Source organism: Elephas maximus, chromosome 8 (assembly GCF_024166365.1).
Source record: "Elephas maximus indicus isolate mEleMax1 chromosome 8, mEleMax1 primary haplotype, whole genome shotgun sequence".
Lineage (NCBI taxonomy): Eukaryota > Metazoa > Chordata > Mammalia > Proboscidea > Elephantidae > Elephas > Elephas maximus.
The window spans coordinates 60,238,263-60,349,386 of record NC_064826.1 but is presented as its reverse complement, the minus strand read 5'-3'; the positions used below and the strand labels follow the sequence as shown (position 1 = coordinate 60,349,386).

Genomic DNA, 111,124 nt, shown 5'->3' with positions numbered 1-111,124 from the left:
TGCTTGGCATGTTTGCTTGAAAACTGGTTGTTTGATTAAGGAGAATCTTAAGATTTTTGGTTGATCGTTTGGTTAAGAGTGATATCTAGTAACTCTTTCAGGAACTGCAGTTTAACTAGTCTGAATTCGGGAGTTTGAAACATTAAAGAGGTAATCCTATTTTCAAAGAGCTCTAAGTCGCTAGGAGCCCCAAAAATATAGGCACGGGTCGACCAGTAAAAGCCATCAGGGTGGTCGCCAGCACTCACCACAAGCGTTAAAGACTCCCCTGACAGGATAAGGTGGTCACAAGACAAGCTAGAGCACTAGGCTGCGTGCCACCTGAAAGAAAACTCTCAGACACTGGTCCAAGAAAAACACTGTCCAAACCCCACAGTGTTTCTTGTTAGGGTTCTTTTTGTGACTCAGAAAAATCTAGAAAATGGTGCTCTGTTTTGCTAAATTTTCAGGGTGAGGTGGCAGCTCCCAACCTGTTTTGCCAAGTTTGCAGGGGGTGATAGTAGCTCCTGACCTATTTTATGAAATTCTCAGGGAAAGGTGTAGCTCCGTACCCATTTTATGATATAATTTCTCAATAAAGAATCACAGTGTTAAAATTAAAATCATCAGTACCTACCTTAAAGTACTTCCCAATTGGAGAAACTAGTATAACCAAGGTCTAAAGTAAGACACTAAGTCTTTAGCCAGCAGAATGAATTAAGTTCAGAAAGAGGAAAACCAGAAACCTGAACCTTAGAACTTAACATCTTTGATAAATGAGCCTAGATTCTACCCCCTACTACTGAGACACTGGTTTGGGGTTCATATTTAAAAAACACTGTAAATTGAATATACTACAAGTAATTTGGAATTTCAGTGACTACTTTGGGAAAATTTGCTTTCATTTGTGTTATCTTTTCCTTTTGGGGAAACTTTTGCTTGATGCTCAGATTTTGTCAAAAGGTCTAACAGTCCTCCATCTGAGGCTCTGGCAAGTTAAGTTTTATCTAGAACCTGTTTTTTTTTTTTTTTTTTCCTTCCATTGAATTGAGTCAATCTTATCAAAAATTGTTGTATACACTTTAAGAAACTAGGATCCCCATATCCTTGTTTTGTGTGGTATTGTTCAGCGAGTTTGTGTGGTCTTTCTGTCTCCTTTTGTCCTGAGATCTTGCTTCTGATCTAAAGCATTGTGTCTTAGTTTCTGTCTTGTGTCAGGTTGGAGGCTACGGCTGACAGTTGCTGGGTTTTTAAGGCTGTCTTAGAACCTCACTTCTTTCCTTGTCCAAGAAAAGCAGTATCTTTGTCTGTCTTATGATTTAGACTTCTAGTAGCTACTTGGAAAAACTTCGATATAAATTGATCTATTTGAAAGGTACACTAAGATTTTTAGGTTTAAGTCAATCCTAATAGGAAAATCTTTCTAAGTAGCTTAAGCTAGATATTACATGAAAAGTGTTTTATTTAAGGAAAAAGAATAATTTTGTCTTAAAACTAGCAGTTGCAGAGTAGGAAGGGGGAGGCATGGGACAAGCCTAAAGGCCAAAAAAAAAAAAAGGCTAGCCAAGAGCTTTGGTATTTACTGGGTAGATAAAATGCTGTGATAGAAAGCAAAACTGCTTACTAAGAGAATAGTAAAAGGGAAAGAAATTAGTTATCTTTTGCTTTCAAAATACCTAGGTCAATTTAAACATATGTAAATGAATTGTAATGACCAACTCTTGTCTTCTACCATTAGTCAAAAATAGGGAGGGCAGGACAGAATCAGGCCTCCCTGGCCCCCAGCCTCTGAGGTCATATAGCTTCAGGCAAGCTTTTGAAAGACCCCTTCCAACTAGGTGGAGACCATTTTAAGACAAACTAAAATGAGAAAAATTACTGCCTTACTATAGTTGTCAGAAATTGGGTGGACTTGAATCATAAAGGGACTGTAAACAAGTTCTGTCTGTTATGGGGGAACTCTAAGAAGTCAAAAAATAGAAATCACTATGAGACAAATAGCAGACGAATTTGCTAGTGGAATGGAAGCACAACAACAATCTCTGACCTTATTAGCCAAAGTGGCATGAGATAACAATGTACCTAAAAAAAAACCCAACCTAATTAGGACATTAGACTTTCACTGTGCAGATGTTTTTAGTTTAGTCTTGATGACATTTATTACCATTGGATTACTGTCTTTACTAGGTGTTCCCCATATGTCAGAATAGTGTTGCATCCAATCTGTTTATTTAATCTATTTTTATTGCTTATTTCCTGTACCTGGGAAATGATTACAGAATATAAAAAATAAATGAGAAATTGAAATAAAAGTATCTCAAAATGCTGAGGGTCATTGTGTACTATAAACAAAGCAGAAAGCATCATATTTTCCTTGAACAAAACATGTTCAGAGGCCTGGGGTATGCCTGAGGCATTCATTACAGCTCTGGCTGCCAGATAGTAAGCAAAACATCAGGAAGCTGGAAATTGTCCCCTTTAAAATGTGCAGCTAAAATGAAGAAGGGGTGAAATGATCCAGGGCATTATATGGGCCTAATGTAAAAGTCATTATTGAAAGAAAATGTTACTACTCTTGTTATTGAGAATAGAGGATGCCTCTCCTATGGTTGTCCAGAAGGTTACATTATGGACAAACCACTGAATTCAGTGATACTCAAGAATCTTGCATAGTAGGCATGATAATCCCAAATGAGCTATTGGCATAATGCACAATTTGATTTTTAAAATTCTGCAATACATACTATAGTTGTTCTAATCAACATTTCTTAAAAATAAACATTTCGTTTTGCAATAATTTTAGATTTAATAAAAAGCTACAAAGATCAAAAAGATTCTGTAAACCCTCAACCCAGCTTGCCCTGATATTAACATCTTAAATAACTATTTGTCAAAACTAAGAAATTAACATTGGTATATTACAATAAACTAAATAACAGACATTATTTGGATCTCACTAGTTTTTTAACTATGACCTTTTTCTGCTCCAGGATCCAGTCCTGGCCGCTACATTTCATTTAATCTAATTAACATTTTAGTGCAGCTACTCAGAAAAGGTGTGTGTCAGGGTTGTATCATTCCACCATACTTATTTAATCTGTATGCTGAGTAAATAATCTGAGAAGTTGGACTATATGAGAAAGAACATGGCATCAGGATTGGAGGAAGACTCATTAACAATCTGTGATATGGAGATGATACAACCTTGCTTGCTGAAAGTGAAAAGGACTTGAAGCACCTACTAAAGAACATCAGAGACTTTAGTATGGATTACACCTCAACATAAACAAAAATTCTCACAACTGGACCGATAAGGAAAATCATAACAAATGGAGAAAAGACTGAAGTTGTCAAGGATTTCATTTTACTTGTATTCACAATCAACACCCATGGAAGCAGCAGTCAAGAAACCAAACAACACATTGCATTTGGCAAATCTGCTGCAAAAGACCTCTGTAAAGATGTCACTTTGAGGACTAAGGTGCCCCCGACCCAAGCCATGGTGTTTTCAATTGCCTCGTATGCATGCGAAATCTGGGCTATGAATAAGGAAGACCAAAGGAGAACTGATGCATTTGAATTATGGTGTTGGTGCAGAAGATTGAATATGCCATGAACTGCTGGAAAAACCAACAAATCTGTCTTGGAAGAGGTATAGCCAGAATGCTCCTTAGAAGCAAGGATGGTGAGACTTCATCTCATGTTCTTTGGCCAAGTTATCAGGAGGTGCCAGTCCCGGGAGAAGGACATCATGCTTGGTAGAGGGTCAGCCAAAAAGTAGAAGACCCTCAACATGATTGATCGACATAGTGGCTGCAACAATGGGCTCAAACATAGCAACGATTGTGAGGATGATGCAGGACCAGGCAGCGTTTCATTCTGTTGTTCACTGGGTTACTATGAGTCGGAACTGACTAGAGGGCACCTAACAACAACACTCCTTTAAGCAAAAGTGGACAAATACATAATATAAAAATCTAATATATATTTTTATATTATATTCCTTAATTTCATCAGCAGACTTAAATAAGTAACCAGTAGGTTGGCAGTTTGAATCTGCACAGCAACTTCTGCAGATAAAAGTCCTGACGATCTACCTCCTTAAGATTACAACCATTGAAAACTCTATGGAAGGAAGTTCTACTCTGAAACACATGGGGTTGTCATGAGTTGGAGTTGACTGTACAGCAACAGGTTTTTGTTTTTTTTTAATGACTTGTGGTTATTTTATTCCAGATAAAATACCTGCTGGAATTTTCAGGTATTATGAAAGTTCAGTGGGAGAGATTCCTAGTGGATGGCCAGATCTTTTAGATCTGCCTAGCATGGATGTTCCCTGTAATGTTAGCCATAGATGTAAACCAGGATGAAGTTGGAACTAAGGGGGAAAGTAGAAGAGTAAGTGTGTAAATAAATAACCCTGTATAGGTGTGTGTCTGTTTTTATGAGATAAAAAATTCCCAGGAAGTTTCATATACAACATATAAATGAAAGTGCAGCACGACATTTAGAACCTTAAACGTGTTTTTTATTGTTTTACATTATCTACTCCACTTATCTCCATTAATATAGTTACTCAAAAAGTAGCTTACCTCTGTATTTATTGTGAGATTAGCTTTCTGTTACTCTTCAGTACTTACTATCTTTTTTATACATGTTGTAGATTTGTAGATTTACAAATGTTAGTAAATATTAACAAAGTGTTTCCTCACTGCATTTCCTCTTCCAAAATCACCCCAAAGACAAAATGTTGAAATAGCTTGTTTTTATTGTTCCTAACGTCTTTTTTCTGCATCCCATACACCTTGTAATAACTTCTTACTGCAGGCACTAAGTAACCTTTTGCCCTCCTCTCACAGTGCCCATCAAAGCTGGATCTCTGACATTGGTTTGATACTTGCATTTTATAACTTGGCATGACTTTACGTTAATGTGTTAGTTCTGTCCGAGGCAATGCAATTGCCTTTAGATTTTATCTCTAATTCTGGAATGAAAGAAAGACGTAGCTTCTATGAAAAGAATCTCAATATGGGAGATCCTCGCGGGGAAGTAGGGGAAATATGTGAAAGCAGAGGAAGCTTCTTGGTGCTCTTAGTTTCACAGAAGTTGGTGGCTTGCATAGCTTGTATAGGATTTCTCCTAACTTTAATATTTGTCTGATATAGTGCCAGAAAATGAGCCTCTTAGTGTTGGAAGGCACTCAAAATACAACTGGGGAAGAAGAGCTGCCTCCACAAAGTAGAGTTGACCTTAATGACTCGGATGAAATTAAGATTTTGGAACCTTCATCTGCGGGAATGGCACAACTCAAAATAGGAAGAAGGAGCTGCAAATGTCCATTAATAATCGGAACATGAAATGTACAAAGTATGAATCTAGGAAAATTGGAAGCCTTCAAAAATCAAATGGAACCAATACAGATTAATATCCTAGGCATTAAAAAAAAAAAAAAAAAACCTATTACAGTTGAGTCTATTCCAAATCATAGTGATCCTATAGAACTAAGTACAACTGCCCCATTGGGCTCCAAGCAGGGACTAGTGAATTTGAACCGCCAGCCTTTTGGTTGACAGCCCAGCTCTTGATCAATGTAGCGCCTAGGCATTAGTGAGCTGAAATGGACTGGTATTGGCCATTTTGAAACAAACAATCATATGCTTACTATGCCAGGAATGACAAATTGAAGAGGAATGGCCTCACACTCATCATCAAAAAGAACATTTCAAGATCTATCCTGAAATAGAACACTGTCAGTGATAGGATCATATCCATGCACCTACGAGGAAGACCAGACAATAAGATTATTCAAATTTATGCCCCAACCACTAATGCCAAAAATGAAGAAATTGAAGATTTTTTACCAACTTCTGCAGTCTGAAATTGATCAAACATATAATCAAAATGCACTGATAATTACTGTTGATTAGAATATGAAAGTTGTAAACTAAGAAGAAGCATCTGTGTTTGGAAAATATAAGCCTTGGTGATAGAAACGATGGTAGAGATCGCATGATAGACTTTTGCAAGACCAATGACTTCATTGCAAATACCTTTTTTCACCAATATAAATGGCAGCTATATACATGGACCTTGCAAAATCATTTTTCAACAATATAAACAGCAACTGTACACATGGACCTCACCAGACAGAATACACAGGAATCAAATCAACTACATCTGTGGAAAGAGATGATAGAAAAACTCAAATCATCGGTCAGAACAAGGCCAGGGGCTGACTGTGGAACAGACCATCAGTTGCTCATATCCAAGTTCAAGGTGAAGCTGAAGAAAATGAAAACAAGCCCACAAAAGCCCAAGTAAGGCCCTGAGTATATCCCATGTGAATTTAGAGATCATCTCAAGCATAGATTAGATACACTGAACACCAGCGATCGAAGACCAGACAAGTTGTGGGATGACATCACGGATATCATACTTGAAGAAAGCAAAATGTCATTAAAAAGACAGGAAAGAAAGAAAAGACCAAAATGAATTTCAGACAAAAATACCTGAAATTTGCTTTTAAACGTAGAGTAGCTAAAGTCAACAGAAGAAATGATCATGTAAAAGAGCTGATCAGGAGATTTCAAAGGGTAGCTGGAGAAGACAAAGTAAAGCATTATAATGAAATGTGCAAAGACCTGGAGTTAGAAAACTAAAAGGGAAGAACACACTCCACATTTCTCAGGCTGAAAGAACTGAAGAAAAAGTTCAAGCTTCAAGTTACAATATGGAAGTATTCTACTGGCAAAAGACTGAATGACGCAAGAAGCATCAAAAGAAGATGGAAAGAATATAGAGTCATTATACTGAAAAGAATGGGTCAACATTCAATCATTTTAGGAGGTAGCGTGTGACCAAGAAACAATGGTACTGAAGGAAGAAGCCCAAGCTGCAATGAGGGCATCGATGAAAAACAAGGCTCCAGAAACTGATAGGATACCAAGTAAGGTGTTTTGAGAAACAGATGCAATGCTGGAAGTGCTTACTTGTCTATGCCAAGAAATTTGGATGACAGCTACCTGTCCAACCAACTGGAAAACATCTATATTTGTGCCCATTCCAAACAAAGGTGTTCCAAAAGAATGCAGAAATTATTGAACGATATCATTAATATCACACGCAAGTAAAATTTTGCTGAAGATAATTCAAAAATGGTTGCAGCAGTACGTCAACAGGGAACTGCCAGAAATTCAAGCTGGATTCAGAAGAGGATGTGGAATGAGGGATATCATTGCTGATGTCAGGTGGATCTTGGCTGAAAGCAGAGAATACCAGAAAGATGTTTACCTGTGTTTTACTGACTATGCAAAGGCATTCAACTGTGTAGATCCTAACAGATTATGGATAACATTACAAAGAATGAGAATTCCGGAACACTTAATTGTGCTCGTGAAGAATCTGTATATAGACCAGGAGGCAGTTGTTCAAGCACAACAAGGGGATACTGTGTATTTTAAAATCAGGAAATGTGTGTGTCAGGGTTGTATCCCTTCACCGTACTTATTCAATCTCTATGCTGAGCAAATAATCTGAGAAGCTGGACTGTATGAAGAAAAACAGGGCATCAAGATTGGAGGAAGACTCATTAACAACCCGCATTATGCAGATGATACAACCTTGCTTGCTGAAAGTGAAGAGGATTTGAAGCACTTAATGATGAAGATCAAAGACCACAACCTTCAGTATGGATTGCACCTCAACATAAAGAAAACAAAAATCCTCACAACTGGACCAATAAGCAACACCTTGATAAACAGAGAAAATACTGAAGTTGCCAAGCATTTCATTTTACTTGGATCCACAATCAACAGCCATGGAAGCAGCAGTCAAGAAATCAAAAGACTCATTGTATTGGGCAAATCTGCTGCAAAAGACCTCTTTCAAGTATTAAAAAGCAAAGATGTCACTTTGCTGTGTGCGCCCAGCTCAAGCCATGGTATTTTTAATCACCTCATATGCATGTGAAAGCTGGACGATGAATAAGGAAGACTGAAGAAGAATTGATGCATTTGAATTATGGTGTTGGTGAAGAATATTGTCTATACCATGGATTTCCAGAAGAACAAACAAATCTGTCTTAGAAGAAGTACAGCCAGAATGCTCCTTGGAAGTGAGGATGGTAAGACTTCATCTCAAATACTTTGGTCATGTCATCAGGAGGGGCCAGTCCTGGAGAAGGACATCATGCTTGGTAAAGTAGAGGATCAGCGAAAAAGAGGAAGATCCTCAATGAGATTGATTGACATAGTGGCTGCAACAAGGTTCTCAAACAGCAACAATTGTGAGCATGGCACAGGACCTGGCAGTGTTTCATTTTGTTGTACATAGGGTAGCTATGAGTCAGAACTGACTCGATAGCACCTAACAACAACAATAACATGACTCTATTATCAGGCTTCACACCTTTCATATACAAAGAAAATCACATAGCCCAAAGGTCTTGTTCATTGTAATCTTTTAGCCACATGATCTCAAGAGGTTTGTTTTTTTTCCCCCTTGAGGATACAGATCTGACCACATCACCATATTCAAGATCCTGTCGTGGCTTCAATATGACTGTTGCAGTTGCAGCCATCATATCCATGTCACAGTTGGAAACATTTATGAAGTTGCTTTCCTGAACGTTCCATCCATATATCTCATTGCCACCCCTATCTACCATAAAAGCTGGAAAAAGATCTTTTTTTTTTTTAAAGCTGGATACATCACCACTCCCAAGAATTTAGATGTCTACATCTTATCTTTATATTTTTCCTAACGTGGTGTATCTGGTTCAGGCCTTGATTATGCAGAATACTCTCTGAATATTTGTTAGTTAATTAGTTTATTCATAAGAAAGATAATAAATAAATTGCTAACTTGTGAATTGCCTAAAGTGGGGCAAAGAGTTATTCTCACTCATTATCCTTATAATCTCCAAAAGGTAATGTATCAAATATTCTTTTAGTTTCATTCTATTCAAAATATTGTTACTTTGAGAACAATTATAAATTGAGGTCTTACATTGTAAGGTTCATTTAAGTTCTCCTAGAGATGAAGGTAAATGGATTGTATAAATGAGGCCTATATACCAGCTAAGATCTTTATCTTTCTAAATGAAGCATTGTCAAAGCCACAGCCTCGGCCATGTAATTATTGCCCTGAAGCAAGCCCAATGTGAAGGAAAAAAAAAAAGTGGACTTATTCCCTTTCTTCTTAAAAATTTACAGGTTTTTCTTTCATTCATTTATGTAACAATTTACTGAGTTCCAAATTTGTTCCCCCCACACAGCATATACTAGGACACTGTTGTAAGTGCTAGAAAAACTAAGCAAGAATAAGCAGAGTAGTTGTGTTAATGAAAGAAAGAAGCAAATTTTAATCTTTCTGATGTCCGAATTCATAGCGAGGGAAACTTATCCCTATTGAACATGACTTTGTTCTTAGTGTACTCTGCTTTTAATTTGAAGGTGGACATCATTGAAAGCTTACTTTCTTAGAAATGTTTATAGAAAGCCTAAGAATTTGTTGAATCATGTTTTTAAGACCCCCCTCCCCCACATTGTCAACCACTTGTATTAGAAGAATAAAAATATTTTAAGGGGCTCCTACTACACTGTTAGTCATAGATTGCTTTTTTTTTTTTACACTTTCTTTTAATCATCAACAGGAATACGAATGGCAGCTCACTTATCAGAAGCTGAATTTTGTAATGATGCTTCCTGCTTTTCAAAAAACAAGAGTACTCATACTGCAGAAAAGTCTATTGTATTCAGGGTTCTCATTTACCTAATTCATTTTCTTTGTTGCTTGTTACTAAATTTCTTAAAGCAATAGCCACTGACAGTACGATAGACATTCTTAGGTAATTTGAATAAGAAGTTTTAAGTTTTTATTATTACTACATCGTAAATAAATCAGCTAGAAATACTTCCATAGAAGGAGATATTGTACGAATATGTAAGTCATTGTCTTCTGCATGTATAATGGACTATCACTTCATCCACAGTAAGCTATAGCTTTCTAATGGAATAACATTCGTGCACATTGTACCCACTGTGAGGCCAACATAGAACACATAACAGGGAGTATACTCTGAGAAGATACAGAATGCATAAGTTATTGGAGGACGTACATAGTTGTGCAAGCAGAACTGAGGTTTATTGAGAACTCATTTGTTCACGAATTATATAAAATATCAAAACTAGTGTTTTGAAACTTTTTTAAAGGGTCTTAGGCATTTAAAAGAGATATTATTTTCAAAAATATTAGATCTGTAATTTTTTTATTTGGCCTTAAAATTTATTTATTCATTTAATCTAGTTCTTGTAACAGTAACGAATCTCTTATTTGGTTACAGCCAAACTCCCAGAAATTTTGGTATTTGTTACTTGTATCTACTTTGTTATCTCTTATTTACTCTTCAACCTTCTAGAACTTTGCTTCTTTTCTTACTATTTCATTAAAATTTCACTTAATAAATCTTTTTTCCAGTGGATTTGACCTGGAAGTATCTATTAGTGAGAAAATTAGAGTGCGGGACATGCCCCAATTTGTTGATTAAACTTAATGCTAAGAAATGGAAGGAAAAAAGAAAAGAACATATTCAAAATTGATGTAATATATCCGTTGAACTTTTGATGTTATATAATTCTTAGAAAAATCAGGCTCAAACTCCAGTACGTAACAAAGTTAAGGGAAAAAAACATACAATGTCTTGCAATTATCCCAAGCATCAGCCCCGCTGGCCTGACAGAATGCTAAGAAAGATTATGGCGACTCATAAAGAGGTGACACTAATTGAACAAAGGTAATGATGAGCCCAGAGAAAGGAAAGGTCAAGTTGTTTACCCAGGGCACCTGCCAGTCTGGACTTGTATAAGGTTTACGTGTGGGTGATACTTGTGTAACTTTTACAATGAACAAGCTATAATTATAAACAAAAACCAAACCTGCTGTCATTGAGTCGATTCTGACTCATAGCGACCCTACAGGTAACGCAGAGCTGCCCCACAGGGCTTCCAAGGCTGTAATCATTACAAAAGCAGATTGCCACATCTTTCTCCCAGGGAGCAGTTGGTAGGTTCAGTTAGCAGCGCAGCACTTAACCACTGTGCCACCAGGTTCCTTGCTGTAAGTTTAGGACTTATTAAAACACTTTTCTTTTTTTTGGTGTCCCATTGTCTCTTTAAACCTTTTCAGTGGTGGAAGCTTTTTCCCACCATTGAATTAGAGTTCCAAGATTTTCTGCTCACTCTTGGATAGTAAGAAGTCCTTAAGGACATTTTCTTTTTAAGGCCCAAAACACAGTCTGGATTCAGAAATTAGAATGTTTGTTCATTTGGGCAAATTTTTGGAATATGGGCTTTCACCACCAAAGCAGGTGGTGAGTCAATTTGTTGACCTCTTGCATTCTCTGAGAGGAAGTCAGACTGCAGTCATAACTCCATGTTACTGCAGTTGTCAGTTCGTAAACTCTCTCCTCCATAGGCAGGTTGGGGGTTCCTGCCCATCCAAAAAAGCATGAGGAAAGAAACCAGGCACCTCTTACTCACTCCCTGTTGGGCGTGGGTGTACTCCAAAAACTCCCACCAAAAATCATTTTCACAGCATCTTCCCCCACCATGCTCAGTCTTACTTCTTACACCATTATTCTGGCTCAGGGGTTCAAGAATTGTGGAGCTAGTTTTTGAACATTTCCTTTAAAAATCTGATTTTGGGCCTGGCACCTTACTTTAGTATGAAAGAAAACATTTCATCTTGGTACTTCATTTTGAACTTGCCATTTATATCCTGAGCTATTTCCTTCTGAGGGTAATATGAAATTGGGGACTGGAATTGAATTTGAGTAGAACATAAATACATTGTTTTCTATTTTTGCTTCTCTGAATGATCAAAAACTTTTGTCATTTCTCTTTGCTTAGTTGATTAATAATTTAGTTATGGGGGACTGGAGAAGGTGTTAATATGAATTTTTACTCTTTATGACATTTCTGTTATAATAACTATTTATTTTAGAATGATATCTCCCATCTCTTTTATACTTTTTTTCCTTCTTCTAAAATGTAAAGGAAGTAATCCTTCGAGTGCATCTCTAAAGGCTGATCTTGAACTTTGAGAACTACTCTCTCGTGTGCCATTAATTTCAAATCTGGACTTCTCTTTACCTGCTGTGTAAATTGTCACTCCAACAGTCAGAATTGATTACATCTCTTCATTAAGGAAAACATCTCTCACAAGAAATGTCATCTTAGAAAACAGTGTTAATATTGTCAATCTTGCCATGGAAGGCTTCTGACATAGAAAATCCTTGCGTAGATGAAACGTAGTTTTTATCAAAGAAAAATGGCTTCATATTAGTTAATGAACACTTTTTATTAAGAGAAGATAAGATCTATGGTGTATGGAAATTACTTACACACAGTTCACAAAGAAGATAAACCAGTAACTACGTCAATTTTGTGTTACTTCCTTCTAAAATATTGAAGTGTTGCAACAAGAAAGCAAAAAAAGATTACATATAAAACATTACTGTGAGGCTAGATATAAAAGGCTGTAGTAGAATTAAAGAGGGTATAAAATTGAGTAATCTTGGCACATTTTATTTACACAGGTATATAGTAATTACTACTAAGTCAAAGCTATGACCCATGCAGCCAGCATTTGATTAACAGTAGCCCCAAGCTCACAAAAACAGCTATGCTAGTGCTAGTCATAATATCTGAGAATTTCAGGTAAAGTTGTTGAGTGGTTAGAGCCAGACAATTGAGTTCATTTGAGTTATTTTGTCCCATCACATTCTGTGGGACATCTAATCTCACTTCGTATCTTTTTTAATAGGGCCATGATTGGTGTGGGGGGGTGTCTTAGTTATCTAATGGTGCTATAACAGAAATTCCAAAAGTGGATGGCTTTAACAAAGAGAAATTTATTCTCTCACAGTCTAGTAGGCCACAAGTCCGAATTCAGGGAGTCAGCTCCAGGGGAAGGTGTTCTCTCTCTGTCAGCTCTGGAGGAAGGTTCTTGTCATCAATCTTCCCCTGGTTGAGGAGCTTCTCAGTGCAGGGACCCCGGGTCCAAAGGATGCACTATTCTCCTGACTCTTGTTTCTGGGTAGTTTATGAGGTCCCTACTCTCTGTTTGCTTCCCTTTCCTTTTATCTCTTGTAGGATAAAAGGTGGTGCAGGCCACACCCCAGGGAAACTCCCTTTACATTGGATCAGGGGTCTGACCTTAGTAAGGGTATTACAATCTCACCCTAATCCTATCATAAAATTACAATCACAAAATGGAGGACAAACACAATACTGGAAATCATGGCCTAACCAAATTGACACATATTCTCGGGGGACACAATTCAATCCATGACAGGGGGGTGAATTGTTGCATTTTTTCTCATGGTATGTTTGATGAAGATCATACATGAGGTGATTTCATACTGTGTTGACGCTGCTAGGCTGGAACTATGGTTTCTAGAATTTCCTTCCCGATGTGGTTTCAACTTAGAGTTGGCCATTAGAGACATTTGCATGATATTTGGAAGACAGAGCAGTAGGTAGCATGCTCTGAGGGTAGGTGCAGAGCCCCAGGCACAGCTGTATTGGTGTCTTTGTGTGCTTGTGAGCATGTCTGCATGCATGTGTGTGTTGTTCCTGACATTCTGGCTCCCCGTTTCACATAGGGGAGCCCCCAGGCCTAAAGCTTCTCTAGCTCTCATCAGATTTCCTCCTTCAGCTTCTCTAATTTCTGAGCCAGTAGCCTGTGCAGCAACATAGCTTAAAATTTTCCAATAGTAATACTGATACCACTGGTGGTTGAGTGGACTCTGACTCATGGTGACCCCATATGTCTCAAAATAGAACTGTGCTCCATGGGGTTTTCAATCACTGATTTTTTAGAAGTAGATCACCAGGACAGTCTGGGCAGACTCCAACTGCTAACCTTTCAGTTAGCAATTGAGTGCATTAACTGTTTGCACCACCTAGAGACTCTAATATCTACCCACTACAATTAGAATAAAATCCAAACTTTAAGGCCCCACATGATTTGGCTCCTGTCAATTTTTTTTCACCACACTCATTTTGAACATACTAAATCTGTACGCAGTTTAGGATCTTTCTCCTAGCTGTTCCCTCTGCTTGCCATGTTCCCTTTGCTTGCCATACAGATCTTTGCATGACCAGCTCTGTCTCATCATTTTAGTTTCAGGATCCTGGGAAAATGGTGGCATAATCAGACCATCGTTATGACCCTCTCCTACAAAAACAACAAGAAATGCAACAAGGAAATGGTGCTCAGCCTTCAAGGACCATGACTGCAAAGCAGAGGGCAGCATCAGGGAACCACAGACAGGCAAGAATCAATGAATCAACAACAAGCTGTATAAGGTAGGAAAATCACTTCTCCTACCATCCCTGCTTCTTACTGCAGCCATGCGGGCTGCCAGCTTCTATGAACTGGGGAAGCGACCCTAATAAAACAGATTGCTTTCTTAACCAACATACCCCCTGCCTGTACAAAGAGACCCCAAGCTTATCCTCCAAAATCAACAAGGCAGACCTCCATAGGGGTTCATTCAGACATGGCCAGCCCTTCCCCTACCCAGTCACTGTCCGCTACCAGGCTGCTGTGAATTGCCACAGAAGTCCCCTGCAGTGGAGTCTGCTCCCATTGTCAACACTCTACCTGCCTTCCTGGGAAACATGGAAAACAGAGACAAGGATATAAAGAAATAAGGAAAACAATGCTTGAACAAAATGAGGATCTAAAAAAGGAAATAAAAAGAAACCAAACAGAAATAATGCAACTGAAAAGTTTAAAATAACTGAAATGAGAAACACAATGGAAGGATTTAATGACAGATTTGATCATGCAGAAGAAAGAATCCTCAAATTAAAGGATAAAATAGTCGAAATTACGTAGGCTGAAGAGCAACAAGAATGGAGGTTCAAAAAGTCTGGGCACTGTTTAATGGAATTATGGGACAACTTTTAGAGACCCAATATATACATCATGGGAATTCCAGAAGGAGATGAGAGAGAGAAAGGGACAGAAAGAATATGTAGTGACAGAAAATTTCCCCAATCTGAAGAACATGAATCTACAAATCCAAGAAGCTCAAAAAACCCCAAGCAGGATAAACCCAAAGAGATCTACACATCACAGTCAGGCTCTCAAAAAGTAATGATAGAAAGAGGACCCTTAAAGCAATGAGAGAGAAGCAAACAGTTACATATAAAGGATCCCCAGTAAGATTAAATGCCAATTTCTTTTCAGAAACATTGGAGGTCAGAAGGCAATGGAATAAAGTGCTGAAAGAAAAAAAAAAGTCAACCAAGAATACTATACCCAATGAAACTCTCCTTCAAGAACAAGAGTGAAATTAAAACATTCCCAGACAAACAGAAGCTGAGAGAATTCATATCCACTAGACTGGCCCTGCAAAAAATACTAATAGAATTTCCATACATGGAAGGGAAAGACACTACAAAGCAATTCAAAACCATACATAAAAAGAATGATCCCTAGTAAAGTGAATTTCATGGACAAATATAAGGGCTAGTAATAAGGCATTCATGCTTGATAATTCTAATTGTTTTGTCCTTCATGCTTTTTAATGTCAAACATGTAAAAAGTAAGGATAAAATTACGTTACAGGGCACATGAAATATAAAGATGTGATCAGTTATAACAACAACAAAATGATATAGAATTTCTTGTATATTATTAAAATTAAGTTGATACCAACTTACCCTAGGATGCTGTAAACAAAAAAGCAAACAGTAGTAAAAGAAAAAGACAAAGAAGGCTTAAGACACACAAAAACCGAATAACAAAACGGTAGAAGTAAGACACTTCTTATGGATAATTACAATAAATGGACTAAATGCTCCAATCAAAAGGCAGAGAATGTCAGTATGGGGAAAAAAATAAACAAACAAACATGATCCAAACATATGCTATTTATAAGAGACTCACCTGAGACCCAAGGACACAAATAAGTCATAAATGAAAGGGTGTGAAAAGATAGTCCATGAAAATAATAGCCAAAAGAGAGCTGGGTAGCAATCTTAATATCAGACAAAGAAGACTGAAACAAAATCTGTTAGAAGAGATAAAGATGGACATTATATAGTAATAAAAGGGTCAACTCATGAAGAAAATTTAACAACCATAAAAATATATGCCCCCAACATCAGAGCACCCAAATATGTAAAGGCACACTGATAGAATTGAAGGTAGAAATATATAACGCTGCAATAATAACTTGAGACTTCAATACATCACTTTCAATATAGAGCAGAACATTTAGAAAGAAGATCAACAAGGGAACAGAGGATCTGAATGATACCATAAACCAACTAGACTTAACATATATATAGAACACTTTACGCAACAACAGCACGATATACACGATGCACATGGATAATTCTCCAGGATAGACCACATACTAGGTCACAAAGCAAATCTCGATAAGTTTAGAAAGACTGAAATCATACAAAAGTATTTTCTCTGATCGCAATGGAATAATGCTAGAAATAAATAACAGAAAAACACCTGGAAAACACACAAAATCTGGAAATTAAACAACACATTATTAACTACCAGTGGGCCAAGGAAGAAATCACAAAGTTCTTAGAGTCAAATGAAAATAAAAGCACAACATACCAAAACTTATGGATCACCAAAAAGGACATTCAAATGGCCACCAAACACATGAAAGATACTCAGCATCATTATTCATGAGACAGGTGCAAATCAAAACCACAAGGAAATACCGTTTCATTCCCATTAGTATGGCTAAGGAGCCCTGGTGGCGCAATGGTTAAGCATTTGGCTGTTAAATAAAAGGCTGGCAGTTTGAATCCACCAGCTGCTCCTTGGAAACCCTATGGGGCAGTTCTACTCTGTCCTATAGGGTCTCTATGAGTTGGAATCAACTTGATGGCAATGCGTTTAGGATGGCTAAGCTAAAAAACAAAACAAACAAACAAATCCAGAAAATAATAAATGTTGGCAAGGATGTTCAGAAATTGGAACTCTTATCCATTGCTGGTGGGAATGCAAAATGGTACAGCCTTTGTAGAAAACTGTGGTGGTTCCTCAAAAAAACAAAAAACAGAACTTTCATATGACCCAACAATTGCATTCCTAGGTATATGCCCCAAACAAGTGAAAGCAGAGACTCAAACAGACACTCGTATACTAGTGTTGGTTACAGCAACCTAAATGCTCATCAATGGATGAACGGATAAACAAAATTTGGTACATACCTACAATTGAATACTACTCAGCCAGTAGGAGAAACGGAGTCTTGATACATGGTGCAACATGAATAGCGCTTAAAGACTTTATGCCTAATGAAATGAGTCAATCACAAAAGGACAAATATTGTATGACCTCACTTCAATAGAAAGACAAAACCAGGCAAACATATAGAGACCAAAGTTTATTAGTGGTCACCAGGGCTGAGAAAGAGGTAAGAAGGCGGGGGTGGTGGGGGTGGTGGTGGTTATTGCTTGTGGAATACTGAGTTTCTGTTTAAGATGATGGAAAAATCATATTGGTTAAGAATATTGTTGCAAGCTGATTAATGTAATTGCTGTCATTACATTGTATGCTTATAAAAAGTTGAATTGGCAAAAGTTGTGTGATAGATATATTTGCAACAATGGAAAAAATAAAAAGAGTAGCTGCTCAGGCTGCTTACGAACAACCAAATACCTCATGGGATTTGGTTTCTTAGTTTGGAGGTTTAGGGTCATGGTTTCATGGGAAATCCCAGTTAATTGGCCAATTATTGTGTTTAGTGCTTCTGTTCTACCTCCTAGTTTGTTTTGTAGTGCCTGGATTCTTAAAAGCTTGCAAGCAGCCATCCAGGGTGCAACAATTGGTCTCTATTCAGCTCTGTTCACCTCTAATCGCTCTGGAGCAACAGAGGAAGGAGAGTCAGGAATAGGAAGAAATGGAATGTGTGGCTCACTTCCTCCATGAACAACTCCCTCATTTACAAAGAGACCAGAAGAACTGGATGGTTCCTGGCTGCCATTACTGAATATTTTGATCAAAGATTCTATATAAGAATCCTGATCAAGAGGGGGAAAAGACAAAACAGAATTTAAAACTCTCATAGAATCCAGATTTTCTGAACTGTGAAGGCTGATAAACCCTTGAAATTATTGCCCTGAGATAATCTTTAAACCTTAAACTTTTAAACCAAAAATATCCCATGAAGTCTTCATAAAACCAAACAATGGTTTAGCCTAACTAGTAAAGAACATCTGCCTTGAGAATTGTGCTCTTTTAAGAACTACCTGTATGGATCAAATTGACAAGAGCAACTTGAAAGATTAGATAGCAAGTTTAGGACGCAGTAAGTTTATATTAATGGGGAAGGAACAACTTGGAAAATGAGGGTGAGAATGGTTGCACAATTTGATGTAGCCAGTGTCACTGAATTGTACACGTAGAAATTGTTGATATGTGTTCTGCTGTGTATATTCTCAACAACAAAATAAAAAAAATTATTAAAAAGGAAATAAAAGTGCCAATGAAGGTGAACAAAAATATATTTTCAAATTTAAAAAAAGCTAAAAGAATATATTACCAGTGGACGTGCACCACAAGAAATACTAAAGATGAACAACTGTCATGAGACCAGAAGATGTGGATGGTGCCTGGCTACCATTACGGACCATTTTGGTCAAAGATTCTATAGAAGTATCCTGACCAAAAGAGGGAAAATGCAGAACAGAATTTAAAATTCTCATGGACTACAAGCTTTCTGGAGCCATGGATGCTGGATGACCTCCCAGAATCTCTTGCCCCGAAATAATCTTTAAACCTTAAATCAAAAATATTCCCTGAAGTCTTCTTAAAACCAAACAATAGTTTAGCTTACCTACCAAAAAATGCCTGCCTTGAGCATTATGCTCTTTTAAGAACTGTCTTAGTTACCTAGTGCTGCTATAATAGAAATACCACAAGTTGGTGGTCTTAACAAATGGAAATTTATTCTCTTACAGTTTAGGAGGCTAGAAGTCCAAACTCAGGATGCCAGCTTTAGGGGAATGCTTTCTCTTTCTGCTGGCCCCAGGGGAAGGTCTTGGTCTCCTTTTAACATCTATAGGCCTGGTGTTCCTTGAAGATCTACATGTGTCTTATATATATATTGCACTTAATGAGCTATTAGGTCACTTAAAGTGCCAAGATGGTATTGAAAACCTGCTAAAACTGGCCAAAGCCAGCTATGGCCCATTCTGTGGTTATCTTGTCTAGGACAATTTCAGAAAAATGTGTGGCCTATTCTGCTCTGTACAGGAGGATAAGCCAGAGCAGGTTATTCTTAGAAGGGTTGAGCTCTGAGGCTGCCTGTCTCATTGGTGTAAACCTTCCCCTGGGTCAAGGAGGTTCACAATGCATGGACCCTGGGTCCAAAGGACGTACTCCACTCCTGGCTCTTCTTTCTTGGTTGTGAGGTCCCCCTCTCTAGGCTTGCTTCTCTCTGCTTTTATCTCTCTCAGTGAAGGGCGATGACTCAAGATACATCCCAACCAAATCCTACCTCATTAACGGTAACGAACATAACCTAATTCTCATTAACATAACAGACCGCTCATTCCCAAATGGGACCATAACCACAGGCATATAGGTTAGCATTTACAACACATCACAAAATGGAGGATAATCAGATCACAAAATGGAGGACAACCACATAATACTAGGAATCAATCATGGCCTAGCCAATTTGATACATATTGTTGGGGGACACAGTCTAATCCATGACAAGAACTATCTACATGGGATCAAGTTGACAACCACAACTTGGAAGTTTAGATAGGAACCTTAAGGGACAGTGAGTTAATGGGGGAGGAACAACTCAGAAAAGGATGAGAATGGTTGCACAACTTGAAGAATGTAATAAATGTCACTGAATTGTACATGTAGAAATTGTTGAATTGGTGTTATGTTCTGCTGTGTATATATTGTCAACAACAAAATAAATTATACATACATTAAAAAAAGAAATGCTAAAGGAATTTCTTCAGGCTTAAGAGAAATGCAACCTGATAGAAATCCAAATCTTCAGGGAAAAAAAATGAAGAGCATGGGAATTTTGGCATCATGGGGTTTATAATATATAGAGAAGTAATTGATTTGACAACTATAGCAAAAAGGATGGGAGAGTGAGTAAATGGACCTCTACCTTGCAAGATTTAAAAATTTTACATGAAGCAATTCATTAACCCTAGTCTTTTGAAAAGTTAAGGGGATATATATATATGGTTTTGATAACCAAATTCATTGCCATTGAACAAATTCTGATTCATAGCAACCCTAAAAGACGGGGTAGAACTGCCTCCATAGGTTTTCCAAGGAGTGGCTCATGAATTCAAACTGCTGACATTTTGGTTAGCAGCTGAGCTCTTAACCACCCTGCCTCCAGAGCTATTGTTAATAGCTGCTGTCGAGTTGGCCCCTGACTCATGGTAACCTCATGCTACAGAATGGAACTGCTCCATAGGACTTTTTTGGTTGTTATTGTTAAAGAAACCATTCACCAGGCCTTCTCTTCTGCTGAGCTGCTGGGTGGATTTGAACCGCCAACCTCTGGGTTAGCAACCAATTGCAAAGCTGCAATCCTTAGAGCAACCACTAAAATATAACGCGAAGAGGTAAAATGAGGATTCTGGAATACATGATATTTATGCATGTTTCCAGCCTCAGCTCTCATATCCTAAGATAAATTTTTATTTCTTGCCTTCAAACAATGACAACAAATATTTTCTACTGATAGCCCTTTTAGTCAGGCGTAAGGATTAATGATCTTTTTTCAGTTTCTCTCCTGAACTTTCTTTTTTTCTCCTGTCTCAGAGACAATACTTTTTTCATCTTGTTCCTTCCGTTCCTTAAAAAAGAATGCCCCTTTTCCTTCAATTTATCAGCAGTCAATGAGCGCTTTTTTTCTCTGCAGGGTATTCATTTGTTTCAACTTCATTTCCTGCTCTCTTTCTCTCCAAGGTCATTGAATCACACTTTGATAAATACATTGTTATTAGGTTCACTAGAGGCAATTGAAATGGTAGATGTTTTAAATTAATGTCTTTCATTAAAATGAGTCAGAAAGTCAATGAATTGAAAAATTATTCATTTTGTAGGTATTCAGCGTTAGTCAGTCGATGTGTCCCCGCTGTGTGTGGAGTGCTCTTCTAAATTCCGTGGGGAGTGATGATGGTAGCATTTCCTGGAGGAGCATGCCATATAAAGGAAAACAGGATAAATACAAGTGTGACAGACCTCTACCTACGTGATTGGAAGGTAGGCAGCATGGGGCAAATTGATGGGCTACTGGCCTGATTAAGCCAGGAAAACTTCACAGGCAACATTAGAGTTCTGAAAGACCAGAGGGATGTGGCTGGTAGAAAGCCGAAAAAATTTCCTAAGTAGAAGGGATATCATGCATATGAAATAAATTAAAAATATTTATTAAGTATCTTATTAAGTGTCCTTTGTACTATAGGCCAGGCATTGGAAAAAGACAAAGATGATATTTTTATCAACTAGTAGGGGAGATTACATGTTCTTATGGGAAAAAGACAACAAATACAGTAATACACAAATAGAAGCTAAGTAATATAAAGAAGGAAACCCTGGTAGAGTAGCTGTCAAAAGCTACAGCTGCTAACCAAAAGGTCAGCAGTTTGAATCCACCAGGCACTCCTTGGAAACCTTATGGGGCAGTTCTAGTCTGTCCTATAGGGTTGCTATGAGGCGGAATTGACGTGGCGGCGACAGGTAATATAGTGAAAAATGAACTGCAGAGGCAAAGCTGAATTAAGTGAAAGAGACTTTGAAGTGGAGTGAGAACCTAAAGTAACAGAGAGAAAGAGACAGATGCTGCTGTGTGATATAACTAAAAAATGAAGGCTGGGGACAACAGAAATAAGCTGGTAGCAGGATGATCATGATAAGATGATAATGAATATGTTGCTAATGGTGAAGATGATCTTAATAAAAATAATATGAGGCCTGGAAACATACTTGCATAGTTAGTTTTGTTTATAATGATAAATTAGGTGGGTTGATTAGATAGTACTCTGAATTTACAAATAGCCAAGAGGTAAATCTAAACTTCTACATGAATTTTTTCATGGCTATTTTAAAATAAGTTATATGTTTTTGAATTTTACCAGTGTACCTTCTTTTTGCTAAATGAAAAATTTTACTTCAAGTCCAATTCTTGTAGCCCTCTCTATGGTATATAACTCTACAGCACTCTTCGGCTCTTCAACCTTTCTTCCCTTTGTTCTTTGACATTATGTCATCTCGGAGCTTGTGTAGGCTGATTGCTCTTTGTCTCCTTCCTTCATTGGTTCCATTCAGAATGTATGGAATCCAAAGAAAACCCTGTGGAGCAGTTCTACTCTGTCACATGGGGTCACTATGAGTTGGAATCGACTTGACAGCACCTAACAACAAAAAATTTGGGCATAGTCCTCCGACTTCTTCTCACCTTTCTTTTATCGATGTATACTTTATGCCAGAGACAGAGAGAGGAAGAGGGAAAGGGAAAGGGAGAAAGAGAGGGATTTCCTGTTTAGACTGACTTCCTGTTCTAGCCCCAGCCATTGATTGATGTTGGGGTTTGGGCATAGCAGTAAGACATAAACACAAGGGTAGTCCCAACAACGTGTCAAGGCCAGGGGTGATGAAGAAGATACAGAATGCAATGTAAGGGATTTGCCTGGAATCTTCATTCTGTTAAAGGCTAAAGAAAATTAACTGCCCATAGTTAAACAGTGTGAACTTAGGGGGGAGACCATGTTTATATCTCTGCATGTGTTAGCGTTAATAAGTGGTGCTTAGCTAGAGGTTGGAACCGGCCAGAGAGGTTTAGAATTACCTAAATCCTCATAGGGGCCACAGCCTTATGAGAGTTTTGTTTTGTTCTTCTTTTTTAGGCAGGAGAACAGGGCATGGGACTGGGTTGGTAGAAGGAAAAGATAGCCTGGGTATATGGACTACTGCCGAGATGTGCATCTTCTCAGGAAGGAACAAGGAAGGGAGAGGAGGACAAGTGAGGCAGAAGCAGCGGCCGAGGCGTGGTCTGGGTCTGAGAAGGTGGGCAAGGTGAGGGCGGGGCCTCGGGACCGCGGCCACCCACTCTGCTTCCTGACTCTGCCTCTAGAAAAAGAGCGTGATTCCGCCTGCGGGTGACTTCTGGAGCCCCGCGCGGCCGCAGCAGGTCCTGCAGCGCCCCCCATCGGTCAACCAGAGCCTCTCAGCTCTGGAGTGCGGCGCGGCCGCGAAAGTTCGGCGCTTTCCCCGGGAATTTGCGGAGTGAGCCCAGGCGCCAGGTGAGCGCTCCCGGCCGACCGTAGAGAGTGTTTCCCCCCTCTTCGCTTGCTTCCGGGGGTAGGCCTGGCAGGGAAGGGGGTGGGACCCCGGACGGGCCGGGGGCGTCCCGGGTTCGCGCTAATACCGCTTGTCTCTCCTGGGCAGAAGCCGCCCGTGTCCCGCGTCCCCTGAGCGAACGCGGCGCACCCACGACACCGCGCCGGGACGCGCGCCTGGCCGCCGAAAAGAGGTACTTGATTTCCCGCTCAGGCTCCCTCCTCTGTGTTGAGGGAGAGAACCCGGAGCCATGGGCACTGTCGGGGATCTTAACCTGCAATTGATGGCCAAGAAAATTCTCCGTCCCAACACAGTCTCTTCCATTTAGAACTTGTACTATAAATTGGCCACTATCAGCTCAGTTTGGGGAATCTGCACACTTTTTGACGCTGTGAAACGAGTTGAGCTTGGGTTTGCTTCGTTTGCTTCCTCTATTTATACCAGCTTTTTGGGGGGAGGTGGCAGACGGCGGTATACGGGGAAGGAGGTGAGACCTGTCGTCTGATCTGTTCCCCCACCTCACCCTCCACCCTGGCTGTCAAGGTGTGTCAGAGACATTTCCAGTGCCAGCCTGGATAGGAGCTCTGTGGCAAATCAACGCCGACTTGCTCCTAGGCTTCCACTTAAGTGCTTTAGGCCGATTTACTGAGTCATCAATCAGCAAGGAACTTGTGCAAAGAAACAGAGAATGGCAAGATTTTGCTGAATGTAATTGACCCCGCACCATCTTTTTTTTTTTTTCATCACATATTAGCTTACATCACTTTTACTGTTTTCAAGCTCCGTTGCGTGTGCGTGTTCATCTCCAAACAACTCCTGAGCAACCTGAGGAAGCTAGGGACCCACCAGTACTGCCTGACAAATAACTTTGTCAGGAATAAAAATGGAAGCAGCAGTAGCTTTGAAACTTAAAAAGGTGTTTGAGAGGTCCATTACTATTTGGGTTAACAGACTGGTAACATACATCTTAATAAAATTTTCTCTCATGTTTACACAAAGAACGGGCTGAATTTTGTTTCATCTGGTTGAATTTTGGTGTGGTAGGAGTCTCAGGTGGGGTGGCAGGAGACCTGAAAACTTATTGAGGCAAATCACTAGGAACTGGTCTAAGCTAAGGGAAAGGGTTGGAACACGTGCTCTTTAAGGTTCCTTCAGCTGTAACAGTCTGTGATGAAATGAACCTATCACATCTTCATAAACATGATTTGTTGGATTTCAGTGGCTCCCTAAGACTGTTTATCACAGTGTTGGTAATCAAGTTGAATTGTAATATCCTTTCAAAGCAAGGTCTGGAGTAGGCAACTTAGAGAAAAACCAATAAATACAGTACATAGGAGGCAAGTTTGGCTTGATTGAAAACATATTTACATATTTTTTAAAATTTTAAATAGATCCTTGAGTAATTGAGTAGTTTTCTAAGTAAAGTATAAGCAAAAATGATCTTCTCCCCTTTTTTTCTGTATAGAATATGGGTTCTGCCACAGTAAGATGGTTCTACATACCATTGGGCTGCATGATGCTCATCAGTCTGGTTAATGCTGATTTTGAATTTCAAAAGGGAGTGCTTGCCAGCGTCAGCCCCGGAATCACAGAAGACATTGATCTCCAGTGTTGGAACACTTGCTCTTTGACAGTGATAGAGCTGAAGGAACTTAAGATAGAGCATACTGTGGATGCTTTCTGGAATTTCATGTTGTTCCTGCAAAAATCCCAGCGGCCCAGACATTACAATGTCTTCTTAAACATAGCTCAGGATTTCTGGGACATGTATGTAGACTGCTTGATTTCAAGATCTCATGGAATGGGCAGAAGACAGGTGTTGCCTCCCAAGTATAATTTTCCACAGAAGATAACAGGAGGTAATTCATATAGTACTGATATAAGAATAGCAGGTAATTTAAGTATGTACTTATAAGGATAGCAGTTTAGTTTTCCTAAAGGCTCATTATTCAATCTTTCTGATATTTTTTCGAGTTTAACAAGTTAGTAAATTTACCATATTTAGAGTTTTCTTAATATGAGAGGCTTTGATTTTATATTATTTAGAAGCCAGAAGAGCTCTGATGTATAAATACTTGATTCAAATGCTCTTGGAATATATGTTTTTGTAGGTCTTTAGAATTGTTGCCTTTTTTTTTTTTGAGTGAATGCTTATAAGAAAGCCATTTAACACTAATTATTCATACTACATTTGCTGAAGAAATTTTTTAACATTGGAAATGTATTTAGACTTTTGAAAATAAATTTTTTCAATAGTGTTGTAAAAAAGGGGGCAAGGAAGTTTATTTACCTAAATCTTACTTTCTTCTCTCTAACCTTATAGGACTGGACTTTACAAAACGTGAGTTTTACATTTAAGAGGGAGAATATGGAAAATACCTCAAGCAAGATGACATCATCCTAAAAGCTTAACTCTCACTGTCAGTAATTAGGAGGTCAAATATTTCCTGTAGTATTTGTCAAAATTGTTATTTCTAATTCTTTAGTATTAATGTTGTTTAATATTGAAGGTTGTATTTTTGTTGGTGTGTAATTGCTTTATTGCTACTGAATGATCATTTTTATCTTTTCAGGTAATTTGTTAATGTTAATACTTATTTCTTATTCGGAAGGCATCTTCCAAAATCATCCTTGTTTTAAAGAAAACACGACTTAAAATGTAAATACAAAATATTTTTTAATACAGTAGTCGATAGAATAAAATTGTAACCAATTTTATAAGGTATCTTATACATTCATATTGACTTTAAAACTGTGCCAGAAGTAACGGCAGTATTGTCCTAAAAACTAGTATTTAATCTTGGTGTAGTGTATTGTGTGGTTTCTGAAATGTGCACTTAATCACTAAGCCATCATATATTAAAGTATTTTTCTATGCAATACAGAACAAAAAATTTTGGTGCTCTTATTTTTATTTTCATCATGCTAAAAAAAGAACAACAAACAAAAAGGCAGTAAGAAACTTCATTTTACTCAAATGCGCTGATAGAATTTTTGTATTAGGCATTAGCTCAGCTAGTTTTGTGCTTGTTGTTTATATGTAACATCTTATTCCAAAAAGGATAGGAAGCTTTATAGAAATATACTAAATTGGATAACATGAAACAGATGAGGAAACTGAATGTAGGCAAATGGAGACAGGAAACTAATATGTAGTGTTATGGTTTAGATTAATACTTTTGAATGCCTATACCTTTGATAGAGGATAGCTGTAAATTTGGTCTCAGTTTCCTACTACTCAGAAGAAGAGGGGCTCATCAGCAATCTCAGGATTCACAATGCTGATAAGAACCAAACCACATGTTCAAGAGAAGCCCAGCCTTTCCCAAGACTAAGAACCAATAGAAACTTCTCGTACAGGTCTGCATAATGTATCCCTACAAGGACAGATTCCCTTCTCAGCAAACTGATGCCAGCACGCCCAAACTTAATTACATACGAACAATTTTAAAAACAGCCCAAACAACACTGAACAAGTACAGTAAGTCCCCCTAAGATACATCAATTGGTCCCATCCCACTTGGGGCAAAGGAGAATGAAGAAAACCAAAGACACAAGGAAAATACTAGCCCAAAGGACTAAAGGACCAAATGAACCAGCGACTCCATCAGCCTGAGACCAGAAGAACTAGATAGTGCCTGGCTACAACCAATGACCGCCCAGGGAAAGAACACAAGAGAGTCCCGGACAGAGCAGGAGAAAAATGTAGAACAGAGCTCAAATTCACCTAAAAATACCAGACTTAATGGTCTAACAGATACAGGAAGAACCCCTGAAACTGTGGCCCCCAGATGCTCTGTTAACCCAGAACTGAAACCATTCCCAAAGCTCACTATTTAGACAAAGATTAGATAGGATTATAAAACAAAAAATAATACATGTGAGGAATGTGCTTCTTAGTTCAATCAGATATATGAGACAAAATGGGCATCTCCTGTCCAAACGCAGGATGAGAAGGCAGGAAAGGAGAGGAACTGGTCAATTGGATACATGGAACCGGGGCAGAAAGGAGAAGTGTGCTGTCACATTGTGGGGGTTGCAACTGATGTCACAACAATATGTGTATAAATTTTTGAATGAGAAATTAACTTGAGCTATAAACTTTCACCTAAAACACAATTAAAAAAAAATGAATCGCTAATATTAATGACTTAACTGCATCACTTTCAGGTATTCTTTTACAAATATTATTTCATATAACAAAAATTTTTTTTTATGATAAACAGTAGCAGATATTCTGAACTTGTAAGTCTAATAAACTCCTAGATTGCAAATATTTTATGTTGCCAATTAAGGGTGTATCCCCAAGTTCAGAAAATAAACTGATGGGAGGGGTAGGGCTGATATTCTTTTATAAATATAGACAGATACCCAAGGAGTGCCCAGTTCATTGCCTGCAGGTGAGCCGAAGGAATACCTCGAGATACAGGGTCATGATTCTCCTGAGAAAAGAGTTCCACGGCTTTTAAAATCTGTGGGCAAATGAATGACTGAGGCTCAAAAGTTTAGTGCCATAAGCAAGATCACAGTAATTTTAGCTTAAAAATTGTTCAATCAGTTGTCATCAATCACCCATAGTCATCATAAAGATTTTATTGCATTGATAAACTTCTAGTTTTAATGAATTCAGTGGAATGTTAGCCTTCCAAGGTGTTAACTACAAAATGTTTTCCTAGTTCTCCTAATTGAGTTGAAATGCCACATTGGATTATTAAAAATAGTCAATTAATACTGGAGGGCAGTTGCCAAAAATGAACATTCTGGTTTTAAAGCAGTTCATCTGAAGCCTTTTTGATGGTAGTTAGATATCATGTTCTGTTATAAATCCCTCCCAGTTTTTGGCACAAATCATGCCATTGTATACAGGAAAATTCTAGAATCAGCCACTTCTCCAAGGAGCCCTGGTTCCTTTTATTGGAAAATGCTATTAGAAACCGAGATCTAGGCACTGGGTGTGTCTATAGAATTTTGACCTCGTAGTACCAGCTCAGCTCCCAGATGTCAGGGGCTGCTTTTCTCTCAGAAAACATCCTTGATCTTTTCCTTGACTGTAAACTAAATACAAGCAATAAACAAACATGGTTGCTATTGAAACTAATGTAAACTTGAGTGGTATGCGCAGAAAATGTATAAAAATGAGAGGGAGTAGTCTCATACTCTGCATGCATCCTGCTACACCTAGAAATCTGTGTTTGGGTCTGCTGGTCAATTTAGGAGATACTAACAAATAGTAGCACTTCAGAATGGGCTGGCCAATTCATAAAGTCAGGAAACCGTACCACAAGAATGCTTAAGGAAATTAGGGCTATTTGACCCTGAAAAAGACTTAGGGTGGACGTCATAGTTGTTTGCTTTGATATGAAATATAATATGTGCTCCAGAAGGTATACCAGAGACCAGAGGATGAAAGCTATTCAAATACTTACTAGCTTTAACCCAGTATAAGTAAACATCTGAGAATAAAGAGTTTAACAATGGAATGAGCTCCCTCATATGGTAACAAAGTCCTCTTACTGGGAATATTGAAGCCACTTTTATCTGTGCTCACTAAACTCTATCATTTTTATCCTTTTGATTTTCTTTTTATTCAGTTTAGTAGTAAAAATTTCAGTTGGAAAGCTTGAAATTTTGTCTCAACTCACTCATGGAAGAAAAGATACCAACCCCTCACAGTCAGGCTGGATAGGTTAAGCAACATATTCCCTGGTGCTCAGGAGTTGGTGTGGGAGTATGGGATGTGATGAGCAGAGACAGAACTAGTAGAATTAGTGACCTCATCAGACAGGCTGGTTCACTTGCTCACTGTATGGCCGCTGGAACTGAATATGCAAATAGACACAATGGGCGGATATTTTCTGTCTACCAAGTGCAAGATCTAGATAAAGCAACATCACTGCCCGCCATTCGTTAACCTACATTTCTTGCCCTGTTAAATGGCTGCTTGGTTATAACCTGCCCTGTTTCACTTTTCCCCTTCTCAATGCCTAAGATTAATGTGGCAGGGGAAAGTTCCACAGGTTATCTGAACTGGGATAGCCTTGATCAATCTGGAGCCCTGGTGGCACGGTGGTTAAGAGCTCAGCTGCTAAAGAAAAGGCCGGCAGTTTGAATCCACCAGCTGCTCCTTGGAAACCCTATGGGGCAGTTCTACTCTGTCCTGTAGGGTCCCTGTGAGTCATAAATGACTCCACAGCAACAGGTTTGCTTTTGATTCATCAATCTGGAGATATATTGTATTACAAACAAAAAATGGTATTCAAATAAGTATATAATATCAATTTAATTTCTATACCTTGGTTATATTCATGTAATAACATTTATGCCTCACTGTTTGAGAAGACATATCATTGTTACAAATATATTTGAATTACTTTAACATGTTGTCTGTGTTTAGCATTCCCTGCATAGTATTTTGCTGACCCAATCTTCCCTTTGGGCCCAGGATGTGGTTGCATTTGCAGAGCTCAAGGGAGAGGCTGCTAGGAGCTGAGGCTGCTATCACACTTGGTCCCTGGGTGGTGCAAACAGTTACCACGCTCGGCTGCTAAGGGTGGATATGGGTAGGCTATGAAACCTCATAACGGCAGCCAGCAAAAAGATTTTGCTGTACATCTAGCATTAAGGCATCTGCCTCCTATTCTTTGTCAGATACCACCACTAAAGGTGGGGGAGGACATTTCCATCCTCTGCCTTTCCCATTAAAAATGAGAAGTAGCATTAGAATTTCCTGTGTGTGTGTATGCATACATATATCTCACCTGTACTTTTTGTTGCTCACTTCATGACTAACATTTACATTTTTATAGTAGAGATAGCTTATTTTACTTTGGCCAATATATTTGTTGCAGATTTACTTATTTTTACCACTTGGTATTCATACATATTTCCCTCAGCCAGTACCTTAGGTCACCTCCACTTTCTTTCTCAAATCTATATACTTCGGATGGGGTTGGCCTGCTTCTGGCTCCAAGAATAGACATTCTCAGATCTGCCCAAAGTCACGGTGAATGATGGCTCAGGAGTGGGCACATGGTCCAATTAGGAGCCCCAAGATGCACAGAGGCCATTGCAGAGACTGTTGAGAGACAGGCGTACATGCTTCTCATCCAATTACGAACCTCAGAGAATGTGAGCCAGAAGCTGCTGGGAAAGGAGAAGACACTACTCACATAGCTTCGGTCCCTAGCTTCAACAATGTCTATAGTCTAAATTACTTCTAGATTTGATAGATACAGAACTTGTAATAAATATATATATATATATATATTGGCTTAAGCCGATTTGAGTAGGGTTCTTCTTTCACTTGCAACCAAGAGTCCTAATTGATACAATATTGTTTCACAATTTTAATTAAGAGAATTTGTAATCTTTCCAGAGAAATTGATGACAACTCTTCTGAGACTATATGTTGATAGTTTCAATAAAAATAATTTATATGTGCTTACTTTTACTTTTTCATACATAGTATTTTACTGAAATATCTATCCTAAAATATTCGATTTACATTTGTATATAAAGATATATTTAACTAGAAAATTATAAGCAGAATTTATTGTAAAAAGGTTCTGGAGCATTTCATGTCAGATTGCTCTTCTTTGGCTCATCTATGGTTTTAACTGCTTTCACCCTCTGCAAGGCTCCTCCTCGAATAGGCAGTTTTTTAAGGGCAATATCTGTGTCAGCCAGGGGTCCTCCTATTATTCGGGCAGGAGTGCTTTCCACTGTTACTACCCGACCAGAAGAAACCTAAAAAAGTAAAATGTAAATATCTAAAAGTCCATTTAAAACTTTCTTCAGTAAGGAAAAAATTCATTCCACCCTTCAGCTTATGCGGCATGGCATAATGCAAAGATTAGGAGCTTTGGAGCCAGTAAAAGTGGGTCTGCGTTCTACTTCTACTGCTTATCAATCAGCTGTGCAACCTGGTGCAAATTATGCCCAGAAGACAACGCTAGAAACCCTGGAGTATGGCATGGATCCATTTTTGCCAGGCATAGGCAGCACCACATATTTGCTGTTAAAGACCTGCAGGGATATATTCTGACTTAGTGCTTGTAGCACTTTATGGCCATCCCAGAGTGCTAGTTCTGGTGTAGACCAGCACTGGGTGAGGGTGGATGTACCTTAGAGATTGATATGCCTGAACTCTGTGAAATCTGAATAGTAAAAAAAAAAGAGATGAAACCCCTGTAGAAATAACATTCTTTGGGGACTAAATTTAATATCTATTAAGAAGAGTTAAAAAAAAAAAAAAAAAGAAAAACAAAACCCGTTGCCGTTGAGTCAATTCTGACTCACAGTGACTCTACAGGACAGAGTAGAACTGCCCCATAGAGTTTCCAAGGAGCACCTGGTAGATTCAAACTGCCAACCATTTGGCTGGCAGCTGTAGCTCTTAACCACTATGCCACCAGAGTTTCCAAAAAGAAGAGTTAGGGAGAAAAAAAAAATCTTACCGTTGTGTTAAGGCCTTTAATCTCTGTCCGATGAAATACTGCATTTTGTGGTCGCTCATTTTGTCTAGAGGATTCTATGGCTTTTTCCTGAAGCCTTTTTGCTTTCTGAAGATTTTTAAATTAGGAAGAAAATAAGATTAATTTCTAGTAAACTATGCTACTTACATTGAGATATACAAAATACTTTTAATTGTGTCTGTCTTATGGTGGCAGTTGATTAGGTAGCCCTGGAATTTGCAGTTACTCATTTAGGTGAAAGACAGTTGCTGGCACGTTATATCGTTGGTGCACTGAAGAATCGCCACTTACCAGAAAATGTTACTGAGATTTCCCAGGGTACCAGTCATATAGGACCAAAGAGTAAAGCAGGTACTAAAGAAATTAGGTTCAATTTTTAGCATGTTATACAAAGCTACTAATTTACATCAGGTGATGCCTATTTTCAATATATTTTACATAAATACTAATTCAGCACACTTAAATGTGTCAAATATTCAGAACAATATAAACCATATAATTTGTCGCAGTTATATTCAAATGCAGTAGTTGCACTAAAATAGGTGAAATGCGACATAACAAATGATCTGAAAGGGCAGAGGCTGATTTTCATTAACTATTCTTTAAATATGACAGAGGTTCTGAGGATATTTTGTAGCTAAAGTTGAGAAGACCTTTTAATGAAAAGGTGGATACATGGTATCTTGAGTGATTTTGTTCTTAACTTTGGTTTTGCTACCCTAATATGGTTTCACTATTTTCTTGGACTAACGTAACATTTAACAACTTCATATCTAGAGGAGGAATTCTAATATTAGGTAAAAGTGTATCTAAAGTATTAATGGAAAAGTTGGAAAAAGTAATGAGATTTTGGAGATTCAAGGAGCTTTTCACATATTTCAAGTGAACAATTAGGATTATAAAGTTTTTAGGTGAGATTTTAGCTTATAACTGAAGCAACTCATCACACTTTTCAAATGTCATGTTTATCCCAAAGGAATTTGGGATACATGTATTTTAGGGTCATGAAGGAGTAAAACCCTTGGGGAGAGGATAATAAGGATAATATTCCCCCCTGCCTTCTTACAAAAAACAAAATAAATCAGTGAATAAGAAGGTTCGGAACAGAAAGCAGGCGCTTTCTCCTGTTGATTTCTTGGTTAACTATTATCTCCTTTATGCAGCTCAGGAACACCACTTTTAAACCACAGCTTCCCAATACTAAACCAAGTGAAACTCAGGGTAGCATCTTCTGTAACTGTGAAAATGGGTAGTTTCAGTTATCATGTTAAATTGCATATAAGGATATAATAGTGTTGATATTCTACAGAAAGGTCGGCAGAGAAATGTGAATGAATATTCATTCCTTAAAATGCCAACAAAACAGAGTTGGTTATTTTTTGTGGGCATTGTGATACTTAAAAGACAAAAACAAAAAACTTACCTTTAAAGTTTTAGCATTTGATGTTCTAGCCAGGAAATTTTCCCATGATTTATTAGCCAATTCTCTTTGCTTGTGTGTGGCTTGTATCTGAAATGAGAAAGATAATTAAAGAGTTCCAGTTTCTACGAAAGGACACCAAAAAACTTGAAAGCCCTTATTCTGAAGGATGCTCTTAGATGTTGCCAAGATAAATTTTAAGGCCACCCAGCAAAAGGATGATAGTATTCATTGAATCCAATTTAAACTGGAAAAAATCCTTTGCTAGTTATGTGGCTACGGTTTGAACAGCTTTCTATGAAATATAATGAAAAACTTGCTATTTTAATAACAATCACTCTCAGCAAGACTTCTTGTTTAACATGATTAGCACTTGTGAAAACAGATTATAATCAAGAACAAGCTATTTAAATGACCTAACAGCAATTGTGTGAACAGCAAATCCATAGGAGAAAATAAAGAGAGATTCCTGCTGGCCGCTGATAATAATTTAGTCAAGATTATGTTGTAAAATTACTTCTAATTCATGACTGTAGCAAGACAAGCAATTCTGTGAGAGTACTAAGTTCGTTGTGGTGACACCATTTAGGGAGATAACCACTAAAAAATAACTGCAAAAACTATAGTTCTCAACAGGCTATCCATTAAACATATAATCAGAAAACACATGCTGTTGGTTGGTGTACAATATACTATTAAGTTGAAATGATGAACCTAAGAATTCACAAGTAAAACAATGGCTAAAAAATAAGTGGAGTCAGAGCCATGATAACAATCAACAATAGCCAGTCAAACACAGCAGACATTCTACCATTTGACAGAACTAACAAGGCAGCAGAACTTGCCAATGGGGCTGACTACTTAAGAAGAATAATGGGTTTAAAGGGTAGCATCCATGCAATAAAATCTTTCAAACAACCAGGTGTCTAAGGTGGAGCAGAATTCATAGCCGGATGCAGAGAGAATACCTACTAAGCTAAAGAAATAAACATTTAATAGTCTACTTGAAAAGCTCAGGCAATAGAAAACACACTGAAAATGACTTGAAAGGGTTTTAAAAACTGTAGTCATAAAGGATCATAGAGCAAAAGAGGAGAATCTACATTATCTTCATATCTTTGGACAAGTTAATTTGAATAGTCACTTAACCCACTTGCTCAAAAACTTCTGACGTATTCAGCGTTCCAGCTGAATACACCAGAAGGCTTTTTCTGATCAGCTAAAGTCAGAGACCGGTGATTTACTGCAGGCTCAGAGTTAAGTGTCTTGGCACTAAGGTGAGGATGAAGCTTATTAATATGCCTATGGTTGTTGTTAGGTGCCGTTGAGTGGGTTCCGACTCATAGCAACCCTATACACAACAGAACGAAACACTGCCCGATCCTGCACCATCTTTACAATCGTTGTTATGCTTGAGCCCACTGTTGCAGCCACTGTGTCAATCCACCTCGTTGAGGATCTTCCTATCTTCCCCTGACCCTGTACTTTATCAAGCATGATGTCCTCCTCCAGGGACTGATCCCTCCTGACAACATGTCCAAAGTATGTAAGACACAGTCTCACCATCCTTGCTTTTAAAGGAGCATTCTGGTTGTACTTCTTCCAAGACAGATTTGTTCGTTCTTTTGGCAGTCCATGGTATATTCAATATCCTTCGGTAACACCACAATTCAAAGGCATCAATTCTTCTTCGGTCTTCCTTACTCATTGTCCAGCTTTCACATGCATATGATGCAACTGAAAATACCATGGCCTGGGTCAGGCACACCTTAGTCTTCCGGGTGACATCTTTGCTTTTCAACACTTTAAAGAGGTCCTTTGCAGCAGGTTTGCCCAATGCAATGCGTCTTTCGATTTCTTGACTGCTGCTTCCATGGTATTGATTGTGGATCCAAGTAAAATGAAATCCTTGACAGCTTCAATCTTTTCTCCATTTATCATGATGTTTCTTATTGGTCCAGTTGTGAGGATTTTTGTTTTCTTTACGGTATGCCTAAGGTTAGCATACCAATAAAGGCCTATCATAGAAGGAGAGAAGTGAGTCAACTTTATCTCTAAATGAGGTTATGTATATAGTCTTAGAGATAGACCGTTTTATCAGATATAATTTGTTAAATGTATATATTTAAATTCTGCTGCAAAAGACTTTTTAAAGTGTTAACAAGCAAAGATGTCACTTTGAGGACTAAGGTGCACCTGACCCAAGCCATGATATTTTGAATCACCTCATATGCATGTGAAAGCTGGACAATGAATAAGGAAGACCAAAGAATTGATGCCTTTGAGTTATGTGTTGGTGAAGAAAATTAAATATACTATGGACTGCTAGAAGAACAAACAAATCTGCCTTGGAAGAAGTACAGCCAGAATGCTCCTTAGAAGCGAGGATGGCACGACTTCATCTTGTGTATTTTGGACATGTTATCAGGAGGGACCAGTCGCTGGAGAAGGACATCATGCTTGGTAAAGCAGAGGGTTAGTGAAAAAGAGGAAGACCTTCAATGAGATGGATTGACACAGTTGCTGTAACAATAGGCTTAAACATAGCAGCGATTATGAGGATGGCACAGGACCGGGCAATGTTTCCTTCTGTTGTACACAGGGTTGATATGAATAGAAACTGATTCAATGCCACCTGACAACAACATAAACTTAAATATGTCACAATTTTGGAACCTGTTGCATTTCAAAAAAATGGAAGTGTCTCAGGTATCTCTTTACCTTTTAAAACGGAAGCCTGTTGAAAACAAATTATAATGCAATATACAGCATTACAAGTAGTAGCTGAATTCGAAGTTCTTTACTCCATGATTTCTTTAAAAGCTACACAAAAACTAAATGAGTGTAAGAGAAACCAAGTGCTGAAACATTCACAGGTAAGGCAAATATATTTTATGGATAATCTTAACTAGTTTATACAATGAAATGAATATTTAGTGCTTCAACGGTATCTGTGGCTTACTTTTGTATATACTTTTTGTTCATTTTGTACGTCTTGGCGTGCTTGGCTTTCAATCATCTCAGTTTGCAGAGAAACGACCATCTTTCCAATATTTTCTGATGCTGTTGTAATAGCTTCCAAATTTTTTGTATCTGTACTGACTGGTCTTAACTTTTCTAATTTTATTTCTTCATATATTTCATTCCATATTTCTCCAATCTGTGATAACAAAGTTTATGTTTATAATTAACCAGAAGTAAATAATACCATTTTAGGTAATCCTTTGTTTAACACTTACAACAACAACAACAAAAAACAAAACTCGTTGCTTCCAAGTTGATTTCGACTCACAGTGACCCTACAGGACAGAGAACTGCCACCACATGGTTTCCAAAGAGTGGCTAGTGTATTCGAACTGCCAACCTTTTGGTTAGCAGCCGAGCTCTTAACCACTGTGCCACCAGGGCTCCAAAAACACTAATAAGTATTAATAATTTATTTTAATAAAGTAATTATTTATTTAATTCTAGTTCCTAGTGCTCTGTAAAGAAAAGAAACTATATATTTAAAAATTTGGTTAAGCTTCTGAATAGCTCTATGTCAATAACATTCATCTTTCATAAACTAATAATTAGAAAATATCTGATCAATTAATGGTATGTCTCCTGAACAACTCTATGGGCAGTATCAGATATAAAATGGAAAATAAAAGCAACACAGTATGTGGATCATTGCTCAAAACTATAGATTTTTTCTTTCCTATTTTATTTTTGCCAGATAAAATTTTAATAGCAAAGTTGTAAAGAAGGTACTCACTTTAAAATCAAGATATCTATGTATGATACAAAGCGTGACAAAATCCTCCGCAGATAAGCCAGGCAAATTTTCAAAATCTAAACAAAGTGTATAAAAAGGCAATTACTTTAACAGAGCAAGTGATTCCAAGAAGTATATATCGATCATAAAAACAGTGCAAACAGTCACTTTTGATTTCACCTTGATTTATGAAAAAGCTATATTTGTGAGCACCTGGCTTCCTCCTATATAGCAAACCTCTGTCAGGCTATCCTTATCCAGTCACCTTTTCTTTCTGTGCTGTGGTCAGACAATGGTGTTGTACTTTTAGAAGCAGAAGAGTGGGGGATTTTTTTTCTTTATAGGAAGCAAGGACTTTAAAAACTCAGTTGATTAGACTTCTGGTACTTCGGCCTAATTATTTAATATTTCTTAACCTTGGGTGCACACTGGAATTACCTGGGGAACTTTAAAAAATACTGATGCCTGGGCCCTACATGCAGAGATTCTGATTTAATTGGTCAGGGGTGCAGTCTGGGCTTTGAGGTAGCAGTGGGACATGCATTTATAGTATAAAGGAATTTTATTCATCATGTTCGAAAAACAGATCACAAACCAAAGTCAACTGGCATATTCAGCCAAACAGAGAAGCTCTCGTGATTTTGATGAGTTACTTCTTACCTAGTTTGCCCAACACAGCATAAATTTTTGCTCTGATATTCTCAGCAACATCCATAACTGCAACCGTAGGGCAGTTGGCAGGCAGTGGCATGACTTTTTGTTCTTCTTGAAAACTAGTAAATAGAGGTTTCTTTGTATCTAATCATTGGATATCATGAAAACACAGAAGTTAAAACAATAGGAAATAAATGCTAAATTTTGAGATTTTAATCTACACAACATAAAATATGTAGAAATATTAGCACAGAGTAAAATTATGCCTTGTACATGGTTATTCTTTTTAAAGTTAGCAATTATTTATTTCTCCCCCATTTTGTGGCAAAATGGAAAGTTTTCCATTTTATTGTTTGTAATATGAAAATTTTGAAAAATTTCTCTAAAAAGTAAAAATTTTGTTGTAAATACCTTTTCATTTTGAGATCCAGAAATTAAATAATTTCACTTTCAGAATGATGTAGCCTCCTTTGCTTTAGTTTACTGTATCTTGTAAAAAAAATTCACTGCCTTGGTGACTTGATTCCGACCCATAGCTAGAACTGCTGACCTTTTGGTTAACAGCCCTATCACTTAACCACTGTGCCACCAGGGCTCCGGTTTACTATATAAAGACAACAAACTACACAGTATACTACAGAGTATACTATAAATATAACAACTCTTTTATGATGTTGTAAATCAAAACTCAGAAATTAAAAAATAGAAACAGAAATTAAAAGTATTTTCACTTAAATAATAACAGAATTTAAATGAAACTAAGAATTTTAAAAGGTTTAGAAAATATAATGTAGCATTGTAGAATATATGAAAGGATAATTATAAGTCCCATTAATTTAGAATCCAGGAATTAAAATTTAGGAACATTTGAGTTTATTTTTATTTAGAAAATAATTTCTTCTCTCATAGTAAAAAATAATTGTGTAAACAAATATCAGCAAGGATGTACAAAATACTATAAAAACTGTTTTCAAAGCACTCTATTTACATCCCAAAATTTTATTGGTAAATGAAACATTACTCAATACCTGCGTAAGTAAAAGGGAGCCCAAAGAAATTTCTTCAGGAGGTACTGTTAGTTTTTTTGTGTTAAAGAATATAATCAAATACCATTTCTTAACAATATTCTATAAAAATATGAACCTGCTAGTAATTTACTTAGTTTTTTCCTAATCACTCAGAATTTATGATTGCAAGTTTTCAAACCCTGTGAAAGAACTTTAGACAAAGGGGTGACAGTCCTCATACTTTCCAAGTGTCTTTTAAAATTCTCTTTTGAAGATATTCATGGAATTGCATCGGCCAACAATTACAGATACACTTACCTATTATCTTCCCATTTTTATCACGCTTTACTCCTAGTTCTTTTTCTTCTTTTCTCCACAATTTAATTAAAAGGCTAGCAGCTGTCTGGTTCTTCTTCCCTCGCCAAGCATTGACATGAGCTGTAGTTTTGGGATTATCACAAAATTCAACCATTATTCCAAGTATTAGATTACAGAATTTTTTTTGGTTCAGCTACAGAAAGGAAACAGAAAAGGAAAAAAGTTGCAAGAAATATTGCCTTCAAAAAAAAAAAAACTTGCATTATGAATAAATTACTTCTAAATGTTTGCCTTATAAAACTCTGAGTCTAATTAAATAAGATTTGGAACAACATCCTATAAAGGAGATGCCCACTGTAATGAGTACATTTTTAAATATTAGAAATTCAAAAGGATAAAAAGGAAACAGATTCAATACAGCCCTGAGGCAGTCTTAAACAAATGTCATGACCAAAAGTGTAATTAATTTTTTGATTTGGAGAAGGGAGATTTGCAAAAACAAGTGAAGGTGTTTAAGTGCGGCAAGGTCAACAGTGTTATATACAGTGCACTGTAATTATAGGATCTTTCAAATTTACATGCTTTATTCTAGTCTGTAAAGACTCTTATTAGCTATAACTTCATTGCTATTAAGAAAATAACTAATGGTGGCTGCAAGTCATAGCCACATACAAAAATAAAACAAATCAGGTATAATTTTATAAATATTTTGAATACCAGCAGCCATAAGAAAGCACTTAAGGAAAATTCTTATTATCAAGCATATTTTCTTTGTTTTTCTACAACTAGTTTTCACCAAACCAAAATTTAGGTATAAAAAATTCCATCCAGAGCAACGGCTTCCACATAGTAACAGTTTCTACGTGAAATACTTCTTGTTGACTAATTCTTATAGTTTACTGCTAATAGAATATAGCAAAGGAAACATGTAATGTTTTGTTTGTATTGCAACACATTATCAATTTCCTCTTATAAAATGAAGGGTATTACCTGCATCAGAGGGTTAGTATGAAGAGTTACATGAGATTGCCTGGCACATAATAAGCCCACAATAACACTTAGCCATTATTAGCAATTATTATCAGTGCACACTAAATAAATATTTAAACAGAATGGTAATAATCAGAAGCTTTGAGTTTTTATTCCTGTACTTTATTTTCTAGAGAAGGAGGCAAATGACAAGGACCAAGTTGATATAAAAACTTCATTAAAGCAAACACAGGAAGCAGCCCTAGCCCACAGAAGTGACCTCGGGGGAAGCCCAGCCAGTGCACGAAGGCAGCGCAGCGACGCGGCTGACAGGAGGAGAAGTTACCAGGAGGCAGTGACTGGTTTTGGAGCCTGGAGTGCGGTGTCCCAGCCAGGGAACCTTGGTGCTCGGCTTTGGACTGGGAGCAGAGGAACTAACCATGGCTCCTGAGACAGCGCAAGCACGGGACGCAGGCCTGACCCTCAGAGGCAATCTCTACCCAGCCAGTGCACACAGTCCACGTGCCCCTTGGGAATCTCAGATAAAACAGTCATCCCAGCAAGATAAGAAACTTTGTCTATATTCCAGGGTGCTACTCTCTCCTATCTATCTGATCCCTCCCCTCCCCTTCCCAGGCAGCTTCATTAACATTGGAATTTCCTGGGCCAGAGAGTGAAGTGCTCTGAGGATTTTTTTTTCTTTGTTTGTTTTGTCTTTTCCTAATCCATTCTCCTGGCTTGAAAGAAAAGCAGCTACAAAAAACCCAGGGACCAAGAATCCTTCCCTGACTTCCCAAAATTGGACTAAAAATACAGAGCCAGCTCCAGCCAAGCATTTGAGATCCACAGTCTCGGGCTTTCATCCCTACAGGGAACAAGGTGGCTATTATAATGCAAAGGCAATTCTGATAGGGATCTCACTGTAACTGTTTTAGTGGATTACTGGAAAAACAAGTTTCCCAGGTCTGATATCTCCACCTATTAAACAGAGCCCTCACTGACCCACAACAGGGAACTGAGGGCTGAAGCTCCACCCAAACCACCTAACCTCCTGCCACAGGGGTCTGAGGATAGTGACATCTACCAATCTGTAGAGGTACATGCACTGGGTGCCTAAGGTACAGCTGCAGAGCCCACCAACCAAAGTGCTTTAGGAATAGAGACACACCTACCTCACTGGCACTTGGGGGAAGCCTGTCAGCATCCTGCCCCCCCTGGAATGTGACCCCCTGCTGCTACTAGAATCTGGTGCACACAACTATCACCACTACTCCTCTAAGCGAATAGGTGACAGTCTACCTCACACACTTGGTGACCCAAAATCAGATTCCACTCAAGAATAGTGAATGGACTCTTAGGCTTATATTTCTGGTAATGGCCCAAACCAGCTGGTAAGAGGACACAAGTGATTCAAAGCCTACAACAATCAAGACAGGGCAATCTAGTAGCCCATTTACGTACACTGAAAGAAAACAAAACAAGATAAGTCTCAGTGAGCAAATATAAAATAAACCATTACAATATCTTATAGATGGCTCAGGGACAACAGTCGATATCAAACCACGTAAAGAAGCAGACCATGATTGCTTCTACAACTCCCCAAATTAAAGATTCAAAATCTTTCCCAAATGAAGATACAATCCTGGAATTGCCAGATACAGAATATAAAAAACTAATTTACAGCATGCTTCAAGACATCGGGGATGACCTCAGAAATGAAATAAGGCAATCTACAGAAAAAGCCAAGGAACAAACTGATAAAGCAGTTGAAGAAATAAAAAAGATTATTCAAGAACATAGTGGAAAAATTAATAAGCTACAAGAATCCATAGAGAGACAGCATTCAGAAATCCAGAAGATTACAGAATTAGACAACTCAATAGGAAGTCAGAGGAGCAGAATTGAGGAATTGGAATGCAGAGTGGGGGAGATGGAGGATAAAGCAATTGACACCAATATAGCTGAAGAAAAATCAGATAAAAGAATTAAAAAAAATGAAGAAACCCTAAGAATCATGTGGGACTCTATCAAGAAGAATAACTTGTGTGTGATTGGTGTTCCAGAACAAGGAGGGATAACAGAAAATACAGACAGAATAGCTGAAGATCTGTTGGCAGAAAACTTCCCTGACATCACGAAAGACAAAAGGATACCTATCCAAGATGCTCATCGAACCCCATTTAAGACTGATCCAAAAAGAAAATCACCAAGACATATTATCATCAAACTTGCCAAAACCAAAGATAAAGAGAAAATTTTAAAAGCAGCCAGGGATAAAAGAAAGCTCTCCAACAAAGAAGAATCAATAAGAATAAGTTCAGACTACTCAGCAGAAACCATGCAGTCAAGAAGGCAATGGGATGACATATATAAAGCACTGAAGGAGAAAAACTTCCACCCAAGGATCATTTATCCAGCAAAACTCTCTCTCAAATATGAAGGCGAAATTAAAACACTTACAGATAAACACAAGCTTAGAGAATTTGCAAAAACCAAACCAAAGCTACAAGAAATACTAAAGGAAATTGTTTGGTCAGAAAATCAATATCATCAGATAACAACACAATACAAGGTCACAGAACAGAACATCCTGATATCAACTCAAATAAGGAAATCACAAAAACAAATTAGATTAATTTTAAAAAGAAAAAAATACTCAAAACAGGGAATCATTGAAGTCATTATGTAAAAGATCACAATAATCAAAAAGAGGGACTAAATACAGGAGGCACTGAACTGCCAGATGGAGAGGAAAACAAGGCGATATAGGACGATACAAGTTAGGTTTTTACTTAGAAAAATAGCGGCAGATATTAAGGTAACCACAAAGAGGTCTAACAATTCCATAACTCAAAATAAAACCCAAGAAAAACATAACGACTCAGCAAACATAAATTCGACTACTAGGAAAATGAGGAACATACAATTTACAAAGAAAAACATCTCAGCACAAAAAAGTAAGTGGAAAAATGAAACTGTCAACAACACACACAAAAAGGCATCAAAATGACAGCACTAAACACATTCTTATCTATAATTACACTGAATGTAAATGGACTAAATGCACCAATAAAGAAACAGAGAGTCTCAGACTGGATAAAGAAACACGATCCATCCACATGCTGCCTACAAGAGACACACCTTAGACTTAGAGACACAAACAAACTAAAACTCAAAGGATGGAAAAAAATATATCAAGCAAACAACAATCAAAAAAGAGCAGGAGTAGCAATATTGATTTCTGACAAAATAGACTTCAAAGTTAAATCCACCACAAAGGATAAAGAAGGACACTACATAATGATTAAAGGGACAATTGACCAGGAAGATATAACCATATTAAACATTTATGCACCCAATGACAGGGCTGCAAGATACATAAAACAAACTTTAACAGAACTGAAAAGTGAGACAGACACCTCCACAATTACAGTAGGAGACTTCAACATACCACTTTCGGAGAAGGACAGGACTTCCAGTAAGAAGCTCAATAGAGATACAGAAGACCTAATTGCTACAATCAACCAACTTGACCTCATAGACCTATACAGAACACTCCACCCAACAGCTGCAAAATATACTTTTTTTTCTAGTGCACATGGAACATTCTCTAGAATAGATCACGTTAGGTCACAAAACAAACCTTTGCAGAATCCAAAACATCGAAATATTACAAAGCATCTTCTCAGACAACAAGGCCATAAAAGTGGAAATCAGTAACAGAAAAATCAGGGAAAAGAAATCAAATACTTGGAAACTGAACAATACCCTGCTCAAAAAAGACTGGGTTATGGAAGACATAAAGGAGGGAATAAAGAAATTCATAGAATGCAACGAGAATGAAAACACTTCCTATCAAAACCTCTGGGACACAGCAAAAGCAGTGCTCAGAGGTCAATTTATATTGATAAATGCACACATACAAAAAGAAGAAAGAGCCAAAATCAGAGAACTGTCCCTACAACTTGAACAAATAGAAAGCGAGCAACAAAAGAATCCATCAGGCACCAGAAGAAAACAAATAATAAAAATTAGAGCTGAACTAAATGAATTAGAGAACAGAAAAACAATTGAAAGAATTAACAAAGTCAAAAGCTGGTTCTTTGAAAAAATTAACAAAATTGATAAACCATTGGCCAGACTGACTAAAGAAATACAGGAAAGGAAACAAACAACCTGAATAAGAGATGAGATGGGCCATATCACAACAGACCCAACTGAAATTAAAAGAATCATATCAGATTATTACAAAAAATTGTACTCTAACAAATTTGTAAACCTAGAAGAAATGGATGAATTCCTGGAAAAACACTACCTACCTAAACTAACACAATCAGAAGTAGAACAACTAAATAGACCCATAATAAAAAAAGAGATTGAAACGGTAATCAAAAAACTTCCAACAAAAAAAAAGCCCTGGCCCGATGGCTTCACTGCAGAGTTCTACCAAACTTTCAGAGAAGAGTTAACACTACTCCTACTAAAGGTATTTCAAAGCATAGAAAATGACGGAATACTACCTAACTCATTCTATGAAGCCACCATTTCCCTGATACCAAAACCAGGTAAAGACATCACAAAAAAAGAAAATTATAGACCTATATCCCTCATGAACATAGATGCAAAAATCCTCAACAAAATTCTAGCCAATAGAATTCAACAACATATCAAAAAAATAATCCACCACGACCAAGTGGGATTTATACCAGGTATGCAAGGCTGGTTTAATATTAGAAAAACCATTAATGTAATCCACCATATAAATAAAACAAAAGACAAAAACCACATGATCTTATCAATTGATGCAGAAAAGGCATTTGACAAAGTCCAACACCCATTTATGATAAAAACTCTCAGCCAAATAGGAATTGAAGGAAAATTCCTCAACATAATACAGGGCATGTATACAAAGCCAACAGCCAACATCACTCTAAATAGAGAGAGCCTGAAAGCATTTCCCTTGAGAACGGGAACCAGACAAGGATGCCCTTTATCACCGCTCTTATTCAACATTGTGCTAGAGGTCCTAGCCAGAGCAATTGGGCTAGACAAAGAAATAAAGGGCATCTGGATTGGCAAGGAAGAATTAAAATTATCTCTATTTGCAGATGACATGATCTTATACACAGAAAACCCTAAGGAATCCTCCAGAAAACTACTGAAACTAATAGAAGAGTTTGGCAGAGTCTCAGGTTACAAGATAAACATACAAAAATCACTTGGATTCCTCTACATCAACAAAAAGAACATCGGAGAGGAAATCACCAAATCAATACCATTCACAGTAGCCCCCAAGAAGATAAAATACTTAGGAATAAATCTTACCAAAGATGTAGAAGACCTATACAAAGAAAACTACAAAGTACTAGTGCAAGAAACTAAAACGGACCTACATAAGTGGAAAAACATACCCTGTTCATGGATAGAAAGACTTAACATAGTAAAAATGTCTATTCTACCAAAAGCCATCTATACATACAATGCACTTCTGATCCAAATTCCAATGACATATTTTAAAGTGATGGAGAAACAAATTACCAACTTCATACAGAAGGGAAAGAAGCCCCGGATAAGTAAAGCATTACTGAAAAAGAAGAAGAAAGTGGGAGGCCTCACTCTACCTGATTTTAGAACATATTATACAGCCACAGTAGTCAAAACAGCCTGGTATTGGTACAACAACAGACACATAGACCAATGGAACAGAATTGAGAACCCAGATATAAATCCATCCATGTATGGGCAGCTGATATTTGACAAAGGTCCAGTGTCAGTTAATTGGGGAAAAGATAGTCTTTTTAACAAATGGTGCTGGCATAACTGGATATCCATTTGCAAAAACATGAAACAGGACCCATACCTCACACCATGCACAAAAACTAACTCCAAGTGGATCAAAGACCTAAACATAAAGACTAAAACGATAAAGACCATGGAAGAAAAAATAGGGACAACCCTAGGAGCCCTAATACAAGGCATAAACAGAATACAAAACATTACCAAAAATGACGAAGAGAAACCAGATAACTGGGAGCTCCTAAAAATCAAACATCTATGCTCATCTAAAGACTTCACCAAAAGAGTAAAAAGACCACCTGCAGATTGGGAAAAAATTTTCACCTATGGCATCTCTGACCAGCACCTGATCTCTAAAATCTATATGATTCTGTCAAAACTCAACCACAAAAAGACAAACAACCCAGTCAAAAAGTAGGCAAAGGATATGAACACGCACTTCACTAAAGAAGATATTCAGGCGGCTAACAGACACATGAGAAAATGCTCTCGATCATTAGCCATTAGAGAAATGCAAATTAAAACTACGATGAGATTCCATCTCACTCCAACAAGGCTGGCATTAATCCAAAAAACACAAAATAATAAATGTTGGAGAGGCTGCAGAGAGACTGGAACTCTTATACACTGCTGGTGGGAATGTAAAATGGTATAACCACTTTGGAAATCTATCTGGCATTTTCTTAAAAAGTTAGAAATAGAACTACCATAGAACCTAGAAATCCCACTCCTCGGAATATACCCTAGAGAAATAAGAGCCTTCACACAAACAGATATATGTACACCCATGTTTGTTGCATCACTGTTTACAACAGCAAAAAGCTGGAAGCAACCAAGGTGTCCATCAATAGATGAATGGTTAAATAAATTATGGTACATTCACACAATGGAATACTACGCATTGATAAAGAACAGTGACGAATCTGTCAAACATTTCATAACATGGAGGAACCTGGAAGGCATTATGCTGAGTGAAATTAGTCAGATGCAAAAGGACAAATACTTTATAAGACCACTATTATAAAAAAAAAAAAAAATTTTTTTTTTTTTTTTTAAGTTCTTGAGAAATAGTATAAACTGAGAAGAACACATTCTTTTGCGGTTACGAGAGGGGGGAGAGAGGGAGAGTGGGAGAGGGTTATTTACTGATTAGTTAGTAGATAAGAACGACTTTAGGTGAAGGGAAGGACAATACTCAATACAGGGAAGGTCAGCTCAACTAGACTGGACCAAAAGCAAAGAAGTTTCCAGGATAAACTGAATGCTTCGAAGGTCACCGGAGCAAGGGTGTGGGTTTGGGGACTATGGCTTAAGGGGACTTCTAAGTCAATTGGCATAATAAACTCTATTATGATAACATTCTGCATCCCACTTAGAAGTGCGGTGTCTGGGGTCTTAAATGCTAACAAGCGGCCATCTAAGATGCATCAATTGGTCTCAACCCACCTGGATCAAAGGAGAATAAAGAACACCAAGGTCACAGGATAACTATGAGCCCAAGAGACAGAAAGGGCCACAGGAACCAGAGACTTACATCATCCTGAGACCAGAAGAACTAGATGGTGCCTGGCCACAACTGATGACTATCCTGACAGGGAACACAACAGAGAACTCCTGAGGGAGCAGGAGAACAGTGGGATGCAGACCCCAAATTCTCATAAAAAGACCAGACTTAATGGTCTGACTGAGACTAGAAGAATCTTGGCGGTCATGGTCCCCAAACCTTCTGTTGGCCCAGGACAGGAACCATTCCCAAAGACTACTCATCAGACATGGAAGGGACTGGAGAATGGGCTGGAGAGAGATGTTGATGAAGAGTGAGCTACTTATATCAGGTAGACACTTGAGACTGTATTGGCATCTCCTGTCTGGAGGGGAGATGGGAGGGTAGAGAGGGTTAGAAACTGGCAAAAGGGTCAAGAAAGGAGAGGCTGGAAGAAGGGAGCGGGCTGACTCACTAGGGAGAGAGTAAATGGGAGTATGTAGTAAGGTGTGTATATAAGCTTACATGTGACAGACTGACTTGATTTGTAAACTTTCACTTAAAGCACAATAAAAATTATTAAAAAAAAAAAAGAGGATTAGGGTGGGATTGTAACAGCACCCTTACTCAGGTCACTTCCCTGATCCAGTGTAAAGGGAGCTTCCCTGAGGTGTGGTCTGCACCACCTTTTCTCTCTCAAGAGATAAAAGGGAAGGGAAGCAAGCAGAGAGTTGGGGACCTCATACCACCAAGAAAGTAATACCAGGATCAGAGTATGTCCTTTGGACCTGGGGTCCCTGCCCCTGAGAAGTTTGTCAACCATGCGAAGATTGAGGACAAGGACCTTCTTGTAGAGCCAACAGAGACAGAAAGCCTTCCCCTGGAGCTGATGCCTTGAATTTGGACTTTTAGCCTACTTTACTCTGAAGAAATAAATTTCTCTTTGTTAAAGCCAAAAAAAAAAAAACTTCATTAAAATGTACTTGTAATTAACTTGACTGGTTCAATTCATATTAAGCCAATCTAATAATAATAATCATAATAACAGCAAACACTTATATAGCAATGATATGCATCAGACATCATTCTAATACACACACACACACACATTCTGCACACTTAACCTTCCCACTAGTACTATGAAGTAGATACTGTTACTATCCCTGTTTTACGGATGGAGAAACCGAGGGACATGGTTTTTAAATAATTTGCCCAAGTTACACAGCTAACAAATTCTGGAGGCCTCAGTCAGATTGGCTTCAGCCTATCCTCATAACCACTCTGCTATTTGGCCTCTCCTCCCAGTTGTTTTCATACCTTTCCATCAAAGAAACACTAAAGGCAAAGGACAGTGAACAAGTGGGAAATGCCTTTGAGGCCTTCTATCCAGTCTTAAACCTTAGTGTAAATTTTACATTATTTAATTTTTCTATGTTTAATATAACACCTCACTTCCAAATCTTTAACTAAAAGGGATGTTCCAGCCAAGATGTGCCAGGTTAATTTTGTGACTTTGGGAATTCCCTGACACATCACCACATGGCTCTGGGTATAGCTATACCCTAGTCAGAGAAACATTGTAAGCCACACCATCTAGTCCTACATTGGCAGCGCTAGACATACATCCCCTTGTATTATGTTCAATTTTCTAAACTTTCCAAGGGTTTCTGGTTATGATTCATTCCTGTTTATCAAGATGGATTATTATCATTATTATTCACTTATTTTTTATATGTGGTGTTTTGTATTAGTGTTTGCTCTCTTATCTCTAGAACTAATTTTCTTTCAGGAAGTGAAGGGACACAAACAACTTCTGTACATCTGCTAAATCGAAGTATGTTTGTTATTTGTTATTCTGTTAATAAAATCAATGATGGTAGCAGTCACAGGCAGCGACATGGCTAGAACTCTGTGTGAGAATCTTCCAAAATGTTACTGACACAAAATTAAATTTTTCCTCCCACATCATCTTGACTATGGACCCCACTTAGAATTGAGGCTAGTAGGGATTACTTGAAAGATCAATGAGGGTCTTTGACATTATTCTCAGCTGTTAGATGGCAACAATCTTTACTGACAGGCTTAGTATGCTCACCTCTGCTCATTCAGTAAAACCATGGTCCATGACATACTAGACTTCTTAACTTTACCTCCTAACTATATATGGTTCTCAAAAAATGCTTATCTTTGTCCTTCCGGCTACTGTGGCTCTTAACTTTTAATACCAGAGGGAAAACCTAGAATTAATTTGTAAATGACTGGGGATTTTGATATGTTCTGGTATTTCGCTGACTGCTTCTTAGAAGGTTGATAAAGTACAAAGGGGGGAAGAAAAAGAATCCTCTGCTAGAATGTGTTTGGGAACATTGATCTAAAAAAAGGGATTTCTTAACGAGAGGAATTTTCAGAGCCTTCAATATGCTGATGCATACTATGAATGTCCAGGAGGTATTCTGTTTAAAACAATACACTTAAACATGACTTGGGCTACATTTACCCCATGGGTAAAGCAATCTACTGCTAACCAAAAGGTTGGTGGTTCAAAGCCACCAGCGGCTTTGCAAGAGTAAGATGTGGCAGCCTGCTTCCATAGAGATTTACAGCCTTGGAAACCCTTTGGGGTCGCTGTGAGTTGGAATCGACTTGACAGCAGTGGGTTTGGTTTTTTGGTTTTATTCATAGAAGAGTGTTCTGTGGTATTCATTGTGTAAAGGATTAATAAAAAATACCTTTTGTCTTACAGTTGTTATAAGCGTACTTACTGCTAGTAAATCCAAAAGGAGAAAAATGCCTTCTTTTTCAAGAAAGTAATCCTCGGAGGGATAACATCCCAAAATGCAGCACCTTAAATAAAAAAGGAAGTTATTCATTAACAAAGATTTACTGTTAAACTCAATTTGCAGAGCTTTCTATCAAAAAGAATATTTTCAAAGAACGTTTTCATTCTCTTAAGTAACCAATAGTTTAACTTTAAAAAAAATAGAACTTTGAAGAAACTTTTAATTTCAACTCTTTTTAAACCAATATCAATGAATTCTTTTTCATAATTACCTTTTTTTCCTACACATGCACTATTCTCCTTATCTCTCATGATATTATTTTAAAATTTCCACTCTGATTCTCTATTGTTTCTTCAAGGCTTATCTGTTCACTGTCTTCCTTCCATGATATTGGTGTGCCTCAAGCATTTGATGAATCTTGATTACATTGCATGTTTGCAGCTGATATTATTTGCAAAAGTGTCAGTTGCTTACCCCTGTGCAGCTCACGTGGAGTGAGGGATTGAAGGACTTGCCTGAGATACTTACGTTATTTTCCAGCGTGGAGGGTTAAACAAGCTCTTGCTGGTGGTGGTGGCAGGGTGGTAAATAGCCCTGCCGGGGTTCACTGCCTGTCTCCTCTCCCTAAACATGGCTCCCACTGGGAAAAAAGAGACTACTGTCTCTGCCTCCTGCCTCATGATAGTGATAATGGTGGTGGTGGTGTTAGGGATTGGGATGTGTTATGGACTGAATTGTATCTTCCAAAAAGAAATGTTGAAGACTTAATCCCTATACCTGTGAATGTGACCTCGTTTGGGGAAATAGCGTTTTTCTTTGCAGATATTATCAGTTAACCATATTATTCTGGAGTGGGGGGGGGGGTCCTAATTACTTCTGAGTGCTGTCTTATAAAAAGGGAGGCATACACAAGGAGAAGACAAATGCCATGTAATGAAGGAAGCAGATACATCTATAAGCAGTAAAGGAATGCCAAGGATTGCCAGCAGCCACCAAAAACCTGGAGTCATGGAACAGCTCCTCTTCCAAATGTTCATAAATAGTAGAGAGGATAAACTGTGGAATACTACACGGTGATTAAAATTAACAAAATACTGCTATACTGAACACGTTTGGAAGAATCTCATAAGATGGAGTGATAGAAGTTAAGACAAAAGAATACATCCTATATGATTTCATTAATTCATAAGCAGGCAAAACTAATTCATGGTATTAGAAATCAAGATAATGGTTCCCTTTGGGGAAAAGGAAAAGGATAGGGATATGAGGAGGATTTCTGGGTATTACTATATTCTGTATCTTGATGGGAAACCCTGGTGGTGTAGTGGTTAAGTGCTGCGGCTGCTAACCAAAGGGTCAGCAGTTCGAATCCGCCAGGCGCTCCTTGGAAACTCTGTGAGGCAGTTCTACTCTGTCCTATAGGGTCGCTATGAGTCGGAATCGACTTGACGGCACTGGGTTTGGTTTTTTTTGTTTTTGATATCTCGATAAGGATGGTGCTTGTGAAGGTATTTTGTGATAATATATTTATAATTAATGAATATTTCTGGATGTATATCATATTTCAATAAAAATTAAAACTATTTCAATATTAAAACTATATCATATTTCAATAAAATTAAAACTAAGACAAAAAATTGGGAAAATGCATTTAAAAAAACACATCAACTATAAGGATGTAAGTGATAAACCTGGACTAATTATACTTAATAGTGCCAGGAAAATAATTACGCATTTACTAGGCTCCAAAAAAGATGAAGAGTTACATTTTGGACAGAGTTATTTTTAATGCTGCTAATAGTATTTCTGAATGCCCTAGGATATTATATATTTGTAAGCAAATCAGCAACAGGAGCACGGGTCTCTTAAAGATATTGCCTGTCCTCAAGTTGGAATGCTATAAAGCTATGGACTTGTTTCTAGTACAACAGACACACAATGACTTAGGCTTCATTTATTTATTTGCTACTTCTACCTAATCTCTTACCCATTGGGATGTGAAGTTGTGTATAACAAAACACATGTAAATAAAACCATTAATCTAATAATATTTCTTAGTACGACTGTGATGCATTAGATAAAGAAGGGATTAGGAAATATCAAGACATCTTCTGCAGCTACCTCTGGATCTAATATATTGCTAGACAGCAAGGATAGCATTCATCAATACTCATCTCTCAATTTTTTATGCTTTGGCCAGTAAGAGTTTACTCTTGAAACTTTAAAAAGACCAGATATCATCTCTTCTCTATAGTAACAAACTAGATAGCTGATTAGCCTGATTGTCTATATATATTTATTTATTTTAACAGTTAGTAAACACATTGCTTTATGACATTGGTTAACAGCCCCACAACATGTCAACACTCTCCCTTCACAACCTTGGATTTCCTATTACCAGTTTTCCTGTCCCCTCCTGCCTTCTAGTCCCTGCCACAGGGCTGGTGTGCCCCTTTGGTCTCGTTTTGTTTTATGTGCCTGTCTAATCTTTGGCTGAAGGGTGAACCTCAGGAGTGACTTCATTCCTGAGCTAAAAGGCGGTCCAGGGGCCATACTCTTGGAGTTTCTCCAATCTCTTTCAGGCCAGTAAGTCTGGTCTTTTTTTGTGAATTAGAATTTTGTTCTACATTTTTCTCCAGCTCTCTCTGGGACCCTCTATTGTGATCCCTGTCAGAGCAGTCAGTGGTGGTAGCTAGGCACCATCTAGTTGTACTGGACTCAGTCTGGTGGAGGCTGTGGTAGTTGTGGTCCATTAGTCCTTTGGACTAATCTTTCCTTTGTGTCTTTAGTATTCTTTATTCTCCCTTGCTGCCAAAAGGGTGAGACCAGCAAAGTATCTTAGATGGTTGCTCACAGGCTTTTAAGACCCCAGACACTACTTACCAAAGTAGAATGTAGAACAATTTCTTTATAAACTATGGTATGCCTATTGAACTAGATGTTTCCCAAGACCATGGTCCCCATAGCCCTCTGCCCAGCAATTTGGTCCCTCAGGAGTTTAAAGCTTCCATGACCTTGCCTTGTACAAGTTGTGCTGGTTTCCCCAGTTGTCTGTGTATATTTGGGTAAGAGTTGAGTAAGTCAACTCTCTGTATAAACAAAGAACGTGCAGTAGGTAAATTTAGTTACTTGATCTCACGGAAAGTAATATTAATCAGACTGCCTGATTACAAGAGCAGTTCTCATAAATTCCAAGCAGAGAGAACAAAGGAAATGTGTTGGCTTTTAATAGTATCAGAAAATCAATTAATTTTCTCCTCGAGACAAAAATTTGTTAAATTAACGCTTAAGAAAAGCAGTATTTCTGCCCTTAGGAATGCTAAAAAGTTTAGGATATAATATTGATTAGAAAATACCTAATCAATATGTTTACAACTCTTTGAAGAGAAGAATGAGGAATTCAGCAGTCTTCAAATACAAACAAAAATACTGTATCAGTAATAGTGGATGCTTGTGTTTACCCTAGACCAGGCCAAAGCAGAATGGGGTCAAAGCATGAAAATAAAAATTTAAGTTTAGATACAAGAATGGTTTTGAATTTGAGTGATAGACAAGATTACTTTCCAAAGGACATTAGTGTCATTTTTGGACTATCCAAAAAAAAGACATAGAAAGAGCTATCTTCTTGGCATAGTTTGAATAATGAAAATTGGCATACATAGCTATAGAGGTAATTTTCTTATACCTCTATAAGGTTCTATCTAACTTGGTTACAGTAATACTCACCAGATGCTGTCCAATGTACTAAAAAGAAGTACATTATAGCCTAATCCACTCTGTAACTTCTTGGGGTCTGTTTTCATTACATGAAGAATTATATCTACTCCTTCAGTTCCAAAAATTTCCTGTTTAAGAAGTTTATTTAAAATTATTTCTTGAAATAAATAAATAGTCCCTTCCTTTGCCTCTCATTCTGTCCCCTAAAACTGTTTTTCTACCAGAAAAATATAACAACACTATGAGGGAAACAGTTTTTAATACAAAAATTTTTTGAACTTGTTTTCAGGAATTTAAGAAAAATTACTGTAAGGCTAATCATTTTAGGAGAGAGAGTCAATCAACAATTAATGTCCTTTTACATTTCTTGTTTTTATTCTTTTTTAAAAAATCAACTATAAGACCTGCCGCATGATTGTCTTTCACATTATAATAGATGTAGTCCAGCAGCATGTCAGATGAATATCAGGCAGCAACAACTGATTTCAGAGGCTAAAATCCTATCATGGAATATTTTCTAATGCTCCCAAGAGAGAAATAAATACACAAATAGTAGTTAAAAACTTTTATAACTTATATGAAGTTATAACCAGTTTTTATTTTTCCTTTACCAATTATCATTCCCACTGCCTCGATGTTTAGTTCTGGGGCTCAGTAAACAAGATTATGATTATTTTTCTAGAAGAGTAAAAGTACAGGGTGGTGTAATATAAGGAGAACTTGTATCAAAGCTTGGAGCAAAGTATGGAATCACCATTCCTGTGCCTTCCCCCAAAATATCTTCATTGGAACCATCATATTTTTTATTTTTATCTTTCCAATTTCTTCTCTTGCTATTGTTATCAATCTCTGAGACTCAGAATTTGTTAAGGAGTTAAAAAAGATCAGAGGCTATTAAGCTCTTGTTTGAATTTTTAGTGCTAGATATGAACCCAATTCAAATAAAAAAAAATTTATAATCGTTCATCTCACTTTGGAAAACTGTTTGGAAAAGTGTCTTAAAAAGTTAAACATATACCTACCTTACGACCTGGCAATTCTACTCCTAGGTATTTACCCAAGAGAAATGGAGCATATGTCCACAAAAAGACAGTGAAAAAATGTGCACTGAAGCTTTATTCACAATAGCCCCAAATGGAAACACTCAATGTCCATCAATGGGAGAATGTATAAATACATTTTGGTATATTCATACTATGGAAAACTATTCAGCAATCAAATGAAATGAACTATTGGTACATTCAGCAACATGGATCTATTTCAGAAACTTGATGCTGGATGACAGAAACAAACACAAAATAAATACTGTGTGGCTCTGTTCATAAAAAGTTAAAGAATAAAGGGATAGAAATTAGAAAAGTGGTTGCCTGGAGATGGGGGGATGGCTGGTAAGTGGTATACGGAACTGTATATATAGGGTGATGGCGATATTCTATCTTTTGTTTGGGGTATTATTTAAACGGGTGTACAAACCCAGTAAAAATTTAAAAAATGGGTTATACATTTGTCAAAACTCATTGAACTACATACTTAAGATATGCACATTTTACTTTAATGTAATTATACTCCAATTATAAAGAAAGACTATTAAATTAATTTTTTATAAGAATAAAGAAAACATTAGCAATCACTAAGAAAATATTCAGAGTGTTAGGTGATTGGGAGATCTGAACAAAACGTTGATTCACAGGCATACATACCTTCCCATGAATGTGATGTTCACAAAGGCCAGATAAGGTAAGTAATATATCAGACTGAATTTCCAAAACGATAGACTCTTCCTTTTCATTAGGCTTGTTTATTGTACTTTTAAAGATTCCTGGTATGAAAAAGTATAAAGAATATAAAGTTGTTGGACACTGTATTTTTATTTTATCAATTACTGTTTGAAAATCCTTTCTAATAAAATTTCCTTAGCTGTACGAACTATTTTCTCTCTCTTTTACTGTTGCTGAAAATACACACCTCAAAACATACACCAATTCAATAACCTGTACAATTCAGTGACACTGATTACATTCTTCAAGACGTGCGACCATTCTCACCCTCCTTTTCGGAATTGTTGCTCCCCCACTGGCAAAAACTCACTGTCCCCTAAGCTTCCTATCTAACCTTTTGAGTTGATATTGTAAATTTGATCCCATATAGATAGTTCTTTTAAGGAGCACAACGCTCAAGGCAGACATTCTTTACTAATTAAGCTAAACTAAACTAAGAACCGTTTAAAAGGTGGTATTTTCACTGCATATTTATTTAGAAGCTGTGGGGAGAAGGATGGATTCTTGGAGCTCTCAATACAATCAGTAGCCCCATATATACAGTACAGAATTAATTAATGGGATGTCATTAAAAGATGCTTTAACAACCGGATACTTTGCCCTAGCAACAAAGCTTTGTTTAGAAATCAGCAGATTCATGAGGCAGAGACGACAGATTTTGGAAATACATAACCAAAATGCTGGACCGCAACGTGCTTTTCTTCTTCTCACAGTTAACATTTTTAAACAAAGGTGGAACACCTCCCTATGTGTGTTTTCTACTCCTGTTCTTTCTGCATCCTTTCCTAATGTCTGTCTGCAGGTGTCTTTAGATAGCAGTATCTCCCTGTCCTTTAAAATCCCTCCCTTACTTCTAATCAAAATGAAAATGGACTTGAAAACAGCTTGTTACTTACTGATGGAATAATATTCACAATAAAACTTCACCTAAAAAGTGAATTTTCCTTTGAGCTTTAAATGAGGAACAAAAGTCGTTTTTCCTCTGGTAAGAGTTATTGTCATTAGCATGGAGGTACAGAGCTATGTTCCAAAGTAGAAAAAAGGGTCATGGAAATGACACCCTGTCTCCACAGCTGGCCTGCCAGGGACTATTCTTGGACCTGTTAGAATGAATTACAACTGGGCAATCAGACCCTAGGGAGACTTGCTGAGGCTGCTGGAGGCCCAGTGCAGGGGCATGCCATAGAAGGAGGAATCTATGTTCCTTTATCAGGAGAATCTACTAGAAATCCAACCTGGCTGGCCATAGGTTTGCTTCTCCTTTCTGGAATATCTCATTCTCCTTCCTGCCTGGGAATAGGCATGTAACTTTCCCTGCTACTCAAAACACATTATGTTATTACTGAATTATTTTCTTTATACTTCATTACCGTTTAACTCCCTGCCTTTCCCTCTATTTGTTTTATTCTTATCATTCTATATATTTCTCTCAGATTATCTTCCTAGAATAGAGCATTGTATACATAGTTTTCCTGATCAAAACCTTTAATGGCTCCCTATACCCAAAGACTAGGAAGCTCGAACTCTGTTGTCTGGCATTCCAAACTCTTTCCAGCTTGGCTTCTGACTATACAGTTGACCTTATCTCACATTATTTATCTGCATAAAACTTTGACTCTAGTTAAGCCAGCTCTGAACACATTGTCCCACATATATTTCAGTACCACATCTCTGCTCTTGCTGTCCTCCTGGCTCGAAAGGCCATTTCTTTTCTCTCTGGAAACTACTCTTATCCTCAGACCTCAACTCAATAAAGGCTCCTACTATGACTGCCCAGCCTTCAAAATTAACCCAAGCCTCTTAGTTTCTGTGTTACCTACTCTGCATACTAGTCATCAGGTGCCTAGCTGATGGTGCAAGGTAATACATGCTATGTTTCTATGACGTACATCTTTTTTTTAATTCACACCAAGGGCAAGGCTCACAGCGCCCTGCTCTATACATCTTTGTAACCCCAGTGGCTAGACAGAAGGTATATAAACATTTACATTTATAATGCAATTACTATTTGTTGAGTCCATTACTACTATAAAGTCTACTGTTAGATTAAATAAGACAGGACCCTTGCCTTAAAAAAAAAAAAACACATGATAAAGATCAGCTTATTTAAAGTTAAGGGGAAAAGGTCATAAGCAGAGAAGAACCTTTGCTTGCTGTCTTCCCTCTTTTCTGCTCCACTCCCCAGCTCAGATAAGGTTAAGACTTCTTTCTGAACACACGGAAAATTATATTTCCTAGACTTCCTTCAGTTAGTCTGGGCCTTAAGACTGAGTTCTATGGATTCATGGAAGTGATAAAATCTACTTCCAGGTTTGGTCATCCTAAGTAAACTTATCAAGATGGTGAATGTTTTTGCCTAGATCTCATTTCAGTATCCTCTTTTTGTCCATTAGTGTTATTAATGGAAGGCACTAATAATGTAAGAGTAGGCATTTTGACTTAAGAGGTGGAAGAGTCTTTAAATAGGCACCTGTACTTGACACCAAGCAATTAATACCACAAAGGCAACCATTTATTCATAAGGTCATCTGTGAATATTAATGTGACTGAAATCATTCTTACCTTTCAAAGTCAGGAAGGGTGAGAGCTGAGGAACTATACACTTTTTTTTTTTTTTTTTTTAATTAACAAAAGGGAATGTAGATTTTGTTTAGTGGTACTGAACTTTATAGTGGGCTAATATGTATGTGGAAGCCCTGGTGATACAGTGGTTAGGAGCTCAGCTGTTAACTAAAAGGTCAGCAGTTCGAATCCACCAGTTGCTCCTTGGAAGCCCTATGGAGCAGTTCTACTCTGTCCTACAGGGACACTGTGAGTTGGAATTGATTCAGCAGCAAGGGGTTTGTTTGTTTTTTGAATATGTATGTATTTGGGGGATAAAATAACTTAGAATAACTGATTCTAAGTTGAAAATCAGGGATATTCTGATATTTTATATCAGAAAAGAAACTCTTAAGTGTGTTCCTGTACATACCAGCATACCAGTGTTCTGGTATGTCAGATGCATTGGAAAATAAAATGTTATCCTCTTTTAAAATTGCTCCAAAAAAGCTTCACTAAAAGCCATCTTTTTTTTAAAAAAGGAAACATGATTTTTATTTTTATTGTACTTTAGATGAAGGTTTACAGAACATACTAGTTTCTCATTAAACAACTAGTACACATTGTTTTCTGACATTGGTTAACAACCTCACAACATGTCAACACTCTCCCTTCTCAACTCTGGGTTCTCTATTACCAGCTTTCCTGTCCCCTCCTGCCTTCTAGTCCTTGCCCCTGGGCTGGTGTGCCCCTTTAGTCTTGTTTTGTTTTATGTGCCTGTCTAATCTTTGGCTGAAGGGTAAACCTCAGGGGTGACTTCATTACTGAGCTGAAAGAGTGTCCGGAGCCATACTGTTGGGGTTTCTTTAGTCTCTGTCAGGCCAGTAAGTCTGGTCTTTTTTTTTTTGAGTTAGAATTTTGTTCTACATTTTCTCCAGCTCTGTCTAGGACCTTCTATTGTGATCCCTGTCAGAGCAGCCAGTGGTGGTAGCTGGGCACCATCTAGTTGTACTGGACTCAGTCTGGCAGAGGCCGTGGTAGATGTGGTCCATTAGTACTTTGGACTAATCTAAAAGTGGTGATCTTATTACTAAAAGAGGCCCTGTGGCACAGCGGTTAAGAGTTTGGTTGCTAAGCAAAAGGCCAGTAGTTCGAATCTACCAGCTGCTCCTTAGAAACTCTAAGGGGCAGTTTTACTCTGTCCTATAGGGTTGCTATGAGTTGGAATCAACTCGATGGCAATGGGTTTATTAATAAAAGAGTAAAACATAACAATAGCCAATTAAAAAAAAAAAAGGTAGTCCTAAATGAAATAGTTCCTTAATTGAGGAAACAAATGTTTAAAGGATTAGTGATTATGAAGTCTTAGTAAAAAAGACAATCTGGTTTATAGTAACAATATGAAATACAAATCAAGGAAACACGAGTTTCTCAGCTGCAAGGACAAAAAATGCAGAACAAATTATAAATATTCTACTTTCATCAGTAAACTAACAGGTTATATTTTACCTATAAGTTGCTGAATTGTACCCTTTTCACAAAGATCCTTGTTTATAATCTCCTCTTCAACGTAGACCATGGCTCTCAGGAGTCTTAAACTGTATCGCATCTGGGCAAACTTGTTGCCACGGCCACCTGTACCATGAAAACTGTTACCCTGGCTCAAGAAGGGATCTGTGAGGAAAAATTAATAAATGACTTTACATCAAGAAATTTAAAATCTAAACATTTCAAATAAACAGAAAACAGAATATATCAGACATATATTCATAAGACTAAACAGATACTAAAATTTAATGTTTAGTAAGAGAAATAAAATATTATCCATTCTCCTTCCTCCTGATTCCAGAACAACCTGCTTTAAAATTTTACACGAATGTATCAGATTGTATGTATCTTTTATAACTTGCTTCTGTTACTCAACTTTATTTTAAAAATTATTCACATTGTCTCAAGTAGCTCTAGATCACTCTACATATACGCACACCACACACCTGTTGCCATCAAGTCAACCCTGACTCATGGCATCCCCTAGAATGCTGGTTTTTAGAATGTTTTCAGCACTGATTTTATAAGTCAGTTTATCTGTTTAGCACTAATACAAATTGTGCTACAATGAACATTCTGGCTCATGTCTTCTTACTTCCATGGAGAAGAGCTTCTTCACACGACACCAGATTCATATAGAGTATACCATATTGAACTTAACTAGAAGCTGCCAAATTGTTTACCAAAGTGGTTATAGGGAGACAATGTTTAAGACTAATTTTTGCCAATCTTAAATGTGAAATGGTAGTTCCTTGTTAGCATCTCCCTGATTACCAATGGGGTTTAGTGTCTTTTCATGGTTTTTTTTTAAATTTGAGTTTTTTTCTGTGATAAGCAGTCCATATCCTTTGTCTGCTTCTCTAATGAGTTGTTATTTTCTTGTTGATATTGTAGGAGTACTTTACGAACCTGGATTCTAGTTCTTTATCAATCACAGGGGTAGTAAATGTCCTCTTTCAATTTATAGACTGATACTTTATTCAGCTTTTGTCATATACCAAAAACCCGCTGCTGTCGAGTCGATTCCGACTCATAGGACACTACAGGATAGAGCAGAACTGCCCCATAGAGTTTCCAAGAAGTGCCTGGTGGATTCAAGCTGCTGACCTTTTGGTTAGCAGCCATATTTTACAGTAGTTAAATGCATCAATCTTTTCTTTTATTGCTTAAATTCTTAAGTCTTTTTAAAGAAAATTTTTTCCTACCCTGATATCATAAAGATATTTTCCCAAGTTTTCCTCTATGAGTTATACAGTTGAGCATTTCATATTTACGTATTTAATTCATTTTGCAATTGATTTTTTTTTTTAACAAGGTATAGGGTCTAATTTTTATTTTTTCACACGGAAGGTCAATTGCTCCAGTATGATCCTTCTTCCACTGACTGGCAGTATCATATCTGGCAAATGCCAATTTCCCATATGTGTCATTGTTTTGGTTTATTCCTGGCCCAATACCACGTAATTTTAATTACCATAGGTTTATGATACGTCTCAATAATAGGGCATTAATATTAATTCTTTAAGAGGTTCTTTCAGAAGTTATGTTTGAAGTTAAAAACATAAAATTCAAAATACTGCTCTCATTACGTAGTGACTAAAAATGTCTATTTTTTAAAATTTTGAACATTAATTTATCTCCAGCACATAAAAACAGTACCTGATACCTAGTAGGCATTTACTAAATATTTGTTGAATGAATGAATGAAAATAATCCCAGGACTTTGTACATTTCAATAATATAAAAATTTCAATCAAATTATATGTATAATTTCTTTTAGTGAGGTATGTTATCTATTTTATTTATTTGCATTAACTATAATTACGGTTTTGACATTTACTAATGTCTGACTTTATATGAAATCTCACTGCTTTTTCCTTAAAACTTAAGAACAAAATACACTAAAATCTTGGGGAAACAGACATCACAATTTTCTCTTTGCTTTAATTAATTTTATTGCTTTTTCTATGCATATACTGAGAGCTCAGCTGAAGTATGTAGACTGGAATTTCAACAGGAATTATAAAGATTCTTGCAACAGTAAACCAATGTTATATTTTACCTGTAAGTTGCCGAACTGTTCTCTTTTCACAAAGATCTGGAAGGGCCACTCACCTTCGCTCTCACACCATTCTAGAAATGCAAGAACGCGAGCGTTTCCCTGGTACAACATATACTCTTCTATTAACAAAGGGGCTACTGACGACAACGTGGCAATTGCATGCAGCTGTAATTCTTCACGCTGTGCTGACGACCATTCGATGATTTTCTGCTTCTCAGGGTTTTTGACATAGGTGAACAAAGCCAAGATAACTTTGCCGTGAACTAATAGCTAAGAGAAAGAAAATAATACTTGGTAAAAATAAAATGAAAACCATTTATTTAATCCAAGAAAATTAAAGGTTTCCAGTTTCATGTTTTATTGATGATAATTTAAAAGTATTTCCTCCCTAAATATCCCCAGCCTATGACAGATACCAAAAACAAAATAAACTAAATGTAAAAATTATAACAGCTGGTTATGATCTTCTTTCTTGGGCTATGCACTGTCTAGAAGGCAATAATGTAAGTATTAATTTTGCTGTCTATGCTGCTCCTCTATACAATTAAAAAAAAAACTATTATTTATGATAAAACCACAGGAGTAGAAAATTTGGGGGCAAATAAACTTCTGCCATTTTCCCCCTTCCTCCCTTTTTAAAAAGTAAAAGTTAACAAACTAATTTCTGTACCATAAAAACAATTTTTTTCTAAAGTATGACTATGGCTTATTTTCAACCATACACAACAAAGCTCATACAAACATTCCATCAAATGAACATCAGATTACAGCCACGTTTCATTACATGCCCAATGTTTTAGAGCGGTATTGAAGCCATCATCTCGATATAACTAAAACAAATAAAAATAACACCTATTATGACAAAGAGTTAATATTATTGCCGATTTTGGTCATTACTTATTTATGGCTTCCAAGTATTTATGCTATTTTCTATTCAATTTTTAAAATTTGGGATTATTTTATAAAGGCTTTTTCACAATAACATCTATGAATTCTTTCCAAATTCTCTATTAGCCCACACGGAAAGAACACAAGATTTAGAGTTGAGAATGTTGTTATTGTTAGGTGTCATCAAGTTGGTTCTGACTCATGGCAACCCTATGCACAACAGAACAAAACACTGCCTTGTCCTGCACAATCCTCACAATCATTGCTATGTTTGAGCCCACTGTTGCAGCTACTGTGTCAATCTATCACTCTGAGGGTCTTCCTCTTTTTTGCTCACGCTCACTTTACCAAACATAATGTCTTTCTCCAGGGACTGATCCCTCCTGATAACCTGATAACACATCCAAAGTATGTGAGACAAACTCTTGCCATCCTTGCTTCTGAGGAGCATTCTGGCTATACTTCTTCCAAAACAGACTTGTTCGTTCTTCTGGCAGCCCATGGGATATTCAACATTCTTCATCAACACCATAATTCAAAGGCATCAAATCTTCTTCAGTCTTCCTGATCCACTGTCTAGCTTTCACATGCATATGAGGTGACTGAAAATGTCATGGATTAGCTCAGGTGCACCTTACTCCTCAAAGTGACATCTTTGCTTTTTAACACTTTAAAGAAGTCTTTTGCAGCAGATTTGCCCAATGCGATGCATCTTTTGATTTCCTGACTGCTGCTTCCATGGGTGTTGACTGTGGATCCAAGTAAAATGAAATCCTTGACAACTTTAATCTTTGTTCCATTTATCATGACGTTGCTTATTGGTCCAGTTGTGAGGATTTTTGTTTTCTTTATGTTGAAGAGTAACCCATAATAAGGCTAGATAGTCTTTGATCTTCACCAGTAAGGGCTTCAAATTCTCTTTGCTTTCAGTGGGCAAGGTTGCTTCAGTTGAGAATATCCACCTTAAAGCCCTAGCCAGTGCTGGTTGGAGGCAAATTATTTGACCTCTCTCAGCCTTAATTTCCTATCTTGTAAAACAGAAATAAGAATAACAACTAATTCTAGCATTATTGTGAGAACTAAGTGGATAATGTTTTTTAAATACTCTGTGAACTGTAAAGGACAGTACACACATTTATTATTATCACCACTATTACTGCATCACAAGTATATGGCATAACAAAAAAGTTGATTTCCACTGTTCTCAAAGTGCTTTAGGAAGCTTACCATTATCTTTGTCCATTTGACTCTGTTGTCTATACAATGCTATCCAATCAACTAAAATTGGTTTATCAACTGTAATGTAAATTATATTTTTTATAGCTAGCATTTTAATGGTTATATAATACCCAACTCTAATAACAAACCATATTTTGTTGAATAATTATTTGGCATTTCAGAAAATATGTTTAAATTATACGTTGTGATTGTTAGTTCACTGTCAAGTCAGCTCAGACTCACGGTGACCTTGTGTATAACAGAACAACATGTTGCCCTGTCCTGCACCATCTTCACGATCATTGGTATGTTTGAGTCCATTGTTGTGGCTATTGTGTCAGTCCGTCTCACTGAGCGTTTTTCTGGTATAAATAATCGTCGTAAGCTACAGATTGGCAGTTCAGGCCCTCACAATGGCTTGGCAGAAGAAAAGGACTGGCAATCTGCTTCTGATCTGCTTCCATAAAGATTACAGCTAAGAAAACCATATGGGTGCAGTTTTACTCTGTAACACATGGGGTCACCATGAATCAAAGACTGACTAGACAGCTAACAATAACTGTAAAGACAATTTTTCTTTTTCTGAACATTTTAAAAAATGTCTGGTGGCAATACCAAGAAAATGCTGAGTTCACTGAGTCCTCACAATAATCCCATGAGGTAGGTATTATCCCCATTTTGAAGATGGGGAAGTGCAGAGAAACTAAACCTATTCAAGACCACATAGCTAGAAAGTGACAGCACTGGGATTCTGCCCGACTATAAGCCTTAACCACTATACGTACCACCTTTATATTATCATTAATGATACTGTGTAGCATGAATTCAGACTTCTTTTTCACGATTACCCCTCCGTGCTTGAAAGAGTTTTAGGACTCTTCCCGGAACTGAACTTCACTCCTGGCTTACCACAGTGTGGCAAAATCATCTACCCTTTTGAGATCAATTCCTCCTGTAAAAGAATGATTATAACACCTCTGCTTTGCTCACAGAGCTGTTGTGAGGTTGAGATGAAGGCTTTGTAAAGTAATAGAAAAACATATTACTATCAATTCCATTAGTTTAGTTACATGCTGTGTTACGTCAAATTTCTTTTAAGTCCTGAAACTCTTTTAAGCACTGTTACTATGGTCAGAGGGAGAATATTAGGCTGGATGGGCCTGTATGGAACTTCTTTAATTTTATGTTCCGTTACTCAGGAGATCTAAATATATTAACAAACTTTTTAGGCTGTCTAGTTTTTCTTTGGTTTATCTGGTTTAAATTTAGGTAACTTCACTGTTCATTAACAGATAAACAAATTAAAATTTTAAAAGCTAAAATTTAAGCCAGTAAGAGTTTACTTTCTATGGCAAGATTTGGGTGGATGAAAGAACTGCAGCCATAATTTAAAGGAAGTTATACTACTATAAAGTGAGATGATTTTCATTTATTTTTCCATTTTGACTACTCTTTACCTGTATAGTAGATAAATCTTTACATAAAATCACAATTATGTTGAGTAGCAATTTCTTCAACTCAAAATCCTCATAGGAATTAGTAAGCTTAAGTCCTTTTACCAAAGGATTTTGACTTTTAACTGTGGGGAAAAAAATACACAGCAAAATGAAAGTTAAAATGATGTTCAAGGTTCACTAAGGTAATTACAAGAAGTTAAACTGATTATGGTTCTTACCTTCATTAAAGGTTGCAAACAGTATTAAATCTTGGGTAAAGCCACTTTCCTAATATAAATACACAAAACAAGCAGAAGAATCAATTAATTTAGTGGAAATTAAGATACAGATGCCTTATATTTGCCTAAAATTTAAGTATCCTTACCAGATACGAGTATTGTCATTTTTAATTCATAAAGCACAAATAATAATAAGAGAGGAAAGCAAGGAAATAAAGCATATAGCCAGGTAAATTTGTAATTTATTTAATTTTTAACTTCTGTAGGTTTTAAGAAATAATTTACATTATTCTCAGACTATTTTACAAAGTACTGTTTAAAATTTGGTAAAACATCAGAATGTATTAAGCCTACATATATAATCCATTTGCTATGCCTTCAAGTGACACAATAAGGGAGAAAAATCCAGCCATTATTTTCAACTGCATTTGTTCTTAAACACGCCACTCTCACCCCGACCATTCTCATTATGCCAAATATTTGGTTAAGAGCTACAAAGTAGTTTCTACTTAACATGAAAAGTCCTCAAGTATAACCAGAGTTGCAAACATTTCAGCATGAGGGAACTCGTGCCAGACAGATATATAAGTTGGACTTTGTACATGACAGAGTTCGCAAGGTCAAATCCCGGGTTTTTGAGCTTGCAGTTTTATATTTCTACTAGTTTAGGATCCATATGGTTTCTTTAAAATTGAGGATGTTAGTCCTTTTCACTCACATTCATGGAATTCATACCAGAATGTTTGCAAGGATGGCAATCATAACTTCTTTTTATGTTCATGAGGCAGAATTCAATCTATAAGATTAGGCTGTATCTTAAGTCAATCTCCTTTGAGATATAAAAGAGAGCAGAGAGACATGGGAACCTCATACTACCAAGAAAGAAGAGCGAGAATAGCACATCCTTTGGACCCGGGGTCCCTGCACTAACAAGCTCCTTGACCAGGGAAGATTGATGACAAGGACCTTCTCCCAAAGCCAAAAAACAGAGAGAAAGCCTTCCCCTGGAGCTGGCACCGTGAATTCAGACTTCTAGCTTTCTAGACTGAGAGAATAAACTTCTGTTTGTTAAAGCCATTCACTTGTGGTATTTCTGTTACAGCAGTACTAGATGGCTAAGACACGTAGCATTACAACAAAATCCATAAATATTAAAACATTTTTAAGATTCCTTCCCCACACATCCACCTCTTCCACAATTAAATGAATGCAACTTGATTTGTACTTACAATCATTGGTGCTCCAGGGTTTTGAGCTATAATTGTAGTGATCACTAATATATCATTTCTAAGTTGGCGATCGTAATTACTAAAACCTCTTATAAACAGATTTTTAAATACTTCCTTCAAAGCCCTAGAAAGTAAAATCACATTTTTATGTTCTACGGAAATACTATTTGGCTTTCAATAAAATTCCCCTTTTATACTATTCATTTCTAAGTATTTCTACATTTCCAAATCTATCTCTAATTCACTATGCACTTGGTAAGAATCAACAAATCCATTTGAAACATTGCTCTAAAATGAAGATTCAATCATGTCATTTCACTTTTAACATCCTTCAATGGCTCTCACCATACTGAATTTCTTTTAGTTTCTTGATTTTGCAAAATTCTATTTTCACTTCTGTTCCCTCTGTCTAGGATGCTCTCAGCATGCAAAACTCTTTTATATTGCTACTTCCTACATACCATTCAGGTACCAAATTAGCTCTCATTTTCTGCATGAAGCATTTGTTAATATTCCCAGTCTGGTCAGGTTCCCTCTACAGTGGATGTTTGTTATTTTGCCTCATGGGACGCACTCACCCTTCTAATGATGACAATACCCTTATTTTCATCTAAGCACTCAATCCTCCCCAACTGTTGGACGTATAAAGCTTGTCTTCAGCTGCCTTTTAGCCAGTCGGAACATTCCTTCTCTCTAGCATCAGTAACTGGCTCTGGAATGGTCATACGAGCAACACCAGGCCAGTGATAGCCAACATGAACTCAATTTGAACACTTTTCTTTGAGCTTTCAGAATAGCAAGCCTTCTCTTCTACTTGATTTGGTGCTGTGATGATGTGAACCTGGACTTCCCAGGGTTCAACAGGTGTAGCCTAAAAATGAAGCCAACACAGTAGAAGACAGTGTGGAGGATGAACGGGGCCTAACTCCTGACACTGCTGGAATCTTGAATCCAGCCCACGTGAATTTTGATGTCTCCAAATAAGTCTGTATACATGAGTCCATAAATTCTCTATACTGCTTAGGTCAGTTGACTTACGTTTTCTGTCATGTGCAACCCAAAACTGTGAATTCACCCTCTTTTGAAGAACACATAGTCCCTTGTGATAATCTCTTTCATAACATTTAGTACATTCTCTTTTAGTTGCTTATTTCCTTGTCCCTCTCGCCTATCACATTATAAAAAACGTGAAAATAGAGACCATGGCTTCATTGTTTTCAATTTTATTTCTACTACCTAGTACTGAACCTGGTGCAGAGCAGACAATAATTATTTGTTGAATAAATGAATAACAAACTTGAAGGCTTACTCACATTTTATTGCTAGTACTTATTACAGTATCTGGCTGATAGCATTCAATAATACATTTACTGAATGAATCAATGAAATAGTTCTTCTAAATGTTTAATTTTACTTTAGGCATAATTTGGTCTTCTTAACCAGTGGTTTCAAAAGCTGTTATATAGAAAAGCATGGATTGTTATTGTGCAGATTCATGTATACTATGGCACAAAACAGATGTCCTGAAACATAGTCATTACGTGAATCAAAAGCGTATGGGTACACAGATCCAAAGATGTTAAGCTATATCACTGGCTATCTTTTTTGTGTGTGTGTGCTTTAGGTGAAAGTTTACAGCTCAAGTTAACTTCTCATACAAAAATTTATACACATATTGTTATGTGACACTAGCTGCAATCCCTCTAATGTGACAGCACACCCCCCAAGTTTCCTGTGTTTATCCAACGAGCTCCTGTCCGTTCTTGGCTTCTCATCCTGCCTCCATGCAGGAGCCACCCATTTGGTCTCGTGTATCTGCCTGAACTAAGAAGCATACTCTTCATGAGTACAATTTTGTTTTATAGTCCAGCCTAATCTTCAGACAAAGGTCTGAAGAGTGGGCTTCCGGAATGGTTTTAGTTCTGGGTTAACAGAGAGTCCGGGGGCCATGGCCTTGACGGTTCTTCCAGTCTCAGCCAGACCATTAAGTCCGGTCTTTTTACATGAATTTGAGTTCTGCTCCACACTTTTCTCCTGCTCCGTCATGGACTTTGTGTTGTGTTTCCTGTCAGGGCAGTCATTGGTGGTAGCTGGGCACCATCTAGTTCTTCTGCTCTCAGGCGGAGTCTCTGGTATATGTAGCCCTCTTGTCTCTTGGGCTAATATTTTCCTTATGTCTTTGGTGTACCTCATTCTCCTTTGCTCCAAGTGAGCTGGAACCAATTGATGAATCTTAAACGGCTGCTCGCAAGCTTTTAAGACCCCAGATGCCACTCACCAAGGTGGGATACACAATATTTTCTTAATAAACTTTGTCATGACAATTCACCTAGATGTCCCCTGAAACCATGGTCTCCAGACCCCAGCCCTTGCTACTCTGTCCCTTGAAGTGTTTGATTATGTTCAGGAAACTTCTTAGCTTTTGGTTTAGTTCCCTTGTGCTAACTTCCTCTGTATTGTGTGCTTTCCTTCCCTTTACCTAAGATGATTCTTGCCTACTATCTAGTTAGTGAATTACCTTCTCCCTCCCTCCCCATCCTTGTAACCATCAAAGAATGTTTTCTTCTGTGTTTCAAACTTTTCTTGAGTTCTTATAACAGTGGTCTCATGCAATATTTGTCCTTTTGCAACTAACTTCACTCAGCATAATGCCTTCTAGATTCAGCCATGTTGGGAGATGTTTAGTGGAGTCATCATTGTTCTTTATCATTGTGCGGTATTCCATTGTGTGTCTGTGCCATAATTTGTTTATCCATTCATATGTTCATGGGCACCTAGGTTGTTTCCATCTTTTTGCTATTGTGAACAGTGCTACAATGAACATGGGTATTGATGTATCTATCTGCGTGACGGCTCTCATTTCTCTAGGATATATTCCAAGGAGCAGGATTGCTGGATTGTATGGTACCTCTATTTATAGCTTTTTAAGGAAACACCAAATCCATTTCAAAAGTGGTTGTACCATTTTATATTCCCACCAGCAGTGCATCAGTGTTCCAGTCACTCCACAACCTCTCCAACATTTATTATTTTGTGTTTTTCGGATTAGTGCCAGCCTCATTGGGGTGAGATGGTATCTCATGGTAGTTTTGAATTGCATTTTTTTTTAATGGTTAATGATTGGATACCACTGGCTATCATTTTAAGAGTTAAAAAAACATTCTTATTTTAGCCACATATACTTACAGCAAACATTCCAAATTACTAAGCTGTTGGATAATTTCTTCTTTCGAGGATTTTTCCAACAAGTTCCAGAGTATTTCTGATGAACGAAACAGGAGTTGTCCAGAGGGATCTGGGTCATTGAGGTGAGCACAGATGCCACTGGCTGCTTGTGCTTTCATCATAAAAGTACAATTAACTTCTAAAAATAAATTTTAAAATTATGTATGTTGCATACTCTTTCCACAGTTAAACAGAAATAAAAGAAAAAGAAGTGCTCAAATTTAATAATATCGTACAAACCAGAAGTTGAGAGATGCTGCAGGGCTTTAAGTACCCAGAGTTTCTCAACAAGCTGATTTTCAAGCAAGGCCATTGACTGGACCATTGTTTTTGCCAGTCCTCCCACTTCAGCCATTTGAATCTTGTACGATGAACTAGCTTGCTCGTAACCTAACAACAATTAGTTAAGAAATGTATACAGTTAGTTCACATAATGATTGTCTACATTAAGAAAAAGAAATTAGTAATTTATCACTAAACAACACCAAAACTTTTAGAAAGCAGAAGGAATTTAAAAATGGTATAGTATGATAGGCAAACTTTTTCTATGAAGAACCAGACGGTAAAGGGCCAAATATTTTAGGCTTTGCGGTCACATGGTTTCTGTCTCAACTACTTAACGCTGAGGCTGCAGCACCAAAGCAGCCACAGACAATACATAAATGAATGGGTGTGGCTGTGTTCCAATAAATCTTCAATTACAGTGAGCGAATTTTGGCCTATGGACCACAGTTTGCTGATCTTCTGGTGCAGAATCTGAAACAGCACCACAAATTTTGGGGACACATTTTAAATTCTAAAGAACAAAAATGCTTTTTATTTGTCAGTAGGTATGTCTTTCTGTAAAGGAAAACAGCATGATTACAAACACTGGGTGTTTTCCCGATTCAAATCAAGGCATTATTTCAGTGCTTTTAGGGACAATCATGTGGTGTCTGAAATGCAACAGAGGTGAAAAATCAAATGCTGTTCTGTTAAATCCTAACGAATTTATTGGCTTTTTATTAAAAAAAAAAAACCAAACCTGCCACCATCGAGTCAATTCCGACTCATAGTGACCCTATAGGACAGTTTAGAACTGCCCCATAGGGTTTCCAAGGAGCACCTGGTGGATTCGAACCGTGATCCTTTTGGCTAGCAGCCGTAGCTCTTAACCACTAGCCACCAGGGTTTCCAATTCATGGTGATATGTTTTATGAGAATTTCCTTTTGCCTTTTTTTTTTTTTTTTTAGTTCTCAACCACATTCAATGAGAGGAATTCAAACACCAGAGGCTACTTGCTAACTTGAGATGAGGCTACTTTTTCCTCTAGTGCCATTACTTTTTAGATTTCCTTGCTCCCTAACTTTTGGGACCAACTAGACTCTTTAACATTTCATAGTTCTGAGATGCCTGACAATCTGTCTTATTTTCCTGAGTTTGATCTCTGGGCATTGACAAGCCCCTGTCCACTCCTGTGACGGGTTCTCTATGTTATGCCATAGTTGCTCACTATAGGCATTTTAAAAGGCCTGAACAGTATGAACAGAAAAGCGAAAATTGCCTGTAATTTCACCACCCAGGGACAGCAACATTAACATTTTGGTATACTTATTTCTGATATTTTTAGTGGATGTATATAATTTTTACTATATACTGTCTACACAATTTTATATTCTACTCTAGCTAATGAACATTTTATTGTGAGCTTTCTCCCACGCTACAAAATATTTAAAAATGATTTTTATTTGTGTTAACAGTCCATCCTATGGATGAATCAAAATTATACTTTATATTAATATATCTTTCTATTACATTTACATTTCTATAGAAGGATATAGTAATATGAAGGCTTGTGGACTTGATTCCTGTATCCAAGAATGTATCTCTTCCAATAGCTCTACTAAATACTCTTCAGTTGTGGTCCCAAATGCCCAGCTATGCCCATCACTTGAAACCAGCTGTGTGACAATTAGAGCAGTTTAAGGCTCCTAATTTTCAAAGCTTGATCACATTAAGGTCAATCTCACATCTGTGAACCTCAACACTCCTCTGTCTTAACTCGTGTACTGCTCTCTTTTCCTTTAGATCTTAAAAGAAGAAGGGTACCTGTATCTTGCCAAGGTTAACCCTAAGCTTGTGTTATTGATTCCATCCTCTCATGCTTCTTTTGGAAATTTCACTCACCCATTTCCCATTACTGGCTTCTTGCTCCTTCACCTATAAGCTTCATTTCTCCCTATTCTAAAAACAAATAACAACAAAAACAAAACCTAGGTACCTTTCTTTAACCTTGTTATCAATTGAGCTGTCCTTGCATCTTCTTTTTCTTCATCATCTAACCTTAAAATGTCTGCATTCACTGTTTCTACTCCCTCATTCCCAACCCCACAGCCTATACACTCACAACCCTCTCATTCTTTAAGCCTGTATCTGCTCTGACCACTTTATAGCAATTGATCTAGCAAAGATTAACAACAACTTTTTAGATACTACATAACTTGCCTTTTTCATCCCTCAATTACAGGAGCCTCTAGAGTATTTGACACTGAGACCACTTTCTCCTCCATCAAACATTTCATTCACCAGCACACATGACATGCCAGCCTTCAGGTTTTCTTCTTCCTCTAGAAGCCTCCTTTTGCTGCCACTTTCTTTGGGTAATTTCTTCCAAAGCTCAATAAAGACATTCTTCGTGATGTCATTCTTGGTCCTTTGCTGTTTATATGCTCTATCTCCTGGAACACTCGTCCACCTTGATGACTTCACTTTCATCTCTATTTGGGTAAATTCCAAACCTGTGTTTTTGGCCCCTGCTGCTTTTAGAATTCAATGTTTACTATCTACCAAACACTTCCACCTGTCTATCTCATGAACACCAAAATTTAACATTTAAAAATCTCCTGATTTCTCTAGATGTTTTCCCATCATAACAATCCTCTGTTTTGAGCTAAACCAAACCAAACTCGCTGTCATTGAGTCAATTCCGACTCATAGCGACTCTATAAGACTGAGTAGAATTGCCCCATAGGGTTTCCAAGGCTGTAATCTTCACAGAAGCAGACTGCCACATCTTTCTCCCACGTAGCAGCTGGCTGATTCAAATTGCTGACCCTTCAGTTAGCAGCTGGGTACTTAACCACTGTGCCACCAGGGTTCATTTTTTTTTTTTTAACTACCAAAGACTTATTTTCACCTATCTTAAGGAACATATAAAAAAATAGATTTAATAATATTATTTATGTATTTTCTCCTTTATTAGATAGATTATAAATCACAGAAACTGTGAAGGTATGAAATATGTCGTAAATAACATGACATCCTTCACAGTGTAAGTGTCCCATCTTGATACCACCAATTTCAGTAAGGTTCATTTTACCACATATATTAAGATCTCTTAGCTGTAACATGCAGAACTCTGCTGAAATATGATTGAGAATGGTATTAGCATTAGAAATTAAACATTTAGCTGGGTGGAGCAGCCACTATGAATCATTATAAAATGTTAAAAAATTAAAAAATAATATTATCAATAGTATTAATATTAATTAGTAGCATCTGCACTGGGTTTTTTTGGCAATTATAATTAAATTAACTTGGGTGTGATTATAAAATTGCATAATTAGGCATCAGAATGAAAATATTATGCAAACCAATTTTTTTTTTGTTTAAAATTATTTAAGAGCTCAAAACTACAAAAAAAGTTTTGTTTTTTAACATGTTTCATTTATAAGCCCACTGTACCTTTGCAAGTTAAAAGAGGCACGGTGGAATATTGTTTTCTAAAGACAAATTACTATTGAAAGACCACTGAAAATTTCACCTGTAATATGCTTCTTTGGTGGTTCCGCATGATAAAAATCAACAATACACTTACAAATCTGTATCCTCAAATTAGAACTTGGTGTTTTCATTAAGTCACCTGCCAGAAAAATAAATGAGTGCTACTTAATAACTGTCATAAATTTATTAAATACAAAGTGCCAATAATGGAATCATTATTAAAAATATCCTCATTAGAGATTCAACTTGGATCATACGTGATTACACACACACACACATACCCTGATCTATCATTTTACATTTAGCTCCTTCATCAATTCAGGCATTCCTTTCTAAAAGATTAGAATGATGATTAAGAGCATAAATTTTGGAACCAGATGGCCTAAGATTACATCCTGGCTCTGCCCTTACTACCTGTGTAACCTTTTATCTCTGTTTCCTCATCTATAAAATGGGCATAATAATAGTTAATACTTTTAGGATTGTTGTGAGGATTAGATGTCTTAATACGAGAAAAGAGCTGAGATCAGTGTCCAGCATCTAGTAAATTCTATGTGTTAGCTACTACAAGTAGTCCTCGACTTATGACGAGGTTCCATTCCAATGACTACGCCATCGTAAGTTGGTTCTGATGTAAGTTGAATAACTCATTTTTCTGTTTTCATTATTATTGCCTTGTATTTCAGTATCTTTTTAAATTCAATGTTTGTCTTTGGGGGTTGGAAACATTGTATCTGAGAATAATAACATCAGCAAATTATGTGCTGCAACACTGTATGTAGTACATATTACTAACGACAAGATGTACAAAAAAACAGATGGTCATCTAACGACAAGATGTACAAAAAAACAGATGGTCATAAGTATGGTTCTTTGTAACTCAAACACATCATATGTCAGAGACTACCTGCATTATTATTTTGGCAAGGTATTGGTTAGCATTTTTCTCTTTAACTAGAAAATCAGTAATTTGTTGCATTTAATAATGTATCATTATACTTAGGGTGGAATTCCTGGGTGGTACAAATGGTTAACATGCTTGGCTGCTAACTGAAAGGCTGATGATTCAAATTCACCCAGAGGTGCCTCAGAAGAAGTCCTCGTGATCTGCTTCTGAAAAATCAGCCCTTGAAAACCTCATGCAGCACAGTTCTACTATGACACACATACGGGAATTGACTCACTTGCAATTGGTGGTTTGGTTGCTTAGAGAAGTTCCACGTGAGCTCTGCCCTTCAATTTGCTGACAGGTTGAAAGGGAACAAGTGTCTAGGCAGTCTTTGATCTGTAGGTAATGGTTTTATGTTCATGTGTGTATCTGGCTGGGAGTAGGGGGCTGTGGGGGGTTCCTTCTCAGTCATACATAAACTTCTGAGTTATCCTCAGCTTGTATTTTAAACTAGATCGTATTTACTCTGTTGAAGTCCTTTAAGTATGATCCCAAGTGAATCTAAACTCTATGAGACTCTAGAAATGATCCAGGCCCTCTGGATGCCTTGAGGACAACTGGAATCGGTAGTGTTGGCCTCAGGACTATACCAGATCTGGTTGGAGTCTGAGGAAAAAGGAGTGACTAGATGTTCCCCAAAGACTCGAGTTTTGCATCAGGCCTTACATAGTATTTGTCTTTCAGGGGCGGCCAGGGAGTGGGGAAGCAAGTGAACAGAAAGAAGGAGCACAAACGGAGGCTTCACCCTTGCTTTAGGAGGATCAGTTGGCAAAAGATACCACTAAAAAGGGCAGTTTTAAGATTACTCTAACTCTTAATTTCATTTTTTTGAACCCTACCTTGGGAGGTAGTAAATCGGTATTTAGGTTCTGAAAAAATTTTGGCAACAGAAGTAAAGTTTTCCACAAAACTAGCCAAACCCGTAAGTTCATGGGGGAATTTTAGAGTTTCTCATCTGCTTCTCCACCCCTTAGTATCTATAAGTTTAGACCATCTCTCACAACTTCCTGTTTTATAATCTCAGGGCAGAGTACCAACTTCTTCCCTCAACCATTTCTAGAATTCTGCTCCTGAGTCAGAAATATCTGTGTATCATTTAGAAGAAAAAGTAATATAACATACTAGTACATAGTAGAAACTGGAAGTTATTAGTAAATAATCATGAATAGCTTTTCATTCAATCCTTTATATTACATACAATTATTTCAGTTTAAACTCATTTTCCAGCAATTAAAAAAAAAAAAAAAGGGAAGGAACAGCACCATTTCAGTCAGTAATCAGTGAAGGGAGCTCATTTTAGGAGTTCAAGTGAGACAGTAACATGTTCTGTTAATAGGCAGATGGTCATTAAACAAAGAACAAGCTGACAGTAAGATATGAGCCATGTATTTATCCTATAAATGGTTGTCAACATTGCTAGAAGCAATATTTTAAAATGATAAGGGCAACAGCCGGCCTTTTTAAAAATATTACCAACCAAACCTGTACTTATTATCTATTAATACTAACATTCCTCTCTTTTGGGTTGGTGTCCCATTGTAAATTTTTCCCGATTATGATATGGATTCACAGAATTAAAATTTCCCGTTATTTCTTAACCTGCCTGTTCCCTAAGGTCCTCTTCTCAAACTCCCCATGTTTATTCTAATCTCTTTGACACCATCACCTACTCTAAACCAAACCAAACCATATTGCTGTCAAGTCAATTCTGACTCATAGCGACCCTATAGGACGGAGTAGAACTGCCACAAAGGGTTTCAAGGAGCAGCTGGTGAATTCGAACTGCCAGCCTTCTGGTTAGCAGACAAATGCTTAACCACTGTGCCACCAGTGCTCCAAGTAACTACGTTGAAGACTGTGAAACTTATTTAGAAAAGGGTTAGCGCCTATTTTAAAAATATAAAGTTTCTTATTGATGACAGTTGAATCTTTAACACCTTTCAGTATGGAGTATAATGCTGGAAACATAACTATTCAGTAAAAACTTATTGATTTTTAAAAAGTTTATTGAATCAGTCAAGTATCTTTTATTTCTCCTTTGCAAATAAAAACCTAACTTAGCAAGTAAAAATTTAATGTAGGGTTCATTTGGGAACACACTGTCATATTTCAGGGATGACTCAAATAGCTAGTGTTTCACTGATCTCATTTCCTAGAAAATTACTGTTTGTTTTCTTTCTCTAGAAAATCAAGCAATCAGTAACCCAGATATAAATAACTGCTTTTTTATGATTTTTTTCATATTTTTATATATAAAACAGAGGCACCTACATCTTTATGTATATTATGCTAAAGTTCTTAATTTTTCAACATTTTATGACTTTATTTAAAATATTAGATCATTTGATGAATAACTAAGCTCTCAGTGACTACAATAATTGTTAAAACCAAAAAAACCAAGCCCATTGTCATTGAGTCGATTCTGACTCATAGTGACACTATAAGACAGTGCAGAACTGCCCCACAGGGCTTCCAAGGAACTCCTGGTGGATTCCAACTGCCTACCTTTTGGCTAGCAGCCAAAGTCTTAACCACTACGCTACCAGGGTTTCCAATTAAGTGTTAGAGTGTAAAATTAATATGTTTTTAGCATTACTTAAATTTCCAATTTACAAAAAAAGTTTAAAACAAATACTTCACTAAATTACATCAAGTCAATAAATGTAAAGAAGTATCTGCCAGTCCTTGAACTTAAGAAACATAGAATTTTGTTGGTATCGTGAAATATCTGGGCAGAAAACAACACAAGAATTATCACAAAGCACACTATGATTAATTGGCAACCAGGAAATAAGAGCGTAGATATGGAGAACAAGAACTTTGAGTGAAAATGGCTGCTGTATGTTTAGGGAACCTAGGTGTTTCCTTCTTCCATTCAGCTATATACTTAGTGAAACTAGACATTTTCTTCTTGTCAGTAGGGCCTGTCATATGTTGCAAACCTCTGCGTTAAAGAAAACTTACCCAGAAGTGCAATTGAATTAGCAGTATCTTCGGCATATGTTATTTCATCCGATACTTTCTTTTTTAAGAATGGCAAGCTTCAATAAGAACGAGGAATTTAAGAGTAATTTTTAACACATTCCTTGATAGAGACATCACTTGCAAAATAGGGAAAAAATTTTCCTTCTAAAAAATAAATGAGGATAATATCCTATTCTTTAGCCCTGGGGAATTCACAACTATTAAAACAAATAATCTAAACTTCGTGTTTCTATTAGAAAGAAAGTAAAATGAGTTTATTCCGAAATAACTAGAGATGGACATAAGTGGTTACAAAGTTTCAGTTGCTAACCGAAAGGTTGCTGGTTTAAACCTACCATCCACTCCACAGGAGAAAAGACCTGGCGAACTGCACCCACAAAGATTACAACCAAGAAAACCCTATAGGGCAGTTCTACTCTGTCCTATAGGGTTGCTATGAGTCGGAATTGACTCATTGCCCACAACAATGACATTGTATTTAATGACTAAACATGGATGTGTTAACATTACCTCTATTAGCCACTATGTGGCAGCAAGAAAGCACAGTGGATTTCTAGTTCCCAGAATTGGTTGGAGAAACAGCAGTAGGGAGGATGGGATGGATAAATTAATTTTATAATTCCCACCTTTGCATTTTTCAAAATATATACTAAAATTAAAGGTGACATTTTATTCTTTATTAATTATTTGGAAAATAAAATAAGATGCTAAACCTAATATTTCTTTGAGAATCCAATTTTCAAGACAGAAAGAAAAAATTAAAACTGAAAATTTTCTATTAGACTATCCAAGGATTCTCTGAGAACATTATAATTCCTTGGTTTCATCTAATACTTATCATTCTCTTGAGAGCAAATAATTATAAGAAAACATTTTTATATACTTACAGTTTAATCCCCTGTGGCTGGCAATCTCAGACTATAACGAATTGACTACCTTTGAAAATCAAGGGATCAACTAAAGTTCTCTGAGTGCCTTAGCATTTTGGTACTTACTTTGTATAAGCACCATAATGCATAATCTATTTGTGATACAAAAATAAAATATAACAAAAGAGTACGGGTTAATAATACAAGATAATTTGACTTACCCACACAATTTTAGGAGATCACATGCACATTCTAAAAACTGAGGATGGCTTTCAATTTTTCCTGTACACAGATTCAGAATTTTAAATATCTGTGCTAAATCCCTCAGAGGCTTTAGTATTTTTAGTTAAGAAATAAAATTAAGAATTTTCTCAGTCAACATATTCTTTATAGTACTTCTGTCAAAAGAGTCTATAGAATTCTATCTATTTTGTTAAATGTGGTTCACTCTGTTTTAATTATACTTATTCTTAAGCATAAAGACTAAAAATTAGAACTACATATGTTTATAGGAATATGAGTATCATTCAATTTGTGCTTCAATATCCTCTTATTCAAAATAATGTTATTCCTTTCTCACCACAACTTTGGAGCTAGATTATCAATCACTACACTACAGATTTATTTGATCAACAACTTATTACTGACAGTGAGTTGTAAAACACTGAAAATTAGCTTAATTGCTCAATTGTGTTCTTCATCTCCATCCATACAAATATATACTGTCAGGGAACAAGCAACCTAAACCTTACTCGACTTAATTGCATTACTTTATTAACACTGAACTCAGATGCATTTTCTTGTATTTAGGGTTGAAACAGGTTGGGAATTTATTCCATTTAAAACTAGTATGAAAACAAAATGTCAGGTAAAGTCCCCTTTTATTTTACCTATTTAAAAAACTCTCTTGGTACATAAACAAATTTCATACATTTTGTTTTACAGCTAAGAACTCTTTCTAGGAGCATCTTAGGAAGAGATGGGAGAAATGGTATACCCAGAAGTACAAAGCTCTGTTAACTACCTGAGAAATGATCAAGATACTTCTTTAACTTATCTTTGCTTTTTCACATCCTCTAAAGCCAATCTATTAAAGTCATTCAGAAACAGCGATTTACCACTAAACCTCTAAACCTGAAGAAGAGAAGATGATAAGGTGTTGAAGGGTCAGGTTAAGATAGAAAAAAAATCATTTGCTAGTATGGTATCACTACCACACTAGCCTTTACCTGACTTTCTTGGGTATCAGTAAAGAGTGCTTGAGATCCACAAGCCTCTGGGTAACTGGTTAATACAACAAATCCATATAAAACCAAGGCTAAACTCAGGAAAAGATTTAGATACAATTATAAGGCATATTTCCCTAAATGGAAGGCTTAAGACATTTTGAAATACTGAAATAAACTAATATAAGAGACCGATACCTTCTTTAGACCAGGTCACACAACTGATGGAGATCATTTAGATAAATGCAACTCAAAGAGTGGTCTATGGACAACTGACAGTCCTAGAATTGTGTATTTCCAGTCTGTGACGAGGTGAGTAAAGAAAATGAGTGTGGACATTTAAAACATGTTATAATATACAGTAAATATTATATGATCTCACTTATATAAAAAGAAAAGAATAGGCAAATGTATAGAGACCAAAGTTTATTAGTAGTTACAGGGGCAGTGGTGGGGTTGGGTGGGGAATAATTACTTATAGACCACTGAGTGTTTTTTTTCTGGTGATGGAAGATTTGCATTTATTAAGGGTAACGGTTGCACAGTTGATTAATGTAATTAATGTCAGTAAGTTGTACACCTGTAAAAAGTTGAATTTGTATATGTGTGATATATATTTTTACAACAAAATCTTTTATAACAATCTGGTATTTCTGTGACATTTTAACTGCGTTTTCACAATAGTACCTGTATGCAGTGGTTAAAAAACAACAAATGACTGGTCTTTAAGCACAGATATTTTTGAGAAGCACTGGTTTCCATGTATTCTGATAAGGATGGTATATTCAGAGGAGATAATATATTTATACAATGTTTTGCAGATTATCAAGCACTCGCATGTACATGATCTCATCCACTCTTCATTAACAACCTTATGAGGTGCTATTATTTGCATTTTATAAGAGTGCAGAAGTTAGGAAGCTTAGCAAAGGTACAACTGCCCAACGAATTGGTAGAAACAAGACTTTGACTTGGGCCTCCTAACTAAAACCACTGTCTCTCTGAATCTATAAAACCTGACATTAGCTACACCAAGTTAATTGTGTTATATTGATTCATCAATTTCATATTCTCTGATAAACAAAAAATATAATTTTATAAAAAAACGAAATGTTAAATATTTCTCGTGATAGACTGAAGAATACCCACCCCTACCCTGCAAAGATGTCCACATCCTAATCCCTGGAACCTCTGAAGGAAGACTTTTGAAGATGTGATTAATTTAAGGATCTTGAGATGGGAAAATTATTCTGAATTATGCCAATATAATAACAAGAGTCCTTATAAGAAAAAGAGAAGGATCAGAAAAAGAAGAAGGAGATGCGATGATGAAAGCAGAGGTGAGAGTAATGCCACAGGGCGGAAGGGACCATGAGCTAAGGAATGCAGGCAGCCTCTAGAAGCTGGGAAAGGCAAGGAAATGTATCCATCCCTAGAGCCTTCACAAGGAAGCAGCCCCGCCAACATCTTGATTTTAGTCCAGTGAGACTGAGTTTGGACTTCTGACCTCCAGAACAGTAAGATAATAAATTGTGCTGTCTTAAGTCACTAAGTGTGTGGTAATTTATTACAGCAGCAATATGAAACTAATACATTTTATAATAAAAATTCTCCCAGGCTGAATGAAATAAACATACATAAATATGTAAAGGATACAAATCCATTCTGATAATACTGGACCAGTTTCCTTACAGATTTGAGTTGTTTTTCTTCTAAATCATTCTAAAACAAACGATCCAGGTTAGTTCTTTTGTGCTATTAAATTTTTTTGAGATTTTAAAAAATTTCTCTATTATAAAAAGAAAGTAGACACATTAAAATTATCAAGTAATTCTTAAATCACTGTTACAAATATTGTAAAATGTTTCCTGGAAAAGTGAAGATAAAATTATCATTTAAATTTCACTACAAAATTGTGAATCAAAACTAGGCTAATATAAAAGCAGTAACTGTTTCCAGAAATAATATTAATAACAGCTAAAATATATTCAGCATATATTCTATAAACCAAAAAACCAAACCCAGTGCCGTTAAGTCAATTCTGATTCATAGCAACCCTATATGTTCTATATCATGTACTACCTTGGCACTATATATACATAACCAACCCCCACTGTATATATACGTACCATTCATTAATTTTCAAAATAACACTATTAGGGAGGTATTATTGTTATTCCTCTTTTCCAGATGTGTTTTTATGACTCAATCACTTCTGTCCTTTAACCTCCTTAAACTGTTTTTGAAAAACTATACACACACACACAGACACACACGTCCTTTTTTAACAGTTAGTAGGAACTCTGTGTAATAGAATTTTCTTTTTAAAAAATGCAGTTATATTCACAACTAAAAAAGTTTATAAGTGAATATTTTCACAATTATAGTTAGCAAAGGATAAATTATTCTTATAAGTCACTATTTTTATTTTGTTTCTTTTTCTTTCTATGTAAAAAAGTAGGGTCTAAAAATGTTAAAACAATGATTAAAAATTTTGCCCACTATTCACAAGACAATGCTTTGTCTTGTTTTGTTTTGATAGCCTAACCCATGGCCAACCATTTTCCGCTGATTAAAAATATGAACTCTTCTTTGGAAATCACTGAGTAGTAACTTTATAGCATATGCTGGCTTTTAGGCATCCAGTCAATTCTTGGCTAACGTTAAGAGAGTGTGGTGTGTGAGCAGTACATGCATGGTTATTACCCTTTCTCCCAAGCACAAACTCTAAACTTCGAGTCTTGTGTCTAAAATAATTTTATGTCCAATGCATTCTAAAAAGATCTCCCTCAAGATAAATTACCTATGCACAGGTATGTGTGTGTATGTGCGTATATGGGCATAAAATATCTCCTGATTTCAAATCAAGGAATTGTAGGTAGTACACCAGGTTACCCTTTTTCTATTTCCCCATCTTCATAGGTAATAAGCAATTAATAGAGGCTAGGTGATCCTTTCTTCATTCTTACGATTCCTTCTGCTTATATCCACCATGGGTTTGTCCATCCCACAAAACCAAACCTATTCTCCTCCTCCAGCCTTCTCTACCTGGTTAAATATATTCATACTAAATTTAAACAGTCTTTGGATATAAGATATACATGAATTGTGATGTTTTAAACAAAAGGAAAGAAATGAGGCATTTAAGGAAATACATGTTACCTTTCAGGAAGGTAAAAGTTTATAAGTGGTAAAACAATAATTTTCTCTCAAACCTTACTGACTTCATCTGTCTCTTCAAGGAGTTTGATGACACGATTAAGGTCCATAGGCTTGAAAATACCCTAAAAAACATACAATTCTTAGTATTCTATATAAACAACATCAAGAAATCAATCAAACACACCATTTTCATATGATACTTTCCCTTGGCAACTTAAAAATATAACAAAGAGCAGGTGGAGCCAAGATGGCAGAATAGACAGACTCTTCTGGTGAGCCCACTTTACAACAAAGACTCGAAAAAACAAGTGAAATGACTATATTTATGACAACCTAGGAGCCCTGATCATCAAAGGCAAGCTTAGAAAACGAACAGAGGGGCAGGGGGAGGAAGAGACAGTTCAGAAGCAAAGAGGAATTACTGGACCTGGATCGTGGGGAGCCCTCAGGCACCATTCCCAGAGCCGTGGCAGTGGGCTGGTACTAGCGTTCGGCCGCAGTTTCCTCAGGGAGAAGCAGCCAACCACACAGCCTACTCACACCTCCGGAACCAGAGAACAGTTCTCTCAGCAAAAGCTGAGTACTTGTGTATATTTTAATGTGCCCCCCACCCCCAAGCCGGCTTCAGCAGCTGAATTCCCTGGGCCTGAGATAGGCACTGTTGAGCACCTAGAACCATCCTCCCAGCCTTGGAGAAGGAAAAAATTTGCATTTGGGGGAAAAGATAAGTTGCCAGCACCACTAACCAGGGGCACTCAGGACAGAAGCGGCTCCTGTCCAGACATAAATGGTCTGTGGACTTTGAGCACCTTTTCCCTCTGCTTGGACCTGTGTGGGCCTATTTCAGGAGAATAGGCCCTTGTTGGCAGACTCCAACCATTGCAGCTATGCAGGGGAGAGGTGGGTGTTTGATGTTTGATATTGCTTTGCCTATTAAACAGGGTCCTAACCTACCCATATCAGGGACCTAAGGACTGGTAGCTCCACTCAGGTCACCCAGCCACCCATGACAGGAGTCCAAGGATAACTGGTACCGCCCAGTGCATACACCCAAAAACACTGGATGCCCATGGTCCATCTGCAGAACCCATCCACCTGCACACTCTAGGGAACAGGGACATGCTTTCCTCAGAGACACCCGGGGGTTGGTTCTTAACCCTCTGCATTGTTCAGAGCGTGACCCCCTGCTGCAATCAGATACCAGTACCTACACCAATCACCCCTGCCCCTCTAAGACTGTAGGACAGAGCCTGTACCATATACTTGATGATCAGCTACCTGGACACCTGAGCTGAATTCATACAAGAAAACTGAATGGACTCCTAGACTGATATACCTGTTAACAGCCCTAGCCAACTGGGGACAGGACATCAGAGATCCAAAGGTTAAAATAATCAAGATAGCTCACTCAAGCAACCCATTTGGGCACGTCAAAAAAAAACAAAGCAAGAAGCTACGACACAGTAAGCAAACATAAACTAATACAATAACTTATAGACGGCTCAGAGACAACAGTCAATATCAAGTCACCTACAGAAACAGACGATGATCACCTCGACAAGCTCTCAAAACAAAGAATCCAGTGATCTTCTAGATGAAAGTGCATTCCTGGAATTATGAGAGGCAGAATACAAAAGTTTAATATACAGAACCCTTCAAGACATAAGAAAGGAAATGAGGCAACACGTAGAACAAGCCAAGGAACACACAGGTAAAGCAACTGAAGAAATCAGAAAGATTATTCAGGAACATAATGAAAAGTTTAATAAGTTGGAAAAATCCATAGATAGCAATGAGAAATTCAGGAGGGTAACAATAAAATTACAGAAGTAGACAACTCAATAGAAAGTCAGAGGAGCAGAACTGAGAGCAAGTAAAAAAAAATTTTTTTTTTTTTTAGAAGCCAGAATTTCTGAACTTGAAGATAAATCACTTGGCACTAATATATTTGAAGAAAAATCAGATAAAAAAAATTTAAAAAACTGAAGAAACCTTAAGAATCATGTGGGACTCTATCAAGAGAAATAACCTATGAGTGATTGGAGTACCAGAACAGGGAGGGATAACAAAAAATAGAGAGAGAACTGTTGAAAATTTATTGGCAGAAAACATCCCTCATATCGTGAAAGATGAGAAGATATCTATCCAAGATGCTCATCGAACTCCACATAAGGTAGATCTTAAAAGAAAGTCACCAAGACATATTATAATCAAACTTGCCAAAACCAAAGATAAAGAGAGAATTTTAAGAGCAGCGAGGGATAAACGAAAAGTCACCTACAAAGGACAGCCAATAAGAATTAGCTCAGACTACTCGATAGAAATCATGCAGGCAAGAAGGCAATGGGATGACTTATTTAAAAAATTGAAAGAAAAAAAATTGCCAGCCAAGAATCATATATCCAGCAAAACTGTCTCTTAAATATGAAGGTGAAATTTGGACATTTCCAGATAAACAGAAGTTCAGGGAATTCGTAAAAACCAAATCAAATCTACAAGAAATACTAAAGGGAGTTCTTTGGTTAGAAAATCAATAGTATCAGGTATTAACCCAAGACTAAAAAACTGGGCAGAGCAATCAGAAGTCAACCCAGACAGGGAAATCAAAAAAACAAAGCAAGATTAAAAGAAAAAAAGCTCTAAACAGGGTAACAGCGATGTTATTATATAAAAGAAGACAACATTAAAACAATAATGACGGACTTTTTTTTTTTTTTAAGAAATGTAATCATAGACCTTCCATATGGATAGGAAGATACAGCAATACAAAGAAATAAAAGTTAGGTTTAAATTTAGAAAAATAGGTGTAAATAATAAGGTAACTGCAAAGAAGACAAACTATCCAACTCATCAAAATAAAATACAAGAAAAAACTAGAGACTCAGCAGAAACAAAACCAACAACAACTATGAAGAAAGGACAATACATAAAGATAATCTACTCAGCACATAAAATTAAGTGGGAAAAAGAAACTGTCAACAACACACAAAAAAAGACATCAATATGATAGCACTAAATTCACACTTATCCATAATTACACTGAATGTAAATGGACTAAAAGCACCAATAAAGAGACAGAGAGTAGCAGGATGGATTAAAAAACACGATCCATCTATATGCTGCCTACAAGAGACACGCCTTAGACTTAGAGACACAAACTAAAACTCAAAGGATGGAAAAAAATATATCAAGCAAACAAAAATCAGAAAAGACCAGGAGTGGCAATATTAATTTCTGACAAAATAGACTTGAAAGTTAAATCCAACAGAAAGGATAAGGAAGGACATTATATAATGATTAAAGGGACAACACACCAAGAAGATATAACCATATTAAACATTTACGCACCCAATGACAAGGCTGCAAGATACATAAAACAAACTCCATCAGCACTGAAAAGTGAGATAGACAGCTCCACAACAATAGTAGAAGGCTTCAACACACCACTTTCGGTGAAGGACAGGACATCCAGAAAGAAGCTCAATAAAGACAGAGAAAATCTAAAGGCCACAATCAATCAACTTGACCTCATAGACATATGCAGAACACACCACCCAAAAGTAACCAAGTATACTTTCTTTTCTAGTGCATATGGAACATTCTCTAGAAAAGACCACATATTAGGTCATAAAGCAAGCCTTAGCAGAATACAAAACATTGAAACATTACAAAGCATCTTCTCTGACCATAAGGCCATAAAAGTGGAAATCAGTAACAGAAAAAGCAGGGAAAAGAAATCAAACACTTGGAAACGGAATAATACCCTGCTCAAAAAGGACTGGATTATAGACAACATTAAGGAGGGAATGAAGAAATTCACAGAATCCAATGAGAATGAACCTTGGGGACACAGCAAAAGTGGTGCTCAGAGGTCAATTTATATCAACAAATTCATACATCCAAAAAGAAGAAAGGGCCAAAATCAAAGAATTATCCCTACAACTTCAACAAATAGGAAGAGAGCAACAAAAGAAACACACAGGGATCAGAAGAAAACAAATAATAAAAACTAGAGCAGAACTAAATCAAATAGAAAACAGAAAGACAATTGAAAGAATTACCAAGACCAAAAGCTGATTTTTTGAAAAAATCAACAAAATTGATAAACCATTGGCCAAAATGACAAAAGAAAAACAGGAGAGGAAGCAAATAACCCAAATAAGAAATAAGATGGGCAATATTACAACAGACCCAACTGAAATTAAAAGACTCGTATCAGGGATTTGGTTTTTTTTTTTTTTTTTTCAGATTACCATGAAAAATTGTACCTCTAACAAATTTGAAAACCTAGAAAAAATGGATGATTTCCTAGAAACACACTACCTACCTAAACTAACACAAACAGAGGTAGAACAACCAAATAGACCCATCACAAAAGAAGAGATTGAAAAGGTAATCAAAAAACTCCCAACAAAAAAAAGCCCTGGCCCGGACGGCTTCACTGCAGAGTTGTACCAAACTTTCAGAGAACAGTTAACACTACTACTACTAAAGGTATTTCAGAGCATACGAAAGGATGGAATACTACCAAACTCATTCTACGAAGGTACCATATCCCTGATACCAAAACCAGGTAAAGACACCATAAAAAAAGAAAATTATAGACCTATATACCTCATGAACTTAGATGTAAAAATTCTCAACAAAATTCTAGCCAATAGAATTCAACAACATATCAAAAAAATAATTCACCACGGCCAAGTGGGATTCATACCAGGTATGCAGGGATGGTTCAACATTACAAAAACAATTAATGTAAACCACCACATAAATAAGACAAAAGACAAGAATCCCACGATTTTATCAATTGATGCAGAAAAGGCATTTGACAAAGTTCAGCACCCATTCATGATAAAAACTCTCAGCAAAATAGGAATAGAAGGAAAATTCCTGAACATAATAAAGGGCGTTTATACAAAGCCAAGAGCCAACATCACCCTAAATGGAGAGAGCCTGAAAGCATTTCCATTGAGATTGGAAACCAGGCAAGGATGCCCTTTATCACTGCTCTTATTCAACATTGTGTTAGAGGTCCTAGCCAGAGCAATTAGGCTAGATAAAGAAATAAAGGGCATCCAGATTGGTAAGGAAGAAGTAAAAGTATTCCTATTTGCAGATGACATGACCTTATACACAGAAAACCCTAAGGAATCCTCCAGAAAACTACTGAAACTAATAGAAGAGTTCAGCAGAGTGTCGGGATACAAGATAAACATACAAAAGTCAGTTGGATTCCTCTACACCAACAAAAAGAACATTGAAGAGGAAATCACCAAATCAATACCATTTACAGTAGCCCCCAAGAAAATAAAATACTTAGGAATCAATCTTACCAGAGATGTAAAAGACTTATACAAAGAAAACTACAGTACACTTCTGCAAAAAACCAAAAGAGACTTACATAAGTGGAAAAATAAACCTTGCTCATGGATAGGAAGACTTAACGTTATAAAAATGTCTGTTCTACCAAAAGTGATCTATACATTTAATGCAATTCCGATCCAAATCCCAACAGCATTCTTTAATGAGATGGAGAAACAAATCGCCAACTTCATATGGAAGGAAAAGAGGCCCCGCATAAATAAGGCATTACTGAAAAAGAAGAACAAGGTGGGAGACCTTACTTTATCTGATTTTAGAACCTATTATACCGCCACAGTAGTGAAAACAGCCTGGTACTGGTACAACAACAGATACATAGACCAATGGAATAGAATTGAGAATCCAGACATAAATCCATCCACATATCAGCAGTTGATATTTGACAAAGGCCCCAAAACAATTAAATGGGGAAAAGACAGTCTTTTTAACAAATGGTGCTGGCATAACTGGATATCCATCTGCAAAAAAATGAAACAAGACCCATACCTCACTCCATGCACAAAAACTAACTCAAAATGGATCAAAGACCTAAACATAAAATCTAAAACGATAAAGATCATGGAACAAAAAATAGGGACAATGTTGGGAGCCCTAATACATGGCATAAACTGTATACAAAACATTATTAAGAATGCAGAACAAAAACTAAATAACTGGGAGCTCCTAAAAATCAAACACCTATGCTCATCCAAAGACTTCACCAAAAGAGTAAAAAGGCTACCTACAGACTGGGAAAAAGTTTTTAGCTATGACATTTCTGATCAGTGTCTGACCTCTAAAATCTACATGATACTGCAAAAACTCAACTACAAAAAGACAAATAACCTTATGAAAAAATGGGCAAAAGATATGAACAGACACTTCACTAAAGAAGACATTCAGGTAGCTAACAGATACATGAGGAAACGTTCACGATCATTAGCCATTAGAGAAATGCAAAACAAAACTACAATGAGATACCATCTCACTCCAAGAAGGCTGACATTAATCCAAAAAACACAAAATAATAAATGCTGGAGAGGTTGTGGAGAGACTGGAACACTTATACACTGCTGGTGGGAATGTCAAATGGTACAACCACTTTGGAAATCGATTTGGTGCTTTCTTAAAAAGCTAGAAATAGAACTACCATAGGATCCAGCAATCCCACTCCTTGGAATATATCCTAGAGAAAGAAGAGCCTTTACACGAACAGATATATGCACACCCATGTTCACTGCAGCACTGTTTGCAATAGCAAAAAGATGGAAGCAACCAAGGTGTCCATCAATGGATGAATGGATAAATAAATTATGGTATATTCACACAACGGAATACTATGCATCGATAAAGAACAGTGACGAATCTGTGAAACATTTCATAACATGGAGGAATCTGGAAGGCATTATGCTGAGTGAAATTAGTCAGTTGCAAAAGGACAAATATTGTATAAGACCACTATTACAAGAACTCGAGAAATAGTTTAAACAGAGTAGAAAATATTCTTTGATGATTAAGAGAGTAGGGAGTGAGGAAGGGAGGGAGAGGGGTATTCACTAATTAGATAGTAGGTAACTACTTTAGGTGGCAAGAAAGACAACACACAATACAGGCGAGGTCAGCACAACTAAACAAAAAGCAAGGAAGTTTCCGGAATAAACTGAATGCTTCGAAGGGCAGTGAACCATTCCCAAAGCCAACTCTTCAGACAAGGATTGGACTGGACAATGGGTTGAGGAGGGATGCTGGTGAGGAGTGAGCTTCTTGGATCAGGTGGACACTTGAGACTATTTTGGCATCTCCTCCTTGGAGGGGAGATGAAAGGGTAGAGGGGGGTTAGAAGGTGACAAAACAGACAGGAAAAGTGAGGGTGGAGCGGGGGAGTGGGCTGTCTCATTGGGGGAAGAGCAATTGGGAGTATGTAGGAAGGTGTATACAAATACAAGTTTTTGTGTGAGACACTGACTTGATTTGCAAACTTTCACTTAAAGCACAATAAAAAATTAAAAAAATATATATCGTATAACAAAGAGATAGTGAGGGGAAAATGAAAAGCAGATGAAACTTTATAGTGGTAAATATATTTTGGAGTAAACAAAAGTAAAAACTTCTGAGTTCTAGTATTATATTAAAATCCTAATGTCTTTAAATTTCATTAGCCCTGAAATGCAAAAGAGATCATCTGGAATGACAGCACTTTCATGCTATGGAAACATAATTATCTCCTATATGCATATTCATTACAGAGTTTACCTACGGAGATGTACAACAGTATAGCGGTAGGAGATGTCATCCTGAACTAGGTAACCTCTCTTTTAATTGGTACTAGCATTCCCCCAGTCATCCACGTTAAGCAGGAATCTGCTAGTTCTACAGATTTACATGGTAAATATTTCTTGAGCCCATCCCCTCTTATTGCCTTATTCAGTTCTCACCTCTCACTCAATGGTGCCGGTCTGCTGTTGTTCTCCCTGCCTCCATACTTGCCCCCTTCAACACTGCCCATAAAGGACCCAAACCTTCAAGGTCTTCCCATTAACGCCCCTCACCTCCACGCTGTGCTTTCACTTATACTGTTACAATACTATTCCTCCCCTTGGTTAACTCCCATAGGTCCTTCAAGACTCAGCTCAGGTTAGCAGGCTAGAATAAATGCACCTCCTCTTTGCTCTCATAGCATCCATCACATTGTCCTGAAATGGTTTACCGTCTAGCCCCTACTCATTCCTGACCCAAAGTAAATTGGCAAGGACCTTTGTTTTTGGCATCTCTAGCACCACCACTCATCTGTCAGTTTGCCATGCTGTGGTGGCTTCCATGTCGATGCGACACTAGAAGGTTTGCCAAATGTATTTCTAATACCAGCAGGGTCACACATGATGGAAAGAGTTCAGCAGAGCTTCCAGACCAAGACAGACTAGGAAGAAGGACCTGGTGGTCTACTTCTGAAAGAACTGGACAGTGATAACCTTATAAACAGCAGTGGAACAATGTCTGATAAAGTGCCGAAAGATGAGCCCCTCAGTTAGGAGGTACACAAAATACAATCAGGGAAGAGCTGCCTCCTCAAAGTAGAGTAGACCGAAATGATGTGGGTGGAGTAAAGCTTTCAGGACCTTCATTTGTTGATGTGGCTTGACTCAAAATGAGAAGAAACAGCTGCAAACGTCCATTAATAATTGGAACATGGAATGTACGAAGTATGAATCTAAGAAAATTGGAAGCCATCAAAAATGAAGTGGAAAGAATAAAGATCTCTATCCTAGGCATTAGTGAGCTGAAATGGACTGGTACTGGCCATTTTGAATCAGAAATCATATGGTCTACTATGCCAACTGAAGAGAAATGGTGTCACATTCATCATCAAAAAGAATTTTTCAAGATCTAATTTGAACTATAACGCTGTCAGTGATAGGAAAATATTCATACGGCTACAAGGAGAGCCAGTTAATACGACTATTACTCAAGTTTATGCACCAACCACTAATGCCACAGATAAAGAAATGGAAGATTCTTACCAACTTCTGCAGTCAAATTGACGAAACATGCAATCAAGAAACACTGATAATCACTGGTCATTGGAATGTTAAAGCACGAAACAAAGAAGGCTCAGTAGTTGGAAAATATGGCCTTAGTGATAGAAATGATGCCAGGAACCACATGATAGAAGTTTGCAAGACCAATGACTTATTCATTGAAGGAACTTACTTACTCAAAATAAAATGATTTTTACTTTTAAAATAATAAACAAAAAGGATTTACTAAATACTTATACAGGTCTGTTATTCATGGTGGTTCTTAAAAAAAATTGGTAAATAAAATTTTGCCTTTTAAGATTTAGAGATTTAACAGTACCAACTACTACTACTTCAATTGTCTTTCTCCTTTTTCTCCTCTGATCTCAGAGAAATATAGTGTTTTTTTTTCACCCCTGATTTTCTGTAGTACTGGGTCTGAGGGTTAGACAAGGAAATTGAAATAAAAAGTCAATGTGGGATTTTCTTTTTAATACTTGTATGTATTATCGGAATGTTTTGTTTTCCTAAATGAGCAGATATTAATTTTATAAGAAACAAGGAGTAGTAAAGATTAAAGCAAAGACTTCGTAGATTTATCTTGCATTATCACTTCATGTTACCCTATGTTTTAACTGCCTGGCATATATTTTTAAGAGTCCTTCTCCCTCCCTCTCTCCTTTCTTTGCCTTTCCTCCTTCCACAAATATTTATTAGCAGGTTCTATGTTCCAGGAACTGTGCTAGGTATGGGAAACTTTACAGATAACATATCGTCCTGAGCTCAGCTCCCTTTCAGGCTGGTATCAGATGCAAGTAATACAGATAACATGCTACAAAGTGCTGCAGGAATGATAAGGTGTGCTCTGGAAGCACACAGAAAAGGCACAAAATGGCAGAGAAGGAGAGGAAATGACTCCGGGGTGCCTTCCAGAAGAAGTAATCTATTGGAAGAGCTGAGATTGAGTAGGATTTAGTGAGACGCACTGAGGGTTTGAGAGATGGAGGCAGAGGGAGTAGCATATGTGAAGGCCAGAAAGCAAGAGAAAACACGGCATTTAGAGGATAGGTGAGTCATTCAGTATGCTGGAGAGGATGGTACAGGGAGTAATAACTATAGATGATGGTGGTGAGGTACGCAGAGGTCAAATCATGAATAATATTAATGATGACAACAATGATGGTGATGGCTAAGACTTATTGGACAGTGTCTATTTCCAGGTATAGTTGTAAGCACTATACATGTATTTACTAATTGAATCCTATGAGATAGGTACTACTATGAACTTCATCTTATATGTTGGCTATGGATTTTAAGAAGCCACTGAATAGTTTGACAGATCAAATTGATGGACAATGGCCAGGCCATATATGGCAATAGAGCTTTGACCCGTAGCAGCAACCAGCCCTGGAGGTCAAACTATTACCTCTACAGCAATTGGTCAATGACTGCCAGCTTACAACTCAGTACCAACCAAACTAAAAATAAAAAAAAAAACAAACCCTTTGCCATCGAGTTGATTCCGACTCATAGAGACCTTACAGGACAGAGTAGAACTGCCCCATAGGGTTTCCAAGGCTGTAATCTTTACAGAAGCAGACTGTCACGTCTTTCTCCCAGCAGGACCAACCAGTGGAACTCAAATATGTTCCCCAAACCAATTACATAAGATGTTCCACTTCTAGTTAACCAGCTTCCCCATGTCAACAATCTCCAAACATAGCATACCAGAAGCCCTCTCTTTTTCAATATACGGTTTTCTCACTCCCTTGCCTGCCTTTGAGTCTTAGCCTAAACCAAGGAATGGTGGATGGGTGACTCCCTTGCCATTTATAGCAAGCTCTGAATAAATAGCCTCTGTTTGTTTTCACTGGGTAGTCTTCATTTATTTCCATAGGCTTTAACCAGGAGAATACAATAATAAAAAGAGCATTTGTCTACTATGTAGAGAAGGAACTGGAGACGGCTAGACCGGAGATAGAAGACCAGTCTGTAACTTCAGGCCTTGACTAAGGTAGTAACAGTTGAGACAGGCAACAGGAAATGGAGTTAAAAAACATCAAGAAGGTAGAATCAGCAGGACCTAACAGAGTGATTGGATGGGTTAGGAGAGAGAAGAAAAAATGTAAGGATGACTCCGTGACTTGAGGAATTACAAAAAATGGTAGTGCCATTTGCTGAGACAGGGAATGCTGGAGGAAAAGGTTTGGGTTGGGGCTGGAGATGAGTTAAATTTGGGACAAAGATTTTTGAATCACAGGCTTAAGGTGAGAATTGAAGATTTTCGGTAAACGAGTCCAAGCATAGCGTAGAAGCAAAAGAGAACATACAAATGTAACTATAAAAATAATAGTTCTATGGAGGAACCTGGAAGGCATTATGCTGAGTGAAATTAGTCAGAGGCAAAAGGACAAATATTGTATAAGACCACTATTATAAGATCTTGAGAAATAGTAAAAACTGAGAAGAACACATACTTTTGTGGTTACGAGGGGGGGAGGGAGGGAGGGAGAAGGTTTTTTATTGATTAATTAGTAGATAAGAACTGCTTTAGGTGAAGGGAAGGACAACCCTCAATACATGGAAGGTCAGCTCAATTGGACTGGACCAAAAGCAAAGAAGTTTCTGGGATAAAATGAATGCTTCAAAGGTCAGTGGAGCAAGGGCGGGGGTCTGGGGACCATGGTTTGAGGGGACTTCTAAGTCAATTGGCAAAATAATTCTATTATGAAAACATTCTGCATCCCACTTTGAAATGTGGCGTCTGGGGTCTTAAATGCTAACAAGCGGCCATCTAAGATGCATCAATTGGTCTCAACCCACCTGGAGCAAAGGAAAATGAAGAACACCAAGGTCACATGACAACTAAGAGCCCAAGAGACAGAAAGAGCCACATGAACCAGAGACCTACATCATCCTGAGACCAAAAGAACTAGTTGGTGCCCGGCCACAATCGATGACTGCCCTGACAGGGAGCACAACAGAGAACTCCTGAGGGAGCAGGAGATCAGTGGGATGCAGACCACAAATTCTCATAAAAAGACCATACTTAATGGTCTGACTGAGACTAGAGGAATCCTGGCGGCCATGCTCCCCAGACCTTCTGTTGGCACAGGACAGGAACCATCCCCAAAGACAACTCATCAGACATGAAAGGGACTGGTCAGTGGGTGGGAGAGAGATGCTGATGAAGAGTGAGCTAATTATATCAGGTGGACACTTGAGACTGTGTTGGCATCTCCTTTCTGGAGGGGGGATGGGAGGATAGAGAGAGTGGGAAGCTGGCAAAATTGTCACGAAAGGAGAGACTGAAAGGGCTGACTCATTAGGGGGAGAGCAAGTGGGAGTACGGAGTAAGATGTATGTAAACTTATATGTGACAGACTGACTGGATTTGTAAACGTTCACTTGAAGCTCAATAAAAGTTAATAAAAAAAATAAAATAAAATAATAGTTCTTATTACCATAAGATGTTTACGGAGAAATTGAAAAAACATTTTTAAAATCTCTTAAGAACAAAAGTTTAATAAACTGCTTTGAAGTTCAAGTTCATATCAAATTATAGGATGAACTTATTTTCCCATTTTACTAAGAGATATTTCAGAGGGGAGAAATCCTATCCATTTGATATTTACAGGGAAATGAATTAACATTTATTGTGGTCCTTTTGTGTCTGGCACTTTCTCTCAGTTAATTCTCAAATCAGCATATTCAGGATAGTATTATTATTATTCCTATTGACAAAACTGAGGCCCAAGACTAAGATCATTACTAGTAAACGGAGTAACAAGTCTGATGCAGAAGCACTTGTTCTTTGCACCTTAGTTCTCTGCCTGACTCCTCAAATGACCAAAGAGGTTATTTCTAACAACAACCCCCAAACAGGGGTAAAGAACTTTAAGGTCACAGTTTCTGGCAGTATTACAGACAGTGACAGAAAATGACATCAACTGACAGATCAGGGAGATTCTCAGAGGTTCTCAGAGGGAGAGCAAATTTGGGGAAGGACGCTCAGCCATGATACTTGTGCAGTCAACTGATCACAATTATATATTTATTCTACAAATATTTATTGAGGGCCTACACTGTGTCAGGCATGGTTCTAGGTGTTAAAGATGATGGCAGTGAATTAAACAAAATCCCCTGCCTTCATAAAGAACTGATATGCTTGCCGGGGAGACACAAAATAAAGGAGTTATACAGTATAATACCAGGTGATAACCTCTTGATAAAATAAAGGCAGCAGCAAGTGCTAGAATGCCAGGGAAGCTGACTTCATCAACCAAGGCAGAGTCCACACTCTCAGTTTTCACCACTAGAATATAGTTTTAACACAAGCAGAAGAAGAGGCTGCAAATGAGGAATGGTTTGAAAGGACTGGAAAGATTTCCAGTTCCAAAGGTCTCTCCTCCACTGGCTGGTCACAGAGGTCTGAAAGGTTATCATTTTAATGATGGCTGAAAGCACTAGGCCCCATTCTGAGTATAGTAACTGAGTAACCCTCAGTTAACTTCTCATGGCTTTTAGGATCCTCATCGGTAAAAACAACCACAACAAAAGTCAAGATGGCTGAGTGATCACTAAGATTTCTCCCAGCTCTAAAAAGTTTCTATTTTGTTATATCCTATTTCTTTGGGTAGAAAAAAGTAACTTTTCTCCTCAGGACTTTTAAAAATGTTAATATTCCTGGAAGTAGTTATTAACAAGGTAGGAACATGAATTAATGCAAATTGATTAATTTCTTCACAAAAAAGAATCCTAGGCCCTGGAAGGAGAGGTAATAATGAAAAAAGAGGAAAAAAGAAAAGTAAAGGGAGACCACATGCACACACACATACACCACACACAGGTGTATTTGTTTTGTTTTACTTGGTATGTTGTGGACTATTCTGTCAATGGCCTTTTAAAGGTATTTCTTTCTTTTCTTTTTTTTTTTTAACCCACACTTGCCCGCCTTACATAACCTTACTCATTTTGACCCCCAACCGAGTAAAGGAAAAATGAGAGCCATCAGATGAATTCACCTACTTCTCAGTTTTGCCGGGAGCCTGGGAAAACAGAGATAGTGCCGAGTGTCCTTGCAGGCTGGGGAGTAGAGAGCTGTTATTCTTCAAAGCTTTTCTCCCCGTCTGGTTTGGAATACCTTCACAAAACCTGTTAGGTAAATTCCCCTAACACCTGCTCCTCCTCAAGAAAAGTGCTGTTGCCCCGCACGTTATACTGTGTAAATGACCTGACCTTCCTCAGAGAGCTTAATTCTATTCCCACAGTAGAAGAGGTCCCCAGTCAACTGGCCACTCCCAAGGAACTCTCCAGGGCTCAGGATGTGGACGCAGGAGGCAGAGCTCCTGACGCAGCCTGAGACTTGAGAAGCCGCAACAGGAATTCCCACAGTGGCTCCACACAATTAGGGTGAGGAGGCAGGGCAGGATTCCTCCATAGAATTCACAGTTTTAAAACACATGATCATGGCTGTCTAGGGGAGTACTGAAACCCTATGAAGAAATAAACAACTTGGGGTTTCTAAACACCCCTACCACGAAAGGAAATCCAAGCGTGGGCTCCCAATGACATTTCTAACAGACCAACTTGAAAGAATTAACTCTATATTCATAACAAAAGTAAACCCAAAACCAAATACAGGCACAATAAAACAAATCATTTCTATTCTTCCCCCAATTCTTTCTGCCCTAACCCACCCCTACGCCCCAATTTCCTGTCAAATTGAAAATTTCTAATTGTAACAGCAATTTTCTCCTCTCTAAGTGCACGTTTTACTGCACAGGAAAATTTAAGCCTATAGCAAGAATAAAACCAACCCCGTTGTCGACGAGTCAATTCCGACTGATAGCGACTCTATAGGACAGACTAGAACTGTCCCACAGGGTTTCCAAGGAGCAGCTGGTGGATTTGGGCTGCTGACATTTTCGATTAGCAGAAAAGCTCTTAAGAACTGTACAAGGAGGGCCCCAGCTACTGCAAGAATAAAAAGAGCACTCGATAATAGGGATCTACACAAAAGTGAGCTGGTCATCAAATTCATCTTTTCACTAAGAATGGTTCCTTCTCTCCCAGCCCCTTCGTGGCCACATTTTTTCAAGGAGAAGAGCAGCCAGCAAAGCCTCCCGGACTCATTTAGTGGGATGCCCCGAGAGCACCAGGAGACACGAATCCCTAGGCTGGTTGGCTGACGACAGCCAGCCCCCTCGCAAGGGGCGCTGCTCTCGAGGGCATCGGCTCTGCGCCTGGAACCTCCGTCCCGCGGGCTCCCTCAGCCTCCGCTCAGGTCCCAATTTCCGCCTTCGCCGCCTCCGGGCCTCGCCTCCGCCAGGAGTGTCTCCCCCTTCCCCAGCGTAGACACCTGTCCTCACCTCTGCCGCGTCGTCCTCCGTCACCACGCCGACCACAGGGATTTGGCGGGGGCTGCCGGACTTGTTCCTGCCTCTCGGTTCATAGGTCTCGGCTGTCGCCGCGGTCTCTCCAGTCGACATGGCTGGAGGAGGGATGGGATCTTCTCGTCCTACACTGTGCCCGCGCAACTGTACCCAAAGAGACCCCGCCGCAGAGAAGGAAGGGCAGTCTGAGAGCTGCTAGATTCGGGAACGGTCTCCGCAGTCGCTCCTCTCTGCCCGCCTGCGGGTTGTTAACACAAGCCGGCGAGTTGCTAGGGGGCGGGGCCGGAGGCGGTGGAGGCGCTGTCTCCTACGGAAGCCTGGGAACTCAAACTAACAACAAGCCTAATCCGCGCCTCCGCGGTCGGAGATGGCTGGAGTTGCACGCATGCCAGAAGGAGGAGGTAGAAAGAATTCTGTAAAAGGTGAAGAATGGTACCTTAGGCTCCGTGGGTGTCTGTCTCAGTCTTGGTAGTTTGCACTGGGTATTGCTCAAGACATGCTTGGGTGAGTGGAGGGATGGATGATGGACGGATAGTGTTGAAAGCAGAGCAGTTTACCTCACCCCACAGAAGTAACTAATCACCGAAATTCCCCAGCCCTTTGTTTCTTCTGGAGCCCTGGTGGTGCAGCGGTTAAGAGCTACAGCTGCTAACCAAAAGATCGGCAGTTTGAATCCACCAGTTGCTCTCTGGAAACCTTATGGGGCAGTTCTACTCTGTCCTATAGAGTCTGAGTCTGTCTTGAGGGTAACAGGTTTGGTTTTGTTTGGTTACCTCTTCTATAATTTATGAACCATATGGACAGTTAAATAAACTCATTTATTCATTGCAAATACCTTTTTCAACTACGTAAACAGCGACTATACCTGTGGACCTTACGGGATGGGAAACACAGGAATCAAATCCACTACATTTGTGAAAAGAGATGATGGAAACGCTCAATATCATCAGTCAGAACAAGGCCAAGGGCAGACTGAGGAACAGGCCATCAATTGCTCATATGTGAGTTCAAGTTGAAGCTGAAGAAAATTAAAACAAGTCCACCAAGAACCAAAATATGACCTTGAGTATATCCTACCTGAATTTAGAGACCATCTCAAGATTGATTTGATGCACTAAACACTAATGATCAATGACCAGACAATTTGTGGGATAATATCAAGGACACCATAAATGAAAGAACCAAAAGGTCATTAAGAAGACAAGAAACAAAGACCAAAATGGATGTCAGAAGAGATGTTGAAACTTGCACTTGAATGCTGAGTAGCTAAAGTGAAAGGTAGAAATGATGAAGTGAAAGAGCTGAACAGAAGATTTCAAAGGGCAGCTCAAGAAGACAAAGTATTATAATGAAATGTGTAAAGATCTTGAGTTAGAAAACCAAAAGGGAAGAACATGGTTGGCATTTCTCAAGCTGAAAGAACTGAAGAAAAAAATTCAAGCCTCGAGTTGCAATATTGAAGGATTCTATGGGCAAAAAAAAAGATGAAAGGAATACACAGAGACACTGTACCAAAAAGAATTGGTGGACGTTCAGCTGTTCCAGGAGGTAGCGTATGATCAGGAACTGATGATACTGAAGAAGTCCAAGCTGCACTGAAGGCACTGGCGAAAAACACAGCTCCAGAAACTGATGGAATACCAGTTAAGATGTTTCAACAAAGGGAAGCAATCCTGGAAGTGCTCGCTCATCAATGCCAAGAAATTTGGAAGACAGATACCTGGCCAACCAACTAGAAGAGATCCATATTTGTGCCCGTTGCAAAGAAAGGTGATCCAACAGAATGCAGAAATTATCGAACGATATTTTTAATATCACATGTAAGTGAAATTTTGCTAAAGATCATTCAAAAATGGTTGTAGCAGTACATCAACAGGGAACTGCAAGAAATTGAAGCCAGATTCAGAAGTGGACATGGAACAAGGGGTATCATTACTAATGTCAGATGGATCTTGGCTGAAAGCACAGAATACCAGAAAGATGTCTACCTGTGTTTTATTGACTATACAATAGTCAATAAATAGTCAATAATAGTCAACTGTGTGGATCATAACAAATTCTGAACATTACAAAGAATGGAAATCCCAGAACACTTAATTCTGCTCATGAGAAACCTATACATACATGTTTGAACAGAACAAGGGGATACTGCATAGTTTAAAATCAGGGAAGGTATATGTCAGGGTTGTATCCTTTCACCATACATATTCAATCTGTATGCTGAGCAAATAATCCAAGAAGCTGGACTGTATGAAGAAGAATGGGGCATCAGGATTGCAGGAAGACTCATAAACAACCTGCAATATGCAGATGACACAACCTTGCTTGCTAAAAGAGGACTTGAAACACTGATGAAGATCAAAGACTACAGCCTTCAGTATAGATCACACCTCAACATAAAGAAAACAAAAATCTTCACAATGTACTAATAAGCAACATCATGATAAATGGAAAATTTTTTAAGCTCTCAAGGATTTTATTTTACTTGGATCCACGATCAATGCTCACAGAAGCAGCAGTCAAGAAATCAAAGGACACATTGCACTGGGCAAATCTGCTGCAAAAGATCTCTTTGAAGTATTAAAAAGCAAAGATATCACCTTGAAGACTAAGGTGCACCTGACATAAGCCATGGTGTTTTCAGTTGCCTCATATGCATGCAAAAGGTAGACAATGAATAAGGAAAACTGAAGAAAATTGATGCCTTTTAATTATGGTGTTGGTGAAGAATATTGAATATACCATGGACTGCTAAAAGAACGAACAAATCTGTCTTGGAAGAAGTACAGATGGAATGCTCCTTAGAAGAATGGCGAGACTGTGTCTCACATACTTTGGACATGCTATCAGGAAGGATCAGTCCCTGGAGAAGGACATTATGCTTGGTAAAGTAGAGGATCAGAGGAAAAGAGGAAGACCCTCAACAAGATGGATTGGCCAGTGACTGCAACAATGGACTCAAGCACAACAACAATTGTGAAGATGGTGCAGGACTGGGTGAGGCCAACAGCCATCCTCTGGGTGACCCTGGAACTTTTCTCCTGCCAAATGGAACGAAACTTTTGTGGCCCAAGATGGGGGAAAATTTTCAGAAGCAAAGGATCGGAGCCTAAGATCTGGTTTGAGAGAACCCCCCCACCCCCCGCCACCTTCTGAACTGAGCAAATGCAAATGCAGGACTTGCCCTGGGCATGTCTTTTCAAGCCAATCAACGACCTTGCTCCATCCTGCCAGGACCCTTCCTCAGTTTTTGCCTCTCATAAAAGCTGTTTCAGCTATTGTTCAGGGATCCATCTTGGCAGCACAAATCATGGTGTGCTCTTTTGCTTGGCCAACCAAATAAAGCTTCTTCTTTCACTTTCACCCATTTGGCGTCCCTGTGGCTGCACCAAGTGAGATCTGAGACCCCTGATAACACCAGCAATGTTTCATTCTGTTGTACATAGGGTTGTTATGAATTGGAACCCACTCGAGGGCACCTAACAACAACACATATTCTGTGGTATTTACTGGCTTACCAGTCCAACCCCTTCCTACCAGACTGAGATTCTTGAAAGCAAAGGGAGTCACTTACTTAGATTTGCAGATCCAGCCCTCAGCATAAGTATAGAACAGTGGTTCTCAAACCTAGCGTGCATCAGAATGGTGAACTAGTTAAATCACAGTCTTCTGGGTCCCACCTCCAGAGCTTCTGCTTCATTAAGTCTGAGGTGGAGCCCAAGGCTTTGCAAATTATAACAAGTCCCCAGGTCATGGTAATGCTCCTGGTCTGGGGTCCATACTTTGGAAATCTCTGGGTGATCTAGATAGTAACTGATTCTTAAAAAACTTTCATTAAAAATTCATGGATCATAAATTATTTTTATTTGATTTGAAGCTAAACTACGACATTTCATAAGTTACACAGAGTAAGGTACACTTTAGATCCTTGCTGCTCAAAATAGATTCCTTAAATCACATACATAAAGCAGAATGTCTGGCCCCATGGTGGACTCACTGAATCAGAATCTCCTTTTTTTACAAGTCAGACACTTCCGATGATCCCTCTTACAACAAAGACCTGAAAAAATAAGTGAATCAATTATGTGTGTGACAAGCTAGGAGCCCTGAACATCAAAGGCAAAGTTAGGAAATTGTACTGAGTGGCAGGGGAAGGGAGAGATGGTTCAGAATCCATGAGGAGTTGCCGGACCTGACTAGGCAGGAGGTGGCACCCCTCAGGCATGATCCCCTGGTACAACCGTGGCGGGGCCGGCGGTAGCATTCAGGATGCGGTTTCCTCAAGGAGAAGGAGTGAGCCATACAGATTCTACTCATACCTCTGGAATCAACAAAGAACAGTGCTTTTGGCAAAAGATAAGTGGTTGTGTCTAATTTATCGCACTGATCAAATAGCACCCCTTGCGAAAGAACTCTCTCCCATTTATCCGATCCCTCCTCCCTCTGCCCTAGCCTCCAACCCAGCTTTAGTGGCTGTCGATTTCTCTGGTTCTGAGATAGGTCCTCCTGCATGCCCTGAGTTATTCTGGCCTTGGAGAAGGAACAAATTAACAAATGGGGGAAAAAATAATCTGCCGGCTCACCTAAGCCAGGAACTCAGGGCAGAAGTAGCTTCTGTCCAGCCACAAATGGTCCACGGACTTTGATAGCCTTTCACCTCTGCAATGACCTGTGTGGGCCCATTTCAGCAGCCGAGGCCCTTGTCAAACTGCAATGGTGTATGTGCCTAATAATCTGACTTCAACTGTTTCAGCTGTGCAGTGGAGAGGCAGATTTTTGACATTTAACATCGCTCTGCCTATTAAGTAGGGTCCTCATCTATGTACTTCAGGGGCCTGAGGACTGGTGGCTTCACCCATGCCGCCTAAACACTCATGACAGGTCCAAGGATAAGTGGTGCCTCCCAGTCCTTAAGATCAAAAGCATTGTGTGCCCATGGTCTCGCTGCAGAGCCCACCCATCTGTGTGATCTAGGGAGCAGGATGTACTTTTCTTACAAGACAGGGGATGGTTGTCAGCCCCCTGGCCTTGCTCAGAGGATGACCCCCTGCTACAACCAGATACCCGTGGCTACACCAATCATCCCTACTCCTCTAAGACTGTAGGAGATAGCCTGCATCACACACATTGTGACCGACTACCTGGACACCTAAGCTGAATCCATAAAAGAAAAGTGAATGGACTCCTAGGCTCATATACCTGGTAACAGCTCTAGTCATCTGGTGACAGGACGTTAGAGCTTCAAAGGCACAAATAAGCTAGCTTATTTAAGCAGCCTATTTTGGCATATCAAAATAAAACAAAGCAAGAAGCTAGGACACAGTAAGCAAACATAAATTAATGCAATAACTTATACATGGCTCAGAGACAACAGTCAATATCAAATCACACAAAGAAGCAGACAATGATCGCTTCAACAAGCTCCCAAAACAAAGAATCAAGGAATCTTCTGGAAGAAGAGATATTCCTGGAATTACAAGAGGTAGAATACAAAAGATTACTATACAGAACTCTTCAAGAGATCAGGCAAAACACAGAACAAGCCAAGGAACACACAGATAAAGCGGTCAAGGAAATTAAGGTTACTCAAGAACGTAACAAAAAATTTAATAGTTTGTAAAAATCCATAGAGAGACAGCAATAAGAAATTCAGAAGATTAGCAATAAAATTTCAGAATTAGACAACTCAATAGAAAGAGGAGCAGAATTGAGCAAGTAGAAGGCAGAATTTGCGAGACTGAAGATAAAACACTTGGCACCAAAATATTCAAAGAAAAATCAGATAAAAGAATTAAAAAATGAAGAAACCGTAAGAATCATGGGGGACTCTATCAAGAGAAATAACCTATGAGTGATTGGAGTACCAGAACAGAGAGGGGGAACAAAAAATACAAAGAGAATTGTTGAAGATTTGTTGGCAGAAAACTTCCCTGGTACCTCAAAGATGAGAAGATATCTATCCAAGATGCTCATCGAATTCCATATAAGGTAGATCTCAAAAGACAGTCACCAAGACATATTATAATCAAACTTGGCAAAACCAAAGATACAGAATTTTAAGAGTGGCTAGGGATAAACAAAAAGTCACCTACAAAAGAGAATAAGAATAAGCTCGGATTACTTGGCAGAAACTATGCAGGCAAGAAGGCAATGGGAGGACATATGTAAAGCATTAAAGAAAAAACTGCCAGCCAAGAATCACATATCCAGCAAAGCTGTCTCTCAAATATGAAGTCAAAATTAAGACATTTACAGATAAACAGAAGTTTAGGGAATTTGCAAAAACTACACCAAACTACAAGAAATACTAAAGGGAGTTCTCTGGTTAGAAAATCAGTAACATCAGATAACAATCCAAGACTACAACACAGGATACAGCAACCAGGTATCAACCCAGATAGGGAAATCACAAAAATAAATCGATTAAAAAAGACTCAAAATGGAAACAGTGATGTCATCATGTAAAAGATGACAACATTAAATCAATAAAAAGGGACTAAAAAATGTAGTCATAGATCTTTCATATGTAGAGAAAGTCAAGGCAATATAAAGAGATAACAGTTTGGTTTACACTTAGAAAAAAGGGGTAAATATTAAGGTAACCACACTAACAATCCTACACATCAAAATAAAATACAAGAAAAATATAAAGACTCAGCAAAAACAAAATCAACAACAATGACAAAGAGGAAAGACAATATATAAAGAAAAACTACTCAGCACAAAAAATTAAGTGGAAAAAAGAAACTGGCAACAATACACAAAAAATGCATCAAAATGACAGCAATAAACTTATACCTATCCATAATTACGCTGAATGTAAATGGACTAAATGCACCAATAAAGAGACAGAGATTAGAAGTATGGATAAAAAGCATGATCTGTCTGTATGCTGCCTACAAGAGACACACCTTAGACTTAAAGACACAAACTAAAACTCAAAGGATGGAAAAAAATATATCAAGCAAACAGCAATCAAAAAAGAGCAGGAGTGGCAATATTAATTTCTGACAAAATAGACTTTAAGGTTAAATTCACCACAAAGGATAAAGAAGGACACTATATAATGATTAAAAGGACAATATGCCAGGAATATAACTATATTAAATATTTATGCATCCAATGACAGGGCCTCAGGATACATAAAATAAACTCTAACAACATTGAAAAGCAAGATAGACAGCTCCACAATAATAGTAGGAGACTTCAACACACCACTTTTGGTGAAAGGCAGAACATCCAGAAAGAAGCTCAATAAAGACACAGAGATCTAAATGCCACAATCAACTAACTTGACCTCATAGATATATACAGAACACTCCACCCAACAGCAGCCAAGCATACCTTCTTTTCCAATGCACATGGAACATTCTCTAGAATAGACCACATATTAGGTCATAAAGCAAGCCTTAACAGAAATCCAAAACATCAAAATATTACAAAGCATCTTCTCTGACCATAAAGTCATAAAAGTAGAAATCAATAACAGAAAAAAGCAGGGAAAAGAAACCAAACACTCGGGAACTGAACAACACCTTGGACAAAAACTACTGGGTTATAGAAGAAATTATGGACAGAATAAAGAAATTCACAGAATCCAATGAGAATGAAACCACTTCCTATCAGAACCTTTGGGACACAGCTAAAGCAGTGCTCAGAGGTCAATTTATAGCAATAAATGCACACATACAAAAAGAAGGGCCAAAATCAAAGAATTATCCCTACAACTTGAACAAATAGAAAGAGAGCAACAAAGGAAACCCTCAGGCACCAGAAGAAACCAAATAATAAAAATTACAGCAGAATTAAATGAAATAGACAACAGAAAAAACAATTGAATTAGTTAAAAAGACCAAATGCTTTTTCTTTGAAAAAATTAACAAAATTGATAAACCACTGTCCAAACTGACAAAAGAAAAATAGGAGAGGAAGCAAATAACCTGAATAAGAAATGAGATGGGTGATATCACAACAGACCCAACTGAAATTAAAAAAACATATCAGATTACTATGAAAAACTGTACTCTAACAAATTTGAAAACCTAGAAGAAATGGACAAATTTCTAGAAACATACCACCTACCTAAACTAAAACAAACAGAGGTAGAACAAGTATATAAACCCATAAGAAAAGAAGAGATTGAAAAGATAATTAAAAATCTCCCAACAAAAAAAAAACCTTGGCCCCAATGGTTTCACTGGAGAATTCCACCAAACTTTCAGAGAAGAGTTAACACCACTCCTACTACAGGTATTTCAGAGCATAGAAAATGATGGAATACCATCAAACTCATTCTATGATACCAAAACCAGGTAAAGACACCACAAAAAAAGAAAATTTCAGACATATATCCCTCATGAACATAGATGCAAAAATCCTCAACAAAATTCTAGCCAATAGAATTCAACAACATATTAGAAAAATAATTTACTATGACCAAATGGGATTCATACCAGGTATGCAGGAATGGTTCAACATTACCAAAACAAAAAAAAACCAATGTCATTCATTACATAAACAAAATACAAGAACGATATGATCTTATCAATTGATGCAGCAAAGTCATTTGACAAAGTTCAACACCCGTTCATGAAAAAAAACTCTCAGTAAAATAGGAATAGAAGGAAAATTCCTCAACATAATAAAGGGCATTTATAAAAAGCCAGCATCCTAAATGGAGAGATTCTGAAAGCATTCTCCTTGAGATTGGGAACCAGACAAGGATGCTCTTTATCACCACTCTTATTCAACATTGTGCTCGACATCCTAGCCAAAGCAGTCAGGTTAGATAAAGAAATAAAGGGTATTCAGATTGGTAAGGAAGAAGTGAAAGTATCTCTATTTGCAGATGACATGATCTTATATACAGAGAACCCTAAAGAATCTTCAAGAAAACTTCTGAAACTAATAGAAGAGTTCAGCAGATTATCAGGATACAAGATAAACATACAAAAATAAGTTGGATTCCTCTACACTAATAAAGAGAATGTCAAAGAGGAAATCACCAAATCAATACCATTTACAATAGCCCCCAAGAAGATAATATTCTTAGGAATAAATCTAACCAGAGATGTAAAAGACCTATAAAAAGTAATCTACAAGACACTACTGCAAGAAACCAAAAGAGACCTAAAAAAAAAAAAAAAAAAGTGGAAAAACATACCTTGCTCATGGATAGGAAGACTCAACATTGTAAAAGTCTATTCTACCCAAAGTGATCTATAGACACAATGTAATCCCGATACAAATTCCTATGACATTTTTAATGAGATGGATAAACAAATCACCAACTTCATACGGAAGGGAAAGAGGCCCCAGAGAAGTAAAGCATTACTGAGAAAGTGGGAGGCCTCACACTACCCGATTTTAGAACATATTATACTGCTACAGTAGTCAAGACAGCCTGGTACTGGTACAAAAACAGACACATAGATCAGAATTGAGAATCCAGACATAAATCTATCCACATATGAGTAGCTAATATTTGACAAAGGCCCAAAGTCTGTTAAATGGGTAAAAGACAGTCTCTTCAACAGATGGTGCTGGCATAACTGGATATCCATCTGCAAGAAAATGAAACAAGACCCATACCTCACACCACGCACAAAAACTAACTCAAAATAGATCAAAGACCTAAACATAAAATCTAAAATGATAAAGATCATGGAAGAAAAAGTAGGGACAATGCTTGGAGCCCTAATTCATGGCATAAACAGTATACAAAACATTATTAAGAATGCACAAACACCAGAAAAGAAACTAGATAACTGGGAGCTCCTAAAAATCAAACACTTATGCTCATCCAAAGACAGTACTAAAAGAGTATAAAAAGATTACCTACAGACTGGGAAAAAGTTTTTGGCTACAACAAACCCAATCCAGTGTCTGATCTCTAAAATTTACATGATACTGCAAAAACTCAACAACACAAAGACAAATAACCTAATTTAAAAATGGGCAAAGGATATGAACAGGCACTTCACCAAAGAAGACGTTCAGGCGGCTGACAGATACATGAAGAAATGTTCACAATCATTAGCTATTAGAGAAATACAAATCGGAACTACAATGAGATGCCATCTCACTACAACAAGGCTGGCATTAACCCAAAAAACACAAAATAATGAATGCTGGAGAGGTGGTAGAGAGACTGGAACACTTACACTCTGCTGGTGGGAATGTAAAATGGTACAAACTCTTTGGAAATCAATTTGGCGGTTCCTGAAAAAGCTAGGAATAGAACTACCATATGATACAGCAATCCCACTTCTTGGAATATATCCTAGAGAAATAAGAGCCTTCATAAACCAAATCAAAACCAAACTCAGTGTCATGGAGTCAATTCCGACTCATAGTGACACCATAGGACAGAGCAGAACTGCCCCATAGAGTTCAAGGAGCACCTGGCAGATTCACACTGCGGACCCTTTGGTTAGCAGTCATAGCACTTAACCACTAGGCCACCAGGGTTTCCAGAACCTTCACATGAACAGATATATGCACACCCATGTTCACTGCAGCACTGCTTACAATAGCAAAAAGATGGAAGCAACCAAGGTGCCCATCAATCGACAAATGGATAAATTATGGTATATTCACATAATGGAATACTATGCATCGATAAAGAACAATGATGAATCTGTGAAACATAACATGGAGGATTCTGGAAGGCATTATGCTGAATGAAATTAATCAGTTGCAAAAGGACAAATACTGTATGAGACCACTATTATAAGAACTCAAGAAATAGTTTAAACACGGAAGAAAATATTCTTTGATGGCTATGAGGGTGGGGTGGGAGGCTGAGGAGTATTCATTAATTAGATAGTATTTTAGGTGAAGGGAAAGACAACACCCAATACAGGAGAGGTCAGCACAACTGGACTAAACCAAAAGCAAAGAAGTTTCCTGAATACCACTGAAAGCTTCAAAGGCCAGAGTAGCAGGGATGAGGGTCTGGGGACCATGGTTTCAAGGGACATCTAGGTCAATTGGCATAACAAAATATTTTAAGAAAACATTCTGCATCCCACTTTGGTGAGTGGCGTTTGGAGTCTTAAACACTAGCAAGTAGGTGTCTAAGATGCATCAATTGGCCTCAGCTTACCTGGAGCGAAGGAGAATGAAGCACACCAAAGACACAAGGTAAATATGAGCCCAAGAAACAGAAAGGTCCACATAAACCAGAGACTCCATCAGTCTGAGACTGAAAGAACTATATGGTGCCTGGCTACAACCGATGACTGCCCTGACAGGGAACACAGCAGAGAATCCCTATGGGATTCAGACCTCAAATTCTTATGAAAAGACCAGACTTAATGGTCTGACTGAGACTAAAGGGACCCCGGAGGTCATGGTCCCCGGACCTTCTGTTAGCTCAAGACTGGAACCATTCCCGAAGCCAACTCTTCAGACCGGGATTGGGCTGGACTATAAGACAGAAAATGATACTGGTGAGGAGTGAGCTTCTTGGCTCAAGTAGACACCTGAGACTATGTGGGCAGCTCCTGTCTGCAGGGGAGATAACAAGGCAGAGGGGGACAGGAGCTGGTTGAATGGACACGGAATACAGGGTGAAGAGGAGGAGTATGCTGTCTCACTAGGGGAAGAGCAGCTAGAAGTACATAGCAAGGTGTATGTAAGTTTTTGTATGAGAGATTGAACTGATTGGTAAACTTTCACTTAGAGCACAATTAAAAAAAAGTAGCTGTAGATTTAAAGATTAACTAGGAGTTTTAATAATATATTGAGCTATGCTCAATTTTTACTTTTAAAGGTAAGTGTGATGGTTAATGTTATATGTCATATTGGCTAGGCGATGATTCTCAAGTGTTTGGCACTGGAATGACTGCTCTTCCATTATTTAATATGATACAATCAATCACCTCCCTGATGTGATCTGATGTGATCAGCAGATCAGTTGAAAGGGGAGTTTCCCTGGAGCTGTGGCCTGTCTTCAGTATATAAATGGATGTTCCGGCAAGGCGTACTCACTGTCTGGACCCTGCACTCTTCTTTTTGCCTGACCTCTGTACCTTGGGCCATCAGTCTGCAGAAGTCTTTAGCCTGCCGCCTGACCCATGGATTTGGGACTTGCCAGCCTCCACAATTGCTTGAGCCATTTCTTTGACGTAAATCAGTATATATTTACACATATGCTTTACTAGTTTTGCTCCTCTAGAGAACCCAGACTAAGATATAAGAAAGCTAAATATATTCTTAAAAATAATGTAGTTCTGCTTCTGATTCTTTACTAGTACTTGTTTGCATACTATCTAATCAGCAATGTTTAGTAAAAGTATAATTATTCATTAGCATGAATTAAGAACATTTCTAATAAGCATTTTAGAGCACATATGAATGTGGTGTAGTCTCTAAACTAATGCCAGATGTTCTAAACGCTCAAGCAAATCTTATTCCTTTCTGAGTCAGAATAATTTATTTTCTATAGAAAATTTTTATAGCACATATGAAAAGTAAAATATACTCTTAGTAGATTAGCTTTAGGGGAATTATGTAATAGTAGGATACATATAAAGCTGGATTTTATTCTATTTCAATGTTTTAAAAAATCTTGCAAAGCTAAAAAAGAAAAATAATCACATCTTTCCAATAAACCATTAGTACAAATTTGGGCATGAGTACATGGAACAGAAAACAAAATGGCCACTCCTAAATTCAGCCATTCTAATAAAAAGTGTACTAATAATAATCCAAATGACAAGTAATTTTTTAACAGGAAACTGAAGGATCTATTCATGTTTAGTGAAGAAATTAAATAAACAATTTTAAATAAAATGAGGAATTTATAAAGAGGCATTTTTCTTTATCAAAGGTTAGCTCCATGACATAGGAATATGTCCATGAAATAAAAATTTCCCCAGCTTTTAGACGTAACAACTGTGTATTGCTTTTACATGTGTGTGTGTGGGGGGGGGGGGGGTTATAGTAAAGTAGGACTGTCTTTATCTGGAGCAGTATTAATAAGACAAATTTATTCCAAGG

At 37.6% G+C, this 111,124-nt stretch overlaps 2 protein-coding genes across 5 annotated transcripts; one reads left to right on the top strand and one right to left on the bottom strand.

The window, feature by feature from the left end:
* Positions 1-23,260: 23,260 nt before the first annotated feature.
* FAM237B (family with sequence similarity 237 member B) lies at positions 23,261-25,747 on the top strand. Its single transcript, XM_049893649.1, has 3 exons — positions 23,261-23,318; positions 24,821-25,214; positions 25,679-25,747. The coding sequence occupies exons 2-3, from the start codon at positions 24,824-24,826 to the stop codon at positions 25,711-25,713; spliced, it is 426 nt and encodes a 141-aa protein (XP_049749606.1). The 5' UTR covers positions 23,261-23,318; positions 24,821-24,823; the 3' UTR covers positions 25,714-25,747.
* Positions 25,748-26,260: 513 nt separating this feature from the next.
* CFAP69 (cilia and flagella associated protein 69) lies at positions 26,261-98,511 on the bottom strand. 4 transcript variants are annotated; one of them, XM_049893626.1, is made up of 23 exons: positions 98,096-98,511; positions 82,902-82,970; positions 81,343-81,408; positions 78,682-78,791; positions 77,571-77,647; positions 73,698-73,796; positions 70,135-70,284; positions 69,856-70,033; positions 66,670-66,793; positions 65,441-65,489; positions 65,223-65,344; positions 61,713-61,929; positions 59,559-59,723; positions 55,431-55,549; positions 53,740-53,858; positions 49,996-50,077; positions 38,986-39,178; positions 37,667-37,804; positions 37,007-37,083; positions 36,212-36,409; positions 33,253-33,339; positions 31,812-31,916; positions 26,261-31,101 (listed from the first exon to the last, which is right to left on the bottom strand). In XM_049893626.1, the coding sequence occupies exons 1-23, from the start codon at positions 98,213-98,215 to the stop codon at positions 30,931-30,933; spliced, it is 2,835 nt and encodes a 944-aa protein (XP_049749583.1). In that variant the 5' UTR covers positions 98,216-98,511; the 3' UTR covers positions 26,261-30,930. The 4 variants fall into 4 exon arrangements, 3 of the variants coding, with proteins under 3 accessions (XP_049749583.1, XP_049749584.1, XP_049749585.1); XM_049893627.1 differs by having other exon boundaries at positions 82,911-82,970; XR_007518422.1 differs by lacking the exons at positions 26,261-31,101; positions 31,812-31,916 and adding an exon at positions 34,813-35,267 and having other exon boundaries at positions 33,265-33,339.
* Between the last annotated feature and the right edge of the window lie 12,613 nt (positions 98,512-111,124).

Excerpts from the sequence above, each read along its gene's own strand:
- FAM237B (XM_049893649.1), top strand. The coding sequence starts at position 24,824 with ATGGGTTCTGCCACAGTAAGATGGTTCTACATACCATTGGGCTGCATG. Across the intron at positions 25,215-25,678 it reads TCCACAGAAGATAACAGGAG|GACTGGACTTTACAAAACGT; the intron begins GTAATTCATATA and ends CTAACCTTATAG.
- CFAP69 (XM_049893626.1), bottom strand. The coding sequence starts at position 98,215 with ATGTCGACTGGAGAGACCGCGGCGACAGCCGAGACCTATGAACCGAGA. Across the intron at positions 37,084-37,666 it reads TGCTGTGTTGGGCAAACTAG|ATTTTGAAAATTTGCCTGGC; the intron begins GTAAGAAGTAAC and ends CACTTTGTTTAG. Across the intron at positions 36,410-37,006 it reads ATAGATATCTTGATTTTAAA|ATTGGAGAAATATGGAATGA; the intron begins GTGAGTACCTTC and ends TTGTTATCACAG.